Source organism: Chelon labrosus, assembly GCF_963514085.1.
Source record: "Chelon labrosus genome assembly, chromosome: 1".
Classification (NCBI taxonomy): Eukaryota; Metazoa; Chordata; class Actinopteri; order Mugiliformes; family Mugilidae; genus Chelon; species Chelon labrosus.
In genome coordinates this window covers 18001068-18145246 of record NC_140337.1, presented here as the reverse complement: position 1 = coordinate 18145246, position 144179 = coordinate 18001068, and the positions used below count along the sequence as shown (strand labels likewise).

The 144179-nt window shown below is 43.3% G+C and overlaps 1 protein-coding gene and 1 long non-coding RNA gene across 2 annotated transcripts; both read left to right on the top strand.

The window, feature by feature from the left end:
- Positions 1-28087: 28087 nt before the first annotated feature.
- dnah2 (dynein, axonemal, heavy chain 2) lies at positions 28088-85713 on the top strand (the record flags this gene model as incomplete). The annotated part of the gene is made up of 87 exons (XM_084549505.1): positions 28088-28335; positions 28559-28580; positions 29530-29832; positions 29936-30192; positions 30363-30589; positions 30715-30745; positions 31677-31834; positions 32315-32402; positions 32634-32855; positions 33018-33326; positions 33438-33620; positions 33769-33998; positions 34358-34504; positions 35132-35288; positions 35527-35636; positions 35824-35953; positions 36171-36359; positions 36689-36833; positions 36917-37109; positions 37361-37561; positions 38448-38604; positions 38886-39038; positions 39100-39360; positions 39659-39820; positions 40122-40225; positions 41794-41950; positions 42563-42645; positions 42877-43057; positions 43341-43479; positions 45378-45595; positions 45765-45857; positions 45962-46087; positions 46286-46396; positions 46518-46706; positions 46966-47069; positions 47524-47713; positions 48017-48197; positions 49279-49406; positions 50841-50993; positions 51327-51452; positions 52153-52371; positions 53453-53570; positions 54750-54886; positions 55294-55431; positions 55543-55701; positions 55954-56106; positions 56538-56629; positions 56788-56983; positions 57890-58114; positions 58297-58401; positions 59156-59344; positions 62953-63038; positions 63240-63370; positions 63538-63687; positions 64024-64191; positions 64310-64470; positions 64681-64820; positions 65943-66075; positions 67373-67512; positions 67593-67803; positions 67923-68039; positions 68288-68429; positions 68868-69037; positions 69212-69328; positions 69463-69627; positions 70120-70242; positions 70402-70550; positions 70660-70726; positions 71036-71186; positions 71308-71456; positions 71599-71732; positions 72434-72578; positions 72924-73123; positions 73383-73509; positions 73745-73931; positions 74426-74574; positions 74782-74965; positions 75114-75304; positions 75412-75603; positions 76134-76318; positions 77211-77445; positions 78822-78973; positions 79615-79729; positions 84012-84188; positions 84378-84452; positions 85233-85383; positions 85559-85713. Exons 1-87 carry the CDS (start codon positions 28186-28188, stop codon positions 85711-85713), a joined length of 13623 nt encoding a protein of 4540 aa, XP_084405631.1. The 5' UTR covers positions 28088-28185.
- Positions 85714-89014: 3301 nt separating this feature from the next.
- On the top strand, positions 89015-134358 carry LOC311487786. Its single transcript, XR_014699057.1, has 4 exons — positions 89015-89323; positions 93232-93425; positions 94217-94257; positions 134017-134358. It is a non-coding gene; the product is annotated as an uncharacterized lncRNA (long non-coding RNA).
- The last annotated feature ends 9821 nt before the right edge of the window (positions 134359-144179 follow it).

Sequence of the window (144179 nt, the reverse complement as noted above, 5' to 3'; positions counted from 1 at the left end):
AAAAATGAGCAGAGTATTACCTGACAAGTACAGACTGCAAAGGCCATGAAGAGAGAGAAACCGAGGGGAAAGGTAGATCTACTTTATTTTCTTTATCTTGTTTTTGCGGTATTTACAACCTTGGGTTTCATCTTTTTTGACATCCTCCGTTCAAATTTCTGAATTGTTGTCATTATCACTGCAGGAGTAGGAACAAAATGTCAGCTGAATAATTAGCTAGTTGTTTTTTTTTTTTGTTCATTGATCTCCTGATAAGTCAAGCATTTTGTTGATGAATGAAAAGCTTCAAGACTGATGATCAAAATGTGAGCTGAGCTTTTGAATTTTAGTTCAAGAAACAATTTCCATTAAATACAGTTTATCAAAGATAAAAAAAATAATAACAGTAATAATAAAAGATTTGGATGCCACTGTATTTTGTGGGTTTCTCTTCAGTGACCAGTGTTGAGGCATAACTAGTTAAAGGGGAACTACTGTTTTTTACAATCTGGACCTTATTTCATAAGGCATAAAATACGGTCGTTTACTCACCCATATAACTTTGGTGTCATTTGGAGTCATTCGTCAGATATTTAGATCAGCGTATATCCATATAGTGGGAGTGACTGGGGCACCGAAATGCAGCCTCTAAATAACGCATCATCTGCTGCGAAACTCGTTTCAACAAGCTCATCATCCGTATACTCTGGCTCAAAACGGTAAGGACGTCCATCATAAACAAAGTCATCGTCCACAACCTCAGAATCAGAAAAATATTCAGCCATGTTGCAAAAAGCTAGCTGTAGCAAATTACAGGTAAACAAGCTGCGCTCAGAGATGACATCATCCAGGTCAGAGGTTAGTAGGTCAATCTACAGACCCCGGATCATGATAACAGGTAACTCCGGACTCAATGTGGAATAGCACTAGTGTATCATAACAAAATATTGGTGAAATGAATGATTTTCGCGACAGATAATGCGCGTGTTTCGGTGCCCCAGTCACTCCCACTATATGGATATACGCGGATCTAAATATCTGATGAACGACCCCAAATGACACCAAAGTTATATTGGTGAGTAAACGATCGTATTTTATGCCAGAAATAAGGTCCAGGTTGTAAGAAACAGTAATTCCCCTTTAAATGTTAAATAATGAAATTACAAAATAAATGTATTAAATTTTAATTGTTAATCAGAATACTGCTGATTACGAAGTGGTTACATTTGAATATGTTCGTTTTGATTAAAGAAAAATAATATGTAGAACACTTCTTTAACAAAGCCTTCGGGACAAATTTGATGGCGACGCCGTCGAGGGTACGTTCACGAGAAGAAGTCTCTTTGTGCGGACAGGCTCTTTTCATTGGCAACATGCGCTCAAATTTTGAGCATTGTTTTTGATTGGTTCTCTTGTTCAAATCTGCACCACTCATCTGCCAATCAAATCAATTCACATTTCTTTAAAGAACCCCACTTGATGGCCGCGTTGTCAGACAAGACCCCATTTAAGTTCGTGGAAATTCAGCCACATTTTCGGAACGGGCCTCCAACGCGGGTGCAAAGCTTGTTTACCAGCGGTGAAACTGCTGTCAAAATCAAACTGCTCAGTGTCAAACCAGAGACGTCTTCAGGTAAATGAATGCAAGTGGAGTCAGTCACATAAAATAAAATATCCCACCACCACCACCTTACTGTTCATGTACAGTTTAGCTTATATGTATTGACGTATTCATAATTTTCATCCTTATTGCCCAGTTTAAAACATTTATTAAATCAGTAATATAATAAGTTTGACATTATTTTGATCAACTAATTACATATTCATGTGTATATTTTATATTCAAACCTACCCTATACTGTGATCTTTAACGTATTACCACTGGTGGGAGAGGTACTCAGCTCTTAATTAAAAAACTCAATACTATAATTTAAAAGTACTTAGTAAAAGTCCTACATTTCAAACCTTACTTTCATATTAATTAATCATTGCAAACAAAATGGACATTTGAAAGTATGCATTACTGTTCTGTCATGCCTTACTCAGGTAGATACCTCAGTACAAGTACCTTAGAACTGTACTTACCTTACACCACAGCCCAGTACATTTCAAAAGTAACCTTCCCAACACTGCCTGTTATCCTTAATTCTTTTAATTTCAATCATTCAGTCACCCAAAACATTATGACCATTGACAAGCAACAGCAGCACGACTTGAGTCCCGTCCGCTGTTGTTGCAGTGCTGCACACATGATTGTTGTTGGAGAGTCTAATGCATTATCACCGGCTTGGAGCAGGTTGGTATGCGCCGATCAGCCACAACATTAAAACCACCGACAGGAGAAGTAAATAACATTGACCATCTTGAGACAATACAGTGTTCTGCTGGAAATCATTAAGACCTGGCATTTGTGTGGATGTTACTTAGACATGTAGCACCCACCTAGACCAGACCAGGCACCCCCACCCCATAGCAATGACACTCCTTGATGGCAGCAGCCATCCCCAGCAGGATGCAGCCTGACACAGACACACATACAAATATAGTTTACAAACAACTCAACAAAAAAAAACATGAAGAACAGCACAAGGTGTTGACCTGGCCTCCAAATTCACTAGATCCCAAACTGATCTAGTATATAAAACTATGTGTGTGATGACGCCCCTCCCCTCAAAAGCCCCAATAACAACATTCTGTTGTCAGACACCACAGGACACCCTCAGAAGGCCCATAATGGTCGTAATGTTATGCCTGATATGTGTCTTGTGTTGTGTTAATATTCTGGACTGTTAGGATTCTTTTTTTGTCCTTACTTGTGGATTTGATATATACATATTTTTATTTGCCAATCTGCAATTATTTTTCATCTTTTCAAAGAGTGTTAGAGGAGGGTGAAAGTACACTGTAAAGATGTCAAGATTCAAAGTCACACATTTCCAATAATATCACCTTAAGTTCCTCTTTTAATTAGAATCGGCTCACAAAAGAAGAGAGGTGATTTGTGGAAAATCATTTTCTGGAGTGCTGTAAAGTATAATGATGTTCGATAGCGTACAGGCTAAATGTCTCCCCTCTGACCCACTGAGCTAAATTTTCATCTTGATGATCACGGTCCTGTAACAGTGGAGCCGCAGGAAAGAAATAGATGAAAACAGATAAAACACTGAACAGGAGGGTGATTTGGGGAGATCACAAAGAAGGTCACAAAACAAGGAAACACTTATTACTCTAGGAGAACGACTCAGATTAGGAGATTAATCAAACTTGTTGTTATAAAATATAATAACAAGGAAAAAAGGAAACTGTTCTCTTATCTGTGTGCCTTTGAAGGCCAGGTCAACACCTTGTGCAGTTCCCCATAGTTTTTTTGAGTTGTTCCTTAACCATTTTTTTGTCTGTGTCAGGCTGCATCCTGCTGGGGATGGCTGCTGCCATCAAGGAGTGTCATTGCTATGGGGTGGGGGTGCATGGTCTGGTCTAGGTGGGTGCTATGTGTCAAAGTAACATCCACATGAATGCCAGGTCCAAAGGTTTCCCAGCAGAACATTGTATTATCACAAGATGGTCAAAGTTATTTACTTCTCCTGCCAGTGGTCATAATGTTATGCCTGACCGGTGTATTTTCCTGCACCATTCAAATCAGTGAGGGACAAGGACAACCAAGGCCTCCTCGTTCTCCTCTGTGTCACTGGTCAATACATCTGCACACCTTGTTATTAAAGGTTTATTGACTGAAATTAGCTGTGGTCCAGTGAGCACACTGAAGGAAAAGACACATTTAAATGAAACAAACAGAGCGTCCACCGTTGCAGTTTGACTTTGGTCCTCTTGCTTTTTCTTGTTGACAGTGTGACTTATCTGATGTCAGCTGTCATCAGTAAAGCAAACAAAGATGTAGCTTCACAACCTTAAGTGTTCAAGTGGCCAAGTAATATTCTAACTAAAGTAGAATGACAAAGTGACAAAGTAGGAGAGGTGAATAGAAGACAGGAAGTGAGAAAGGTAATATGATTATACAGAAACTTCTAATAGTTATTATACTTATTTTCATGGAGGACATAGAATGCAGGCTTTTGTATACATTGAAACAGCTTAAAATTTGAGGAGAGGTTAGTTGAGACTTCATTGACTTAAGGAATGAATGAAGTAATAGACATATGCAGCACAAACATGCTCCTCAGATGCTCTCATTCCCGTTCATATGTTTTAAGTCAATCAGTTCAATCAGACAAACAAAAAAACACCTCAGTAGGAACAGACTGGACAAGATTATGACGATTTTTCCGGGAGTGAGAGAAACATGAGAGTGGCAACACTAGTGAGTTGTGGTTGAGAAGATGGACTAACATAGATGCAGATGTGGGCAACACCTATGAAAAAATAGGTCCATCTCTTTTTTATTTAATGATTTCAGTGTTGCCATTAAAGTTGGCTCATAGGACACTCAACAGTTGCTAGAAACACTGTGTAGCAACATGGATGCCTCCTAGAAGACAGGTGAGGAGCCCAGCAAAGTAGCAGCGGTTCATCAAGTGTGTGGAAATACTTCACCAAAGATAAAGGCCATTGTACCGTGACATGCAGAATATGTAAGTCAGTCCTGAAATACAACAAATGTGCTACTTCGTTACATGCTCATCTGGAAAGACGTCCACTCAAGCTAACAGAGAAACGGTCCAAATCCAAATTAACAACTTCACCAAACTTCCTGCGGCAACAGAGAGAAGGAGGCTGCACATCAACAGTTTGTTGGTGAATTTCATTGTCTAAAGTTATTAGACCTTTAGCTGCTATACGGAAAAGGCTTCAGAGATATACCGCATTTTTTAAAAAAATTTTTTATCCCGGCTATCTTACTACACGCTGTGAAGTACTATTTAGATAATACTATTGACGGTGCCGATAGGCTATACATATCTGCAGCGCACAGTGTTGATAAGCTCATGTGTTTGTGTTCATTTCTGTTGTGTTCTATTAGTTGTTGCTCCGGTTGTAGTAGAACGTGTTTTTTTTGTCCTTGATGTCAGTGAATGCACCACGTGAGAGACGGAAGTTATGGTAGAGCTAAGACTTGGGCGAGCCAGAGCCGCATATTAGAAGTGTCAGACTGACGTGTTTGTGGTGTTGACGTGGGCTACGGCCGACAGTAGTTTGTGTTAAAGCTTCAATAAACTTTCAGACTTTCTCCGTAGCTTCTTTTGTGTGAGATGCCACAACATGTATTCAGGTCAAGAATATAGATTTCATTGTTGGACTTCATTACTTTCTCCTGTGTTTTTATGTGTGACGTCATTGACTAGTCAACATCAATTCGACTTTCAGCACATGTTGTTCAACTCCTAGTAGCCAGTGGCATTTGTTCCATTTGCAGTGGACCAATCTAGAGCAATATCAGTGAGTGGACACCAGCAAATAGAGAACTTGAGAGATTTTAGAGTATGTTTACAGCAGGGAAAACTACCGCAGCTAAAATCTACCACTTTATCCACTCGCCTGTGTTGCATATGTCCTATTACCTCCCTTGGACTACCCCTCTTAAAAGCAGCCGAGCCTTAGACGTTAACAGGTTGAGTGAAGTAATCAGTGTATTGAAAACATGTTGCCTTAAATGAGAACACAAGCCCGTGCTCAGTCCTTGGTAATGGAAACCAGATTACGTTGAGCTGCTATAAACTGAGACATGGCAGTGAAGTGCATTACGGTTATATTTGAGGAAGGCTTTTTATATTTGAAGGGATTTACTTTGACTGGATATCAGATATCAGTTGTGGAAAACCGGGCAACGCTACACAGAGTTTACAGGAGTTAATATATCTGGCCTCTTTTCCAAAACTACTGTGACTTCTGTTTTTTCCTGTCTAACTGAAGTAATCTCTTTTCATGTACATGGCGTGTGAGGTATTTTTGTGTCTTGTTTTGCTGAATGTACTGTTGGGATCAACTGGGAAAAGCCAAACACAAGACGCAGAGTTAGAGAGAATAAGAAAAATGTTTATTGTGTGCTGTCGGGGAGAGAAGGTGGATGGAGGATTATGGCTGGCGAGGCAGGGTAGAGTAGGGATGAACGCAGTGTTTTGAGCGTGGCTGGGTGACTGATCAGCAGGCAGGAAAACAGGCACGCATGCAACGATCCTGTGGCACATAGAGACGAGGATTAGTTCAGCGAGCAAAACAACTCGAGAGTCCGAGCTCAGAAGGCATAACGTCTGAGTGGCCTGAGAACACGAACTCACCACCCTGGCTGAAACAACAATCCGGCCATGAGTGGGTGAAGAAGTGGGGCTGATTAGACCGCTGAGCTGATGAGGAGATGGAGTGCAGGTGTGATGGCTTATCAGCAAGCAGGGAGCCGGGATGAGTGAGAGGAGAACCACGCCCTCAACAACAGCGCCGACGCACACAAGAGACTAGAAACACAAGGAACACAAGGAATAAGCAGGAGGCACAGCCGTGACTGTGGCATCATAAGTAATGAGAAAGAGCTGACTAAAAAATGTATAATTCAGTCATTTTAAAATTCTGAATTGGTTTCTGTGTTTGTGAAGTGACACTTTTCGCAAATAAGGCCCTTGAATAATGATCGTATTTAGGGATTGTCTCCAGTTGTCAGGAAAGATCTGTTTTTTATAAAGATCCCTTAGGTAGCTGTAATCAGTTTTAAATTTTGTCAACAAAAGGCACGTTTCCACTGGAGGAGCTTTCCCCAGCAACTAGGAAACTTTGAAGGTGCTCATTTCCACCACAGCTCACCAGGCTCTAAATTTGGTTCCCCCCAAAAAAAGAATCCCCGTTTGGTTTGAGTATTATTCAAAAGCAGAGAAGTGATCAGTGTGGGGCTTGCAGCTCTGAACATTTCTGATTGGTCTACTATTTGTGGCACACTTGATAGCAATAGCTCATCAAATCTGTTTGCTTACTGTAAGTCTTGCATGTTGGGTGTTTCTAATCTGCTTTGCTTCTCCTGCTGGTCTCTTTTCCAGCACTGATCCCATTTGCAAGGCAATGAATCACAACCAGCAGCAGCAGCAAGAGCAGCGCGACTTGAGTCCCGCCCGCTGTTGTTGCAGTGCTGCACACATGATTGTTGTTGGAGAGTCTTAGGCGTTATCACCAGCTATTCGGCTTGGAGCAGGTTGGTATGCACCACCGATCAGCCACAACATTAAAACCACTGACAGGAGAAGTACATAACATACACATAACATTGACCATCTTGTGACTATCCAATGTTCTGCTGGGAAACTTTTGGACCTGGCATTCTTGTGGATGTTACTTAGACATGTACCACCCACCTAGACCAGACCAGGCACCCCCACCCCATAGCAATGACACTCCTTGATGACAACAGCCAAGCACACACACAAAAACGCTTCAGGAACAACTAAAAAAAACATGAAGAACAGCACAAGGTGTTGACCTGGCCTCCAAATTCACTAGATCCCAAACTGATCAAGTATCTGTGGGATGATCCACAGAGGCCCCTCACCTCAAAGTCCCCCCACTAACAACATGCTGTTGCCAGACACCACAGGACACCCTCAGTAGGACCATGTCCATTCTCTGATGAGTCACAACTGTTTTGGAGGCACAAGGTAAACCTACACCATATTAGGAAGGTGGTCATAATGTTATGCGTGATCGGTGTATATCCCAGGCTTTAGACTTGGGTGGAAACGCAGACAACTGACAGTCTGAAGGAACCTGTCAGTTTCTAGGTACTTTTCTGTAGAGACACATCTAAAGTCCTGCGTATTTCTTTAAACCTTGAATGAGAACGACAGCTGCAGAGATGTATGTACTATCAACCAGGGCGAGGGAAGGGCTATAGGGTGAAGGAGATAGAGTGAGTAAGTCACCTTACTATTTTTCCATTTTTTTTTTTCTTTTTTAATGTCCTTCGTCTCCACAGGACCTCCTCACTCTCTCATTTCTTTTCTCTGGTCAATTTCTTCCCAGTGTGTGCCATTCAGACAGATTCTTCCTCTTTGGTCTCTGTGACCTTTCATTCTCCCTCCGTCTCGCACTCTGTCTCTCCTCGGGTCTTTGCTCGGCTTCATTGCCCCCGCTTCATTCAGCCGCCGGTTCACAGTGCAGCCACAGCGTGACATTTAGGGACAATTGAGTTGTGGCAGTTATAGATTGCGGCTGCAGCATTTCAGAGCGGCGTATATATTTGTCTAATAGCAGAGTTGTCTGTTCCTCCGGTTTTACCGGTAATCAATAATCCTCTCTGTTCCTTTGTTCATTCATATACCCATCCATTACGCTAACAGTAATAACAGACGTATTGCTGCGACTCTCAAAGTTACTTTTAAAAGCTTGTTTACCCCAAATATAAATGAATCCTTTAATATGCTAGGGGGGAAAAAAAGGCTGGAGTTGTGCAGACGTTGAAGAGTGGATAAAAAAAAAAATATCTGTATATGGAAAGAAGATGGATAAAAACCTAGACAGAATAGATATCGCCCACTCTTGAAAAATGACTGGTAGTTAAATGGTTGTAAAGCATGGTACATTCTGTCAATAGTCTAACTGATTTATTTTATCCGGGCACATGATTTGGCTGTATATTCTCCCTGCACGTCTGCTTTTTAAGAGTTGTATATATTTCCAGTGCAGTGCTGACGTTCTATCATTGTAATATGACCATCAATTCCACAGAATGTGATAATTAGTTGCATAGAGGAATGAATAGTTGTCAGAATATTCACCCAAGTTTCTCTCAGCACTACAGATTTGTTTAATCCCTGAGCCCTTCCTGTTTTGGTTCACCTTCTCTTCTTTCTGTCCCGTACCAAATAACACACAGCCTAGTAGTTTACGACTACAGTTCACTCAGGAGGAAGATCTGGTCTCACATTGTCTCCGTAGGTTGGGTTATTTCTGCCGCTCCGCTCTCTTCATCGCTTCTGCCACTTCACGCTCAATTTCAGCCTCACTACTTCTTGTCTAATGATCTATTTGCCCACGCTCTCTGAGCCAATCACTCCCCAGCCGCCGTGGCTCTTTAAATTCACAGACATTTTTTTTTTCACTTTCTGTTGTGCCCTCCTCATCTCCTTCTCATCCTGGTTGCCCAGGAGGTCACAGCTGAAGTCTCCCTCACCTATCTCCTCCACCGCCGCCATTATCTAGCCCCGTCCCCCTTCTCTGCTACCTTTCGTCTGAGGCGCCGCTCTGCAATAATATGTCAGTTTGCACCTTTGCCAAAAAGAAAAGTAATCTCAGATGTGATCTCTTGCATCTTGGTAATAGGTTTCTAATAGGTTATAATAATGATGGGGCAATGCTGAAGTTTATTTTAGCGAGGGGGCAGTTAATAGTGATGCACATGATATCATCTCATTAATGATTCTCCAACGTTCTCCAATGATTTTCTATATAATATTTTTATGCCTCTGTGTCTACGGTATTGTGTTTTCTGTTTTTTTTTCTTTCATGAATGCTTTCTTGTCAGCGTGATATCTCAGGAAGCCTTGAGGGTTTTTTTTTTTCTTTATTCGGTACAAACAACCACTCGACTAGAGGATGAAGTGAATAGAATTTGAACAGCCATGACAGGAGGCCTCTGGTTTTTGCTGATATTAACCTTGATTGTCACTGCACCAAGTGTCGAAGCCCTCTATTGTTTCTTTTATTTTATGTTTTTTGCACAATTTAAAATAACAAAAGGCAAAGATAACAATATAGTATTAAGAGCAGGGAGAGGCGGAAAACCCAACTACATAAAACTGAAAGGTGTCATCATCTTTTGTTTAAAAAAAAAAAAATAATAGTGACAAAGTGAAGCATGTTTCTCAGAAAACCCTCTTAACACCTTTTCTACTTCGGTATTCATATATTAGCCTCGAGAGACAAAGACGTAAACTGTGACTTGTCTGGTTGGCAGAGGCAGACAAGGCCGTAATCCCAGCGTCAATAATGATCAGAAATGTAATGTATTCTAGTAAGAGACGGTAGGAAGACAAGGAGACAAGACGAGCAGTGAGAAATAACAAGGGAAATAATGTGAAGGAGAAAGCAGCAGACAATGGTGGAAGGAAGGGAGGTGAGACAAAAGAAGAAGTGCGGAAAGGGGAGTGATGAGATCTCTAAAATCATATTTCAAAAGCTAAGGGCAGTGACAAAGACAAAAAGGAGAGCTGAGAGAAGATCAGTAAACACGGAACAATAAATTTGGAATATAAATCGCGACAAATAACCTGCAATCACATGGTGATCTGTTACAGAGTGGTACACTGTGATGTATTTTATTCAATACAGACGCAGCCAGAAAGCCACAACCCCAATATAAAGGGAGAGCAGCAGAGGGAAGCTATCCAACACAACTGGGTATTGTGGAGGTGCACTGTGGAGGTGGAGATTTGACTAGAGCAGAGACTAATTTCCACTGCAGCAATGCTGACGGATGGACTAAAGGAACCTTATTTTACCCCATGAATTTTTTATTCCGAGATCCTCCGAACTGTTAGCCGCTTCCTCTTTGTTCCTTTCCTCTGTCTCTCCACCTTTTCTTTTCACCCCACTCGACCTCTCCTGAGCTCTCTGCCTGGGATCAAACTTTTACAATAGTTCCCTCTTTTGTCTCAGTCAGCTTTTCTTCAAATTAGCTGCCACATGATGAAACCCCATACTGCACTGATAGATAGATGCACTGCACATGGACTGAATGCACTATGTACTGTTAGTTGATTTAGACAATAGCAACGTGGACAACAAACGGGGCACATTCATCTTCTGTAACCGCTAGTCCTCTGGAGGGTCGTAGGGGGGCTGGAACCCTAACCCTAACCCTAACCCTAGACAGGTCTCCAGTCTATCTCAGGGCTAACACAGAGAGACAGACAACCATTCACACTCACACCCACAGCCAATTTAGAATCACCAATGAACCTAACCAGCATGTCTTTGGACGGTGGGAGGAAGCTGGAGTACCTGGATAGAACCAACGCAGACACAGGGAGAACATGCAAACTCCACACAGAAAGAACGCAATTGGCCGATGGATTCCAACCCAGAACCTTCTTGCTGTGAGGCATCAGCGCTAACCACCACACCACTGTGCCAACAGGGCATATTTACATTGCATCAACATTGCAACTAATCCCTGAATCCCTGGGAGCCTTGGGCCACTCCAGTTTGGGCCACTCCAGTTTGGGCCACTCCAGTTTGGGCCACTCCAGTTTGCCTGACCGGTAGTCATTCAAAGCCTTGAGTAGCTCTGCACCACTTGTGTTAGTTCTCAGCGAGAGCACACACAAAACGTCATCATGCACATCTCTTGAAACATCCTGCATACCTCATAGAAACTAGCAGCCTTGTCTTAGTTTTTAACATAAGTACCCTTCTGGTCCTGGATAGTACCCAGTGATGACTTATTGCACCACTCCAACAACTGTGCCTCGATGTCTACCTCTGTTTCTTCTTCTGCAGCTTCTTTAAAGCAGTTCACGGCACGTGCGCTTGGCTTCCGCCGGCAGAATCAGTTCTTCACCAACGGGTAGAGGCTTCTTAGCTTTGGCAATACGTCCAGCTTCTACAACGAGCAGCAACGTTTGATGAAGGCGTGGCTTTCGGAGCTTTCTTCACTCTCTCTTGCTCGTATTTCTTTGCTCAGAAATCGCCACAGATTTGTCTTTTGTATGTCCGTTGTGGCCATGATAAGGCTGAGGGAAGGTTCAGCACAGATAAACCTTGCCAAGTTCATGCACTTCCTACACTTCCTCCACGTCCGGCACAAACGGTCCTCTTGCAAGTTCTTTGTTGCCTGTTGCTGATCATGGGCCACACCGGGGTAGCCCTTTGAGAATAGCTCAAATTGTGCTGAGTCAACCTGCAGCATCTCATATCAGTGTGTTGTTGGAAAGTGTTTGACATGAATTAGGACTGAACTCTGTGGAGAGATAAGGAGTTTAAGTCATGCAGAGTTAAGAAGCTTCAACTGCAACCCTAGAACTGTGGAGCATGAATTTGTATTCTTTGATCTTGGAAACACACGCTATAATGTTTCTTTACACTTACAGAGCATGCAGCTAAAGTTTGGAGCTATCCAGCCAGCTGAATAAAATATGACTTGATTTGGAAGAGGTGCATGGCATTCTAGGTCACTGGCTCCTAAAACTTTTTTCCTGGCTTGTGATCCTTTTAGAAGAAGAAGCATCTACTCAAGACCCCTCAGGGTTTTTCATGTTGATGAGCAGCATCGAGTGAAAAGTATAGACTGCCGTGGTGTTTAAAATATCACATCTGGCTGAGAACCGCCCTCATATAGGAAGTCTTCTGCATGTATATACAGTAGGTGTTTATCTTCTGCAGGTTTCACGTGCAGTGGTCTGTTTGAGCTTCCAGACGCGTGCCAGTGTGGATGATTCCAGCGTTTTCCTCGAGGAGAACTCCTTAAAAAAAAAAAAAACTCTTCTTCTGTTTGATTTGAGATAATCCAACAGGACAAGCCTTTTATTTTCAAAGGCTTGGAACACTCTTAATTCCCCCAAAAGGCAATCCACTGTGAATTCAAATGTAGCTCTGTGAGAGTTAAGCTTTCCCTCAAACACAGAGGTTTCAGACACACAGCTTTTTTTTTTTTTTTTGCTTTTTTTTTGTCACTGCCACTAAAAGGTAACGTTTCCATGATTACCTTTTTTTTTTTTTTTAACCAGTGAATTTCTCAGTGTCTAGTCTAGTTTCTTAGCTTGATGCTTGACAAAGCTCTCGACTTGGGCGTCCATCTGGGACACTGTCACAGAGCCTCGTAAGCTTCCGCGCATCCATCCACCTTCCTTTGAACGGTAACTGTGAGGCAGGAACCTTTGCTTTGCTTTGTGCGCGCGTGTTGTTGAAGGTTTCATCGCTTTCCCGCGGCGCGAGTACTCTTCCCGCTAGTATCAATAAAGTTGAAGTGATGGCAGATGTGAGGGCGGATGTTTGAAAAAGGCGGCGTGTGTGAGTTTGTGTCTCAATCACGCTTTTTTCTTGTCGCACACGGAGCCGTTTCAAGGTTTTAGCTGAAATGTGACACAGGGAACAAACGTAAGCTTCCTGTTATTTGATTATGAGAACAAGCCCCTGCTGTGTGTGTGTGTGTGTATATATATGTACGTATATATGAATATACAGTATATTGCTCCTGTGATGATGAATTCGCGTCTTCTCCTTCGCCTCCTTCTGACAACTGCGGATCTATTCACGGCTGCCTCACTGAAGAGAGCAAGAGACTGTGTGGGTTTGTGGATATCTGTCACTCAGCTCCCATTGCTTTATTCCATCAGTGCGAATTAGATTTGACAAAGTTCAGCTCGATATTAACGTGATCACAGGAGGATTTTGCCGCTGCCAAGACTCCTTTTCCCTTCAGCTCGGAGCAGAGTCTAGTGTTTATCTAGTCAGCTTTAGTTAATGATGTGGGGCCATGAGTCATGCCTCGTGTTAACTTAGCGAGCTCGACAAAAGTTTCACTGATACGTAGTCTTAATGTAAACATGCATTAAGCCCTACTTTCTTATCTTAGTTCTCTTGATTTCCTCCAACTTGTCCGTCCCTCTCGTTTGGCAGCTTCCTTCCTCAACCCCTCGGAGTCATCGCCGTAACAAGCTGCAGAAGATGTCGAATGTTGTGTGTGTGTGTGTGTGCTCGCGCTCTCCGCATCAGAACCGCATCTCCTCGTGCGTCATCTCCTTCATTGTTAACAACCCCGGCTCTCGCTTTGTGGAGCCGCCTGCTCTCCGCTGCTCTGAGTGTCAGCTGTTATCCCATCAATCCCTGTTGCTTCTTCTGTCTTGTTGATCCACTCCTCTCCCCCTCTCCCCCTCTCTCTCTCTCTGCTCCTGGCTGCCTCCCCTCTCTTTTTGATTGACTCTGGTGGCTGAAATGTCTGCCGGAGTCTGAGGCAACGCCGCGATGCTGTAACACCCGGCTGTTGGGGTTAAGCTGAGAACCTTAAATTAAACAAATGTTTCACGCGTCACTTGTCTAATTCTCTTAGATTCTGGCTCACTGGAAAACTCATAATCTTACAAAATCCCATCACGGGGTTACTATTAGGTGTCAGTTACACTTACTTACATTGTGTTGGCTCATCCGTTCTCCATCTTTGCTGACTCCAGCAGCACTACCCCTCTCATCAGTGTTGTGCCTCCTGGAGAGGAGCCCTGAAGGAGCCCTGCTGCAGCTGGCTGGGACCTCTGACATGAGCAAGCACTTCAACCTTTTACTCTCCGGGCCATGAACCGGGCCCCGATTGCCAAGAGCATGATGGAAGAGGGCGTCAAGAACGGTACAGCACCATCTTTGCTCTGTCTTCCAGTCTCTCCTCTGTGATTATATATTTATTTTTCCCCTCCTGCTGCTTAAGAATCCTCTTTTTTCATCTTCCAGAAGTGTTTCTTTTAGGCTCAAGTGTCTTTTGTGTTGGACAAAATGCAGAAAATACTTGATGAATGTAGAACTGATTCGGGTTATTCAGCTGGATCTTTCCCTCCCCGTATCGTCCTGCCGCTTCCTCGTGCTCCCTCATGCTCATCGGCGTGATTTCCAGCTATTTATTAAAGCCGTGGAGGCCTGACTGTCAGTTCCTACGGTTTGTTGCTTTTTCAGACACGCCTCTCTGTAACCAGGGAAATGTCACTGTTATACATCAAGCAATTTGTTTGTTTGGCGAAGTCGATTTTTATTGTCTTTCCTTTGATTCATTTTCATCCTTCCATGTCCTCCCTCTTCCTCGCCTTTGATGCATAACAGTCGTAGCTGTCTGAGTCCAAGTGGCACCCGACCAACTACTGGCATATGAAAATCAAATCATCCTTTACTGTAACTCTATTCTCCCACAGAACAATGTTTGAAATAAATCATTTTATATTGATTCGATGTGGCATCCTTCTGCTAAATGTCGGTATACAAACACAGTTGGTGTTTGGATAAAGGATAAAGTGTTTTTAAATCTGGGCTTCCTTTTTTTGTTTTGTGTCTAAATAATTAATACGGACAAAAAGGTGTTGGCTACTGTGATTGTTTTTCTTATTGTGATGCCAGTTCAACAAAATAATAACTGTGTTCTACTCTACTTCTACTCTGTCTGCAGCAGATCTCTCTACTCTTGAAAGAGTATTTTTTCTTCCAGAACAAGCACCGTAGTGTGGGATGTCTTCTCCTGTTTCACTGTCAATAGTCATCATTGTCAACGTGGTTATTGCAAACCTGATGGTCCTCAAGGCGCAGTGCACAGACAGGAGTGTTGTCATCCATTTGCACCTGAACAAGCCGCAACTTCAGCATGTTCCCGTCGCCAACAGGTTGTCAGTGAAAGCCTCGCAAAGCCTTGCATCGCTTCGTTGTCACAATTTGAAACGTGTAGCAAGACGCACTTTAAACTTTATGTATATATATAAACCATAACACTTGCATAATAATGGTCTGGATTTCATTGTTTGTAAGGTTTGTTACTGTAGCACATCAATATTTCAGTCCTTATTCAGTCATTGTTGCTTATATGAAGTCCATTGTTCCTATTTTACTTGACATGCTCCATAACATACAACAAACAGCCATAATATTAAAACCACTGACAGGAGAAGTAAATAACATTGACCATCTTGTGACAAGATACAAAGTTCTGCTGGGAAACTTTTGGACCTGGCATTCATTCATGTGGATGTTTCTTAGACATGTAGCACCCACCTAGACCAGACCAGGCACCCCCACCCCATAACAATGACACTCCTTGATGGCAGCAGCCATCCCCAGCAGGATGCAGCCTGACACAGGCACACACACACAAAAACATGAAGAACAGCACAAGGTGTTGACCTGGCCTCCAAATTCACTAGATCCCAAACTGATCAAGTATCTGTGGGATGATCCACAGAGGCCCCTCCCCTCTACCCATAGGACCCAAAGACCCTCCACTAACAACGTTCTGTTGTTTGACACCACAGGACACCCTCAGAAGGCCCATGTCCATTCTCTGATGAGTCAGAGAGGCAAGCGGTCATAATGTTATGCTTGATCAGTGTATATTTCACTCCCTAGTTTCAGCCATTCATCTTTAGTCGGTTAATCCAGCATCACTTCACAAAATCTTTTTCGCAAGCTGCTTCATCTTCTCTTGACACATTATTTCCAATCGTAAACACCGATCAAATGCAACACGTTACATGACATGGATTTTTCATATCCCAGAATTTTTACAATTATTATATAAATGAGCTGACTCCTCAAACTGTACAATAATTGTGCAGAGCCAAAACATATGTGTATTTTAGATAACGTTAAGCATTGCTCTCTGTGTTGGAACTCTTGAAGCCGTAACATTACTCAGCTCTGGCTCAAGCCGTCTTCCTCTTTAACTCTCAGTCATGTTTGCACTGTTGTCTTCCTGCAACAACTGACCTCCCTCCCGAGATTTCAGTGGGTGAGACTTGATTAAACTTCTGGTAAATATTCAACACAGTAGTCTTTGGCTGCCTTCCAATGTGGTCGCGTTGTCCATGAATCCATGTGCATGTTTCTCTCTTGCAGTATTCACAACCTTATAAATGGAAAATTTAAATTAGGTCAGAGTTTACAAATTGTGATGCGTTTACTGCCCGAAGGGAATAGTAAAGTGAATGTATTGCAGTTTAGTTGTGTGGAGATTTCCTTGTAGTTTTATCATTTTTTAATGTATGAGTAAAATATTGATATTCCCTACTGCTATGTTACCGTTTGAATGACAATCACGTTGTTAACACAGCTTCCACTGCAGTATTTCAGGAATCCTATTCATAATGTTTTTTAATAATTCTAAAGTTACATTCGTGATCCAGTCATTCGCACAAACAAGCACTGGTGGATAAATGTCACGTTAGATTACACTGCAGCTCCTTCAAAGTTGGCAGTTACAGTGTCCTCGCTCAACATTGGCCTGATTCAAAGCATTTTTTTGTCCCCATCAATCAATTAGACACAAAAGGACGGGGAAATAGGGCATAGTTTAAAAATACTGGAATGATCCTTTAAAACTAACACACACGTACACCCACACACACACTGTAACCTTAACCTACAATAATGTATAACCTTTACCCTTAAAAAAGTAGTGGGGCCCAGGAGAACAACATGACCCCGCTACGTATTCCAAGTATTCCTAGTTTTCTGCAAGAGTTTGGGCCCCACAAACAGGAACACACTCGCATATACACCGATCAGCCACAACATTAAAACCACTGACAGGAGAAGTGAATAACATTGAGCATCTTGCGTCAATTCAGTGTTCTGCTGGGAAACTATTGGACATGACATTCATTCGTATGTATGTTACTTAGACATGTAGCACCCACCTAGACCAGACCAGGCACCCCCACCTCATAGCAATGAAACACCTTGATGGCAGCAGCCATCCCCAACAAGATGCAGCCTGACACAGACACACACACACAAAAACGGTTTAGGAAAAACTCAAAAACACATGAAGAACAGCACAAGGTGTTGACCTGGCCTCCTAATTCACTAGATCCCAAACTGATCAAGTATCTGTGGGATGATCCACAGAGGCCCCTCCCCTCAAAGGCGCCCACTAACACCATTGTGTTGCCAGACACCACAGGACACCCTCAGAAGGTCCATGTCCATTCTCTGATGAGTCACAACTGTTTTGGAGCCACTAAAGGAGACCTACACAATATCAGGAAGGTGGTCATAATGTTATGCCTGATTGGTGCATAGTACCCCATTCTTTACTCTCTCTTCCTTTCCTGCCAGTTAGGAAAGGACCTTTCGTTTCCTGCTTAGTGTCAAAGATGCTGTGCAGACACAGCTTTTTAATTAATCTGATTACGTAGCTTGAAAGCGGAACTTGAAACGGCTCGATGTATAAACGAGTCATGGCATGTTCAGGCGCACCGCCGCACTCTATAATACACTGAACACGGCCGACTTAATGGATCCATTAGGTCTCTCATTAAGCCGTTAACGGCAAGCACCTACTTAAGGCGGAAACACGTCACATGGCTCGATCATGCCAGAAGAATGGGCGACGAGTGCAGGCTTTGTCGCGTGTGAGCGACCTTCATGTTTCCTCTCAGCGTCTGAACTGTCGCTGTCTGATAAAGACACAATGAAAACAAGAAGAGGACTGAACAGAGAAGAGATATCACCATGACTGTTTCAGTTTCCTCTCCAGTTGAGGTCTGTTAGTCCGTTAAGTCAGATGTAAATCATGTGATCATGTTCATGAAACATCCATAAAAGTTTCACTGTGGCTCAGTGAGGCTCAACAAGTGCTGCTGCTGCTTTTAATATGAGTCTTTCCTACATTATTACATTTGGGATATGGCACCATAATTCATCTAAACATAAGTCAAACAATGTCACAAAATGAATGTCAATGTAAGTTCAATCAGGAAGACTATGTTTATCATTATTATCATTCTCAATTCTCCATCCGTCTCTCTAATCAGCTGATTATGGGAGTTTCCAGCCTATACATTCAGATTCTTCCACAGTCTCAATCAGCCAATCATTTCATTGCTGTCAGACTTTAAATATGTTCTCCTCTGCTTAGTTGAAGCGCTGCAAACCCTCTTCCACCGCGTTCACATCCAGTCTGCACCTTCAAGGTCTGGGTAAAGCTCGCCACTCAGATCTCAGCGTTCTCTTCTTCCTTCCCTCATCCCCACCACCAGTGTCTACTCTAGACCCAGACTTCTCATATGAAGCATGGTAATCAAATAAAGTCTTTATTGTTTTCTCAGAGTGAATTCCCTCCTGGTTGCAGTATTATCAGCTGTTCTCTGCCCCAGGTCAAGTTGGGTGTTTTGTGTTGTTTTTTTTTTTTTTTTTTCATGCGGCCACCTTTCTCTGTCTCTTCTGAGCCGGACAAGCTGCAGAATCCCCGGCTTCACCTCTCCTCCACAACGCAAACATCTCATTATAGCGTCCTGCGGGCGAGCAAACAGCAGATGTGAAATGTCTACACGCCCTTGCAGTTACGTGTTTCTACTGTCTCGAGGCCAAAGTTAAAAACCCACATAAACATAATGTACACCCGAACATGTCCACATAAACAGCAGCCCCTAATGCAATTCCCTCTGTAGCGTTAACACCGCTTGCTATTTCCCCTCGGGGTGTGAAAGCCGGCATGAATGAACATGACCTCCTCTTTAGGTTTTTATCCCACGGAGACGCACCACAAAAAAAAATTCTGTAGATGGTGTGGGACGTCGTGTGTGGTTTTAAAGATTCTGACTGTGATGCTGCTGTTGGCATATCTGCTCAATATATATATATCGAAGGTGAAAACTACCAAGTGATGCGGTGAAGATGTGGCTGTAGTTATGGCAGAGATGATTGAAGGGAATTTATGCATGGCCGACGTGTTCCTTGTCAGTAATCTTCTCTAAGCCACAAATATAGGCTTAGCTCTGGCAAGAAAGGTCATCTCATACCCTGTCAGAGTAAAGGCCAATTAGACTAATGGATAATGGCAGTCTAGTTCAAACGCGAGAGATTGAGTCCTACTTATGGCCTTTGTGTACATGTCTCTCTCTATCTGTGCAATTCCATTTTTACTATTTCTCTCTCTCTGCAGAAGAACCACTTCACTTTACCCATGGTGTGCTGTCTTGCATTTCAAAGGCAGTCTGTTAAGATCCTTGTCTTGATCCACCCTCAGGTGAGTGAGAACCTGCTCGGTCTGAACCTAGATGAGCATGAGGAGATTCCCTGGGATCTGCCAAACTACCCCATTGGAGGTCACAGCTGACTGGGACAGACGTCTGCTAATACCACGTATATCAACGACTACGTTTCTAACGCTCACGTAAACCAACCCCTCGACAAGTAACACTTTTCTGCCATAGGCTGTTTTATATGGGTGTAATGTAATCTGACTGAGAACTGGAGCACAAATACTTACAGGTTAAAATAATAATGAACCCAAACTATGCATCAATATAGATGTATATACTATCCTATATTTTTCTGGACACCGCTTTATAAGTGACATGTTTATTTCGGTTCAGATGCAAACAGGTAACAGATTTCTTATTTATTTTTTTCTCTGGGAAGCGCACTGCGGCTGCACTTAGCTGACAAAGGCCATTTCAGCCCCGACGCTCGAATCTGCTGGCGGTCACAGAGTCCCAGCACCACCAAGTGCACAGTCAGATTATTACAGCCTGGGAAAAAAAAAAAATATAGACACAGCAGCGCCCTGATGAACACTGACAGGAACACTTAGTCCTAGCTTTTCTTTTCATTTAAGCACTTACACAAATACACACGGGCGCTCGTGTCCACTCGCTGCACTTCTAACATATCCAATCAGCCATGTTTAGAAGATTTAAGGCTGGCGGCAGAGCGGACGAAATGCAATTTATTATTTAAAAAAAAATAAAAATAAAACCCAGACGAATTGGAGTCTGCAGGTTGTTGTTTTTTTTTTTTTGTTTTTTCCATTGGCACTTTATCCAGCTGTCATGACACAATTATGGTGTGAATCCATGTGAATAATTCGGCTCATAAACAACAAGGCACCTCATAATATTTCAGTGGAAGCATAGCGTTTTAATTAATTTAATTAACTGCCGTATTGTTCTTAAACATTTTATGTGTTATTACATTTGTCCAAATAGAAGAACATTTAAATCCTTATAGTCTTCATGTGTCACAGGTCTGTTTTACAACTCGCTCTGAATGAAGAAGCAGAACATGGTAGCAAAATGGAACATTGCTAATATTCATTAATTCATTCATTCATCTTCTGTAACCGCTTGTTCCTGTTAAGGGTCGCGGGGTCTGCTGGAGCCTATCCCAGCTATCATCAGGCGAGAGGCGGGGTACACCCTGGACAGGTCTCCAGTCTATCTCAGGGCTAACACAGAGAGACAGACAACCATTCACACTCACACCTACGGTCAATTTAGAATCACCAATTAACCTAATGAGCATGTCTTTGGACGGTGGGAGGAAGCTGGAGTACCTGGAGAGAACCCACGCAGACACAGGGAGAACATGCAAACTCCACACAGAAAGGGGACAGTCTGCGGATGGATTCAAACCCGGGACCTTCTCGCTGTGAGGCATCAGTGCTAACCACCTCGCCACTGTGCTGCCACATTGCTAATATGTTGAACGATTTAGGATTGTTTAAAGTCGACTAATATGTGGTGAAAGTCGAGTCTGCGTCGACTAGTTGATGGCGTCACACATGAAAACACAGTAGAAAGTAATGAAATCTATGTTTTTGACCTGAATACATATTGTAGCGTCTCACACAAAAGAAGCTACGGAGGCTTTTCTGAAAGGTAATTGAAGCTTGAACACAAACTACTGTCAGCCGTAGCCCACACCATACGTGTGTGTAGCAGCTAAATGTCTAATACCTTGAGACAATGAAATTCCTCAGCAAATTGTTGATGTGCAGCCTCCTTCTCTCTGTTACCGCAGGTGAAGTTAACTGACTGCTGTCGAGAGGATGTGAACCGTGCTAGCGTTAGCAGATGTCTTTCAAGATGAGTCTGCAGTAGTACATTTGTTATATTTCAGGACTGACATATATATTCTGCATGTCACAGCAGAATGGGCTTCATCTTTAGTGAAATATTTCCACACACTTGATGAACCGCTGCTAGTTTGCTGCAATGACCCACTGGGCTCCTCACCTGTCTTCTAGGAGGCATCCCTTATGTTATCGTCACATGATCTGCGACTAGTCGACTTCCTGCTTAAAGCGTCACGGCGCAGCAGTGAAGTCGACTAGTCGGTATAAATTTCTAAATGTTTCCAAGTTGTCCTTGGAGATTTATGTGTGTGTCACATGCTGTTCAGTAAGGCCGACTGATTGATTTGTGGTTTTCTTCCCTGCCAGCTTTGACGGATGGAATACTCAAAGGTCAGTTAATGAAAGTAAACAACATTAATAATAAATATTGTTGAGTTTGTGATGAGTCCCCGGGAACTGACTTGTTTCTGCTTAACCTTTTACTTTTCTTCTGAAACAAAATGAACGAATCCCTAAGATGACAGATTGCCAACGGGAGCCGTGCGTTCGTGTTAGTTCAAACCCCGGTGGAGCTGGAGGGGAAACGATCAGAAGCTCAGTGGTGATGTACGCCAGTTTAAAGGAGTCAGTTTCATCGCGTTGCTGTGTGAGAAGGTGCAAGAGCTGCACAGATTTGATTAATTATTTTCTGAAAGGTATAATTGACTTGTTTTACTTCTCCTATAGCTGCTCCTTTACCTTCTGCCTTTCGTTTTTTCTCACTTCATAAAGTGGACACGGACTAGAATGAAGAAGTGCTGCGGTCGATATTATTGAAAGAGCTGCTCTTTCTGGAAGCAACAAGGCAAAAAAAAAAGAAAAGAAAGAAAGAAAGTCAGGATTAAAAGAGGTGGCTAAACATTGTTATCACCAACATCCGTCTCTGTTCTTCTAATTTTCGTCACTTTCACCACGCTACCTGATCATATGCTGATACTATAATCATCGTATTTCTGCAGCGTGCCACCATTTACCGTTATATATCGTTCAGTCTTTGGACTGAATCACCGGCCTGTTATTAAAGGTGTGTTCACCCATCGCTCTGTGTGGCTTGCACAGACACACACTGATTGTTCCCTTCACACACACACACACACACACACCCTCTCTCTCTGTCAGTGATGGGGCTCTGGCAGCGTTCCAGCTGTGATTCTTTCTGAGCGCTGCAGTCTGGCTTCATTACCGCTGGACCTCTCTTTACAGTGGGGATAGAACACAGGGCGCTGTCAGCCTGGGTCAAGGGGCTTGAAAAAAATTATGGTTGCCAGTGTGTGCGTGGGGGGGGGGAGTGGGTGTGAGCTTTGTTTGTGGTTGTGTCCACTGAGCAGGGGTCACTCAGGCCAGCCCGTGTTTATATTCAAGTCTGCTTCTGTCCTCATTATGAGCTGTGCATGGAAACACGTGTATGTATGTAATGTATGTGTTTATTTGTGAGTGGCTGCTCATCAGGTGGAGCGTACCTTGGCCCTCAGTGGCTGAACAAAGCCAGCGTCTGTGGACTAATCTCAGTGTAATAAGCAAAGTAAACCTTCCGAGGCCTGCTCCACTTTCCTAAAAAGACCCTGAGCTCATTGTGCTCTAGCCAGAAGCTTATTACTCTCGATGTATGCGCATCGCCGGCTGTGCATGCTGTGCTGTACTTTAATTGAAATATTGGATAGCTATTAAAGCTGCTTCCTCCACCTGAGCCTCTCTGTTCTGCTGACCACTTCTAAGGTCGACTGCGCTCGTGTCCCTTTGTCTCGATTTGAGACGTCTTTATATTTGTTATTATTTTTATCGAGTGGCGCTGTGCATATTCTGCCTCATCTGGTCTGAACGGCCCATCTGATTCTCCCGGACTCCCTGTCCACCTTATGAATCCTTCCCTCTCTTCTCCACCCCTCCTTTGTCAGCCTGTCATTACTTTGAGCTCATGGTGTTAATTTTGGCCTGCCTCCCTCCCTGTCTCCAGCCACTTTGTTTCTGGTTTCTACAACTCGGTAGATATGTGTGATTTTCTGTGTGTTCAGTGGCTACACGGCATATATGACATAGCACTATAGTTTATGTCTATATGCACAGATGCTTTTATCCCTTTCTCCTCATATACTGTACACTTGAGTTTGCCTCTTCACAACCTGAATCCAGGTTGTGCATCTATTCTGTCCTGTGTGCAGCCACCGTCACCGAGCAAGGAAACTGACCAGGAATTTACTGTCCTCCCACATTAACAAATTAATTACACTGGTAATTTTTAAAGATCTGACTAATGGAGGAATGTTTTGATTTGTTGAAAGGTTTTGTACAGTCTCCGTATATCCATGTCTGGACCTACAAATGAATAGAAAACTTTTTCATCCTTTCTTTATTAGAACTTGAAGACAGACAGAACAACAACTGAAGGAGATCATTGCATTCAGGGAATCCATGTTATCTTTATAGTAACAAAACATAAATAGCATGCAAATCTGAAAATAAAACGATGGGACAATGAGGCATTGTAAAGTCTTATGGCCTGAGGGACAAATGCCCTCCTCAAGCTGTCCATGGAGCAGGACAGAGACAGCAGCCTGTCACTGAACGAGCTTCTCTGCCTGACTATGGTGTCGTGTAGAGGGTGGTGGACATTGTTCATGATGGACCTGAGTTTATTCAAGGTTGTTGCCTCTGCCACCAATGTCAGGGACTCCAGCTCTGCCGCTACCACAGAGCCCTCCTTCTGTATCACTTTGTCCAGCCGCGAGGTGTCCTTCTTCTTGGTGCTGCCTCCCCAGCACACCACACAGAAGAAGAGGGAACTGGCAACAATGGTCTGGTAGAACATGTCCGTCAGCTTCTGGCAGATATTTAACAACCTTAGCCTTCTGAGGAAATAAAGACGGCTCTGACTGGGTCTATGTTACCTGAACAGTCCAGTTTGTGATCCAGCTGTAGACCCAGGTACTTATAGGTCTGAACCACCTCTACACACTCTATATTGATGGTTACAGGCTGCAGGTGAGGCCTGGACCTCCGGAAATCCACTACCATCTCTTTGGTTTTAGCTGCATTGATAAGAAGGTGGTTCCCTCTGCACCATGAGACGAAGTTGTTCACCAGATTATTGCACTCCTGCTCCTGTCCATCGCTGATACACCCCACAATTGCTGTGTCATCTGAGAACTTCTGCATGTGACATGACTCTGTGTTGTAACTGAAGTCATGCAACATGATGCTCTTAAAGTTTTAGTCATGAGCTTACCGTGATAATTGTGTTGTGGCTGTGCTGTGTGTTCATTTGACGTCAAACTAACAAAACTTGCGCAACTTATATTTATTCTGATTCATGGCTGTGACAGGAGGAAGAAATAACCTGAAATAAACTTTTTTAACACAGTACTTAAGCGTCACTTCAGAACATAAGCATATGCATCAAATTCACATCACACTAGTACCTGGAAAAAAAGATTAATTTGCTTAATCTCTGACCAAAACTTATTACGCAGGTGCTGATATATATGCGCTTTATCCCAAGATGGGAAAGAGGGTAGAACAAACAAATGAATTCTAATGAAGCTTCACAGGGAAAACTTTTTAGAGCTGGTCAGCGTTTTGAGAGAGAAGGCTTCCACACTGGGAAGTTGTCAGCCCAAAGTCCTGAAAGGGAACTAGAGGAGAAAAAAAAAAAAAAAAGAGGAATGATGCTTAGAACAGCATTCATAATTCAAATAAGGTCATTTAAGTAGTAATAAAGATTCATGAGCTTTTACTGCATTGACCCAAATGTGGAAGCCTATAGAAATATGGAAATGTTTTAAATGTGTTATATATCATATATATATATTATATATTGTGCGGGTAGCATGCTTTCAGTAAGTGAGATTATTACATACATTTGAATTATATCTCCGTTTGGAAACTAGCTCCTTCCATCTGCTTATCCACTTGCAACTGCAGATCAGATTTATCTGTAAAAGCCTAGTTTGGAATTATATGTGGTTATTAATGCAAGAAAGCAGCAAACTATTATCAAAAACATTTCATTTCACTTAGACAGTCAGTAGCAATTGACTGAAATAATAGTTTGGAGGAGGCATTGCCCTTTTGTGTCTCCTCTGCATTTCAGACATCCTACCACTAGGTGGCGACATGGAACAGTTTGGTTTTGATTGGATGACTGCTAAAAGGTGCCATGGCAGGGTTTTTCAGGTGTAGTTCAGCATTAATTATTAATTGTTTATGTTTCTTAGTAAAATGCAGGTTACTTTCTGCAAACTTGATCTATTGTTTATCATCCACTAACGCTCTATTGATTTTAGTGCATCATGTCAGTATGGCTACATGATTTGTTTTTCATCCTTTCTTTATTAGAACTAGAAAAGACAGGGCAACAAATGAAGGAGATCATTGCATTCAAGGACTCCATGCTATATTTATAGTAACAAAACAGAAATAGCATGCAAATCGGAAAAGAAAATGAATTTAATTTAAATGAGGTGCGCAAATCGATTGTTTTTTTTTACGGCCTCATTGTTTTCGGAGGAGGAAATAGTCACTTCAAGGTAATGTTTTGGTTTCACTCTCAAACATTTTGAGTCAAGGTTTATTGTTATTGAATTTGGATTGGTTACGTTTTAAGATGATCAAGTTGATTCTGTAATACAAAGTCAGACAATTTATTTTTCAGGGTGCAAGTTACAGACACTGATATCAGTAATGAATCCACCCAGTCCAGTCCAGTCCCCTTCCAAAGTTGTTTGGTGCAGACAGAAGGCCAGAACAAGTGAAGAGGGAATCCACCTGCTGAATGGGGCCTTTCTGTGTGGAGTTTGCATGTTCTCCCTGTGTCCAGCTTCCTCCCACCATCCAAAGACATGCTGGTTAGGTTAATTGGTGATTCTAAATTGGCCGTAGGTGTGCATGTGAGTGTGAATGGTTGTCTGTCTCTCTGTGTTAGCCCTGCAGATAGACTGGAGACCTGTCCAGGGTGTGAAGAAGAAGATGAATTTAGCTAGATAATAATTTTCTTGGTAGTAGCTGTGTATGTAAGACTTTAAACTGAGTTGCTTTTGCTTTATTATCCAATAGATAGTTATATGACAGAGTTCAAATATTTCCAGTTGAGGCTTTAGTAAATTTAGACATATATGGAATAGTGTCTATATCACTTTGCACAAGTATTTATCTCTGCAAATACTGTCATATGCATATATACACTTATTTATCTTGCTCACATATAACAGTGCAGTCTACATCACCTGTATACACTGATCAGGCATAACATTATGACCACCTGCCTCTCCGACTCATCAGAGAATGGACATGGGTCTTCTGAGGGTGTCCTGTGGTGTCTGGTAACAGGATGTTGTTAGTGGGGGGGGCTTTGAGGGGAGCGTCCTCTGCGGATCATCCCACAGATACTTGATCAGTTTGGGATCTAGTGAATTTGGAGGCCAGGTCAACACCTTGTGCTGTTCTTCATGTTTTGTTGAGTTGCTCCTAAAGCCGTTGTTATGTGTGTGTGCCAGTGTCAGGCTGCATCTAACAACACGTGCGCGCTGGTTAGGTCCGGTTCCCCAGGCAACCAAACGTTTCCATGGTGACTTACCCACATATATATACACACAGCGCCGCAGCAGCAGGTTTGACTTTAAGGACCAGGTAGCAAAATTAGCGTGTCTACCATCAAGAATGTACTAAAAGTTTTTGTTTCCACCCGTGTACAGTTGTCGTCTCGCACCGTAAAAAGGTTAGAATAAGGATGCTTTGCCGTTGTCGTTTGACATTTGTGCGCGCGGGGGACCGTTGTCTGAGAGCTCGCGAAGTAAACGTTGCTAAAAGTTTGCAAACTAGCTAACGCTACATGTTTTAAGCTAACGTGTAAGACTAAAGAGCAACTTTAGGTTGTTTCTTAAGGTTCATTTGTGAATTTGCATAGCATATTATGCGGCACAGGTGTAAAGAGAACAACAAATAATAATTTTGCTATATAAAACTACCATAAATATTTATTTTATCTGTTTGTCCTGTAGCAGTCATGGATAAAGACGAAAGCTTGGAGGACACAGAAGATGAATACTTAAAACCTATTCGTCAGGTAACACCAGTTCTTTTATTAATTTGCAATTTGAAGTTTCTTCCTTGTCTTGAGGCTTGTGCACAGACAATTTACCAGCTTAATAAATACTTTTTTTACTCTCTGTTCTGCTCCTATTCTCGTCTCTCCATCCACGGACAGTTGTTTAAACGTTATGCGGTTTGTTATGGCGTACGGGAGGACACATGGACAGAGGAGAATGAGAAGACTCTGGACGCTTTCATTGAGGACACCTCCATCGCAGCCATGGTGGTCTACGTGGTCACCGGGGCCGGGCTGTGGGTGACATACTCCCAGTCTTTACCGGTACAGCACAAGCTCTTCAGTCATTTCCTTAATAATATAAATGAGCTGTGTTAAGAGAGAGCTATACCAAACCTTTTGTTCTTTAATCAGTTTAATTCACCTTGTCAGAAAACCTGGAGTCCTGCTTCTCCTCCTTGGTGTAAACAGTTTTGCTGTCTTTTTACATATTTTTTCCTTCATCTAAAATTTACTTTAACAGGAAGGGGAAGTACAACAGCTGTTCTATTTTATCCGCTTGCCCGGAGCCGTGATCACTGTGGAGACGTTTGAGTTGGCCGTACAGGTTGGCGCCGTTCAGGGGGACGCCATTCAGAGGCTGCTTCATGACATGACCAGTTCGCACGTGCCCCCAATTGCCCTCAGCACCTACATGGAGAAGAGCATCAAGGACAGCTATACGACTGACATACACTGTTACCTTGCCAGCCTTACAGGTGGGTTCATCAGAGGAGACTCTGGACAAGTAGTTCAACATTTTGTGAACTTGATCTAGACTGGTTTCACTTTAAACCACTATACATGGTAAGTATAAGTATCCAGTAGTATGAATCATTAAATCAGTATAACAAAATTGACTTATCTGTTTCCATTTTAGCCTATGTCCCACCTAGCCTAAATGAAATCTGACTCATTCTCCATCCATCCATTATTTATAATTACTTATGTTGTAAAGGGTCGTGAGTTGTTGGACTATATCCCAGCTGGCATCTGGAGAGAGGCAGGGTACACCCTGTACAGGCTGTCAGTCCATCCCAGGGCTAACACAGAGTTCACACTTGCATGCACACTCATGGCCTATCAGAGTCAGAATAACCAATCAACCTGACATCTTTGGACTGTGTGAGAAAGCTGGACCACCCAGAAAAAAAAAAAAACATGCAGGCACTGGGAGGAAAATTCAGACCTTCGATCACTTTCATCCGTGTAATATATTTGGCATTTTCCTGGAAATAGTGAAAATGGAATTGATTTGCCCGGCGGTGCTGAAAAGCCAGCTGATTGTGAGAAAAGTCACTTTAAAAGTATGGGATGTTTGTGGCTGGTGTGAAACGGATGGTTCTTGGTTTCTGTTTACAGGTATTTAACAAAATTATGATTTTATTAGCTAGTCCACCAAGAATTAAAAACATTTTAAATATGGTTCCTTCCCACACTCACACATTTTTCTGATGCAGACAAAAAATAGTTTCTATTGCAGTGCAGCACATAGTGGAATTTACAAGATGTTTCTAAATGCAGGACGAAGCCATCATCGACAGATTGCACTTCAATTCAATTCAATTCAATTCAGTTTTATTTATATAGCGTCAATAACAATACAAATCGTTTCAAGACGCTTTACAAAAACCCGGCCTGAAACCCCCAGAGCAAGCCTGAAGGCAACGGTGGCAAGGAAAAACTCCCTTTTAACAGGAAGAAACCTCGAGCAGAACCCAGCTCATATGGAGGGACCCATCTGCCTAAGGCCAGCCGGGTACAGACAGAAGAAAGAGAGAAGAGAACAGCAAGATAAACATACATCTGTCATAGATACACATATCTGACTAAAGCGTACATGTGGACTCTTATGATACAAACTGATGATGTTACATGACACTTAACACCTAGTTGTTTGTTAGAAATCTTGAAAAGCACGAGGCACATGTGACGCTTGACTTGTTGATTGGTTGAGGATGCACAGGGTGGGTAAATGAACGTTTCTCTGAGCAACATGCACTTGTAATATTTTGTTCTTGCACAGATGACATTTATACGAAGTTGGACAAAACGGTGCTCTACATCCCAATGGAAGCCCTGCAGTTCAGTCCTGAGGACGCCAGCAAGGACAAGCAATTGGTACAGAGAATGGAAAGTGAGTTTAAAGACCTCTTTTTGTGTGTATATATATATAGGGGGTGGCTTTCTGTTTACATCTGTCGCAGACCATATTTTTATTGGAGATTGGTTTCATTAAGAGTCCTAGAAAGCCATTTAAGTGAACTAACATAGATATAAGCAGAATCTCCCATGTGAAAATGGCCTATTTGGTTCTTCTTGTCTTTATTTGTCACTACCTGTATTTCCCCATTTCCACTTACTAATCCTTGCTGTTTTAGTTGTTATGATCCACTGGACCGATCAGATCAAGGAGCTGCAAAATGCCCAAGAAATAGTGAAGCTGAGGGACAACTGTGGTCCACTGCAGGAGATAGCTTTCTGGAAGAGGTGCTCTGCCAAGCTGTTGGACATCAGCCAGCAGCTGCAAAGGCCAGGGGTCAAGCACATCCAGAACATCCTGAAACTCGCCAAGTCTCTGTACATGCAACGTTTTTGTAAACTGGCCAGAGAAATACAGGTATGGGCAGGGCGCAATAAACATGTCTGAACAAATTCATAAATCCAGGATTCATTTAGATTAAAGCGTACTGGGTATTGCTACTATATATGTGTTGTTTAGAGCGTTATTGAATCTGTTCTACCTACTAGATTCTTGACATCTTTCCTTATTGCGTGTGTGCTGTCCAGGATTGCTCTTTGCAGGCCCAGTCAAACCTTTCCTACTTGTCCATACTGAAGGAGCCATGTGAGGAGCTTGCCCGGCTCAAGCCTACCCAAGTTGCTTCCAAGCTGCCGCACATTGTCAATCTCATTCGTGTCATCTGGGTCAACTCCACCTACTACAACACCAGTGGGAGAATTACTGGCCTCTTCTGTAAGGTACACTCGGATATAACAACATCAGACCAATGGGAGTAGTGCACTCACACCATAGCTCTTTAATTTATATAGAGTAGCACCTGCTATTGTTTTGATTTTCTTTACAAGAAGTATTATAGGTTTTACCTCTTCCACTTATGGGCAAGATAAATTTAACCAGAAGCAAAGAAAAGGCATTAAAGGAACCATATGTAAGAAATGTATTTCAATTAATCATAAAATGGCCCTGATATGTCACTAGACATGAAGAAATCATGTTCATTTCAAATACTTATATCACTGACAACAGTGGTCCGGCCAGGATATTGTCATTTAAAAGTGAGAGTTGCAGCCCTCCACTGATGTTGATGTTGTCATGTTGTGTTTTGGTCTGAGGCGCCACCCTCCAGCTATCTACCAATCACGAAGTCAGTAGAGTTTCGTCTTCCGGGTTGCCAGCTCTGCTCTAGTTACCGCAGCTGCAGCTACGAACGTGTCGGATGAAACATAACGTTACTAAACCTAAAAGACCTCGTTATGAATCCGAAATACGTTGTGACAAAGTCCGGAATGGCATGGAATTGACCCTCGACTTTTGGATGCTATATTCTACCATGTTTGTTGGTATAGGCTAAAAGCCCCGTGCTTCCGTACATATAGATAGTGGATTTTCCATGGTCGCCCGTGCTAAATGCGTTCATAAAAAGCTTTATATCGCACCACTAGCAGGGTATGAAAACAATCTATGTTCCGACTGAAATGTGGTATTACAGTACGTCTTTACGAAATATTTGGCTGATCGCCATTAGTAAATTTTTGCGATACATAATTACTTCGCAAAACATCTCTCATGAAGCTTAAACTTTATTAACAGAAAAAAAAACTTACTGTGTAGGACTCGTCACTTGCCATTGGAAGCTCCTTGTAGCAGCCTACGTTCCTGCTGGATCCTGCAGCTTAGCTGGCAACCTCGAGTCAGGGGGGAGGCTGAGGGGATACACCGTTCTACAGTATTTTGAAAGTGATTGCAGTACCAGTTTTGGCCACAATCCTACATACGGTTCCTTTAAGTTAGTCACTAAATAATTATTTAAATAAAAAAAATACGATGTAACCAGAGTTTTTTTTCTGCTGTTGTTGCAGATAAATAACGAGATCATACGCCTGTGCTCTGAAAGCATCTCGCTGGACAGGATTTTTGAGGGATATGTGATATCCAGCAAGCAAATCATCCATGACTGTATACAGTGCTGCCTGTCCTGGAAGGAAATTTACCTGCACATGTCTCAGATCCACCACAAGTAGGAGAAATTATACCGTCCTCTATGTTCTTATAAAGTCTTCATTTTTAAAATGTATGTATATATTGTAATTCACTGCTTCTCTTGATAGTTGGGCGAAATGTAAAAAGTGGTTTCAATGCAGAGAGGAACAGATACATTGAAGGACATTGAGCAAAATGAAAAGGCCTACATTTTGAGTGGATTTGGGTCTAAGATGACTTCAGATCTTATTGGCGTTTGTTCCACATACTATATGTGGTGGGATAGTAACCAAATTACTCCCAGACAAGCGATTTTTAATTCAGAAGCAGATCAGAGACGACCTGTGCCACGGGGCTTATTCTTAATCAGTGGATAACTTTATTTCACTCCAACAGCTTGCTTTTTGTTTTTAAACTCTTTGCTGTTTTGTGCAGTAGCATTTTTCCTCTACGCCCTTCAACTATCTCTGTCCTTGTGCTTTTTTCTTTCTCCTACTCTTCCCTTGCTTTTATATAGGTATTCTCCAAAGGGATGGGTCCTGGACCAAACAATGTTTTTCGTGGTGATTGAGACTTTTATTCAGAGGCTCAGAGACCTGCTGGAGGTAAATTATTCCTCACAACACATAATGAGACAATTCACATCTCCACACATTAGTAAATTCATGATCCTGAAATCCCGCTCAGACCGTGTTAGCTCCCTTGTTATTAATTGCTGAACATAGTCTAGATTTTCTTATGACGAAGCACCACTAGCTGCTGAATGTAATTTATATGAGATAGATGACGTCTATTAGGTCTTTATTTTATTTGTGGTTTCTCTTGTCCTCTCTCAGGTCTGTGACTGCCAGAATCAGTTTGCCCGTTGGGAGGATGGTCAGCAGAGGGCTCTGCCATGCTTCAGCGGTTGCGAAGGCCCAGAGTTCACCCGCAACCTCCTGGACATAGAAGACAACTTCCACCGTGGCCTGCAGGACCTCCGCTCGGTTGACAAGGGGATCCTTGATATTAAGGATATCACTTGGGGCAATAAATTCAAGAGGTTGATCCCTTACCTTTAACACATTCAAGTTAAGACTAGCATAATAGTATGCAAGTATAATGCATTTGTTAGTATTCTGTAATGATATGGAATATAAATTCAGTGAGATATCTCGCTATAGAAAGCATCGTCTGGTGTGACCAATCCAGGAAGCTCCACTATCACCACATCTCATTAGAGATCAGCAAATCACAGCTACTCAGGCTCTCCCATCCCGCTCCCTAAAAGCCTGTGGCATTACACAGTATATAATGTTTTCACTGTTCTTCAGTCTGCTCTTCTATTTGAGTGTATTTTTGATTACCAAGTATTTTCATGTGTGAATATGTTATTTTGTGTATGTGTGTACACACGCAGGTTTTCTGCATTGGTAAAGGATCTGGAAATGTTGATGCAAAACCTGATGAGTTCAGTATTTAAGACGGTGAACACAGTTGAGGAAGGAGTTCGGCTTCTGGATATTTTCAGATCAACGTCTACTCGTGAGGTGCCTCTGTCTGTTTTCTTTGCTACGAAATATTTATCTTTCACTTCTTGTTTATCTTCTCTTACCGTCCTACGTTTACTCCCTTCCTTCCATAAATTTGCTCCATCACAGGCTATTAAACGCTTCACAGAAGAGAAGGTAGAAGAAGTGTACAATATCTTTAACAAGGAGCTAAGAATGGTGAATAAGGAGTTGAACCAGAGTGCAAAGTGTTTTCCTGACGGTATGCCCCACATGGTAGCCCATACCTACTGGGTGAGAGCCCTTAGACGTCGCCTAGAGAGACCCATGGAGGTGAGTCCATTAGCCTTGACCGTAATCCAATCAGTTTAATTGTGGTACACACTGGTTACTTCATGCCATTACATACAATAAGCAGTGTATAATGTTTCACCTCCTTCCTTGACTTCTTCATTATTGGTCTGCACGCCTTCCCCTCCAGGCGCTTCAGAAGGCCCACTTCATGCCTGATTCCTACATTCGCAAGCAGGCATTTTTCACCTATGGACAGACAGTCCAGGTTTTGGATGAGATGGTGAGGAAGAACTTCAGTGAGTGGAGTCAGAAGTTGGACAGACAATACTTCAACAAACTGGAGCAGCCGCTCATGGTGCGCCGCAAGGACAAGACAGCAAAGCTGGACATCAACTTTGACAAGTGGGTCAAACAGAAGCCCACACAACAAGGAATACGAGGCTTTCCTGTCTGAGCATACATTAACACAATGTAGTGCACTTAAGACCAGCTGTGAGGCTGCAAGTCAGTGCTGCAGCCATGGCTAAATCAGAGAGACATTTAAACTTTAGTATCAGTTTAACACAGAAATATAATATTAAACAATAAGTTCACGTAAAAACTAGAAGAAAAAAAAAATGCTGTTTAGCTCTCTCCTGTAAATATTCACACATACAGGTGCAAATTAGACATTTAATTAAATACAGAAATCTGTCCTCTGCATTAAAAAGTCAGCAAAACATTTTCTCTTCAAATGTTAATGCAATGTTGTTGTTGTCTTTTCTTTTTTTTCCCAGCAACCTGTTGAATCTGTTCTCAGAAATCCACTACTGGGATCGACTGAAGTTTGAGATTCCCCAGTGTGTATCTGACATTTACCAAGACAGGGAGGACCTCAGAGGCCTGAGGGAAAGAGTACTGCTGCTGATCAGGGACTATAACAGGTCAGACACATGCACACACACACACACACAGACCAAGGAATGAAGACAACTGCAACACGAAACAGACAATTTAGATTTACACCGGTATTAAAATGCATCGTGAGTAATTGTGATCTGACCCCACAAAACAAACTGGCTCAGGTGGTCTGGGACATTTTGTTTTCTACAAAATCAAAAACCCTTTAACCTTCTAATGGATGTGACCTAGACAGCAACTGAAACTAAACTCAAGTGGACTCCTTGGACACGCAGGTTTGACAGTCAATCTGTCTCGCTGTTTGCTTTTTTTGTGTGTCACAAAATGCATTTTAAAATCAAGTAAAGAACCAATAACATGGTCATTCTGCAGTGTCGCTGCTTCGCTTGATTGATGTTATTTTACAGTAGCGGGGAGTCATAATTTTTGTTGACTGTTTTGCCATTTGTTCATATGTTTTTGTGTTGTTCCGCGCATTATATCGCAGTTTTCAAAAGTAAAATATTTTGACAGCTCTGGAAAAAATAATCAAGATACAAGAAATTGATTGGTTGTTGATTTCTCTTTGTTGTATATTTCAGGAGATCAAACAAAACACACCTACCTTGTGACCAGTTTGTGTTGTTTGTTTTTTGTTTTGTCTGTGACAGGATCATTGGAATGCTGTCTGACGACGAGCTGGGTCTGTTTCGGGAACGAATTACTTTCATTGACCGAAGGATTCAGCCGGGTCTCACCAAGCTCCAGTGGCTGTCTAAAGGATCTTCCAACATCTTCATCCGTGACTGTCTCCTGCACGTCGACAAGGTTGGAACATGCAGTTCACCACTTACAGATACCGCCTACTGACATTCAGACTCTGGCCAGTGTTGACCTACAGGTTACAAAAGTGAATGAATGGAAAGTTTTGACATTAAAGTAGCTACATTCATGTTTACCTTAGCTGGAACCTCTTTTGTATTAAACACCACAGTGGATTACATTCACTGACCGTCTCCCCTTGTCTCTTCTTCTCTCCTTACCTCTCGTCTCAACATCACTCCAGGTCCTGTTGATAGTCGATGGTTACAAAGCTTCCAATCTATCGATCTCCAACCTCTGCCGCCAGATTAGTGAAGCACTGCTGATCAGACTGGATGGGAAGACTGTGTACAGGTGACAATAGATATGTGATTTATTTCGATACAGTGTGAAGTATGCAGATAGTATTTGCTATATTTTGAGGTAACCACATTTTATGACATGTTGCATACATTCCATGTTATTCGTATGCTTTGCCAATGTACATTCACCAAGTTTTGTGTGTTTGTTTTTTTTTACACTTCACACCACTGTACTTCAGGGACCTTGAGTTTGAGGATGAGCAGAAGGCTCACCAGCAAAGTCAGCTCCAAATACTGCACACGGCACACCAGAATATTGTTGACATCATGATGAGCATCCACAACATCTTTGCTAATGATGGACCTGAGGTATTTGTTGTGTTGTTCTATCATTCCTGTACTACTGCTAGAGAAATGTTCCTGCATGTTTAAAATGTAGCGTGTTATATTTATAGGATTCATGTTGTCGATTTACTTTTTTTTTTGTGATAGAAAGTAATGATGCAAGGTCGTGAAAGAAGAGGCAAGTTCTTTATTGGTTCAGAGTTTTGTGCCTTGTGTGTGAATTTCTACCGTGGTGTTTAAGGTCCAGGAGCACTGGGTGACCTACGTAGAGAAGGTGGACCACTTGATAGAGGGAGCTCTCAGAAGCAACATTAAGCACACCATGAGGAAGCTGTCCAGAGCCATCAATGGTTACAACAAGGCGTCATCCAGTCCCTTGTTCAGAGTCCTTGTAGAAATGAACCAGGCCTCTCCCCAAACCACACCCAAGGTACCACCTATCCCCTTTTAATCAGATTTGATCACGTAATGGTTACAGTGTATTTGGACATGTCTAATATAATAGGGATGTTCATTCAAGGCAAAATTGTGTTACATTCCACAGAGTAGGAAAGAAAAGCATAGATCATACAAACACAGGTTTTTTTTTAGTAGACTGTGGCAAGCATGAATGTCTGGTTCTTTCTCTGGGGGCCATAAGTCCTTTTTCGCACGTCATAGTCTCCCTTCCTTTGAGCAGTGACAAATAAAATATTTATTATCTTTTAAGAAAGAAAAGTAAGTGGCCATATGTGTGTGTGTGTGTGTCTGTTTTGACAGGTGGAGTTCTCCCCGAGTCTTGCAAAGCTTGCACAGATTGTGAACGTTATGCCTCAGCTCATCAACATCGTCTCCGAATTTAAACGACTCCCCGAACTTCTCTCCTGCAAAGGGTCTCAGGAGAATCCAGTACACGTCAACATAGGTTAGAACTTCATTTGTGTATAGTATTTACTGCATATATGACCATGTCTGTCGGAGCATGTCTGATCTTCTTCAATCCTTCAGAGCAAGACGAGGAGATAAAAAAGATTCAGGCTGCAGTTTCCACAGGGATGACAGCCAATGCCAGTCACCTGCAGGCTTATTTGAAGTCCTGGGATAAATACAGAGACATCTGGGAGATTAATAAGGACTCCTTCATACAACGCTACCGAAGACTCAACACCCCAGTATCTTCTTTTGATGCAGATATACACAGGTACTGTGCAATTATTCAGTACATCTAAAGAGAATTGCATATCCACACCTGCTCTTTTCTACAAATGAGGAAACTACTGTTTTTCCTCGCGCTCTGCGTGCTCATTATAACCTTGTGATTTTTCTCCCAGTGATGCTGTTAAAAATGCATCAGATATATTGCATATTTAAATGTCCCCAAGTTAACCTTTGTTAAATTTATTTTATGAAGACATTCTTCAGCGGTCCCTGTTCTCTCTGGTTCACTCCTAGGTACACAGAGAAGGCCAACAGTGTCCACCAGGAAGACACTGTGTTTACGATCCGATTTGTCATTCTGGACTGTTCACCACTCAAGTCCTCCTTGGTGCAGCACTGCCATGAGTGGCAAACCAAGTTCACTCATCTTCTCAGTCACATGGTCAGCTCCGGCATAAAGGAGCTTCACGGCTCCCTGCAGGACAACGCCAACAGGTGGGGAGTCAATTGAAAAAAGAAATAATTATTTTGAAGGGTATTTTTATGTTGCAGGACATAGTGCTGTCTGTTAAGCTGGAAGACAGTCACTGCATTTACACGCACAAAAATATTCTGCTTATTGCCTTTAACAGGAAAAGACAATATCTCTGCTTAGCTTTGTGTTTCACTGCACAAACATAGACTACCTCTTCCATTCCTTCTATTAAAATGTCAGTGATGTGCAAGTGATGTGACACATGGACTTTTTTGGACATGCATCTTAATATTTTCAGCCTTGCAAACTCCTAGTTTGTTTACATTTATGTTCAAAGTGCAGAACTGATCCACAAACTGTCACAAAAAGCAACAATCCTAAATGATATTCCCTGTGTGCTTTATACATGTCTAAAACAATACCTAAAGAATGTCCTTAAAATCCAACTCATACTTGGAATATCCAAATGAAATATTCAATTTGAAATATTTTCATATGAACAATAATAGTGGGATATTAGACCACATGTATTTAACTCCTTTATGGGTCATTAAGTCAGATTAACTGCCTGAGATTCCCACTAGTCAATTGGGAATTGAAGATTAGAGGATGAGCTGTTAAACAACTTCAAGAAACTCAGCACAAACAATTCCTGTTCCCTTTATTCTAGCATATAGATATACCATGACACGGATGTCTAAAAATAGCAACGGAGATACAGTATGTACACAATAGAACCAGTTATTTCCCTGAAATAAACAAGGTGATTCATTTAACTATGATCGCTTCAGTCATTGAGGGAAGAACCATATTTAACATTTGCTCCGGTGAACGTTCGAGAAATGGTCTTGTGCTGAAGGTGGTCTCACTCTTTTTTTTATGTTTGTTTTGCATGGATATGTTTAGGCTGGGAAAATCTCCACAGACACTGGCAGAGCTTGGCGAGAGCCTTAAACTCTTGGAGACGCTCCAGGGCAACGTGGCAAAGACGGAGGCTCAGATTCGCCTCATCCATGACCAGTTCTCTATCCTGGACAAATATGAAGCCCCAGTGGAACAGGACGTAAGTACCTCGCTCATGATCAAGCAAATGTATGTGAAGGTTGCACAGTGAACTGTCAATGTATGTCTGTGTATAAACTATATGCAACCGTTGTTTTTGCGCCCCTGTAATGTCTTTCAAGTTATTTATCTAAAACCTTCAGTATTGTTGCTGTTGATCAGTAAAAAACATTTAATATCTTATGCTGAATCTCGTCCGGTCAAGTTCAGCTTGTTGAATTGTTTACCTACCCTCAACTTAAGTAAGTATTCTGTACACAATCCTGTTTGGTTCACCCACAGGTGCAGGAAATGCGCGAGGTGTTGAACGACAAATGGGTAAAATTCCAGCAGGTGTTGATCGACAGTGACATCATGCTGCAGGAGCACAAGGAGAAGTTTAAGAACAGCCTCCTCATCTCCTCTGAGGAGTTCAAGAAGAAGATTGAGACCACTGTGCAGGAGTTCATCACCAGAGGTGGCAGCCTCTCTCTATCTCACACTAATAAGTCTGTAGACAAATGAATATGTACTTCATGTTTGTGTTTTTATGCTGTCTTTGCATTTCATGTGCGTACGTTTCTCTGGACTTTTTTTTGCTTTCGCATTTCCAGGTCCATTTAGCAGTGGACTGAGCACTGAGGAGGCCTTAAAGCAGCTAGAAGAGCATCGCAACCAACTGGAGACTCTAAAACAGGAAGAGAACACCATCCTTGAAGGGCTGGGCTTCTTCAAGATGGAGCAGGTCCCCTCCAAAACCGTGCGAATGCTGGAGAAGGTCCGAAGCAGCACTGGGCTCGTAGTCCTAACACACTGCTGTCTTGTCATATGTTTAAACAGAGCATGTAATCCTGAGAGGGTTACAAGGGGAATTGTGTTTGTGATAAACTGTCTCAAAATAGTAATATATGATTACATGCGGTTGTTGGAAATTGGCTGGAAATAAGACAGAGAGGATATATAAAACAAAGACACCAGAATGGGGATTCATTTAACTTGAATTAACTCAACTTTGTACTAAATGACTGAGCTAATATTTGTATGCATGTTGCCTTGTGTACGCATATGCTGTGCAGGACATGGACCAACTGCAGCAGGTCTGGGACATCACAGAGGAATGGAATCGTAATTGGAACACCTGGAAGGTTGGTCAGCTCGCCGTCCTCCAGACGGAGAGCATGGAGAGGACAGCACAGGACATGTTCAAAAGACTCCACAAACTCCAGAGAGAGCTCCAGGTCAGTTCTGCCACACAGGGTTGATTAAATGCCATCTGCTTTCTGCTGTGATGTGACAGCCACAGTTTAGCTGTAATATATTATTAGCTTTTTAATGAAGAGAAATCATTCACACACAGTTAGAGTCAGTACAGTACTATTTAACCGCGGTATTCTGGCCTGTAGAGACTTTCTGTTTGTGATAGATAGTTAGCAGGGGGACATCTTTAGACCCACAAACCCTGTCTAAACTGCATTATGCGTTTAAACTGAGACAGCTAAGTTACACAGTAGTGGAGACATGATCTATATCTCGTTGCAGGATAAGAACTGGGACATCGTAAATTTCTCCAAGAAGAAGATTGACCAGTTCAAGCAGATCATTCCACTCATTGCTGACCTGAGGAACCCAGCCATGAGAGACAGGTACGGACTGAAACCAAAATGTCATTTGTCATATAATATATATATGACCGATTATCTATTATTCCGTTGTACATGGAACTGTTTAATAACACTGACCACACAGATCAACGTTAAGTGTGTTTCCAAGTTCCACCGAATAGGCTTATTCCAGTAAGATCCTCCTGGAGTTTGTTCTGCTGTCCTCTAATCAAACTCTTGTTTCCTCTCATCAGTCGGTGTCTTAGGATCTTTATTCTTAGAGAGCAATCCGGTCCTTTGCTGCATCCTGCCCTCCATCCGCCGAAGTCGTTGCTCATTTAAATGCATACACTCTGTTTGCATAGACAAACACACTTTTCATAAAAAGCTCCCCGTCTGGCTTTGTAAAGTTGTACTGCCAAAATATTTTTGTTTTGGCTAAACACAACTGGATTGGAGAGAAACTAAACACAAGACGTTATTAGGTTTTATCACTGAGTCAACTTTCTGAAGGGTTACACTATGTATTTAGGAATATACAGCTCTGGAAAAAAATAAGAGACCACTGCAAAATGATCAGTTTTGCTGGTTTTGCTATGTATTTATTAAAATGAACATTTTGGTTTCATTCTATAAAGTGCTGACAACATTTCTCTCAAATTTGAAATTAAAATATTGCCATTTAGAGCATTTATTTCATTGAAAATGACAACTGGTCAAAATAACAAAAAAGATGCAGTGTTTTCAAACCTCGAATAATGCAAAGAAAAACATTTCTTAAACAACACAACACTAATATTTTAACTTAGGAAGAGTTTAGAAATCATTATTGGTGGGATAATCTCAATCTTTAATCACAGCAGTGTTTTTTTATAATCTTCCTCATAAAATAAGATTTGGTTCAGGTGATCACCTGATCAGTGTCTCAGTAAGTAGAATGAGGAGGCTTGTGTTGGAATTGAAGAAACACTGGAATGGACTGGCTGCCATAGATGTAGAGATGCTGATTTAAGAAACATTTGTGGGAGTGGTCTCTTAATTTTTTCCAGAGCTGTATTATATATATATATATAAGAAAAGAAAGAAAAACACATTATAATTATAAAGAGGCATACTGAGAAAGATGGCAATGAATAAAAATGATGTAATCATGTTGTTGTCAGCATCGAGTACCTAAGCTAGCTGGTCCTCAAATGACTGTTGTGATAAAAAAAAGAGAACAGCGAGGAAGCATTAGCACAGATTTTACTCTGTCTCCTCTCACTCAATTACACCCTTCATTGTTCCCCTCTCAGTGATGTCAGTCAGTGGGCTAATGATGCTCCACAGTCTGCTATGCCCTGATATGTCAATATACATTTGTAAGCAGTCCATGAACATCCTAGTTCTGGGTAGTCTTTTAGTCTTTTAGGCACAATAGTCTCATTCTACATGAGGTCTTGACCATGCCTTACAAAGGTGTTGTGTGTATTTAATATTTACACAGAATGTGTGCCATATTCACAGAAAATAAAAGAAGCATATAGTAAGTATAGTATATGTGACTCTTAGCTGACCTGCAGGATAATTACACTAAGATTAATCAAACTTCAATATCCACCTTTCTTTAGGCACTGGAAGCAGATCTGTGAGGAGCTGAAATGCTCTTTTGACCATACTAGTGCTGAATTCACCTTGGAAAAGATCATATCTCTGAGCCTTGACAAGTATGCTGAGGATATCAGTGAGATCTCTGGAGCCGCCAGCAAGGAACTCTCCATAGAACAGGTCCCGTCTCTTCCTCTGGTTTCTCAGATCAGATCAGATCAGACGCTCTCCGTTTTGTCACTGTGCACCACAGTAATCACAGAGGTTACTTCTGGGCAGCTTCATGGCCAGGTTTACACACACAGAGAGGCTTTTGTGCTGCTCCTTTCACACATCTAGCAAATATAATCTGAGAGCAATTAGCAACTGATTACTAAATGAGCAGGTAATTGTGCTGTTAGAAATTAGAGTGAAGCAACTTGTGAAAGGAGCAGTCAGTTGATGGGATTTAGTAAGCTCAGAAAAATAATTAACCTGTCAAATCGCTCAACTGAAATGCTCAGTTAGGTCTCAGAAGACTTTCTCAGAAATGTACGAAAAAATATAAAATGTCGTATTAGATTGGACACATTAATACAAAATAATTATTACTAAAAAACTCATAATGTGTGTAATCAAAAAATAAATTATACTACTTTCTAAAAGGTTCCTTAAGCTCTGATTCATGTTTACCTGACAGTAATGATCTAGTCGTATTTATAAATAAAGAGAATAGAAATGTTGACCCTTATTTTGCACCTCTCATTGGTGGACTCCGTCTGTTAACATTAAGCATCGTGTTTGCTTTTAAAGGGTCTGGAGGCCATTGCCAAGACGTGGGAGGAGATGCCCCTGGATATAGCACCGTACAAAGAGGAAGGCCACTACCGGATGAGGTGAGAAAGCAAGCCTTCAGGGCAGGGCTGGTGAGGGGCTGAACAGTAACAATGTACATGGCTATGTCCTAAAACACTGCATTTCTGGGACAGGTTTAACAAAGATGGTATATGGCAGAAATATTACAGCTGTGTTGGATTACAGTGAACTACGCAGACAAATAAACTGAAATGTGGCACAACTGGAATCCATCATCCAACAGTCATGCGCTCACTCTCTGTCTCTCCCAGGGGAACAGAGGACATTTTCCAGGCCCTGGAGGACAACCAAGTCACTCTGTCCACAATGAAGGCTTCTCGGTTTGTCAAAGCCTTTGATCAGGAGGTGGACCGTTGGGAACGCCGGCTGTCCCAGGTGCTGGAAGTAATCGAGATGGTCCTTACTGTGCAGCGTAACTGGATTTATTTGGAGGTACAGGAAACAGATTCACATACTACAGTATGTTAGCAGATCTACATATTCACTGTTTCATTTCACTGATGTATATTTGCTTTCATTATGTGTCATTATCTGCATGCAAAGAAAGGTCATCTGGCCAAAATGTGTATGTGTAGACTCAAGTAAAACGTATGTAGATTGTTTTGGCTTTTCTCATCTTTGTTTATTTTGTGTTTTGTTCTGTTTCCAATTAATCTCATTTCACTACCAGACACAAGTCTCTACCTACTGTATTTTCTGTTTTGCATTCCCTCAGAACATTTTCCAAGGAAAGGACATCAGGGAACAGCTGCCTCAAGAGTGCAAAGAGTTTGAAGGCGTTAGTTCCAGCTGGAAAACCATAATGAAACGTCTTTATGAGAATAACAACGCTGTAGAGGGAGCACACCATCCCGGTATGACAACGTATTTCCTGTTTCTTTAAATATTGTTTTCAAAACCAAACCACACAGTCAGATTGACTTCAGGCCTGATGTTCAGAATCAGAATCAGAAAAGACTTTATTGCCAAGTGTGTTTGTACATACAAGGAATTTGATTTGGTGTTGTCACACATAGTAAATATGGAACTCGGCTCTCAAATATACAAAAATGATATACACTGTATATACAACAACCGGAACATTTACAGTGGGATGGTGGTGGGTTTGATGTGTTCATGGGGGGGGGGGGCCCTGGCATTGTTCAGCAGACGCCCTGCAGGCGGGAAAAAACTGTTCGCCATGCAAGTGGTCCTGCACTAAATGGATCGCAGCCGCCTGCCAAAAAATTAAAGACTGGGTCCTGCTGTATTACTCAGGCTGCGCTACAGCATCTATTCACAATTCAATTCAATTTTCAATTCAGTTTTATTTATATAGCGTCAATAACAATACAAATCGTCTCGAGGCGCTTTACAAAAACCCGGCCTGAAACCCCCAGAGCAAGCCTGAAGGCAACGGTGGCAAGGAAAAACTCCCTTTTAACAGGAAGAAACCTCGAGCAGAACCCAGCTCATATGGAGGGACCCATCTGCCTAAGGCCAGCCAGGTACAGACGGAAAAAAGAGAGAAGAGAACAGCAAAGAGAGAAGAGAAGAGAACAGCAAGATAAACATACATCTGTCATAGATACACATATCTGACTAAAGTGTACATGTGGCATCTTATGATACAAACTGATGATGTTACATGACAGGAGGGAGGCGGGGAGGGACACACACAGCAGTAAACATTCTATACAGTAATAGCACAGAATAGCATGACTAGTAGTATATAGGAAATTAGAGGGCAAGAGCTCTGTGCCAGAGAAAAGAAAGTGGAGGATGTGAGAGAGGAGAGCGAAGAAAGGAGGACATGTGTTTGGTGCATCGTCCCCCAGCAGCCTAGGCCTATAGCAGCATAACTAAGGGATGGTTTAGTCCAGCCCTAACTATAAGCCTGATCAAAAAGGAAAGTCTTAAGCCTGACCTTAAAAATAGAGAGAGTGTCTGCCTCCCGAACCCAAACTGGGAGCTGGTTCCACAGGAGAGGAGCCTGATAGCTGAAAGCTCTGCCTCCCATTCTACTTTTTGAAATTCTAGGAACCACAAGTAGGCCTGCACTTTCAGACTGAAGTGATCTGCTGGGATGATATGGTACAATGAGGTCTTTAAGATACGATGGAGCTAGGCCTTTAAGGGCCTTGTATGTAAGGAGGATGTAAGCGTGATCCCACTACTGACCTTCTCCGTTTCCGACCTGGGCTGGTGCACCCCTCCTTAGACGACCTGGGCTGGTCCCGGGCTCCCCCAAGAACGCCGTATCGATAACGAACTTAGTGTGGACACCTAATCGACATAGTCCGCTGCAACTTAGAGCTCCTGAGCTCAAATGATCCGACAGTCCCAGCCTCCCGGTGGCTTGGATATCAGGCGGATGCCACCGCACCTCTGCCCCTAGTGGCACTAGGGGAATTTAGGGATGTCAAAATTGTGGGGACAGTCATTTTAATAAAGAAGCAATGAAGCAACTGCGATCTGACAATACAATACACATGCAGAGAGTCTGTAAACACAAGTTGGATACCCTACTGAGAAGTTGGCATTATGACGTCTACTGCCTCAGCTCTTCATCTAACAGCTCATTGTGGCTGCTCCTCCTGCTTCTATTACTCCCTTCAATATTTCAGATTTATCCACTCTCAAGAAATGCCAAACATGATTGTTGTCTTGCTTTGTAGGTACTTTGATAACCAGTAGCAGATTATAAAGCACAATGAAGTTCTTGTGACTATTTGTATGAATAAAAAGGATTTTTCTCCTCGCTGTCATTCAGGTTTGCTCGAGAAGCTGTCAGAGATGAATACCAAGCTGGAGGAAATCCTGAAGGCCTTGGACATGTACCTGGAGACCAAGAGGCAGCTCTTCCCCAGATTTTATTTCCTGTCCAATGATGATGTACTGGACGTCCTGGGACAGTCGCAAAACCCGGAAGCCATGCAGCCTCACATGAAGAAGTGTTTTGACAACATCAAGAGCCTGAGCATTAAGAAGGCAGGGAACTCAAATAAACATTATATGAAATGTTTAAATCCAGAAAACCAGTCAGTTCACATTTACATGACCTCAACTTCTCGGCTGCTGCAGATTCACTTCAGCTTTTTGGGACTAATTGACTAGTACTTACAAAGAACTGCCACTGTGTTATGTGTGTGTTTTTTAGGTGGGCAATAAACTACAGGCTCATGGGATGTACTCTGCTGATGGGGAGTTAATCATGTTCAGGGTTCCAGTGGATCTGGATAAACCTGTGGAGGTACAGCACTGATGATCTGTATGATTATAATGCGATAGAGGTGTTGCGGTGATAAATCTGACTGAACTGAATACAATGAGCCATTTTATTTTACGTGCTTGTAGGTCTGGCTGTGTGATATTGAGAGGACGATGCGCAGTACACTGAAGGACAGTCTGCACAACTGTCTTTCGGATCTGAAGGCTACAAAAGGACCAAGAGACAAATGGGTCAGAGAATGGCCAGGACAGGTACGCTTGTCTTTGAATCTTCCCTCATAAATTGGCCATCTCGTCTTTCACACCTTCACCCGTGCACGACGTTCTCATGAACTGGTTCACGCTGATGAAGTGACATCACGACTTACGGTGCAAATACAATTATTTTACTGATAAAACAAAAATAAAAAGTTACCAGGTTCTTCAGTTTTAAAGTTTTTCATATTTTAGATGCTAATCACAGCCAGTCAGATCCAGTGGACCTCGGATGTCACTAAATCTCTCATTACCTGCAAGGAGAGAGCTGACAAGTCCGCTCTTAAGTTCATGTGGAAGAAACAGGTTTGATTGACTTCTTGTTGCTCAAACTAAATTTGCTGAACATACCAGTGTTTCTATTTTGTGCGCACATTTAACAGGCCTTCAGTAACACTTGTGGCTTTGCTTTAACTATCTTTCTTAGGTCTCCATGCTTCGTGGCTATTCAGAAACTATTCGCCACAACCTGTCTAAAGTCCTGCGTCTGAAGATCGTAGCTCTGGTCACGGTGGAAGTTCACGCTCGGGATGTCATTGCTAAGCTGGGCAAGGCAGGCTGCTGTGACGTCAATGCCTTTGAGTGGCTATGCCAGCTACGGCTATACTGGGAGAAGGCACAGGCAAGTTAAACTGAAACCGACACAGGAGACTGGAAATTACTCAAGTTAAAGTGCATCCTTTGCCCCGATTTCCTTCTTCATCAGCAAACTGGTTTAATTTTCTGCTTTTAAAGGCGTTTCTCTCAAGGTTAAACAGTAAAATGATCTTAAATCTTTTACCGTTATTGAAATATGGTGAATAATGTGCTTTACAATGTGAGTGCATGTGTTCAGTTCTCTGCAAATAAGGTTCAACTTACTGCACTCCCAACAGGATGGGAATGATTGCGTAATCCGACAGACCAACACGCATTTCAAGTACGGCTACGAGTACCTTGGAAACTCGGGACGGCTCGTCATCACCCCACTCACAGACAGGTCACAATTAAATATTTAGTCAATTAATACATCACTGAACTTATGCCACAAATATGCCACTGTGATTAGTATCTAGTGTATTTCATTGTCAAGTAAATTATATTGAACATTTGCACATGAAAGCTAACATTAGCTTTAGACTGTAGCCTTAATAGCAATTGTGCATAAATGCTAAAAAATAGATTAGTGTCAGTAATTATCTAAACACATGTGACAGTAGATAGATTCAGAATTGACACGTATTAGACAAGTTTAAGTTTGAAAAAACATCGCTTATATTTATTTTTGCAATACAGCATAAAGCTCCATTTTGAACTTTGTGTATATGGAGTTAGTGTCTTTTCTTTCAGTTTCTGTATATGTATATTAACTTATTTCCTGGGTACCAAAAAGATTTCAATCCTAGCGATACTCTTAAGAGAAGAAGAAAGTGTAAAAAAATGTTTCTGCCCAGGTGTTACATGACCCTGACCACAGCGCTCCATCTCCACCGAGGCGGCTCTCCTAAAGGCCCAGCCGGTACTGGCAAGACAGAGACTGTGAAGGACTTGGGCAAAGCTCTCGGCATGTACGTCATTGTTGTCAACTGCTCTGAAGGACTGGACTACAAATCCATGGGACGCATGTACTCTGGCCTAGCACAGGTAGGGTGGAGTGGGGGTGGTTAAGATAAAAGCTATGAATACAATGCAAACAAAAAAAATGATGATGTCAAGAAATGTAAAGTGATGTGTCGGTAGTTTTTGTACCAGGAGTAATTTATTCTAAAATCCAGAGGGATTTATTAGTGTGTATTGACCGTGGGAAGCGATTAACAATGACCAACATCTCCAAAGGTTAAAGGTTAAAAACAAAAGTCATTTTCTTTTCAGCAAAGGGAAAAAAACACAAGCTTGACTGAGTCCGTCTGCGCAATTTAACTTTCAAATTGTGTCCCACCTGAACAGACGGGAGCTTGGGGTTGCTTCGATGAGTTCAACCGTATCAACATAGAGGTGCTGTCCGTGGTGGCCCAGCAGATCCTCTCCATCCTGTCCGCCCTCTCAGCTGGACAGACCAAGTTGCATTTTGAAGGACAGCACATACGCCTGGTCTCGTCATGTGGCATCTTTATCACCATGAATCCTGGTAGGTCAACACAAATTTTGTTAATGCACAGATTATGTTTAAAGGAACAGTATGTAAGATTGTGGCCAAAACTGGCCAAAACTGGTACTGCAATCACTTTCAAAATACTGTAGAACGGTGTATCCCCTCCAACCTCCCCCCTGACTCGAGGTTGCCAGGTTACCGAGGTAACGTTAGGCTACTCAATACGTCTCAATTACGTTTCACATTGCCATAATCGACGTGCTAATGTTGTTTTCCTCTGCGTTTCAGCATAATGACAGAGAAACGGGCTCATAATGCATTGCTAATCTTAGCAATGACGACTCGCCGTTTTTATTTCCCAAACAATTCCTTACCTTTTCAATTCGATGACCCACCTCCTCTGTATGCGCTAACGTAACGTTACTTTGCACGAACATGCATAACTTTGTTCGACTGTCGTGAATATTTGAAATGTCCGTTTACATTATGTACAAGTAAGTTAGCCAGGAGAAAATTAGCAACGTTGGCGTCTGTCTTCAAATTCTTCTCCGTTTTCAGCCGTCTCCATCTTTCAAAGGCATCTCCTATACAAATCCTTGTTTTATTTCGGACTTTGTCACGACGTAGTTCGGATTCATAACGAGGTCTTTTAGGTTTAGTAACGTTATACATGTTTTATCCGACACGTTCGTAGCTGCAGCTGTGGTAACTAGAGCAGAGCTGGCAACCCGGAAGACGAAACTCTACTGACTTCGTGATTAGTAGATAGCTTGAGGGTGGCGCCTCAGACCAAAACACAACATGACAACATCAACATCAGTTGAGGGCTGCAACTCTAACTTTTAAATGACAATATCCTGGCCGGACAACTGTTGTCAGTGATATAAGTATTTGAAATGAACATGATTTCTTCATGTCTAGTGACATATCAGGGCCATTTTATGATTAATTGAAATACATTTCTTACATATGGTTCCTTTAATGTGTAAATGTAAAAGAGAAGGGAACTACAGGTACGGTGGGACTGGAGCCATGCAGTTGGGGACCTTGATTTATTTTCTGTCTTAGTTGTCATTGTTCATATTTGTATATTTTCTTTATTTTTATTTTTTTCTAGGTTATGCAGGTCGCACTGAGCTTCCTGACAACCTTAAGTCCATGTTCAGACCGATCTCAATGGTAGTGCCAGACTCCACTCTCATTGCTGAGATCCTTCTGTTTGGAGAGGGCTTCAACAACTGCAAGGTATGAGCACTGGATGGAAACTTTATACCAGCAATGTGCTTGGAAAACAGAAATAATGTAATGGACCACAGAAAGAAAGGGCAGTAGACATCGTCTCTTATAATTTATTCAAAGTGGACAAACACAAATATAGTCCATGTGGTTTTTGTGCAACAAAATCCCGATTTGGCTCCGTATTCATTCTTCTGGAAGGATGAGTGAGAGTTTAAACAGTCATGCTTGAAGCCCAGCTACAAAGCAGGCACAGGGAGCATAAAGAGATTGCATCTGTCAGCAGGTGTTAAACACGGATTTGCGAGGAGGGGGGAACTCAACCCCAGTGGGCTCCGGCCCAGCTTAACCCCCCGACTACCAGGAAACCTCACATCAGCTCCCATCGGTCTCGCTTCACAGCAACCAGGCCTCGTCTGAGTACGGGGTCTATCGATTTAATGAATTCGGCGTGGCTGTTATTTTCACCCCGTACACACACAGCTCTGAATGTGCACTGATTTCTAAAGCATGTCTTTGTTGAATTATCACAGATATAATAACATTACATGCTATTATTTTATGTGAAGAGCTCAGGAGATGAGATTGAGTTCTTCTACACTGACAAAGAAGTAATTAAAAATACCCTTTCTTTGAGTTGTAATGACTTACATGACTATCACATCCAAACTAAAGTTATTTTATTGGTGAATTCTGTTCTCTAAGTATTTTCAGCACCTACAGTAGCAGGATGTAGCCTTCGATCGGTGTCACAGTGAAGGTCTGAGCGTGTTATTGTGTATTTGTACGTATTTGTGTGGCAGTTCCACAAAAGCAGTTCCCGTTCCTCAAATAACCGTCACTTGCAAACTGCAGGAACGGTATATTTGCTTATAGCCCTTTCAGATAATTTCCTGTGCCTCATTTTCGCACACGCCATGCAAGTTCTAATTTCAGGAAACAGGTTCAGCAGTGTGCGGGGCTTGCTGCAGATTGACTGGAGGAGGTGATACAGTATGCGTGTTCGCAACCAGCATGTCTTGAAGGAGCTTCTAATTCCGTCATGTTAACACCTGTTTTGTTCTCTGGAGAGGCAAAATCCATACGGCTGTGCTGAATAGTTCTCTTCCCATGGTGAATCCTGCTGGGAGGCGCAATTAAGATAGAATTCCAGATAGACAATTAGGAGTGTTAACCAAGCAGCAGTGCTTACAACAACAGATTAAGACGGGAACAGCACAGCTGCACGGTACCCCATGTAGCTGGATAATGGAGGGCATTGTGTATTTTCAAAGAGGGACAGACAAACACCAGTGTTCATCATATAGACTCATGATGAACTGAACATGATGGACTCCTTCATCTATATATACATCCAGTGACTTTTGCCTTTGTCTTCCTTTGTCCTCCTCTCTTTTTCATCTCCTTCTTTATGTTACATTGCTTCTGTGTCTGTCCTCGCAGGTCCTGGCTAAGAAGGTGTTCACGCTCTACTCCCTGGCGGTGCAGCAGCTGTCCAAACAGGACCACTACGACTTTGGCCTCCGTGCTCTCACCTCCTTGCTTCGCTACGCCGGAAGGAAGCGCCGCTGTTGCCCCAATGTCCCTGATGAAGAAGTGAGCCTTGTTGTTTCTCTGACACAGAATGTGTTTTAGCACTCGCATATAATTATAATTGACTTTTAGAACATTAGTTGATTTTTCACGAATTATTTCTTCTAGGAAGGAATTAAAACTTATGGAACTAAAGCTTCTGGAGTTACATAAATGACAGTAACTTGCACAGGAACAAAATATTATGATGCTGATTTGTCAAATCATAGAAGGAGCAGCTCCTGTAAAAAAATCTGAGCTAACATTGTTTCACTTTTTAGTAAGAAGTAAGATCTTAGAAGTAGGCTAAACTAAGTGGAAACATGAGTGACTCTGTCCCCGTATCTCTGTCCTCAGATCCTGCTAATGGCTATGAAGGACATGAACATTGCTAAGCTGGCTTCCACTGACGTGCCGCTGTTTAATGGGATCGTCCAGGACCTGTTCCCTGCTGTGGAAACTCCTGTTATTGAATATGGCAAGGTGAGTTGACCTTGGTCAACAGTCACGATCGACATTCCTGCAAAATGAGAACAGTGTCTTGTGGTGTTTGCTCTAATTGTGCTTCCTCGTTTTGTCTGCAAAATATCAACAAGGTCATTCTCTATGGAAATACTGCACATCCCAGCCCAGACAAAAGCTGAGCCTGAGTGCAGTTCAGTGCAGTAGCGCAAGTGTCATTACTGTGGCTGGGATGCTCCTCAGTATTTTCTAATGGATTCCTCTCTATAAGTAAATGGTTTATTAGCCATAGTGTTTGGCAGGATTCCCTCTTGCAGGCGAAAGAAATTTAGGCCGGCTTCCAGGCGAAATATTTATTCTTGCCTTCTTACTTGTGTTTATTCATTTGGTTTGCTTGCCTCCAGCAAAAATAGACAACTGAAATTAGCCTAATGCAAGTGGAAATGTTTAATAACAGCAAGTTTTGTCTATGCATGAATGTTAAAGGGTAAACTAAAAGTTGTGCATATTTTTAGCTGGAAAGCTTCTCGTATCTAGTGTGTATTGCAGTGTAATCTGGTGGTGTGTTAGCGTTTTGTGATTAGAGAACAAATCAACTGTAATATTATCTCGTGAGACTGTTAGTGAATAAGTAGCAACATTACAACATTGGTACAGGTATGCTCTACCAGCGCTGGTTCAACATAATCACTGTCCATCTTTTACCATCATTTTGATTCAGCTAAAGGAGGCGATAGAGGTTGAGCTTCGCAAGAGCGGTTTGCAGGTGACTCCTTTCGCCCTGACAAAAGTCATCCAGCTTTATGAGACCAAAAACTCTCGACACTCCTCGATGCTGGTAGGGAAGACAGGCAGCGCTAAGAGTGTTACTTGGAGGATCCTGCAGAAAACCCTCACTATGCTGCACCATAAGGGAGAGCCAGGCTTTCAGCTGGTCAAGGTGGGTGTGGAAGCAGTTTTTGTCTGCTGCTGCTGCTGCTTTAATCACACTTTGAACTCTGACAGCTCTTATCTGCATCTTATTGTTATCAGTTCTCCGCAAATGTCTTTTTTATTTAATTAACCGCTGTAACTTTATAATGGCAAAACATTAGGATTAAGGGACACGTTATGAAATGATGTTTCTGATCAGCGTCAGCGCTTATTTATTTGCTTACAGTAGGAATACAAAACATTGCAGCCACTTCTGCAGCCCGTCTGCTTTTTCTCATTTCATTCTATTTGTTTCTTTGAATATCCACACACATGTACATCTTTTTTTTTTTATCAGCTCCCCTTAAAGGTATTTTAGTCCAAACAACAAAGAACAAACAATTAATAAATTGAACCATGGACTGATTGAAACAAGCTAATGACTAAAACTCTGTATGGAAAATGTATTGCCTAAAGTAGTACAACATAATAGTCATTCATAACTGAACTGAAACAATGTGCCTTCGACTCAAGTTTACCAGCGAATAACCCTCCTGGACCTGCTTCATTGTCACTCACTCTGGACCAGACATGTTGATCAAGCCAGCCATGCTTTCAAACACATTTCTTTAACACCTAATATCTCATTAATTATGGATTTATTTTCAAAAGAACCACTAGCACGCTGACACTGATGAGTGAATTTAACTAATGTCATCATAATGACATGATGGGGGGAAAAAATGCAGTCTTTTATGAGAGAAGTTCATTCTTTTTGAGGGAGTGTATTAGAGCCATTATCTAGTGACCATAAGTGACAGTGTGATTTAAGGTACTTTCACGTTAGCTTTAATTTCAAGCCAAGTTGTTTGCATTCAGATTCAATACTGTACTGTGTGCAAAGAGTGGAAATACACTTATTACTTAATTAATTTATGCCTTCCGCGGCTACAAATTTGCATAATCAGCAAAAGATGCATATCTTCCATTAAAAGCTACCATTCATCAGTTTAAAGGTTTGTAGCTGACAAAGACTCAGTAATTAAGATCTGCCATTGTCATGGACTTTTTGTTCTGTCTTTCCTGCCTCGGTCCCCGTGGCACAACAGGAGTATCCTCTGAATCCAAAAGCAATGAGTTTGGGAGAGCTGTACGGAGAAAATGACCTTTCTACTAATGAGTGGACTGACGGAGTGTTGTCTTGCCTCATGAGATCAGCTTGCGCAGGTGCTAACATAAAAAAAAAACACACACACACACACACACACACACACACACACACACACACACACACACACATTGGTGTTCACACTTCATGTGGTATGAATGAACACACGTTAGGGGGTGATTCTTTCTCTGCCCACACCAGATTCTCATCTCTAGATTCTTGCTAAACTGAATCAAAATGTACATTAAGTCAGAGAGTAATCTTTCATGTGTAGCTTTATATTAAAAACGTTTTTGAACTAGCAGTGCTAAAAAGTAAAATATGTCCGATTCTTATTCTACGATATTTAGACTACAGTTTTTTATGTTCCTTTTGTTTCATACTGTAACTTTGGAAGCTGATGTCAGTGAGAACAGGACAGCTGTGTTATGCAGTAGCTGTGCCGTGAATGCCCCTCACATCCATCTGATCTAGGGTTTACTGAAATACAGAACTGACAGGTGTTAGGGAGGAATTTGCGGTGATGCCGATGAAGAAGAAGAAGAAGTACCAGAGTCCTGTATGTCTTATGCTGAAGGAGTTTATTTAGGCTCGTACGAGGAGAACAGAAGCTTCGTCATCACAACATAAGTGCATGAGTCCACCTCAGTTCTAAGGGACAAGCAGTGAACTCAGGTTATTATACTAGAAAGGTGGGCCGAGGCAGCAAAGGGGAGATGTGTTAACATCCCATTGGCCGTTGTACATAAACATGAAGATAAGGATTCACACCAACTAGGAAATACAAAGTGTCTTCCAGGAACGGAGGACGTTATCATCCAACTCCACAGCTGTGCCTGTAGACAGCCAGACAGTGAGATTGAAGACGCCAAAGAGGGACCATGGCCTTGGCATGTTCCTCAGAGAGAAAATAGGGCAGATAACTGACCCCAGCAGTAATCTAACATTAACAACACATAGGCAAGAGAAATTATTCTCTAACAATAGGCGATTTGTCAGGATGAAACTAGACCCTCTGGCATTTATTTGCCATTTTTGCAATCCTCTTTTTCCGGATTATCGAGCCAAAAGCCCAGGAAATGATAGGTTGCTTCCTTTTTTTTTATAGATTGGTATTTTTAAGGTCAGTATGTAAGTAATCTGAAGTCTGTATTATACGAGTTAATTGTACTCGCCCCTATATTTGTATGCCACGTCACTTTATCTGTGACACACTGCGTCCCCTCTCCGTTCTAAAGATGAGAAACCAGATGAGAAGTGGATTGTGTTTGATGGGCCTGTTGACACGCTGTGGATCGAGAGCATGAACTCGGTTATGGATGACAACAAGGTGCTGACGCTCATCAACGGAGAGAGGATCTCCATGCCTGAGCAGGTGAGAACTGAACAGGAAACCGCGCTGATCTGCGTTATTCACAGCCGCCGTTTTGACTGCACACGTGTCAATATTACCAGTGTGAATTTGAATTGTAAACATGCCATGAATGATTTCTATATTGGTCTGTTACAACGGAAAGTCTTCCAAAGGAAAGAAACCAACTATTACACTGTTCATTTAATCTCATAAAGACAGATCGAAGTAGTAAAATAAAACTGAGATGGAGCAAGCGGCTTGATCCAATTAACTGACAGTCTGACTGTTACGAGAAGAGGAAGAAATAATCTCCACGTTGTTACAGTGCTTTACTGGATTGAGACCGGGAAAGAGCTTAAAATGTGGCCTTTCTAGACAATAAGTATGAATGTCAATGGTAAATAATGTGCATTGTTTTCCTACTGTAGGTGTCTCTGCTGTTCGAAGTGGAGAACCTGGCAATGGCCTCTCCAGCTACAGTGTCTCGGTGTGGAATGGTCTACAATGATTACACTGATCTCGGATGGAAGCCTTTTGTTCAGTCCTGGCTGGACAAGCGACACAAAGTACACTGCAATACTCATAAAACCTCATAAAAAATTTTACGCTCATATTTTCTAGAGATCTTTTCTACCATCACCATTTGTCGTTTTCTCCCTTGCTCCATTTCCCCACAGGCCGAAGGGGACCATTTGAAGGGTTTGTTTGAGAAATACATAGAAAGCACTCTGAACCTTAAGAAGAGCCACTGCAAGGAGCTGATCCCCATCACTGAACTCAACGGTGTCACGTCTCTCTGCCGCCTCTACGACTCACTGGCTACATCTGCCAATGGGGTATGAAAAACGTAAAACGTAGCGTGCCACCTTTAATTTAAAAATTCAAAATGTTTCAACAAATGTTCATAAATTATCAAATAAATTAAAAGTATTCATTACACGCAGAAATGAGCTGTTAGTCTTTACAGGTTAAACCATTGTGTGGTATTACAGTAAATTTACTCAACTGCTTTTCACCACTTAATAAGTACATTATCTTGTGAGCATTACCAGCGTGGTAAGTGTCATTTTCATTTTCTCTTTCTTTAGGTGAACACTTCAGACAGAGAAAACTTGGGTAAGATCGTGGAACTCTGGTTCATCTTCAGCCTCATCTGGTCCATTTGTGCTTCTGTTGATGAGTACGGACGCAAAAAGATGGACGCCTTCCTACGGAAGATGGAGGGCAACTTCCCTGACAAGGTCCTTTTTTTGGATTTTTTGATTTGTTTGCACACGAATCACATACAAAGTCTGTTCCTTCCCTCCATTACGTTACTTCCTTGACCCCCGTTAAATCAAATTTTTCAGTAGATTGCAACTGCTGACGTTAAACACCTTTTGCAAAAGGTAAAATGATAATTTGACATATAGAGCTACCAGGGCTATTAATGTTTCAGCACCTTTGGCAGGTTGGCAAGCTACTCTGAGCATACGCCACTATGGCAATGTAGAAAATTATATACTGCTTTTCTACAATCATTACACTTACCATTTAATCATATTTCAGTGATGTTATAAAGTGCACAGCAGGTCTAATACCAATTAGCACAGGTCCACATTTCACCGGCGAGCTGAATGCATCTGGATTAGATGGCAGGAACATTGACTGAGCTTTATGTAAACTCTTTCAGGACACGATTTATGAGTACTATGTGGACACAAAGAATAAAACCTGGGCCTCTTTTGAAGATAAGGTGCCCAAATGCTGGCGCTACAATTCTGCGTAAGTAACAGACAGTATATTCTTGACTATGTGTATGTCCAGTTTAATCATCAATCAGTTCAGTTACTGTAATTTTGAAGCTAAACATGTAGAGTATTTAGTACTAGAATATCGATATACTTATGACTGACTATATCTTTATCTGTTTTCTCCTGCAGTGCTCCATTTTATAAGATTATGGTTCCTACAGTGGACACGGTTCGCTATAACTTGCTGGTTAAGGCTTTGGTCATGAGCCAGTACCCAGTGTTGCTCACTGGGCCGGTGGGAACTGGTAAAACCTCAGTGGCACAAAATGTCCTGCAGGGCATGGATGACAAATGGACTGCCCTCACAATCAACATGTCTTCACAGGTAGGTGCCTTCTACGGTCGGTGTGTGTCTGTGCGTGCCAGGCCTGTGTTCCTGTTTTATATAATAAAAAAAATGTGTTGCCGTGTCCTGTTTTATAAGTCACTTATGTGTTTGCCCTCCTGTTTTTCCGCAAGTTATAATTAAGATGTAGGATTGTCCTGCTGTGACGTGCATTTCTTTTTTTTTTTGCTTGGTCTCATTAAAGCTGAGATAGGATTATATAAAATGAGCATCCAGTGCATCTGTTAGACTGCACACACACACACACACACACGTATATATCTCACCAAGACTTGATAACAAACCACCCTGACTTACAGCATGACATGGATAAGATGCAGTCATTCACCAACGATTGAGAGCACATACCGGGTTAGCGCCTCAATTTGAGCTTCGCTACAATTACAGTAAAAGTCATATTCTGCTCCAAGGCTCTGCAATTAGTGCCGAGTCGGATTAGTGCCGGATAGCTCTGATGAAGGGCTGTAAGAGAGGCAGAGGTGATGGAGGCACTCATCACCACCCACACCACTGCAACCATCACCATTATTAACATGCTGCCCTGTCTGCCTCCTCCATATCCATCACCATTACCTCCAAGCAAAAGCTCTGAGGAGGAGCTATCCTAATGTGTCACCTCTCCTCTCCATTTAACATAAAACAGTTGGCTGGTGTACAACATACACAACTCATACTTAAAAATAAACTTTTTTCCAGTTATACAGATCAATCTTCAAGCAAAGTTGTAGGTACAGGGCTCATGGATTGTGTTGTGTGCCTCCAAGAAGCGAAGCAAGACCACTGGTTGCTTTTTCTGGCCTGAAAGAGCAGTGCCAGACACATAAATAAAGAGGATAAATAAATAAAGAGGAGTCTAATGTCTTTTAATGTCTTCACCCCGTCCAGACCACCTCCAATAACATCCAGGCCATCGTGGAGAGCAGAATAGAGAAGCGAACCAAGGGCGTGTTCGTGCCGGCAGGTGGGAAGCGTCTGCTCTGCTTCCTGGATGACCTCAACATGCCGGCCCATGACCTCTTTGGCTCTCAGCCGCCGCTGGAGCTGCTGCGCCACTGGATCGACTATGGCTTCTGGTATGACCTCCAGAAACAGACCCTAAAGTTTGTCAAGGTAAGAAGTAGAATATTAATGAAAGCAGGGGCGCGGTATTATAATTTTTCTGCCTCTTTTGTTTTTCCCCATAATCACCTGTTAACTGTGTAAAATAAATGAAATGTATTAAGTCTCTGGCTGTGTTACTCAGTGGCCATTTAACTATTGTTTTCTGTTCTGTGTGTGTGTGTGTGTTTTAGGACATGTTCCTTTTGGCATCCATGGGCCCCCCTGGTGGAGGGAGGACTCACATCTCTGCCCGCTTACAGAGTCGATTCAACCTCATCAATATGACCTTTCCTCATGTAAGTCCTGTTGGGTCTCTCCTCTCCTCTCCCCAAACCAAAAAATACCTAAACTGTAGAGTTAGACGACTTAACTCTAATTTAACTAAACTGTTGCCCAACTACTTCTTCATTTCAGTCTTTTACCTGTTAACTGCTACGTCATCTACTGTCACCATTTGTCAACTTCTCCTCCATCTCACCGTACAGGAGTTGCCATCATTATGATTCTAACAATGCGCAGCCTATTTTTCATTTTCAACACCCACAACACTGTGATTACAGGAAAACCTGCTCTCAAACGTCCCCCTCTTCTAATTACCCCCCTCTCACCTGACACCTCTCTTTGTGTCCCCCTTTTTGTCAGTGTTTTGTCGTACTTAGCGTACGTGTACTTTCCCTCTCTTTCCTCTCACCCTCTGCCTCTCCTGATCACTGTCTCTTTTCAGCATTTTTTCAATAATAAATTCATCTCTGGCTCCGTCCTATCGCGCCTCTTGGTTTTCAGCATTCATTTGTGTTCCCTCGCTCCACTCTTCACTCCATCTGCCTTTTTATATTGCCGAACAAGGACAGAATACAATTGCTGGAAAATAGTGGGAACTCTTTTTGCATTCAGGATATAAACACTTGACACTGGAGTTGTTTTGCCTCTTCTGCGCGTGAAGTAGACAACATGAAATTGGCCGTTACAAGATTGAAATCTTGTGTGTTGCGGACATGGATTTATGCAGTGTTTTGCAAGATGTGCCCTGACTTACCCACTCTCATGCAGGAGTCCCAGATCAAGTGCATCTACAGTACTATGATCAACCAAAAGCTGCAGGGGTTCATGGAGGACGTGAAGCCCATTGGAGAGGTTCTGACTCAGGCCACTTTACAGCTGTACAACGCTGTCACTGCCTGTTTTCTTCCCACTCCGACCAAGATACATTACCTCTTCAACCTCAGGGATATCTCCAAGGTACACAAAGAACATATAGAATGTATATCTATCTATCTATCTATCTATATAGAATAAATTATTCCTCACACCATCATACATGTTCAATGTATGTTACTGCTACTGGATGCTTGAATTTCCCTCAGGATCAATAAAGTATCTATCTATCTATCTATCTATCTATCTATCTATCTATCTATCTTCCATCTTCCTTCTTCCTTCTATCTTCTATCTTCCATCTTCCTTCTTCCTTCTATCTTCTATCTTCCATCTTCCTTCTATCTTCCATCTTCCTTCTATCTTCCATCTTCCATCTTCCATCTATCTTCTATCTTCTATCTTCCTTCTATCTTCTATCTTCCATCTTCCATCTATCTTCCATCTTCCATCTTCCATCTATCTTCCATCTTCCATCTTCAATCTTCCGTCTTCCTTCTATCTTCTATCTTCCTTCTATCTTCTATCTTCTATCTTCCATCTTCCTTCTATCTTCCATCTTCCTTCTATCTTCCATCTTCCTTCTATCTTCCATCTATCTTCTATCTTCCATCTTCCATCTTCCTTCTTCCTTCTATCTTCTATCTTCCATCTTCTATCTTCCATCTTCCTTCTATCTTCTATCTTCCATCTTCCTTCTATCTTCCATCTTCCATCTTCCATCTTCCTTCTATCTTCCATCTTCCATCTATCTTCCATCTTCTATCTTCCATCTTCCTTCTATCTTCCATCTTCTATCTTCCATCTTCTATCTATCTTCCATCTTCCATCTATCTTCTATCTTCCATCTTCCATCTATCTTCCATCTTCCATCTATCTTCCATCTTCCATCTATCTTCCATCTTCCATCTTCAATCTTCCGTCTTCCTTCTATCTTCCATCTTCTATCTTCCATCTTCCTTCTATCTTCCATCTTCTATCTTCCATCTTCTATCTATCTTCCATCTTCCATCTATCTTCTATCTTCCATCTTCCTTCTATCTTCCATCTTCCATCTTCCATCTTCCATCTTCCATCTATCTTCCATCTTCCATCTATCTTCCATCTTCCATCTATCTTCCATCTTCCATCTTCAATCTTCCGTCTTCCTTCTATCTTCTATCTTCCTTCTATCTTCTATCTTCTATCTTCCTTCTATCTTCTATCTTCCATCTTCCTTCCATCTTCCATCTTCTATCTTCCATCTTCCTTCTATCTTCCATCTTCCATTTATCTTCCATCTTCTATCTTCCATCTTCCTTCTATCTTCCATCTTCCATCTATCTTCTATCTTCTATCTTCCATCTATCTTCCATCTTCCATCTTCAATCTTCCGTCTTCCTTCTATCTTCTATCTTCCTTCTATCTTCTATCTTCTATCTTCCATCTTCCATCTTCCTTCTATCTTCCATCTTCCTTCTATCTTCCATCTTCTATCTTCCATCTTCCTTCTATCTTCTATCTTCCATCTTCCTTCTATCTTCCATCTTCCATCTTCCATCTTCCTTCTATCTTCCATCTTCCATCTATCTTCCATCTTCTATCTTCCATCTTCCTTCTATCTTCCATCTTCTATCTTCCATCTTCTATCTATCTTCCATCTTCCATCTATCTTCTATCTTCCATCTTCCATCTATCTTCCATCTTCCATCTATCTTCCATCTTCCATCTTCAATCTTCCGTCTTCCTTCTATCTTCCATCTTCTATCTTCCATCTTCCTTCTATCTTCCATCTTCTATCTTCCATCTTCTATCTATCTTCCATCTTCCATCTATCTTCTATCTTCCATCTTCCTTCTATCTTCCATCTTCCATCTTCCATCTTCCATCTATCTTCCATCTTCCATCTATCTTCCATCTTCCATCTATCTTCCATCTTCCATCTTCAATCTTCCGTCTTCCTTCTATCTTCTATCTTCCTTCTATCTTCTATCTTCTATCTTCCTTCTATCTTCTATCTTCTATCTTCCATCTTCCTTCTATCTTCCATCTTCCTTCTATCTTCCATCTATCTTCTATCTTCCATCTTCCATCTTCCATCTTCCTTCTTCCTTCTATCTTCCATCTTCCTTCTATCTTCTATCTTCCATCTTCCTTCCATCTTCCATCTTCTATCTTCCATCTTCCTTCTATCTTCCATCTTCCATTTATCTTCCATCTTCTATCTTCCATCTTCCTTCTATCTTCCATCTTCCATCTATCTTCTATCTTCTATCTTCCATCTATCTTCCATCTTCCATCTATCTTCCATCTTCCATCTTCAATCTTCCGTCTTCCTTCTATCTTCTATCTTCCTTCTATCTTCTATCTTCTATCTTCCATCTTCCATCTTCCTTCTATCTTCCATCTTCCTTCTATCTTCCATCTATCTTCCATCTATCTTCTATCTTCCATCTTCCTTCTATCTTCCATCTTCCTTCTATCTTCTATCTTCTATCTTCCATCTATCTTCTATCTTCCATCTTCCATCTTCCATCTTCCATCTTCCTTCTTCCTTCTATCTTCTATCTTCCTTCTATCTTCCATCTTCTATCTTCCTTCCATCTTCTATCTTCCATCTATCTTCCATCTTCTATCTTCTATCTTCCATCTATCTTCCATCTTCCATCTATCTTCTATCTTCTATCTTCTATCTTCCATCTATCTTCCATCTTCCATCTATCTTCCATCTTCCTTCTTCCTTCTATCTTCCATCTTCCTTCTATCTTCCATCTTCTATCTTCCTTCCATCTTCTATCTTCCATCTATCTTCCATCTTCTATCTTCCATCTTCCTTCTTCCATCTATCTTCTATCTTCCATCTTCCTTCTATCTTCCATCTTCCTTCTATCTTCCATCTTCCTTCTATCTTCTATCTTCCATCTTCCTTCTTCCTTCTATCTTCCATCTTCCTTCTATCTTCCATCTTCCTTCCATCTTCCTTCTGTCTTCTATCTTCCTTCTATCTTCCATCTATCTTCCATCTTCTATCTTCCATCTTCCTTCTATCTTCCATCTTCCTTCTATCTTCCATCTTCCATCTTCCATCTATCTTCTATCTTCTATCTTCCATCTATCTTCCATCTTCCATCTATCTTCCATCTTCTATCTTCCATCTTCCTTCTATCTTCCATCTTCCATCTATCTTCTATCTTCTATCTTCCATCTATCTTCCATCTTCCATCTATCTTCCATCTTCCATCTTCAATCTTCCGTCTTCCTTCTATCTTCTATCTTCCTTCTATCTTCCATCTTCCATCTTCTATCTTCCATCTTCTATCTTCCTTCTTCCTTCTATCTTCCTTCTATCTTCCTTCTTCCTTCTTCCTTCTATCTTCCTTCTTCCTTCTATCTTCCTTCTATCTTCTATCTTCCTTCTTCCTTCTATCTTCCTTCTATCTTCTATCTTCCTTCTATCTTCCTTCTATCTATCTGTCTATCTACACTATATGCCTGTGCTTTATCTAAAATATGTTTTCAGTAAAATCCTAAATCTCACTAAACCTCAGGATAACCTATATCCCTACTTCTTGGAATAAACTGATGGTTTGTTAAACCTGTTTTTTGTTATGAGCGCTTATTTAAAAAAGTCCTCTAGTAATCTGATAATTAAAATGTTCATGATTGTATGTGTTTTATTCTTTTTTCCTGTTCACCCCTTTTTTCCACTGCAGGTGTTTCAGGGCCTGCTACGAGCTCAACCAGACTCCCACGAGACCAAAGACAGCCTCATTAGACTGTGGATCCATGAGTGCTTCAGGTAACTAAAGCCATGCTGCATATTTCCCATAGCTCTTCTCTTGTTATTATGACATTGTCATTCTGCATCATTATCTCTTAGCGGCTGCCTAGAATATATGTAGACTCGAATTGCTTTGCATTAATCAAATGTTGATATAAAGCAAACAGTAACCAGGTGCTTTTTGTCATGCATGCAGTTCACAATTTATTTCGATTTCAGGGTTTTCTCCGATCGGCTTGTAAATCGCAGTGACATGGATACCTTTGTTGGTTTGCTGGAGGAAAAACTGCGCTCACTCTTTTCCCTGAGTTTTCTGAACATCTGCCCGAACAAACAACTTCCAGTATTTGGTACCTGCATACGCTCACTTGTACAAGCACACAGCAAATTCAGTGTCACATCAATGTATGTGAAATAAACCCACAGATCATTTGATAGATCACTAATGGACCGTGGGTTGATGCCACTGTTGATGCAACATTTTTACATGTGTTTATTTATCTTGTGTGTGGGTCAGGTGACTTCCTGAACGATTCCTCTGTTTACGAGGACTTGATGGACATGAAGGTTCTCAAGAAGTTCATGGAAACACAGCTGGAGGACTACAACCTGACCCCCGGCGTAGTGCCCATGAATCTGGTGCTCTTCCGGGATGCCATCGAACACAGTTAGTCTGAAAACACAGCACACGCACGACAATCCCACATTTTCAAGCAAAAACGTATAAAAAGTTGTCCTGATGCATCAAGTTACCACCGATCACTAAATATAAGAGATCCTGCCCTCTTGTACTCTGATGTGTCTTTGCTGTTTTCACTGTTTCCCAGTTTCCCCAGAGATTTTCACTTTGCTACAAGCTCCTACAAATCACTAGTAGTGCATTGCTGTCTATTTAACTCTAGTTTCTAGTTTTGTAATCAGTCATACATTCAAAGAGTACTGTAAATAATGGATTTGGGGATTTTGTGTTACGTATTATCATATTTTTGTGTTCCCTCCACAGTAACCCGTGTGGTACGCGTGATCAGTCAGCTTAGAGGCAACATGCTGCTGGTTGGCGTTGGAGGTTCTGGTAGACAAAGCCTGTCAAAGATAGCCGCCTTCATCTGTGAGTATCAGGTATTCCAGGTGGAAGTCACCAAGCAGTACCGCAAACAGGAGTTCAGAGAAGGTGAGATCAGTTTGATTTGACTGACGACTGATTACGCGCGCCCGTGCGCAGCAAGTTCCTCCTCTCGTCTTCTGTCAGCCGCATTCACATGAAGTGATTTTGCTGTCGTCGCTTTCAGACATCAAGAAGCTGTACCGTTTGGCTGGAGTCGACAACAAGCCCACAGTCTTTCTGTTCAATGACACCCAGATTGTAGACAAATCCTTCCTAGAGGACATCAACAACATCCTGAGTTCTGGAGAGGTGCCTAATCTCTACAAGCAGGATGAGTTTGTTGAGGTCTGTCAAATTTAGCTGGCCTCTTTTCTGTCCATTTTTTGCAGCACATATGTCTATTTCCTGTCTCTTCTTATGACTATTTCCGTATTTGCATGTTTAATTTAGCCAACCCCTAACTCATGGGTAGTTTGAATAAAATCAAGGGAGTGAATCAAAATTCCAATTCTCATGCAATATGTTTTTTTTTTTTTTTTGTCATCTGTCCTGTAGGTATGCACTGCTCTGTCAGACTCTGCCAGGAAAGACAACGTGGTGGAGACTCCTGACTCATTGTTCAGCTACCTGATCGAGCGAGTCAGGAACAACCTGCACATAGTGCTCTGTATGAGCCCAGTGGGAGAGCCCTTCAGGTAGATTCTGTGTACTGTATTATATCCAGGTCGACATTGCAACGCTCCTTCCTGTTTTTCTGTTGTTGAAAATCATGTTGCGCTCTTGCTTTTGAGTTCATGGGAATTAGCACAGTGTGAATCATATTGCAGTCTTGACAGGCTGAGCATCTAAATGCAAATTCTGCATTGCTGTCAATGCTGTAGTCCCCTTACAACAAAAAGTAGCATTGTATTTTCTTTTAATTTATTGGCATTTTTATTCAGCCAGCATTTAAATATTATCAAACACAGCAGTGTCTTTATTGTGTCAGTTTCCCGGTATGTATTTTTTATAAACAGGCAGATTTTACTTAATTATTTGATCTAAGCAAGCTGTTACATCTAAGCCACCTACTGTTGTATAATCACACATAAGGTCCGCATCTCTCTGCAACTAATTTATATTCATAGACGGATTTATAATAGAAATTTAGAAATACCTTATTACAGATTGGCTACTCCCTACTTTACCTCTCACTAGGCCCTAAAGTGGAAGCGGTGAGTTGTGAGCTCTGGCTACTTGAGAACTAGAACCTGATGCTTCCTGTTATTTGTTATTCCAAACAGTGTAGATGATGTGACACAGAGGGCCTGCTACACATACAGATGTAATAAGAGCACAGATGGACACATTTTCAGTTATTCACAAAAAAAAAAAAAAAAAAAACACCTCTCCCCCTTTAAGCATTGATGTCCTTGTTGTAATTAGTGGTGCAGTGTAGTGGTCACACATGATGCTGCTAATTGGACTGCTAGGCACCATTACCCAGAGCTAATCACAATCTCTGTGTGATGAGAGAGATTCTCGCCCCCCCTTACTACTAGCTGCTTGCGGCATCTGTATCACAATCACATCGCCGCGGCTCAGGGAGCCCTGCTACAACATACAGCACACTGAGCTGTCGCTTACTGTAAGAGCTTTTGTGTCGTACTGCCTAAAGCGTGCCCGTGGTATTTACACATCCGTTGTAAGGCACCAATTTAACATCCAGTGCACATAATGCCTTCATTATAATCTTCACTTGTTTTTCTCTGACCATCTGCCAAATGCACCTCTCTAACTCTTTATGCACGAGGCTATAATGACACGTTTCCAAACAGGAACTACATCCTCCAGTACCCTGCGCTTGTCAACTGCACTACAATTGACTGGTTCTGTGAATGGCCCAAAGACGCCCTGCTGGAGGTAGCTGAGAGGTACCTGGATGGACTGGATCTGGGTTCCTTGAAGGGGGTGAGACACATGCAATTTTATGTGTAGGCATTTCATTTCAGACTGTTAAATCTGTAAATCAACCTCAACAGACTATGGTACCAAGCTTTAAATCGGAAACTAAAATCTCCTAAAACATAAAATATCTATAACTCAGACAATGAACTGCCCTTTGACTGAACATCATTGTCTATATACAAAGATGGACAAACCCTCTGTGACATCACTCATAAGATTCCTGTTGCTCTTTCCATTTGTCAGTCCTTGACTCCTCCTAACAACTAGCCCTGTGAGGGCACCCACCTGTTGCTAAGCAGCCACGCCTTTAATTATGCTTAAATATATCCCTTGATGAGTTATACAAAAATTCTCCAATCTACATTTGTCATAAATGGGAAAAAAAAAATATTCGGTATAGACCAAAACTGTTTTTTGTAGACATGTTTATTTCTTTTGGGCATTTTAACGTGGAGGTCTGATGTGGATTGATTTGCTTTGGAGGCAGCCTCAAGTGGCCATTTAGAGCAGTGGTTTTCAAAGTGGGGGGCCGTGGCCCCCTGGAGGGCCGCCAGGGGGCGCTAGGGGGGCCTCAGATAATTGGAGGGAAGGTAAGAAAAAACTTGCAAAAATAAAAAAAATAGAATCTAATTATTTAATCATTATTGTAAAATATATTCGAATATATTTTTAAATCATTTTCATAATATAATAAAATATAAAATAATATAATAGTATTATAATAACTCCAATATATTGAAATGTTATTTGCCATGCTCATCGGTTTGTGCCATTTATCAAGCTGCTTTGCCCCTCAAGCTAGCGTGTAGCTAGCATGTAGCTAGTGCAAAATGGACAGGTTTTTGACAAGAAAGAGACTGAAGGAACAGACCAACAGCCCTGCTGAGGAGGACACTGCTGCAAGAAAACCTACGAAACCTAAGGCCAACTAAAATCAGAAAATATGAGGCAGCACTTATGCTAAACAAATGTAATAGTTATTGAATAGTGAATAAAAGTAAGAAAAAACATTATAAAAGATGACGTTTCTTTACATATTTTTGTAGCATTGTCTGTGGGTTTGCAAAGGGGGTCCTCGGCCAGAAGCTAATGCTGTTTGGGGGGCCTTGGCATGGAAAAGTTTGGGAACCCCTGATTTAGAGTACTGCAGTTTTTGGCGCTTCCATGTTGGTGTCATTTTTATGTCCTTGATTTTGTCGTTTGTGTGCGACAAATAGTATATTCATTTTCTCCTGAAGCTGCAGCCCTTACATCTGAATATTAGACCAGCATTTTTTACATATTCTGCATAATGTTACAGATCCAGACAAAGGTTGCCAGCATTTTTGTGACCACACATCAGTCAGTGGCACAGGTCTCCCAAAAGTTGAAGTTGGAGCTGAGAAGACACAATTATGTGACGCCCACCAACTACCTGGAGCTGGTGTCTGGATATAAAAAGTAGGCGCTTTTCTTCATTTCAAGTCTTTTGAATTCCCCACCTGCCGGCCTGATTGCATTTATGTGTTGTGTCCGTGCAGGCTGTTGGCAGAGAAACGCAGTGAACTGGGGGAGCAGGTGAGCAAGCTGCGCAACGGCCTCTTTAAAATCAGCGACACGCGAAAGAAAGTGGAGGCCATGTCTGAAGAGCTGGAGGAGGCCAAGAAACAGGTTGCTGAGTTCCAGAAACAGTGCGACGAATACTTGTCCGTCATTGCACAACAAAAGATTGAGGCTGACAAGCAGCAGAAGGTATACATTCACATAAATTACTAATAAAGCAGTTGTTTGATTAAGATATAAAAAATTAGCAAGAAGGAAAGAGGCATAAAATGACACATTTGTGTATACTTATCTGTGTTTGTGTCCAGACGGTGAGTGCTAATAGTGAGAAAATTGGGGCAGAAGAGTTGGAGTGTAAAGCCTTGGCTAAGAATGCACAAAGAGACCTGGATGAGGCCCTGCCTGCCCTGCAAGAGGCCATGGAGGTAGATATCTGTCCTGCACACTGTTTTAATTTAGTAACCTTCAGTCTTGTTGGTAACTTTGTCATTAATGCATGTGCTCACTTTGTTCATTAACGTGTCCGGTTGATTCATTGCCTTAATATTTGATGAGTAACGATCCTTGACTCTTGGGTACATTTGCTCTTCTTCCTCTGTGTGGGCTTTCCGTCTGTCTTTAAATGATACGTGACTCAGCTTTTTAAAACCCACGTCTTCTTTTTCGCACGCAGGCCCTGGAGTCTCTGAATAAGAAGGACATGACAGAGATCAAGTCGTATGGCCGTCCTCCAACTCTGGTGGAGACAGTGATGCAGGCTGTTATGACCCTTCAGGGCAAAGAGCCTACCTGGGCAGAGGCCAAAAGACAGCTGGGTGAGAAACTGAAATTCAACGGAAGGAAGGATGGTTTGCCAAAGAAACTAAGTAACTAGGAAAACTTGAATAGAGTAAAACCAGATTGTGTACAACTACACAAACAAAAGGACAGATGTAACCGGAAAAAAGGAGAATGCAGATTATGCATACGATACAAATTGCAAATTCCCTTCTCCGTGATTAGATCTGTCTTAAAGTCTAGGACTATAAACTGTCTCATACTCTTTACACATAATCAAACTGTAGTAGCATTATAAAAAAAAAAAAGTATCGTGCTGTTTTTTTTGTTTTTTATCAATGTGTAATTTTGAGGATAAACATATTTTTTGATCAATTAAGTGAATGACTTTCAGTACTTTTAATGGTGCATATGTTAGTGGCACCAAAAATGTAATGGATCTGATATATTGTGGGATATTTAAATGTGTCTGGCAGGCGAGGCCAACTTCATCAAGACGCTGGTTAATTTTGACAAGGATAATATATCGGATCGTGTTTTGAAGAAGATCGGCCATTACTGCAGACAAGCGGACTTCCAGGCAGAGATCATTGGCAAAGTGTCGCTTGCTGCAAAGTCACTCTGCATGTGGGTCAGAGCCATGGAGGTAAGAGAGTGTTTGGTGGCTTCCAACACGCAATCACGCACACTTCTACATGTACATACAAATATCAATACTTACCATAAATCCACAATAACAGAATACAGTTTGTCCTCATTAATGTACGAACAGAAACTAAATGAAAAACTGAATCCAGGCATTTGTATGATGTTTCTCCAGGTGTATGGCCGTATTTTCAGGGTGGTAGAGCCAAAGCGAGCCCAACTGAATGCTGCCATGGCCCAGCTGAAAGAGAAACAGGATGCACTGGCTGCAGCCCAGAACAAACTGAGAGAGGTATGACGATGTTTAGATCCCAACTCGCATGAATTCAAGTTTATACAGCTATTCAGCTTCATTATTAAAAGAAGTTACATTTGCATACGACGAGACAGATATCATCGTGAAGTGCTGTGTGCGTGTGTGACCAGGTGGCGGAGAAGTTGGAGGAGCTGAAACGGCAGCACAGTGAGAAAATTGCCACGAAGGACAGCTTGAGAAGGAAATCAGAGGAGATGGAGCTGAAACTTGACCGGGCTGACAAACTGGTGACCGGACTTGCTGGAGAGAGGGTCCGCTGGGAGGAGAGAGTTGCTGTATGTCATACATATGCAGAGACACACACAAACAGGGATGGGGAAACAGTAGTACTGAAAGTGCATTCAGATATCGATAGAGAGCCTGCACAGGTTTTAGGAACAGGAAACTGTTACTAGGTAATACAGTGGCTGCTGACAGTTTTGCAAGTATGATATGGTATATATTTTAGAATAGGAGCTGAGAGCGTTTCTTATTTAACATGGAGAGCTGCCTTTCATAGGCTTCAGATAAAGTGTACGCATATAACACCTTATCATGAGACTTCTTTGCCAGGTGACGAAGACTATAGTGAAGTAAAAGTCTTGACATTCAAATTACTTAAGTGAATTACTTCAGTTTTGTTTGTTACGTCAACTTACAACAAACATCTACAACACCTGTCCCCTACTCAGGCTTGAAAACTGGTACTGTCATTTTGTTTGTGCCAGTTTACAAGCAGATAATTCAGTCACACTCTGCCACATTTAATCTGTGTTTGTGTGTTCCAGGGTCTTGAAGAAAACATGGGATACCTGGTGGGAGACTGTTTACTAGCGACGTCCTTCCTGTCCTACATGGGACCCTTCCCTTCCAATTACAGAGACGAGCTGCTTCCCATCTGGATGAAGGAGGTCAGACACACAACACAGAAACATATATCCTGATATGCAGTTCAGTAAAAAAGGTCACCCAGTAAATGTGTCTTCTTAAAGTGCTATTATGTCTATAATTCTATGGGTGTATTTCTCCCTCTCTCTTTCCCTTCTGCGACCTATTTTCCTTCTCCTCAGGTACGGGACTTGGAGATCCCATTCACACCAGGATTTAGCTTCGCTGTCTTTCTGTCCAAGCCGACGGCAGTGAGGGACTGGAATATTCAGGGCCTGCCCTCTGACGCGTTCTCCACTGAGAACGGAGTTATTGTCACTCGTGGAAACCGGTCAGTTTCATTAACAGATTAGCAGTCCACAAAGCACTTAAAAAAAGAAGTGCCCTGATGCACATATAAGATGACCTGATTTAATTATTCTTCGTACCTTCTGTTTAAGATGGCCACTGATGGTGGACCCTCAAGGCCAAGCTCTGAAGTGGATCAGGAATATGGAAATGAACAATGTAAGGTTTGATTATAAAGTTCTCCTTCGTCCTCTTGTTTCCTCACCGCCCCTCTACATAGAATACTGTATATTTAGTTCTTGTATTAAGCTCAACATTCAAAATCTTATGTTAAAATATCTGTTATTCGTCAAAAATCACATCATTGCTTAAATTACTTAATTATTGCAACCAATAGTTGGAATAATCATCTCAAACTGAAAAGTTTCCTTCAGTTGGATGAATTTAAACTTTGAGTTAACAGATTTTAGAGATGTGAGTGTGCGTGACAGGGTGTGTTTTGTCCTGTCTCACCTGCCACATGTGCAGGGGCTGAAGGAAATAGACTTTCAAATGCCAGACTACCTGCGGGTGATGGAGGGTGCCATCCAGTTTGGGAATCCCGTTTTGCTGCAGAATGTCCAGGAGGAGTTGGAGCCCTCTCTTAACCCGGTCCTCAACAAGTCTGTTTCTCAGATAGGTCTGAGAGACACACACACACACACAAACAATGACTTGTTCACAAATTCAAATACTAGCAGTTAGATTTCTTTTAACCTAAATATAACTGAGTGCTTGGTGTCATTGTGTGACCGACCCAGGTGGCAGGCTGCTGTTGAAGCTGGGTGACAGGGAGGTGGAGTACAATCCAGAGTTTCGGTTCTACATCACCACCAAGATGTCAAACCCCCATTACACACCGGAGATTTCTTCAAAGACGACCATTGTCAACTTTGCTGTTAAGGAGCAGGTGCGTATGAATGTTCTGGCACAACTTCACGATGCTTTTCTTCTTTTACTTGTGTGCACTTTGAAACTTTTAAAGTACTGTATGTACTCCTGCCTTAAAATGTTTTTTTTTGTGTGTGTGTGGTTTGTGTGCATGTGTGCAGGGTCTGGAAGCCCAGTTGCTGGGAATTGTGGTGCGTAAGGAGCGTCCAGAGCTGGAAGAACAGAAGGACTCTTTAGTGATCAGCATTGCTACTGGCAAGAAAAGCCTGCAGGACCTGGAGGATGAGATCCTCAGGTTGTCTAACCAGCTGTTTCAAACACTGAACTTCAGCTGACCTCATGTATATTTCCCTCACACAGTGTAAATAATGCAGTTTAACCGAACAGCACTCAGTATTATTACCAGCTGAGGCAGTAATAGTAGCCCTGTTGTCCTGGCAGAATTAATTTCAAGAAGCAGTAGTCATAGCAGCAACACATACCTCCCTAAGAATCGGTGATTATAGCTGCGTTTCATTAAAGACCCTAGAGATTAGAAACATCTATAACTACGTGAGTTAGTTGCCGCAGCAACAAGTATTCCGCAGAGGAAACCGTTAGATACCAGAAGTTGAACTTGACATGCTCATCATTTTGTTTCACTGCAATGATTCAAACTCCTACTGAGCCTTTCTTGCAGTGGACTAGTTATGTCACCTGACGTAAACAGAAAAGAATCAACTTTTGCGAATGCCGTTTAATTAAACCTATAATTTATCACAGAAGCAAGTGAGGGTAACGGCGTGTCATAGTAACAGGGCATCTCAGTTGATCACACTTTACAGCAGTGAATGACAGATGACATTCTTTTCCTTAAAACATAGTCCTACACAAGACCTTAAAATGTCATAGTTTGTTATTATCTAACATTAATGAACGGCCTACAGTATTTCTAGAGCGTTTTTTTGTGTATGTTAGCTCTTGTTAACATACATACATGTACGTCTAACCTACCAGACTGCTGAATGAAGCGACCGGCTCGCTGCTGGATGATGTGCAGCTGGTAAACACCCTGCAGACGTCCAAAGTGACATCCACTGAGGTGTCGGAGCAGCTGGAGAGCAGTGAGCAGACTGAGCTCAAGATCGACTCCGCTAGAGAGGTGAGTCGTAGGAGCAGAGCGATGATTGCACGGGGGGTTTTGAGTCGTTCCACTTGTAATAAATTGAGTAACTTGTCTAAGTAATTGTAAACCAAGCAGGTTCTTATACTGTAAACGATAAGAACCTGCTGTGTTTCCACTCTGATGAAACCTGTACCTGGATAATTGTTATTAAAACCCAACCTGCCAGCGTTTTGAGGAGGTTGCTGAGCTGTGCGAAGTATTATGATTAAAAAAAAGCATTGCGCTGCTTCAGTTCTGCTGCAAGAGTTGAGAAATCAGTATCATCAGAGTGTGCCGGCTGTTTTTCCACCCTCTAAACAGCCTTGCACTCTCTCCTAACAGGCCTACCGCCCATGTGCCCAGCGAGCCTCCATTCTCTTCTTCATCCTGAACGACATGGGCCGCATCGACCCCATGTACCAGTTCTCGCTGGATGCCTACATTAACCTGTTCACCCTCAGCATAGAGAAGAGCAAGCGCAGCCACAAGCTGGAGGAAAGGATTACTAATCTGAACGACTACCACACATACGCAGTGTACAGGTGAACCAAGATGCAGCTTGAATCACGTCTATCTGTATGTAGCGTGTTTTGTAAAATCATGAGTAAGTTTTATGATGTAAGACACATGGTACAAAGGTGAAAAAGACTCTGTGGGCTTTATACGGCTCACAAAGTATTTAACTGAAACTAAAAATGGAAAGTAGGTTATATATCTAAATATACAATTTATAGTTTGATCTGTGACGAAGTTGATGCAGCTAACTCATGTGTCCCTCTATCTGTGTTTTGTCTTCTTCAGGTACACGTGCCGTGGTCTGTTTGAGGTTCACAAGCTGCTCTTCAGCTTCCAGATGTGCGCCAAAATCCTGGAGGTGTCCGGCAAACTCAACATGGACGAGTATAACTTCTTCCTTCGAGGAGGACTGGTGAGAACGACACAAACACTTTGGTTTTCCCTTATTTAATTTTAGTCCAACAAGACAACCTGTTTTCAAACACTGGGAACGCCATGAGTCAAAATGAACTTTCTTCACAAGTATATTTATTAATATCTCTTGGACGGACTGGATGGCGTGTGATTGATGTGTCGGCCGTTAGATCTATTGATACGCTGATAAAAGGATGGTTCGACTGCTCGTTAATTGACTGGTGTGCTTCCAGGTGCTTGATAAGGAGGATCAGACGGACAACCCGTGCATCAGCTGGTTGCCAGACTCCAGCTGGGACAACATCACAGAGTTGGATAAGCTGCCCAACTTCCATGGCATCATGGCCTCCTTTGACCAGTACCCTCGAGACTGGAACCTTTGGTTCACCAGCCCTGAGCCAGAGAACGCCGCTCTGCCGGGTCCGTGCGTGTGTGTGTGTGTTGCAGGAATTTCTTTTTCTTCAGTTATTTGTTATTTTCCCACTAGAAACGATGAAATTTAAGTTTACTCTAGTGAGAGAAAGGCAGGTTTTTGTGTTTGCTGGAGTATGACATTGTGACAGTAAAAAGTGTGCTACTGCTCTGAAATGATTTCAGTGTTTGAAAACAGTCCTCTGTTGTGTGTATGTGTATTTTATGACCCAGTACTGTGTCCTCTCCTCTCCTCTGCTATTTGTGACTTAATTGTCAGTGGTGTCCACTCAGTATAAATATGGTAACAAGAAGACTTTGCTACAGTCCTGCTCAAGCAGCTTTTTTTCTTTGTAGCTAAAGATGCCTGATACTTTCCTCTTATTTTATAATTTCTTTATCATTTCTTTATCTTACTCAACTGTCATAATAATCAATATAATGAAATTTCCACTCTGCTGTCTGTCATCCCTAAATTCCCTCCTCTGTTTTTCCCCTCCTAGGTGCTTGGGAAAGTAACTGTACTGAGCTCCAGAAAATGCTGATCGTGCGCTCCCTACGTCAGGACCGCGTCTCTTTCTGCGTAACCACCTTCATTGTCAACCACCTCGGCTCTCGTTTCGTGGAGCCGCCTGCTCTCGACATGAAGGCGGTGAGTGTCAGCTGTTATCCGTTTAATTCCTGTTGCTCCTTCTGTCTGGAGGATCAGTTTGAAGGGCTGAATTTGAATGAAAGAAATCTTTCATAGATACATCGTGTGATTCTGTTTGATTTGAGCTCACTTGAAGTTCATAATCTCACAAAAACCCCGTCGCGGGGTTACTGTCGGCTGACTCTGCTCCCTCTGTCTTCCTCCCAGGTTGTGGAGGAATCCACCAGCAGCACTCCTCTGATCTTTGTCCTGTCTCCTGGAGTGGACCCTACAGGGGCACTGCTGCAGCTGGCTGAGAGCTCTGGTATGAGCAAGGACTTCCATGCCCTCTCCCTAGGCCAGGGGCAGGCCCCCATTGCCAGGGGCATGATAGAGGAGGGCGCCAAGAGTGGTAAAACAACAATTACGCCTTCTTATTTTTTATTTTTTTCATCTACTGTCTCAAATTCACGGTGCTACTTTTCCTGAATCATGAGTTTCCTCCATTGTGTGGTCCCCTTGTAAGTGAACAGGTCATGACACCTTTTTTCGCTGCCCAGGTCACTGGGTGTTCCTTGCCAACTGCCACCTCTCTCTTTCATGGATGCCCGAGCTGGACAAGCTGGTTAAGCAGCTGCAAGTGCAAAAGCCTCATCCAAACTTTAAACTCTGGCTCAGCTCTTCACCGCACCCAGAGTTCCCCATTACCATCCTGCAGGCTGGCATCAAGATGACCACCGAACCACCAAAGGTACTTATATACACACGTTTCCCTACATGATACACTGTACATGTACATTGTTTGCCCTTTCCTGGAGAACACCCTCTATAGAGCTAACACTGGCCTGTTGTCCTCAGGGTGTGAAAGCCAACATGAAGCGTCTTTACCAGCTGGTGACGGATGCTCAGTTCAGCCGCTGCTCGAAACCTGTATGCTACAGGAAGCTCCTCTACTCCCTCTGCTTCTTCCACAGCATCCTGCTGGAAAGAAAGAAGTTTCTGGAGATGGGATGGAATATTGTCTATGGCTTCAACGATTCTGACTTTGAGGTCAGAGTCTTGGCTAGTACCAAAAGAAACGCAGCTAATCCTGTGTTCTGTGAACACACTGCTGATGGAAATTGTCATTATATGGTTCTGTATATGATAAAAAGTGATAGATTGATTGGAGTTTACGTGTCACTGATGTTTTCCTTGACAGTATTTTGCCCTAAACAAAAGATACAGACCTCTCTCAGTCAAAAAGACAATGTTACATCCTCTCAGACTCAGAGACATTTAGACTAATGAATAGTGACAATCTAGTTAATTTAGCTTATTATCTGTAGTGCCAGATAATAGTATCACCGACAATCAACAGTCAAGTACAACTAAAAATACAATCAACACAATCATGAGGATCAAGTTAAAAATGCATCAGACTGAATCCAATTTATTGAATTAGTTAATTGTTCATTCATCCCCGTTGTCTTTACTGTTCCTGTCTGCTTTCTGCAGCACTGAATTTCCAATTGCCATCGATGTGTTGTCTAGCGTTTCAAAGGCAGCCTGACAAGCTCCTCGTTCTGTTGCCTCCTCAGGTGAGTGAGAATCTGCTCAGTCTGTACCTGGATGAGTACGAGGAGATTCCCTGGGACGCGCTGAAGTACCTCATCGCTGGGGTCAACTACGGAGGTCACGTCACGGATGACTTTGACAGGCGTCTTCTAACCACATACATCAACGACTACTTCTGTGACGCTGCCATAACCCAACCCTTCTTCAAGTAAGACATTGCAACACACATTTTATCTGCCTCATCTCAGTGGAAGCACTATGAATTTAAAATCAAACTGCTAATAATGCCTGTGTATAGATATAGGAAAATATTTTTTTTTGTGGTGGATGCAAAACATGACTTCAAATTGTGGCTTGCCGGGTTTCCTGGCTGTTCGCAGAGTGCTAGCACCACCAAGAGGACAGTTACGTTATGACCACTAAAGAAACACGAATGCACCGTACAATGAACTTGAACAGCGCTGAGGTCAGAGCCTCATCCACGACCGACAGAAACACAAAAAGAAAGAAGCACAGGACAAAAAACAGAAAGACTGCTGCTCATTTGTTTAGTAACAAGGATGCGGTGAAGAGGATCGTCACATTGTTCTGCATTTTGATTGGTTGGAATTTATTATTTTTCAAGGGCAGTCATATTGTTACCTCTTAAAAACAGATGCAATGGAATTGAAAAACAGATTATTTGTTTGGTTTGTTCACAAATCCTGTGTTCACTGCCTTCTGTTGGAAAAAAAACAACAACAACCCTCTCTAAGGGGAATTCAGACTGGCTGTTGGCAGTTGTGGTGAAGGACAGTGAGTGTCCTGCAACACAATGAAAACAGTCCCGCTCTGTGCTTCTACGCCCAACACAACACTCATTTTTATATCTTTAATAGTCACACACTTGAGTATACTTTTGTAGTCTAAGGGTTTTGTTTTGCTGCACTCGTATGATAACATTGATTAACATTAGATGAGGTGAAATGGGAAAGTTCGATCATGCCATTTAAAGTCTGCACTGATGGCAATGACAAGATTTATCAGCATGACGGGGTTAGATTAAAGGGGACTAGCTATTGTCTGTTTTATGAACTGTCATATCCCTTATTATCTGTCAGGTTGTCATCTTTAAACTTCTACTACATCCCCCGTGATGGCCCCCAGGCCGCATACAAGGAGCATATCAGCATGCTGCCGTCCACAGAGCACCCCGAGGTGTTCGGCCAGCACGCCAACGCCGACATCGCAAGCCAGGTCGCCGAGACCAGGACTCTGTTCGACACCCTGCTCTCCCTGCAGCCCCAGGTCACCAGCACTGCTACGTCAGGAGCAGCGCCCAGCAGAGAAGATAAGGTAAAGATGCTCAGACGGCCGGCATGTGATCCTGATTTTACACCAGCTTTACGGGACCATGTGTTTATTCTGGTATCACCTTTATTTAGTTTTGGAGTTTAGCAGCTTTGATGTAGTATGTGAAAACAAATAGGTAACAAATGGGTAAGAGGGAATTTCACAGATATGAATAATTCCATAATTGTTACGCAAAGGAGCTCCCAATTCATATATTTACTGATGCGTATAATTCATAAAGCACCAAGTAAATTATGACAGGAAAAACAGGACAAATAATTTGACATTAAAATAACCGAGGACTCCCAGACCTGGAAAGACTTTTGTCGGAGAAACTTGATTCGATATTCCGTCACTATGGAACAGGAGGGAATGTGGAGATATTATGGCTGATTATGAGCTTGTTTTCTGGTCGCATCCTTTTTATTCAGACATTTTGGAAAAAGGTTTCCACGATAATGTTGGAAACCCTGGGTTTTGACACCTCCTACAGATTATAGGATTAAAAACTGCTGATCACAGTGTCTGGAATAGATGAACCCATCAACTAGCTTACATAAAGAAACTAACTAGAACATAATGTCAGAAAAATGGTGTGTTTATTTAGACTGTGAGACAGATACTTCCTAATCTTTGGGTGTATTCTCTTTACTAAGACCAGATTTTCTTTCTGCATCTGATTTCTTGTATTTTTGTTTGTTTTAAGTTAAATGAAACGGTCTGAAAAGTTAAAAAAGTGGAAATATACAACATACTGTATAGACTTTATAGACTGTAATACAATCAGTATAACTATTTTATGTCACCTGTGATAACTGAGCACTAAAATAGGAAAATAAAATCTCTATTCTAGAACCTGTATAATTTTTTTGTCACTTGTGGGAGTCACTACCACGTTTAGAGCATAACTCAGTAATGTAAACTACATAAACATAATTAAATATAAATGAAAAATATGGCATCAGACTGTGTATATTTAGGTAATATTCAAAGTTCTTACTCGTTGTAGTATTATATTATATTTCCATTGTTGTTTTGAACTGGTAGTTTCTCTCTCTGCTTGGAAAAACCCCACAGACAAATATTCATCACGGCATAAAAGTAACAGTGAGTTCATGGTGAGGGTCAATGCCGTCCGTGAATTTGAAAGCCAGTGAAAGGAGCTGCAGGAACTACTGCAAGAAAGTGTTACGGTAGTGCATGAATGCAAAAGAAATGAGAGAACATACAGTATTTCCAACATATGAGGATCTCTTCATCCCTTTCCATTTATTCCCGTGGTTGTTGGACTATCACAGATCATGTTGGACAGTGTCTGTTTTACCGTCAAGAGCTGTGGCCTGTGTAAGTTAACCGGCTTTCTTTCCTTGTAATTCCAGGTACTGGAGCTGTTGATCGACATCCGTGGGAAGATCCCCGCACTGATTGACTACGAGCACACGAGGTCCCTCCTCCAGGACAACCTTTCGCCTCTTAACGTGGTCCTGCTGCAAGAGATCCAGAGATACAACTCTCTGCTCGAGACCATCATGTACGGACCGTCTTGTGTGCACTGCGCGTCTGTCAGAATCTCATCTGACTGTGTGTGCTGCAGATAACATGTGTTTGTAATGATACAGGAAGGTAGATGCGTCTTAAAGGCCATTTATTAGGAATGCACATCTAAGTATGTGAACACAGTGAATAATTAGCAGTTCAGGGTGCGGTTCACACAAATGCTTTCTGCTATTGTTGCTGCTTGAATAGAATAATAGAGATCAGAAAGGGCAGTAAACAAAGGAAAGAACATTTTTGACTGATTTGGATTTTAGAAGCAGAGTAGGCCTCAAATGCATGTGTTATACTTTTGAACACCATGAGATCTTAATATAGACGCCACTGAAACCACAAATTATTAGTAGTATTTAGAGTAAAAACTACCAAATTCAAATGAATGCTACAACAACTATATCATCATCTTCTTGTGCTCCAGTGTCTTCATGTAACAATAAGACAAACAGGCATCTGTGTAGGCGTTTCAACTGCGAGACAACTGTACCACCATGAATTAGAAGAGGAAACTACAACAATAATGTGGAGTCATTTTGAGTAGACTAGGAAGCAGTGTGATTCTTCATACCTACAGTAGAACTGTTAGCTCCTCGTTGCTGTAAGTGCGTCTGTGTGTTTCAGTTCATCCCTGGTGGAGCTGGAGAAGGGGATCAAAGGCCTGGTGGTGATGTCGCCCAACATGGAGGAGAGCTTCAACTGCATCCACGACGCCCGCGTGCCGCCGCTGTGGGAGAAGGTGAGAACACACGATAGCATAATATCTTTCTTTTGCGCTTGCACGAGCAGACTTTACTGGAAGCCTCCCCTACGCAGAGTGTTAGAAAAATAAAGCTATAAATAAAGAAATAAGGAAAATAATGTAACACGACGCCACGTGGCTACTTTGCAAATGTAAACATGATTCTATGAGGGAATTTCACGTAGCGTACTCATGTTGAATGATTTAATTTGTTGACTCAGACTATAGTTGCTCTGTCAGTACATCCTGTGTGTGGTCTGAGTGATCGAAATCTCAACTCCCCGTACGATCAGATCACTCAGGACGCATCATACACACATTAATACAGGGATTTAATTTGCATTCACAGTATATAAATTATTATATACTGTATGATATATATATATATATATATAGATGCACAGCCGATTCATTTGCTGTACGAGACGTGAGACTCCCCGAGCGACGGCATTTTCTGCCTCCTCATCTCTATCTTCCTTTCATAAAGTTGGCAGACACAAGCCAGAATGAAGAAGTGCTGTTAGGGTCGATAATATTGAGACAGCCCGTCACTGGAGAATCGAGCGGACATGAATAATACAAAGACAAAAAAAAAGACCGAGCCGAGTCAGGATCAAAGTGACGAAAGGTAACGCATCTCGCACGTTCCAAGGGAAACGGGGAAACTAATGTAGGCTTTATTTGTTTTGCAGTGCTGTAGTGGTGTAATCAAGTACCGGCCAAACGGTTTCACTGCTGTTGCATCCACGTTTGTTTCCCCATTACTTATTCTGGCGCCAATCGCGTTCAAGTCTCTCCCTGTGCAACAACCACAGGTTTCTATAATGTGGTGCCACTTAACGGACCATTCAGATGTCCTGTGAGGGGCGTATGGATTTTTGTGATCCGATCAACACTAATCTAGTCTTCTCCTTTGAGCCGGCAAAACGGCTGCGTGCCTGTCTCTGCACTCAACTCGCTGTTTTTTGTTATTAAAGGTGTATTTATCCATCACTCCGCCTGGCGACACGCACACGCGCTTATTGTTCTGGTCTGTCCAACCGCAGACACACACACTCACACACACACCCTCTCTCTGTCAGTGATGGGGCTCTGGCAGCGTTCCAGCTGTGATTCTTCCTGAGCGCTGCAGTCTGGCTTCATTATCGCTGGACCTCTCTTTACAGTGGGGATAGAACACAGGGCGCTGTCAGCCTGGGTCAAGGGGCTTGAAAAAAAATTCTGGCTACAAGTGTGTGTGTGAGTGTGTGGAGTGCATGTGTGTGTGTGTGCGTCCACTGAGCAGGGGTCACGGGGGGCCACCGTGTGTTTTTTATTCCAGTGTCTGATTCTGTCCTCATTACGGGCCGTGCGTGGACGTGGTCGCGCGCATGCGTCCGCTCGTGAGCGGCTGCTCATCAGGTGGAGCGTACCTTGGCCCTCAGTGGCTGAACAAAGCCAGCGTCTGTGGACTAATCGCAGTGTAATAAGCAAAGTAAACCTTCCGAGGCCTGCTCCACTTTCCTAAAAAGACCCTGAGCTCATTGTGCTCTAGCCAGAAGCTTATTACTCTCGATGTACTGTGTGTGTGAGTCCGTGTGTGTGTGTGTATTTTTTCCTTTTATAGGAGTATTGGATAGCTATTAGGGCTGCTGCCTCCAGCTGAGCGTCTCTATTCTACTGACCACTTGTAAATTCGACTACTCTGTCTCCTTTTTTCTCGTTCTATTTCTGGCTTTTATCCGTCTCTCAATCATTTCAAATTTGTTATTTTTCTCTCATCGTCTACTTCATCTCCCTCTGCCCGCATCTCGGTCTCTCTACATGTTCTAGGACTACTTATTTCTTCGGTGTCTTCCGTCTTATTCCTCGTGACTTATCTGGTCCGAGCAGTAACAACAGCCCCCGATAGACTCCCTGTCCCGCTTATTTATCCCTCCATCCCTCTCTTCTCCGCCCCTCCTTGGCATGGCAGCCTGTCATTAGTTTTGAGCTCACAGACTCATGGCTTTAATTTTGGCCTGCCTGCCTCCCTGTCTCCAGCCATTTTGTATCTGGTTTCTTCTCAAGGCTCTGCCTGTGCCTGTGCCTGTGCGTGTGTGTGTTTGTATGCGTGAGGATTGCGGTGACGGTATAATATATGTGCATCCGTGCCAGCAGAAGAGATGGGAAATAAATCAATAAATTATATATTGACGATAAAAGCTACACAAATATTTTGGTAGCTTCCAGGGCCCACTGCCCAGAAGAAGAAGCTGGCTTGTGTCTGAATGTGAGTGTCAGGGAGATTATATGAATAAACAAAAGCATGGACAAACAAAACAGGTTTCATTTTATCAGTATCGTGGGTGGCTGTGGGTCAAGTCGTAGAGCCGGTCGTCCTCTAATGTCAGGGCTGGGGTCACGGGCCGAAGTGTCCGTGGGTAAAAGGCAGGCGAGCACCTTGCATGGAAGCTTCCACCATTAGTCTGTGAGTGTGTGTGAATGGGTAAACAAGAACCACTGCAAAGCACTATGAGGACTTCAAAGCCATAAAAGCACTACATGGCTAATTGAGGAACTTGCTAACTAGGAACTGTCCAATTCAGCCCAAAATTATATGTTTAACAGGGAAATGAGTGAGTTGTGTTAATATTAGCATTTAATTTGAAGCAAGTGTCATATAACCAGACAGCAATCTTAGATCATGAGCTTTACTGTAGCTACGGCACAGGTGGTGATCTGGATTTATTGTTTTCATTCTCTGTAGAAAACTGTGAGAGACTGTGCCGTCTGTACTGTCAGGGTAACTGCTCTTACAAGGGACCCTGTGAATCAATTAACTGGCAGTGTTTTGTGAATATTTCTTTGTATTTTAGCTGCTCGTACATAAAATTGTATCTATAAGCCAACAGTTCATTTTCTATTCTCCTACTTTTGTGTTTCACATAATGAGGCTAGACATGAAGCAGGAAGTAAAGCTTGTCTTATTAAACTTATATCAGTGTAGCGCAGTTGTGATGTCGCATCCCTTGCAACTGCATGTTAGACTAGAGCAGTGGTTCCCAAAGTGGGGGGCGCGGCCCCTAGGGGGGGCGCAGAGCCATTGCGGGGGGGGGGCGCAGGGCACGGATGGAATTAGAGGGTGACAATTTTCACGAGCAGGAGTCCCGCGGTACGGGAGTCAATTTCACTGTTGGTAACGTGATAGAGACGGGATAGAGCAAATAATCGGCGGGAGCGGGCGGGAGCGGGCGGGAGCAGTCAGGACCGGGACGGAGCGGTGAGTGCGTCCAACTTTAGACAACAACATAGGGAGCGGGACGGGATTTGGGAGTCTTTTTCTTGGGATTTTGCGGGACAGGATTTTTTTTGGGGGGGTTAGGGTTAGGGTTAGGGTTTCTGTGGGCTCGGGATGGGATGGGAGCGACAATTGATTCCCGTGTCACCCTCTAAATCACAGGTGTCAAACTGATCCGTGAAAGGGCCACTGTGGCTGCAGGTTTTCATTCCAACCATGCAGCAGCACACCTGACTTGGCTCAATCAATCAACTGAACTGCCTTCACGCAGTCATTTCAGGCGTCCTCTTGCTTGAGTGGAACAAAAACTTGCCAGCCACACCCACTGCATGGGTGCTGCATGGCTGGAATGAAAACCTGCAGCCACAGCGGCCCTTTCACGGACCAGTTTGGCACCCCTGCTCTAGATGGAATGAATGAATCAATAAAGGACACTGCTAGCGATAAGATGGACAAGTTTTTGACGGGCTCCCACGCAAAGACTTTCTTATGTACCAAAGGGGGGGCCCAGCAGAGATTTGAGTTTGGGAACCACTGGACTACAGCCAGGCACCTGTTGAACATCAGTCCCCTTTTTCTCATCTGCGTTTTCTGCTTGCTTCTTCACTGGCAACATTTCTTCACCCACATTAGAGATGTGATTAGAGATTCCACGTAATTGTCTGCAGGGACTCACACATAAAATTAACTTGTAAGATTTGCAGTACGTGTTAAAAATTCCCTGAAGAACAATCAGAATATAAGTGTTCTGGTGTCAAATCAAATCTACCAGAGATAAAACAGAAGAAGGAATTTCTGACTGGGATGTGATTCTTTCAAAACAGAAAACGATTACACAAAGAAAAACCAAAATGCGTCAAATAACAAGACAAATTCACACCTCTTCCCTTGCTGTTATAAGACTTATAAGCCATCCACGCTCAGTTCAGCTGCACTGATCTTGTTCCCATTATGAGTCGCTGCCAACAGCTGGAAGCCTGGAACGACTGTAGCTTTACTGTGACCCTCTCTCTCCACTAGGCCTACCCTTCACTGAAGCCCCTGGCAGCATGGACCAGGGACCTCTGCCAACGAGTTGATCAGTTTGCAGGTTGGGCAGGGACGACGCAGCCCCCCACGTTGTTCTGGTTGTCCGGCTTCACCTTCCCCAACGGTTTCCTCACGGCCGTGCTGCAGTCCGCTGCTCGACAGCACAACGTGAGCGGTTTACACAACCACGGAAACTTGAGCTGTTTTACACAAATGCGTTAATCCTCTCAGTAAAACAGTTTTAATATACTGCAATATATATAAATGTCTTTGTTTGACCTTCAGATCCCTGATAGTAAAAACATCGTGTCCTTCCAACAGTTAACACTCTGTGTGTGTGTGTGTGTGTGCTTTCAGATCTCAGTAGACACGCTGTCCTGGGAGTTTATAGTGTCCACTGTGGATGACAGCAACCTCCTTTACCCGCCCAAGGTGACCGCATGTACACACATTTTTTCATTTCCATAAAGATTACCATAAACCTGCCATCAGACCCTTTTTTCTGAGCCATTAGCTTTCAGCTGTCATTGCTGCTTTCCATCACATTTTTCATATCTGCTCAAACACTGACTGTTTTTTTTCTTCTTGAAAATAATTTTCATTCAAAGCAGCACGCCACTTTCTCCTCCCATTTCCACAAAGAAACTGTTGGATTTTTTTATATATTTTTATAACAGAGCACTTCAAATGTTTTTTGTCTCATTGTTCCCGTTTATGAATTTGTCATTCTGATTCTTTATTCCTTACTCACCCCACCAGCGAACGCTGTGCTACGGCAAAACCAACACGCACTCTTCTGTCAGATTCATCTGTTCTCTCTCACTCAGTCTCTGCTATTCTTGTCCTCTGAGCCCTCTTCTCCCCATCGTTTGTCCCCTGTGGAATTCATGGCCTTTCTTTACTCTTTACTCTTTCCACCTCTCATTGTCCTCTTCTTTCAGTTCCACTCCTGTTTGTCTTCTCCCCTTTCCTTCCTTCTAGCCTCTCTCCTCCATCCATCTTTCCCCTCGCACCACTCCCTCTTCTTCTCAGTTTCATTACCTAATTGGCAAAGCTGTTTGTCTGCCACTTTTTTTTTTTCTTTTCAAAATTGCATGTCACCTTCATACAAACGTGTATATCTCTCCCCTGACCCTTCTCTGTTACATCACTCCTCTTTTTCCTCTTGTTTGTTTACTCATTCCTTCTCCCCTCTGCCCCTCCCACACCCAGGATGGAGTGTATGTCAGAGGTTTATACTTGGAGGGGGCCGGTTGGGACAAGAGGAACTCCTGTCTGGTGGAAGCTGAACCCATGCAGATGGTCTGTCCCGTACCCACCATCCACTTTAAACCGGTGGAAAACCGCAAGAAAATGGCCAAGCGTGAGTTGTCTGGGAATTCCTCACCTCTGCACGCCGACGCCGTCTTTCCATCTACCTCCCCGCTGTTGTTTTAAACATTTGTTCTTCTATTTTAAATGATTCATCTTCGGTCTCTTGTGTTTCACCATCTGTTTTGCGTCATGTGGTTTTACTGGCTCTGTCTGTGTGTGTGTAGGTATGTACCTGTGTCCGTGTTACTACTTCCCGGTCCGTTCTGGGGGAGCAGGCAGACCGTCTTTTGTGGTCGGCGTGGAGCTGAAATCCGGTGATGTGAGCCCAGACCACTGGATCAAGAGGGGCACAGCTCTGCTCTTGAGCCTGGACAACTGAAAAAAAACAACACGTCACACATTCAAACACTTTGTTTTTTGTAAATTATTTATCTTTCACTTGTGATATTCTGTTTGTGATGAGGACTTAAGGCTACGATGCACAGCAACTCCTTTAACGGTTAATGTATTGCTTTCTATAAAATAGGTGTTAACACCTTTGGTTCAACAAAAATAAATCCTCTGACGGTTTGTTATTGCTCTGCCACAGTTCTAGCCGGTCTCTTCCTTTCTGTGCTGTTTGTTGACCGATCGTGAACTCCTCTCTGCAGACCCGCATCAGTCTTTCCATGCTGACCCCGTCTTACCCTGCTCAAACATAGACACTAACGCGCCACCATTCTCACACACACACACACACACACACACACACACACACACACATAAGCACTGGGAGTAGTCTCCCACTGAGAAGTGGTGTGTTTTACTGGAAACTTGCTCCTTTGCAACATCTGGATCAAGTGACTGTTTGGTCATGTAAGTGTTTGAGTGTGTGCTCATTGGATTCCTTCGGTAGTCTAATGGGAGAACTTGCATGACAAATAACAGATTACAAAGAATGCCTCAGTTTTGGACTGCAGTGAGTATTCAAATAAAGTGGGACGAAAAAGTAAAGTAGTTATCTGCATTAATGTATTAATTATCTTAAAGCTACACTGCAGAACTGTTGTCTCCCCCTGCTGGTGGTAACAGTAATTACCAAACACTGGTTATGTTCGTATGTCTACACTCTCTCAGTCCCTTTTCCTCTCTCATTGTTCTCCAACAGGGAAAAGCATCACCGGTGGTAATCTGTGTTTGTCCTCTCTGTCGATCACTTTCTTTTTTTTTTCTGAATTTCTGAGTTTCGGAGCCTCAGAAACTGTTCTTGGGTGTTTTCTAGGTCCGTTTTCATTCTTCCTAACCACCAGAGACGGTCCGAGATTCCTCGTGAACATGTCTCGGATCTGATCCACAGCTATCAGACGCACTCATTTGAGATTATTGCTACCAAAGGAGGCCTGAGCATATCAAATAATAGACTGAGCTTACTTTCAACACCAGTGTTCAATAATCTAATCGTGTTACAATCTTAAACACACTGGGATTAAAAGATCCAATCACATTTTATGATTAACGCAAAAAAAAAAATATTCTAACTTTGCCACTCGCCAGTTCATTAGGTACACTAGTGAAAACTAATACATTCTAATATAACAGCCCTATTAAACTGTATTGTTGTTGTATGACACACATTTCACAATATTTTGGCAACCCCCGTATTGGTCTAGACTTGGTAAAAATCAATCTAGTTTAACGTCACCACAAATTACATCCTCCAAAACAATGAATCACCAGCTTTCTGATGCTGTTTTAACATAAACTGAACATTATAACAGTCATGAAGCTACGATTTAGTGCAGGACTGTTGCATCAGAGTGATTTCACTAGTCTGTTGAACTGTCTAATGAGTGTATATTTCCTCAATTTATGGAAGCCCATAATAAATCAGCTATTGGCTTTGTGCATTTTAGACAGAACTACAAATAAATCCTAAACGTGGTAGATTTACACCTTTAAACCAAAGAATAGTGTTATAATTTTGTTTTAAACACTTGCACACTCTGCCCACATGCAAACAATGCAGTTAATCAAGGTGAGGCAAAGGACATTTTTATGCTAATATGCTTTTCTCCCATGCAGGCTACAAAAGAGCGCGCAGAGGGAGGGGAGTGAGAAATGAACCTATTCAAACAAATGAATTCTAATGAAGCTCCGCAGACAAGACGTTTTGGAGTCGGTCAGCGTTTTCAGGGAGAAGGCCCCGGACTTCCCCGCTGGAAAGTACTCCAAGCCCCGGGTCCTGAAAGGGAGGGAGAGAAAAACAAGAGAAGGATCCTGGAGAAAGTGAGCTGGGGTGAGAGGGTGGGTGGGGGGGGATGCAGTAATGAGAGCGGGGAACGAGTGAAGGAAGGGAGGGGGGGGCTTGAGTTCAAGGTTGTATTCAGACTTAAGGATTGTCCCCCTGAAAGACCAAACAGACTTCCTCAGGGTTTAAGAGCCTCTCTATCAGACCCAGGTCTGTGTATGTGTGTGTGTGTGTGTGTGTGTGTGTGTGTACTGGTGGTCTCTGGCTGGGTGGGAGATGAATTCAGATTCAAATTGGCTTATTCTCTGTCTTGGTTGTAACAAATATCAGACTTGGGGAGTATAAAAGCTTCAGCTGAAATCAACCAGAATATAAATGTGGTGCCTTGGCGTTTTAAATGATGCAGCATTAATTAACCTTCCTGTCCGATAATACGTGGACCGGGTGTGTGGATTCCAGGACACAAATACGGCGTTTAAAGTTTTATGCTGACGCGAATCGAATCCTTTTTTCTTTGGAGACCAGCGTTAACATTTCTTCTTTGGCTTCCTCCATTTCCATTTCCACTTAGAAATCCCCACATTTTGAAGAAAGTACATGACATCTGCTTTAAAGTTTATAATTGTTCTGAAAACTTTAGAGTCTAATGACAGTAAACCAGTCTGCATTTGAACCCCCCCCCACCCCCCCCCCCCTCCCCCTCCCCCTGACAACACCTCCACCTCTCCTGGGAGCCCTCTGGGAGTCTCATCTGGCCTTTATGTGCTCCGCCTTGTGCGTTAATTTGATTTCCCAGCATGCTTCTGCCCCAGTTTCTGGGGAAGGCACCTGATAAGATTACCAGGCATGTCCACAGCACAACTTTTGATTCCTCAAGTGGCTCTCGTAGTACAGTAACCACCTCCAACTGGGAGCTTGACTCTTGAACCAAATAGTTATAAGAGGAGGAGGAGGGGTGGGGAGGGGTGGGGAGAGGGTGTCCAGTTGTTCTCCATTGAGCAGTAGTTAATAGTGGAATTTGGGCAAGTTGTACAGTGTTTGCCAGTGACTATGGAGGCGGGGCAGCTAATGTCCAAGACTCTTCCACTGAAAATAAACCTGCATGAGGGAAGAGAGAGAAGGAGCGAGAGAGGGAGAGAGGGAGGGAGGAGGAAGGGAAAGAGCCTTTCAGCGGGGACAGAAGGGAAAGAGTCTCCGTTTCAATGGAATAAAAACTGCGCAATTTCTTTAAGGACTCCCCGCTCGGATCGAGCACCGTTCCTCTCCATGAAACGAATTATCAGTTGTGTCTTTGGATGATCGGGGGGGGGGGGGGGGGGATCCGTGCCCATTTGCAGCCCCCGCTGTCTTTTTGGGCTCGTTTTTTTTTTTTTTTTTTTCACCAGATGGTCTTCAGAGGAGGAAAAGAGCTGTGCAATCGTTCAGAAAGGCGATATGACTGTGCAGAGATGCAACATCAGTGATGGGTCCCTGCCGTCATGCCTTGCCCATGGGGCGACGGACGCATCCACATTTTTCGCAGCCCGGGCTGTGATCTATACTGTGTGCGTGTCGACGTTTAGCGACGACTCAGAGCGCGTTATGGATGTTGAAACGGTTTTTTTTTTTTTTTTTTGGGGAAGAGGGCTTTTTAGGGGGCTGCGTCATCCGTGGCCGGGAAAGGAAGATGGGCTGCCTTGCAGATTTTCCACTATCACGCTGTTTTTCACTGCGAGGATCGGAGCGGCACCTCCCCAGCAGATTTTGGGTTCCACAGAAAAAGGTAAGCATGACTCTCTGTCACACATGCTGGCGTGTGAGGCTGTACGGCGTTACCTAATTGCAACAGAGGGAACCAATGAGACTCCATTGAAAACAACCTGAACTACAGTATTCTCTTCCTGTAATAAATCTTAAAGGATACACTACTCCAAAAAAAAAAATAAAAAAATACGCATGCACATGATTGTCTCTGTTGCACAGCAGACCCGGATCCATGTGGGCGCATCATTTTATTGTGATCATTTTTTTTTATTTATTTATTTATTTTTTATTATGTAATTTCTAATACAGAACTTTGCACGAATATGGCCGATAAGTTTCGATGCAGCCGCGGTTTTCCTCATCGCCGCCTCGCTGCTCTCCGTGGATTCATTCTGAAACTGAAGTTGGTGATGTCACGTTTCTCTACGGTAAGGAAGGGATAGTTTACGGGAAGGTGCGTCTGGAGTTGGCGATGTCGCAATCGCCCCGTGTTGATCTCGCTTCAACACGTTTGCAAAAATGCACGAAAAGATCGATGGGTCGTGTCCGTGGGTGTGATACGCAACGCGAGACCGTGGACATTTGCTCACATTTTTTTTTTTTGCGCTACAGAGCGTTTTTACTGAATGAAATCGGGGCTCGCTGGTGTTGGAGGAAGGAGTGTCGCATTTTCTTTCTGAAATGTCATGTGGTGAAGTTGTGGCGGGTTCTCTACTATTTCCAGGAAGAGCGTTTGAATTTTCTTCCCTTGGATTTTTTTCTCTTGTCTCCACCCCTCTCCTTGCTGTTCCTGCAGCACTGGGGCTATTTTGCCACTGGGTGGCGACCCAGGACAGTGGATTGATGAGACAACGTGTACATGCACCTGCATGGAGGTCAGTGTTATGCTCAATCAGACATGAGCAGGGTGTCTCCCCTTTTTCCTGGGGAGATGCAGGGCAAGGTCATCCATTCATTCATCTTCTGTACCTGCTTAGTCCTGTTAAGGGTCGCGGGGGTCTGCTGGAGCCTATCCCAGCTGTCATCGGGCGAGCGGCGGGGGTACACCCTGGTCAGGTCGCCAGTCCATCGCAGGGCTAACACAGAGAGACAGACAACCATTCACACTCACACCTACGACCAGTTTAGAATCACCAATTAACCTAATGAGCATGTCTTTTGACAGTGGGAGGAAGCCGGAGTACCTGGAGAGAACCCACGCAGACACAGGGAGAACATGCAAACTCCACACAGAAAGGCCAGCCGGCCCATGGATTCAAACTGGTGACCTTCTCGCTGTGAGGCATCAGTGCTAACCACCTCTCCACTGTGCCGCCCGTGCAAGGTCATCCAATGAAACCCATTTTTGTGGTTCCTTAAATTTTGGATGGAAGCCATGATGGAAACCTGTGATATATATATATATATATATATATACACCGATGAGGCATAACATTAAAACCACTGACAGGAGAAGTAAGTTAACGTTAACCGTCTTGTGATAATTCAGTTTTCTGCTGGGAAACTTTTGGATTTGGCATTTATTCGTGTGGACGTTACTTAGACATGTAGCACCCACCTAGACCAGACCAGGCACCCCAACCCCATAGCAATAACACTCCTTGATGGCCAAACAACATGAAGGACAGCACAAGGTGTTGACCTGGCCTCTGAATTCACTAGATCCCAAACTGATCAGGCATCTGTGGGATGATCAACAGAGGCCCCTCTCCTCAATCCATAGGACCCAAAAGCCCCAATTTGGTTTACATTGTGTTGCCAGACACCACAGGACGCCCTCAAAAGGTCCATGTCCATTCTCTCATGAGTCACAACTGTTTTGGAGACACAAGGGACAAGTCCAAAGCTACAAGTCCAGTTGAACCTTTTTTGGATATACCATGACCTGGATGACTGAGAACCTTCACAGACACAAGGGAGACCTACACAATATTAGGAAGGAGGTCATAATCTTATGCCTGATTGGTGTAGCACTAATTGAGCCACAGTTGGTCTTCTGATTGGTCTGCTGACCACCAACCAGAGGGCTCCTACACTTTGTCAATTGCTGAGGTATTCAGAGCCACAACATTGATATTGTTGGTCTAACCTAGCAACAGCAACACGGGAAGTCTGGACCCGACAAAGGTTCGGAGCTCTCTAGTTGTTGGTGGTCAGCAAACCAATCAGAAGGGCGTTAAAAAGGGTCGACTGAGTGTGTCTGACACGAGCTCCACAGTCTCTGTTGAACATAGGGTTGAGTATCTAGTCACATTGCATTGTGGGAGATTAAGTCCGTCAACTACAAACTCAAAATAGCCTCTTTTCTTTTCTTCAAGGTAGACATGTTGATTAAAGATGGCCTAATTCCATTAATTTTACTTTAAAGCTTTGGGGGAAAAAAAGTCTTATTTTGAGTGTGTAGTTGATGGACTTCATGTCCCACAATGCAATGCGATGCGACTTTAGGAGCTACACAGCTGGAAATAATGTAAACGGATTGTGCGTGTTGTTCCGCTAAACAAAACGAAAAACAAATGTATTTAATTCAGTTTGACTGTGTTTCGACTTTGTCACCGAGTTATTGAAGTTTACTTTTACATATTTCTCAGTACGAGTTAGCATCCTACGCTGTGAGCTAACGTCTGTTAAGCTAAAGGTAAATACTCATTCACCTGTGCTTGATGCTAAACGAGTGACAGCAAATTAAATGTTAAAATGCTGTATGTTTCCTGTGTAAAATTGTTTCCTGTCGCTCCAATTTGAAATGCAGCCGACGCAGTTACAGCGTAGTGTTATATTAATCACAACATATTCGCACATTATTGTTTTAAACTATTTTATTTTCATTACAAATTGCTGTAGTGCAAGTTTGTTTTCTCACCGCTAGATGGCGACACACTCACAATCCAACCCTGGTCTGTTTAGTTTCTTCCTGTGCAGTGTTGGTCTCTGAATTTGCCCTAAATACATACATAAATAAATGATACATGTACTATTCTAATATAACAGTCCTGCACAAAATCCCTCCTCATATCTACTCTAAAGTTCACTTTATGTTGAAACTGCGTCGGAAAGGAGGTGATTCAATTGTGTGATGTAGTTTGTACTGCGGTTAAGACTTGGATAAACTTTATTGATCCAGAAGGGAAATTGCTTGGTCACAGTAGATTAGTTGCACATTAGAAACACTCTTAAGAACCACAAGTAAAAGAAAGATTAAATAAAATAGTATAAGCAAAAATGTACAAAATTACCGTATGGACAAATGTACAAGAAACAGAGATGGAAGAATATATATAATATACACAGGAATGATAGTAAGGTGCAGTAGTGTCCATTAACATGAATAATGTGTAGTTATCTGTTACAGAAAGGTGAGTTGTTGTACAGCTGGACTGAGAATAGTATGAAAGAAGTCCTGTAGCGTTCACTGTGGGTGGGAGCGGAGCTGGATCAGTCTGTTGGAGAATGAGCTCCGCTGCCCCTCTATAGTCTGGTGTCGTGGATGTGACGGATTGTCCATGATGGAGAGCAGTTTGTCCAGTGTCCTCCTGTCCCTCACTGAGGCAGACATCTCCAACTCACTGCCAATAACATGACCAGCCTTTCGGATCGAGGCTGGTCATGTTATTGGCAGTGAGTAACTGAGTTAAATTAAACTATGAAGTGTTCCTGTTATTGAGCCCACCACACTGACTAAAATAGGGATGTCAAAATACAAGTACAACACAATACAATTCAACAGTACTGCACTAACTACACTTGTTTTAACTAGTGTACCTAATGAACTGGCAATTGAGTGTATGTTGCTGTTAAATGGTGAGATTTCGATTAGTTGGTAACCGTTTGGATGTATGAGACATACATACTCTTGAATCATCCACTTTATTACGGCTTTGTTTTGTTTTAAACTGTCAGGTTAATGTGCATCTTTTCCTTTCGCAGACGAGGAGCGATGACCACAGCCAAGCAGTGTTGTGCAGCGTTTGAGGAACCGCCAGCGCCGGACTGAAGCCACAAGTGAACCGTGTGGATATCTACTATAAAAAAAAAAAAAAAAAATGGGCAAACATATCAAAGACGCAACCCGTCAAGACGGTCTGCACAGTGTGGGAAAACGTTCTCGCCTTCTGTTGTGGGTAAGTTGGACAGAATGCATCATTATCTATTTTTACATGGTGTTACAGTCTCTTTTCTAAAATGGCTCATTCTCCACTATCCTTCCAGTTTTTAATAATGCGTTGCACTGTTCTTAACCAAATTTTAGTAGTTTCTTCAGTCTCCTTAGATGTTTTCTCTGCTTGATGCATGCCGATGATTTGACCCTTCTCAAACAGACTAACATCTTTTCCACAACCACAGGATGTGTCTTTGGACATGGTTGTTTTAAGAAATGAGAAGCTACTCATTGAATCAGTTGGGGTTAAATAACTTGATGTCAGCTGAAAGATAATCACCCATGCAGTAATTATCCAATAGGAGGCTCGTAACTGTTTGCTTAGTTAAATCCAGGTGGCGACTTTTTATTTGGCCAGGCAGTGGATTTTCTTATTAAAAGGTTGCATCACCCTCTTAATGTGAAATTTCTTCCAGTTGAGTCAATCTGTTCCGACCCGAGCGGTTACATAAGACATTTTTATTCTGGCCTTGCTGTTAATTAAATTATTAGCACGATACTAGTGTAAATTAGTGTAGAAGTAAACTCTGACACTGTTTTATTTCTCTGTACTTCTCCACTCACTACTTGACTTTCCCTAACTTTGAAGCCAGCTACTCTAATATTTATTACTATAGACTAAAAGGTCACTTAAAAGTCTTAGCTGCTAAATCATGTGAAGCAAGGAGCATGCCTGGTTTTAATGAAAGCAGACTAATTAGACTGATCCATATCAGACCCCATTTTTGACATGCTGACATGTTGTTCCTGCAGGGGAACCATCTGCAACTGGATGCAAGCACCCACCTGCTCAGGTAGGACATTTGACCTTTTATCTAGACGTTGCCCTGCCTCTGAAAAAGATCAGCAGTGATAAATGATGTGCATGTCTTCACCGTTCACCGCTCTGTCTCACCGGCGTTATCTATCCTGTGGTTTGCTTGAGCTTTTTTGAAGAACGGTGAAATGAGCAACCAGTGGAGGCGTATGTTCGTCTACTCTGGGACACGTCAGCCTACAGTTTAAAGGCATTTTACTGAGGGCAAAAAAACCTGTTGGGACATATTTAACTCTGTCGATTGGCGGTTTGTTCACTGTTATAGGGGGTTTAGACGCCGTAGTAATGTAACTACGCGCCACGGCGACGCAGACCACGAGAGCTGTGATTGGTCCGCTTGGTAGTAGTGTGTTTCTGCTTTAGTGTTTCCGGCTTATTCTCCATCTCTGCAATTTTCTAATTGAAGTATCCCGTTTTTGTGTTTGTCCATGTAAACACCATATCCCGAATTCAGGAATCGGGATATGCCCATTTCCCGATTTCAAGAAACCCGGTTTTGCCACCTGGAGTACTCCGATAGAAGCCGGGATACTGGAGCATGTATACACCTTATCCCGATTTCTGACGGCTGCCCACTGTCTGCGCAGGCGCGAGTGACGTCAAGTGACGCACTAGATATACAAACAACATGGCGGCAACGAGAACTTCTCACTTTTGGAGCGACGAAGAGACAGAATTTTCCCTTAAAGTAATGAAAGAACTAAACATAACGACGTGTTTAGATGGCAGAAAACACAGAAATGCTGATGTATTCAAATCTGTTGCGGAAAAGCTACGTGACGCTGGTTTTCCACCTCGCTCCGTTGAACAAGTTAGGTTGCGTTGGAAAACATTGAAAAAGACGTAAAGCACGCATGCGCAGATAGGATTCAGCGATCGGAAAACGGGTTACTGGTATTTATCATGTATACAGGGATATGAATAACCGGGTTTCTTTGTGTTCCATGTAAACACCATATCCCGGATAAGCCTCAAAACCGGGATACTAAAGACCATGTAAACGCAGTGGACAAACACAAAAATGGGATACTTCAAAAACCCGATCAAAATCGGGATACTAAAGACCATGTAAACATGGTCATTGATTGTTTTGGATCAGAAAAGATGGAACACATGGAGGAAAGGTTAACTGAGGAGGTTCGGAGATACAAACGTTCGTATGACTCGTCACTGGTTTCAATCGCCGAAAGTGAAGCAGGAAGTAGAAACAAAAATGAACCCAACTGGCAAAAAAGACACCGTGCCGACTAGCGCTTGGGGTTTTGTTTTTACAGAACGAGCCAGACTGACGAGCGCACAAGTATAAATGGCTCGCACCAGCGTAGGCTACGTACGTAGGTTAAACTGCAACCATGAGGGAGGCTATTCCAGGGATTTTGCTCCGTAGTAGAGTATTGTTTTTAACCATTCTCGTCTGAGGCTACCTCCGTAACTCACGGTACGTACTCTGCTTTGAACCAGAGCCCATGTGAGTCATGTGTTCTGAGGCCTGAAATTAGCGGTCTTGGCTGCATTTACTGACCCACACATTTCAAATGGTTTCTTTCATTTTCTCTTTGTTCTGGCCTGCTGTTTGCTTGCTCCAACATTACGAGCCGTTTTTTTTTTTTTTTCTACTCGGGGTGTGATGGGTGTTAAACTGCCGTCATTGTGCCACTTTTGCACGTCCTGTTGTTTTAGTAACCGCTGCCTTCTGAACCTTTTAAATGTTAAAAATACATATACTGCTATTTTAGTCTTGTAGTGTCAGCGTTTAGGATGCGCAGCCGTTTTCACAGCACCACCCCGGACGCTCCCGTACAGTTCTATTTCGCAAATTCAACACCCTTACTTAGGTGTGCAGGCACCCAACCTAACACCAGCTCTGTTTCATTTTCACACACACGGTCCTTAAACACTCCGACATACAGCTCAAACACTCCCCCACTCTTCTCACTCACTGTTTTGATCTCCCTCTAAGGGACAAAGACACACACACTCTCTAATGCCGCCGTCTCCCAGGACCCTGCGGAGTCTCACACACCTGGGGTTCCTTGTCACCTAGCCAACTCGGCTCCGTTGCATGCATTTACAGCTGGCCATGAATCACAGCCATTACACACATGAACGCTCGAGCAAATACACACGATACATACAACCCCGCTGACCAAGAAGATGGCCACCATTACGCTTGTAGATGGAAACACTTCTGTGCTGCGTAAATATAAATCGATTTAGCCGATACTAGACGCATGGAACCGGAGATGGAGTGAGGTGTGGCACGCAGAGAATTAGAGCGTTTTTTAGTTGAATTACTTTTATCAGGATTTGAGACATAATCTGTATGATTAAATAATCCATTGGATAAGCCTGGTATACCTGACTGACCTGGTGAGGAGTAAATTTGGCGCCATAGCTACGACCGAAAGAGCTGTGATTGGTCCGCATGGTAGTAGCGTGTTTCTGCTTTCGTATTTCCAGCTGCTTTTCCATCTCTGCAATTTTCTAAGTGATTGTTTTGGGTCGATAAAGATGGAACACATCGAGGAAATGTTAGCTGAGGAGGTTCGGAGATACAAACATTTGTACGACTCGTCTTCGGTCACATTTCATCAAAAGTTTCAGTCGCTACTGTCGAAAGTAAAGCAGGAAGTAGAGAGAAAAATGAACCCGACTGGCAAAAAAGACGCTAGCCGACGAGCGTTTGGGTGGCGTTTTTTACAGAACGAGCCAGACTGACGAGCTCACAAGTAAAAATGGCTCACACTGGCATCGGCCCCGTACTTAGGTTACCTCGTCTATGTCACACAGTATCCTAAAAGAGTCTTAACAATCACAGACTGAGAGAGATGAGGCACAGACTCAGTTTTTAGAACGTCAATGAATAGCCAGTTTCCTCAAATTTGCTGCCTTGTATTTAACAGTATACTTAACGTATAATCACTTTACGTTTTCCACTTACATGCCAAAGCTATGCAACAATGTTTAGAGTCTTAAGTGAGGGTATTATACACATCAATAAGGCAGCCTGTCAATCAGATTGAGCACATTGTTTTCACACATGGTGCTCTGGGTCACCCTCCCATTTAAATCTTCATGCCATAGTCTTATCTAAACTTGCAGAATTTTATACACAGAGAAATAAAGCTGGATGTGTATTGTGTACCATACATGTGGTAGCCCTGAGTTTAATTCACAGCCGTTCTGTGTGACTTTCCCTCTTGTGTTCATTCCAGCAAGTCGCCTCTAATACGACTAATAAATCTAAAGCTGTGGTGATGTCACCGTACTTGACTTATAGAGCTTGGCAAGCGCCCTTTACACCAGGGTTTTGATGTTGGCTGATTATAAGTGAAACAATTCCATATGCAGCACCTGGGACCAGTTTCGTCAGATGGTTTATTTGGACGGGGATCCAGTTTTTTCGACGCGGTAGATGAGTGGCATATGTTGAGCTGCAGCTTTGCGGAGCAGTGGGAGTCCACGGTGGAAGCCACACTCCTGCTGGCGTCGGCGCAGGGACTAAGCATCTAATTTAATTCTGAGCAGACAGATGACACCTAAGATAAGTGCAAGAGACGTTTGAAAGTGGTGTCACGTTTCTGTTTTGCCGATGAGTGGAGGAGTTAACATTCCAGTCAAATAAGCTTAGGAAAGTAAATCGCCCCTGAGATTCCACTACTGCGCGGTCCGGTTTGCGTTGCTCCATCCTTTATGCGAGCAGGTGACAGATTGCGAGGGTGCGACGCAGGCTTTGGGACAAAACGTTAACATTTGGCATCGGTTTGTTCCCCATCTGCTTTGTTTACATCCTCCTCCTTCCTTTTTCTTCCTTTTAAACGCTGCGAGCCATGTGCCATCCACATGTGCCACACACCCTGCCGAGGCAGCACAGAAAAGGCTTTCATAACATTCAGCGGTGTCAATAATTATTTTATCTATTTAATGTTAGCTCCAGTAATGAGAAATAATAGCTCCCTTCCCGCCTTTGTTCTCTCAGCCTCCCTCTTTCTGCAGCTGTTACCTGACGTTGAATAAAACCACATTTCTAAATAGCAGAGGAACGATCTCACACTCTCAGAAGGAAGGGCGTTGAACGAAAAGAAAGCATAATGCTCTTGGTTCGGCTGAGAGCAAACACGTGAAGGGAGAGTACAGAGCGAGGTTCAGGAAGAGAGGTGGTGAGAGCTGAGTCAGGATGCCGAGGGGTAGGACGGGCAGGAAGCAGTGGGTGAGGAGGAGGAGGACAGGAAGGAGAGGGAGAGGGAGAGGGAGGGGGGGAAGAGACTCCTCCTCATCCTCCTCCTCCTCCTCATCCTCCTCTTCTGTCATCATCAGCAGCAGTGTCATTGAGGGAGGAGCGGCGTAGGGTGGAAAGGAGAGAGGTGGAGCTGACATCATCCACTTCCTGGAGGTCTGTGAGGGCGTACTGCCACATGCTCCGGTCATATTCACGCCATCTAAGGGCTTTTAATGAGCCTTAGTCAAATAATGCAGAGTTTGTATGAAGACAGCTAATGAGGAAAGGGATTTTAAAGATGTGAGAGAGCTCCTCTGACTGTCTGGTTATATAACTTTCACACTGCAAGAGGGTATTGGGTTTGTGTGTGTGTGTGCTTGTTTTTTATGTGAGCTCTCTTTGTAGGTTGTTGTGTGTGTGTGTGTGTGTGTGTAGAGGGTGACAGAGTGTGCAAGGACGAAGACGCCCTACATACCTCCTGTTCGTTGCAGTGCTTGTTGTTTAGCCCACATTTCCCAACTGTCACAGGCCTGGGTATGTAACCAGAGTGTGCGTTGGCACATCCACCAGTGTGTGCATGTTTAATAGTGCAGCTATAACACGTATACTCGGTCGCCTGCTTGCCGTGCATCTGTGGATCTGAGGCCTCGCTGTGGTTGTGGAGGCAGTTAGGGGAGGTTAGATAGTGCCAGATTAGCAGAATTAGGTCAAGTGCTGGAGGTTGTGGAGGGACTTGCGTGTCTTTTCAAGATGGATTTACGTTTTATTTTTAAAGCATACGAGGAAACGGTGTCAAAGCAGCTCAAAAGTGGCTGACTTGTCCAAACGCACTAGGATTAAACAAGACAAATTGGATATGGCGTACGTCTGCTGTAAGTGAGCAGGGAAAGACATGACGTGAGGTGACTTGAGGTAACAGAGAGCACTGTTAGCACCAGTTAGCTTGATATTTTTAGACCTAAGATCATTATTTCATGAAGCAGAGTTAGTTAGCTTCGTCATAGAAAGAGCACGAGTTGATCTCTCGTTGAGTACATAAACAGTAGTACTCTCCTAATAGTCAAAATAATTATTACTCTCTCACCGTATAATAACACCTCAGTCAGAACAGACCTGGTCAGACCGGTTTGAGAGGTGCTGCATAAATCTTTCGATGATCCGTTTACGAGGAAATATGGCCCTAATCGCCACGTAAACGCCGGCTCAAATTGTTTCTCGGAATAAATACTTTCTTTGTGCGCTTGTTTTTCCTCCATGCCGAGTGCAACGTCAGATAACGTGAAGAGATTCTAGGAGGGACAAAAAAACACGAAAACTCAACTTTATTTATAAAGCACTTTAAAAGCAACCACCGCTGAAAAACAAAGTGCTGTACGTAGGTAAGACAAACTATTAAAACAATAAAAGCACTAAAAGCACTAAACAAAAGCACAAAAACAGGGTCTCATGCTGGGTTGAAAGCCAAGGAATAAAAATGGACAGTCTGATGTGCAGCGGTAGATCATTCCACAAAAAGCTCGGTCCCCTCTGTGCTTCCGCTTAGACCTCGGTACCTCTAGGAGCAGCTGATCAGCTGACCTGAGACACCGAGCAGAAGTGAAAGGATGGAGAAGCTCAGAGAGGCAAGGCCGAAATGGTCTCCGGCTGATGGAACTGTTATATTGTGAAAACTTTTAAACGTCAATGATTGGTGAAAAGCTCGAAAGCGGAGTTTGAAAAGATGAACAAAGCTGAATAGTTGCGAGTAATGTCGTTGAAACCAACTTGGTCACCGGGTTTCATTGAGTAACTTTAATGTTTGACGCTGATGGAAACATCAGGGCAGTCGCAAAACGAAGGACATGTTTCTAGAGTAGTCTTTTCTACATAAAGGTGTGTGCACGTCCCTGACTAAAAGGTGGAGTCATTTGCAAATTTAAACCCACAAAGCCATCACCTATATTGATCCGCTGTAAAAAAAAAACAACAACTTCCTTTTCCCCATCATTGTGTTAGTTAAGAGCAACGCAAAAGTACATGCTCTTTATTTTTCTATTTAGCTCTTGCAGACTCACAGGAATAAAACAAACCGAGTCGGGGCAGAGAGTGCAGAAGATGTGAACGCCGCCTGCCTAAAAACATGAAGTGATGTGGCTAAAACGCTTACACAGGCTTTAGTAGACGGTGGATGTGTGTTGCTCCTGCAGAAAAAGTGTAAATCTCATCAAATCCTAGCTTCTCCCGACTCTCCCGGACCAAATCCCTTTCTTGAACAAATCCACTGCCAACCCCCCCCCTTCAAAGTGGAAACAAAAAAAAATCCAAAAAAATCACTGCAGCTATAAGCTGTCTTGTGTTGTGCTTTCTCACCCTCCAACCCTCCCTTTCTCGCCATCGCTCCCCCGTCTTTCTCCCCCAGCTCCTGTTCTGGCTTTCTGCCTCTCAGGTTTCTCCCCACCCCCAGCTTTCTACACCCTCCGTGGCCCCCCTTTGACCCCCTGTTACCCCACATCTACCCCCCCTCACCCTCCCTCTCCCCAGGGCAAGCCCACAGCTCCCAGTCCTTTGTGCCTTCCTTACCCTCCCCTCTCTTCCACCTCTGCCTCCCCCCCCTCTGCCTTTGTGTGTGAGGGGCCAGCGAAGGGAGAAAAGAGAGGGAGGCTGGTGAAGAGGAGAGAGACAGGGTGACAGGATAGAGAGGGATCCTTCAGATCAGACATGAAACTACAGCTTGAAGCCTTTTATTTTTACATGCTCTTATTTGACTTGTGGAAATATACAAAGGAAGACAGCTCCTTTACCTCTAATATAGTATGAGCAGTAAAATACTACACACTATGTGTTAAATATATCACAGTAAATCACTTACATGCTTCTCTTCTCTACTCTGCTCCGCCCATGTGAGTTTTCTTTGCACCTTGCTCTTGGTGATTCAGGCTCTGGGTTCTGTAAACCATCTTCAGACTTGAGTTTGAATTGTTATTAGCGCCACATAAATAAAATTGACTTGAACTAAATATTGAAATACAATACAATGGAAGGAAGCCTTGAAATATAACATACTGTTAAAGGGGACCTGCCGCTTTTTACAACCTGGACCTTATTTCTGGCATAAAATATGATCATTTACTCACCCATATAACTTTAGTGTTATTTGGAGTCATTCAGACGATATTTAGATCCATGTATATCCATATAGTGGGAGTGACTGGGGCACCGAAACGCAGCCTCTAAATAACACATTATCTGCCACGAAACTCGTTCATTTCACCAATATTTTGTTATGATACGCTAGTGCTATTCCCCGTTGAGTCCAGAGTTACCTGTTATCTATTCGCGGACGTGCAGCGGTTTGTTGTTCTTTGGCCAGCTGTTCCTCTCTCTGCCTCCGCATCCTCCTTTTAACGAGCTCCTCATCCGTATACTCTGGTTTAAAACACTAAGGACGTCCATCATAAACAAAGTCATCATCCATAACCTCAGAATCAGAAAAATATTCAGCCATGTTGCAAAAAACTAGCAGTAGCAAATTACAGGTAAACGCTCATCTCTGAGCGCCATGCGGGGTGTGCGTGATGCTCAGAGATGACATCATCCAGGTCAGAGGTTAGTAGATCAATCTGCAGACCCCGGATGATGATAACAGGTAACTCCAGACTCAACAGGTAATAGCACTAGCGTATCATAACAAAATATGGTGAAATTAACAAGTTTCGTGGCAGATAATGCGTTATTTAGAGGCTGTGTTTCGGTGCCCCATTCACTCCCACTATATGGATATACGTGAATCTAAATATCGTCTGAACGACTCCAAATGATACCAAAGTTATATGGGTGAGTAAACGATCGTATTTTCTGCCAGAAATAAGGTCCAGGTTGTAAAAACAACAGTAGTTCCCCTTTAATGCTTCAGCTCACATTTATGAGTGTATAGTGCATTGTCTTTCTATAAAAACAGAATTTGAGAAGCTGTCCCCCTCCTGAAACGCTGAGTCTGCTCTGTTCGACCGTGCAGCAGGGGAAGGAGAGATGCAGATGGGAGAGGGAGGGACGTGAAAATTTGAGAAAGCGTCTCATTGGATGCAAAGCTAGCGTACGCCGTTGAGTGCAGGATGAGTCATCAGCGCGTATAACTTGTTTTCCCTCGTGTTTTTGTCGTTGATGGGCCAGACACTGATGCATAAGTGTGAAAGTCTACGAAAACAGTTAAATGTGAAATTCTTACGCCTGCGTCGACAGCTGGATTGGACAAAATGAACGTTAGGATTTTGTTGCCTGAGACAAATCACTAAAAAGCACAGTAGAAATGTCTTCAGTAATGAGTTTAGTTGGACGTGATCCAGAGTAAAATGGACGTACTTGACCGTGTTTGGATGACGCACATTTTCAGCTCCAGTTTTTAGTGAACTTAAATAAGCTAGTCCACTTTAAAGTCATGAAAAAGCCAGGACATCTGCTTGCTTTACAAATGTTACACAACACAAAAGAACCTCGCCACAGCAAAAAAAAAAAAAAAGTTCTGACCAAATGTTCTGTCCATTTTTGGATCCCTGGGGCTGAGCAGCTAAAGCATGGTTAAAATATTAAAAGGTTGCCTCACACGCTGCAGTTTTACACGGTCAATGATAACAACATGCTTTAAATGATTTAGGGAGAGGGAACTATGTATGGTACACAGACATACATACATACATACATATCTCACATCACAGCTAACATGTCAGGCATTCATGTAGCGCCTCCTGTGAAATCACACCGCGTGAACACACAGAGCTGACTGACCTTGATGAACCTACTGACTGCAGTTAAATATAGAGCATGTAAATCCCTTTATACTGTACTGTATGTCCAGGAGGGACCCGATAGGGGGCGATGTAGAGCAGTGCCGACACAGATAATGAGAGACAGGATACTGTACCACTCTGTATATATGGAGAATATACTCACAAGCTGGTTACTGTTACTTTATCATATTTTATAGGTGGTAACTTGAAGAGTTCAGTGACTTTGTGACATGAAGAGGTTGTTTATGTGGAGGATTCTGCAGAAATAAAGAGCAGTTTTCTAATATTACATGTAAACAAATTCTGAATCAATTAACAGGTGGAACAGGTCATTGAGTTGTCGCTAAGACGGCTCAAATGTTTGTCCTTTATCGTTAACCAGTCTACTTGGCCGGGCGCCGAAGTCGTCGTTCACCTACTGACCTACCTAAGTGTCTCTCAGAGCTGCCGGCGGAAGAAACAGCACTGACAAATCTAGAGGAAGAGTGACATGTAAGCACAGGTGGGACTGAAACGGATTAGACCTGTGAGCGTGTAAGCGAGCGAGCGAGGCCGACGTGTGAATGTACAGATGAATGCGTCAATAAGCTTGTCTCACTGTGTGTACATGCATTATGCATCTACTGTCCAAAGACCCACAGCACCGCACATGCATTTTTAAAAACCCGCTAGGTAGGTCACGCTGGGTGCATTTGCTGTAAGTGTGTGTGTGTGTGTGCGCGCACGATTATCTGCGTGTGAATTGGTGTGTGTACGTACGTGTGAAATCCACTTGCTGAGAGTGCATGCTCAGTAGGAGAGTATATTCCTGGAAAGCCAGCTGCCACTCCTGTTATCACAGCTAACTCGATTAGCGGAGCTCCTGCCACCAAGCCCTCTGCTCTGAGATTTGAAACATGCACACACACACACACACACAAACAAACTGTGGAGGACCCCTACTCTAGATTTAATGAAATCAGCCAAAATAACATACACCACATTTCCAATTAATGCCACCGTCGCACTTACAGCTTGTGCCATCGGTAACGCGCTATTCATAGAAATGCCGCTTCAGGCAAAAGCAGAAAAATGCACCAATATAAAGAGACTTAATGGATGAGTTAATAATAAAACTAGTTCAGACTGCATTGTTTACATTTTAGGATTTAGCCTTCTCCTCATATGTACTTATATTAACCGTTACGAGAAAACAACACTTTGCTCCTGTTGTACCAATTAACCAGAGGAAAGCAGGAAAGTCAGTTAGGCAGCCAGCCTTTCATGTGATGTGCTGACCTTTTCCCAGTGATCATACTAATCATTGATCACTTAGATAAACACAAGCTACCAGAAGAGCCCATTATTGGCCCCCCCCCACCCCCACCCCAAAAGCTTTGCTGTGGACGGTAGTTATAATTAGACCCCGGGGTAATTGGCTAACTAATTGCCGTTAGTGGGATACATCTCTTATCGTCAAACTCCAAGAGGAGGCTCTGCTATTACTTTTAATTACCGCCGCCGTTTACGTTTGACAGTTGACCCTGAGCACTTGTTTTTCGGCGCCGATGGGCGAACTTTAGTTTTGAGGTGAGGTTGATGGGATACGGGATATCAACCTTCCTCTCCGCTGTGGTCACCGCCAACAATGGCCCCAGATGGATCGCTTCTGTCGTCACACACAAGCTCCCAAACACACACACACATTCAAACTGCGGGGTGAACAGACACACTTCCCTTGTTGTTGTCCGCGCGCTGGCTTTTTAGGCAGCAGACCCATTCATCATGTGTCTGTCTGTGGAGGAGCTGCTATTCATTGTCTCTCCTCCTGCTTATTCTCCAGGAGCCGGCCTGTCTCATGCTCCTTCCCTGCACCTCTCTCTTCGCTACTTTGCTCTTTGTCTTCCCCGGTCCCCCTTCGTATCTCTCCTCCTGTCTTTATATCTTTGATGCTCTCCCTCCCTCTCTTTCTCACACCCTTTATATATCTCGCCTCGCCGAGAGAACAAAGAGGGACATAGACGGTTACCTTGTCTGTCTCTGCCTGTGTGCGTTAGGGACGTATGAAGTGCGGTGTTGAGGACTCGACTCCAGTGACACACTCAAGATTTATTTGTGTTTCCTGGATTATAGAGAAGCTGAAAAGCCAGCGCAAACTCATCAGAATTATATAAGCTGTTGAAGAAAATATTCATTCCCTCCATCCATTTTTTTTTGTTTAATGTGTGTGACTCTTGCTCTGACAGTGTGAATTAATAATCAGACTCACACAAAACGGTGTTACCTAAAAAAGCCGCTTTCACGCCGACGTGACAAAAACTCCAGCAGCCACAGAAACGACGGGAGAAAAGTAGGAAGTTCGCACGGGGATACGGTTGTGGTGGATAGACGGTTCGACAGAAATGTTGGATTTTAACACGGGACATTGCCGTTTGCGTCAGCGTGACCATTCATAACCTTAAACACATGTCACCTAAGCTTTTAGAATTGAATCCAAACCTCAGTGTTTACCTAACCGAGCGCCGCCAAACAACTTTCTCAAACCCTACGCCAACAAAAGCAAAGTTCACCTCTCGGGTTCAAAGACTGCCGCACTTTCCGAAACCCGCCCCCTTTATTAATTCCATTGAGGAATTTCCCCCTGAATCAAAAGTCTTTGTGTCACACTCAACAATAATATTTTCAATAATTCCCGACCATACCCTTCTCTCTCGACAACACCACACACAAATTGTTATTTACGCCACGGGCACATCCTGTATTGATCATTTCAGCGCTCTCCGGTCTCTCTGGTATTCGCTATAAACCTCTCCATTGGCTTCGCTTTATTCAAAACTCTGCTACGCTACGATGATTAAGTCCACCCACCCTATCGCCTATCCGTCCACATCCAGCTCCACTGGCTCCCGGTTTGACAGCAGATTCATTGCAAGATTCCACTGCTTACATTCGAAACCTTCCATAATCTGCCTCCTCCGTAACTTTTAGACATGTCTGCGAGAGAAACATTGAAAGAGTTGGCATTTGCTCATAACTGGTAATTATCCCGGCAAATATGTACAAGCAGAGTGTTGAATGCACTTTGAGGAAACATCTTAAAGACTTCTTCAACCCAGTGACCTCAGCAGTGCAGCCTTGAGATGATTTGATTCAGTTTTGTTTATTTACATAGTGTCAATAAGAATCAAAATTGCCTCATGATGTTTTACAGAACTCAGACTGAGACACCTCTAGAGGCGAGCTGAGTTGACTGAGCAGAATAACAGGCGGTTTATACTTCTACATTACGTTGACGGCGAGGCCACGGCGCCAACGCAGACCCCTACGTAGAGCCTTCTACCCTAACGTCGTAGCTGGCGTGTACCTCCCCAGAAATGTAACTACGCAGACCACAAGAGCTGTGATTGGTCCGCTTGGTGGTAGCGTGTTTCTGCTTTAATATTTCCAGCTGCTTCTCCATCTCCACAATTGTTGACTTGATTGTTTTGGATCAGTAAAGAATCGGTAAGGTTAACTGAGGAGGTTTGGAGATGCAGACATTTGTATGACTCGTCTTTTCAGTCGCCGTGGTTGAAAGTGAAGCAGGAAGTAGAAATAAAAATGAACCCGACTGGCAAAAGAGACGCCAACTAGCGTTTGGTGTAGGCTACGTGCGTAGGTTATGGCGCCCATGTCTCCGCTTTAGAGTGCCGATGGCTCGTTCACCACAAACTTGCAGCGTACACCTCATAGTTCTTGGTTCCCACCAATTATTGCCCGCTCCAGAGGAACCGGAGCAAGACCATCCAGTCTCAAGGGTTTCAGTGCAGTTGTTTTGCGCCCAAGTGAAACTGTCATCGCATCTGCTAAAAAACGAACTCGAACAAAGGGTTCAAAAGCCCGTGCGATTCAAAACGAACTGTAGTTTTGCAGATGTGAAAGCACCCTTAAAGTCAGCGCTACAGTTTCAGAGGCTTCAGCTGCTCCCGCACCGCAACTCTGGTCGGGAACGCAGCCACACATCTGTCGGCTCAAAACACATGCTTCTATGTGTTGTTGTAAAGGGCATGAACAAACAATGGATTTTTGTCGTTTAATGTGGACGGACTTGTTGGGTGCAGATGGCCAGCACGAACAATGCCTTCTCTTGGGTCGCATCGCAGACTGGATTCGTTTAGCATGTAGCCTTTTAAAGTCCATTTGGGCGCGCTCCAACCGGGAATTAATTTAAACTTGATGCACGGAGTCCGATTTAAATGTCACCAGGCCTTGAAAAGGTAAAATGTCAGAGAGGCATTTACAGGAAAACAGCTTGAAGTCATTTTTTCAACATGACGACAGCATCTAAGATTGCCAGAGCGTTTACAGAGTAATTGTACATGTGTGAAAGGAGCTCTAGATGAACACTCGCCCTTCAAACCTCAGGACTGAATGTGAAGGAGGACTATGAGGGGATAGCTTACTTTAATTTGAGGATACAAACTGGAGGATTGCAGAAATGACAGTGTGTTTATTCTCCCCATTGTGAATGTCCTCCGTTGGCTTATCCCGGCTCTTTGTGCGCGCCGCTATTTGTAACACTTAGACGCGTGCGATTATACACGCACAGATGTGGAGATGCCTTCCATGAGTTATGTCGAGCCAGCTCGTCTGCCATGTGAGGTTTGTTTATGTTTCTTCCAGCGTTCAGAGCCGCCTGCTTCTGCCTGAGCTCTTCAAGGGTCGGTCAACTCTGTACTGTATGTACAGTATGTGTGTATACACTACACAGGCCACGTCCAGGGCCAAGAGCAGGGTTGTGTTGCCATGGTGAAAATGAAATCCAAAATGCAGAGTTGCAAGGAAACCCCTGATTGGCCGAGGAGCCATGCATGGGATTGTGATGTGTTCTGTCAGCCGGCCAATGGGACACGGGCTGAGCCAGAGCTGTTGCTAAGGGGAGTAGCTTGGAACGGAGTCAGCTGGGTTTTCTCTCTCTCCTCTCTCTCTCTCTCTCCTAGTCATTTTCTCTCTCTCGCTCTCGTTCTCTCCCACTGCTCGCTCTGCCTTTGCCCTCATTGACTCCTTCTCCCCCTCCTTCCTGTTTCCCCCCTTTACTCTCTCCCAACATTTTTTTTTTTTTTGCACTTCTACACGTGCAAAAGGGGAAAGAGCACATGTTGAAAAATTCACTGAATATTTCATGCAGCTTGTTGTTTAGGGCTGGGACCATAACCATAGAAACCCCGCACACAAAGTGTTGTGTGTGTTTGTCTGCACGAGTGGAAGTTTGCATGTTTTTATTTGTTGTTTTGTGTAAAGCGTCCGTCTGGCCTTTTGTTTATGTGTTACTGTCCCCGCTCGTGTGTGTGTGTTCCTGACCACCTTTCTGGTCTCTTTCCAGCGTGTGATGAGTTACTACCGTGTGTTTTTTGTGTGATTAGTATCGGTGGGTTCATGTCGGGGTCCTCTCCGGGGACTTGTGGCTCTCCAGCTGAACTGGGGGTGCGTTTGAACGCGAGCCAGGTAGCGTCGGGGTTGCACCTGCTGTCACACAGGGATAAACCCCCCTCCGGCACCACATCACCTCCACCACGCTCTTCTTTTCACACCCCCAGCCGTTATGAACTGTTGGGTCACAACCAGCTTTGACTCTGTGCACGCTCGGTGAAGATATCTGCTGCAGCAACAGTGATGGAGAACCAAACAACAAAGTAAATTGTGGTTTAATTGATGCAAAATGTATAAATATAATAAAAAAAAAGCAGCTTTCTGGACGTGCACATGCCTTGGACGCAGAGCGTGAAGCAGGTAGTCTCCAGCAATGTAATGATGGCATGCCAACGACGTGTTTCAGCTCGCTGCCGATAACGCCGGTAATGCATGGCTTTATATGCTTTTGTGGTTGCCATGCCAACCTTTGTACAACCAAGGTGTAAGTTGATGGTCTTTGTTGGTTTCTTGTAGCTTTTCTTTCAAACCTGAGCGGCTTTCACCTTCACAGCATTTAAGCAGAAGGTTTTTTTTAATGCGATCTCCTAGTTTTCAGAGATTTTCCCTCACTGCTCTTGCCGTCTAATTTCTCAGCTATACACGCAAAGCAGGCTTGGGTGCGAGCGCGCTATTAACGTCGCCTCCGTCGGGCTATTTGCATCCAGTAGCATCATCTGTGATAATGACACACATTCTGAATAGGCCGAGGTGTATTGCGTGTCGTTGCGCGTCCGTCCACACACTTGAATGTGGGTTAACATCAGTCACATATATTCACCATTAATTATTTATGACAGGGTTGTCGGCTGTCTGCCTTTATTTGCAAAGCATTTGATTAGCACGTGTTGGGTCTCCCGGCGTAAGTGGAGTTTAATATCTGGATCAAGACGACATGAAGATCTGAGCCGTTGTGCTCGTGTGTTCATTGATGGTGAATGACCAATCTGGGTCAAGAGCCTCAGCGACACAATGAAAGCCCTATTTGTTTTTTTTTTTTTGGACAGACTGGAATATTTTGCCCACAAGCAGAAACGAGCAGAAACAAAGCATCCGCTCTCTCTACACATTTTTCTGTCTCTCGCCCTCTTGTTTCCTTCCTCCTCTCATTTCCTGCTTCCTCTCTTCCTGTTTCCTGACTCTCATCCTTTCTTTGTTCAGCTTTCTCTCTTTCACAGGCTCACACTGTCATTTCTTGCCTCTTTCTTTTTTCCCTCCTCCTCCTCCTCCTCCTCCGTGTGTGTGTGTGTGTGTGTGTGTGTGTGTGTAATGGATTTATTGTGCCGACGGCTGCCAGGGGAATCACTGAAGTGAGGCTTCCTACTTATGAATCAAACTCTGCTAATAGAGCATGGCTGCCTTTGAGATGACATAACACGCACACACACACACTCACACACACACACACTTTGGCCGTCCCATTGCCCCTGATCATTCATTCATAATAATCCTCACAATCAGTTATTCAGAGCCAGAGATGGATGGAGGGAGAGGAGAGATGAGTGCAGGACTGGGAGGCGAGGGGGGTACTCACTTCATGTAAAAACAAAGCAATTACAGGCATTATTGGTTGTGTTAGTAGGTTGTGTATGCGTGTGAGGATTTTTTGTGTGTGTGTGCGAAGATGAGATCAAAAACCAGGAGCCACAGCTGGCTCTTTGCTCTCCCGCTGGTTTCATTTGGGTTATCGCCACAGTCCTTTTTATTGATACTGGGTGAGAGTATTTGTGTGTTTGTACGTGTGCGTGCATGTGTTCGCACGGCGACGTCGCGCGTTCATTGGTTGTCTTTTAATATATTTGTTTTTATTTCACATGGAGGGAAGGGAAGGGGGGGGGGCGTTTTCAAGAGCACACATGCACGCTTTCCACCTCTGGAACAATGGAAAACATTATACACACACGTGCATGGGCAAAGTTTCCTAGTGTGCACTTGAGCAGTCTGTGGGACTTATTGAGAAAGAGAGAGAGAAAGAGAGAGAGAGAAGCAAGCAGCCATCCACTCTGTAGGCGTTTAAAAATAGCAATTGCACACACACATTTGCACACACTCGGCTTGCAGCTCAGAAATAGAAGGAGCAAAAAGCATCCGAGTGCCCAAACCCAGTCTCTCTTTTTTTTTTTTTTTTCCTGCGCTCCCCTCTGCTTGCTCTAGTCTCCATCTCAGAACAGAAGCAGCAAAGAAGAGGTTGCTGGACTGTGAGCGGCGTTAGAACGCAAGCATCTGTAAGAATCAGACACAAGTTTGCATCACCGCTTTGCGTTCATGTCCGACGTGTCATCTTTATGTTGCTGTGCACGTTCAGGCGCTTCTGAAAGGTCTGTGGTAGATTGCAATGCAGAGTCTCTGGATGATGGAATTTCAGTAATCTCTCTCTCTCTCTCTCTCTGCTTCCCAGGCTGAGGTTTAGATAGAAAACAAAAAAAAAAATGAAAAGTTGTAAAGGAAAGAGTGAGAGGTTTAGCGAGAGGGCAGAGCTGGTGTCATGGTGAATAACAGAACATACTGTTACTGCCGGTATTTATCTGTTTACACTGAAACGTTTCCCTCACCGCTCCTGTCCACATGGGTGTGTTTCTGGGGCAGCAGAGTGACAGTTTATTATCCATGTGATCAGTGCTGACTGAGAGAGAGCAGTGGAGGAGGTGATGAACAAGTAGAAATAATATGTCAGAAGATGAAAAGAGAGAGAGAGAGACGGAAGGAAGGAGGAGAAAGATGAAAGAGGTGATGATTATGCAGTTTAGGAAAGTTTTTTAAAAATAGAGAGATTGGACATAGAGGAAAAGGAAAAAGAACACCTGCACACTTTTAAATTTTCCATTTTGTTTTCTCAGTTACTTTCCCCTGCTCTCTGCCTCTGTGTCTTTCTGTTATGGAGCGTTTTTTTTTTTTTTTTTATCTTTGACTTTTCTGCCTTGCTGCCTGAAAAGTGGCAAGCTCAGTTTTACAATCACTTCTCTTTCCCAAATTAGCCTCATTAAAGGGATACAGTCTAAACTCAGGTGAAGACTAGCTGCGTCTTTCTGGCTTTGATGTGCTGCTGAAACTATAATTATTACAAGATGAACTGCACGTGAGTGAAACAACAAAAGAAGTGATTACTACTGTGTCACGGAGCGTTTTTCTCCTGTTCACCTTTGATTAAACACTATTTCTGGTAACAGAAGTAAACTAAGTCCCGTCTTTTGACAAAAAAAAATACTCTGGTTGAGCTGGAGAAGCTGTGGTTCTGGAAAACGGTATTTTAGGATTGCAAAATCTGTTTATCAGCGGTTTTGCAGCTTAATTATCACATATGAAAAACATTTTGGACATTGACGAGTTTATTGCGCATCAAACTTCATGTGATAACTTGATTTTTTTTTTTTTTTTTTTTTGGTGAGTTTCGCTTCTCAACTGAGAGAAACACAGCCCCCCGTTTTCAAAGCACAAAACATCACATGCAGCAGTCAGTCATAGCCAAAGGCACCGAGTGCTCTGACAGTGCTTCCACACGAGGGACACGGATGTAAGACTCGGTTTCACATTAAGCTTCCATCCGTCACAAAAGCTTGGCAGGGTCCCTGTTCTGTTCAGGTTAGAGAGGACGGTGTGAAGGATGTTTAGATAAACAGCTAAACACATAATCAGGTGTGTGATGATTGGTCCAGATGTAAATGTGTGGTTATTGGTTGAACACATGAAAGCAGAACTGGCAAATGACATTTAAAAAAAAAACAAGAACAAAGAGAAATGGACCAAAAGCTGGCAGCCAGCTATTGCATCACTTCTCGGGGGAGCTCACCAGAGGGTAGTTACACTCCGACAGTAGTCGCTAGAACAAAAATGGTCCAAAAATGCCCATTGTTGAGGCAGGAGCTCGAGTTAGAAACACAGCCCTAAACACTGGCTGAAATCTGCATCACTAAATAAGGTTGGAAAGTGTGTCACCCCACACGTTTTCAAATGTAGGAAAAATTAGAAGAGCCCTTAAGGCGCTTGTATGGTGCTGTGGGACCTAAACACAAGGACCTACACCAGTGCGAGCCATTTATACTTGTTTGCTCGTCAGTCTGGATCACTCTGTAACAACGACACCCAAATGCTAGTCGGCGCCGTGTCTTTTTTACTAGTCGGGTTCATTTTTTGTTTCTACTTCCTGCTTCACTTTCAACAATGGCGACTGAAACTTTCGCCGGAAGAAACGCGAGTCATACAAATGTCTGTATCTCCAAACGTACTCAGTTAACCTTATCGATTCTTTGTTGATCCAAAACAATCAATTCGAAAATTGCGGAGATGGAGAAGCAGTTGTAAATACTAAAGCGGAAACACGCTACTACCAAGCGGACCAATTGCAGCTCTTGTGGTTTGCGTTGCCGTAGCTATGGCGCTAGGCTCTGCATAGGTGTCAGCATGGTAGCCTCTTCGTCAACTTAACGCAGACGTCTAAACCGCCTGTTATTTGTGAGACTGAGAGAGTCTGTACACAAGACATTGAGCGTGAACGGTTCGTGTTGTTACATAGAGAGGCATAAAGAGGAATGCGTTTGAAATCATAGAAGCGCTGGTTTTCAGAAATATTGAGCTCATCTTCTGATCCTTTCCGGTCTCGTTGTTGCAGCATCACTCCACTTGTTTTACCTGGATCTCCTTTCTTATTTCCAACCACATACACACACACACGGCTGTCGCCTCAAACTATCAACTTCAAACCTGTTCAGTCTTAAAGGGCTCAGCCCGGCACCTGAAGGCAGCAGCGATCAGACCCTCCGTCTCATCAAAGGTTTATCTGTAAGAGAAGATGCCGTGCAGTATATATTACGTCGAGCCGTGTCTCGGCGCGTGAGAGAGAGGAAGACGGTGTTTCTCATAACATTGTGGGAGACAGGAAGGCATAACAAGCTTCTCATCAAATCTGTTTCCTTTCCTCTTTCTTGTAATCACACACTGACATACTGGGGCACGCTGGAGGAAACGGTGGACATGTAGGTTGGACCAAAAAAGTGTGGGGATTTTTTTTCTAACATCCGCACACATAAACAACTAAATTCTAGTTAAAGGAAGTGAGTGCCAAAGCACCAAAGGTAGAGGTGTCTGCGAAATACGGTGGAAAGCGGAAAATATGTTTGTCAGTCTCCACTCAGTACTACTTGGTTCTTAAAAAGCTTTTCGCATGTGTCTGGGTTTTTTTTTTTAGGGACCCAGTTTGTGCACTTCTAGCAGTTTTATGAGAAACCATATAATTGTGTAAAAGTTTTCTCTAAAATTGACCTGGTTGTGTAATGAAACTGGCTTTCGCGGCTTCTTCCGTCCCCACTTTTCTCCAATCTTTCTTTCTGTCACTGGGGATTGACCTCTCGGCCGGTGACCTCATCAATACGGGGCTCGTTTGGGGGGAAGGGCGGGGTCAGGGGGGTGTGTGCGTGACCCCGATGGGGCCCCCCGAGCTCAATTCGATAAAGAGGAGGGGAGACGAGGCCGCGTGGGCCCCCCATCTTCCGCCATCTTAGGTTTCCGTCTATTGACTGCTGTAGCTGGGGCAGATCTCCCATGTGCAGTGTCTGTGACTCCTGTCTATTCTTCTTGTGGCCGTCCTGCAGGTGGACAAGACAATCGCTAAGTCTCATCTCTCCTTAAATAAATCTCTGCCTGTCTCACCCCTCCCTCCCTCCCATTTAGATTCTTCGTCCTCCTCCTCCTCCGTCTCTCCCCCTTCCGGTCTTCTCTATCATCCTTGTATTCCATCCCTTCCTCCCTGCCTTCCTCCCTTCCTCTGGTCAGGTGAGAGGGAGGTGAAGGGAGGGGAGGAGGAGGAGGAGGAGGAGGAGAAGGAGGAGGAGGAGGAGTATTTGCCTCACTGTCTGGAGCCAGCGGTAATCTTATATCTCAACAGAGACAGACAGAAAGAAGAAGGACTGCTAGTAACTTGAGCTTTACTGATTGTACATTCAACACAGAGGTCATTTTTGCAGACACTGGATATGAGTATACACACACACACTTGTGCACACAGACACCTCCCTGTGCCAGATATGTGTGTTGTGTGTGTGTGTGTATATGTTTATATATAACAAACACATTAGAAAAGCATATTTTCTTCCTCTTATCAGTGATGTAATCCCAGTGCAACGTTTCCGTGGCGATTGTCCTCTCCAGAAACAGAGGCTCCGAGGTTTGTGCCTGATTGGCTTGTCCAGGCAGCTGGAAAATGGAGTTTAGTCGGCTCCGTGCCCTCGAGCTGTTACATGCTCTAAAACACACGCACAAACGTACATAGAATATGTGTAATCAACGCGGAGGGATGAGCTGGAGGAGGGAAACGAGGCGGAGAGCGGGAGAGACGGATTCATAACTGGGGTTTTTAAACTTAGAAATCAGTAGACTTATGCACAGTGATACTAGTAAAGTGACTTGATTCGTTAAAATTAAAGGGGAACTACAGTTTTTTACAACCTGGACCTTATTTCTGGCATGAAATACGATCGTTTACTCACCCATATAACTTTTGTGTCATTTATAGTCGTTCAGGAGATATTTAGATCTGCGTATATTCATATAGTGGGAGTGACTGGGGCACCGAAACGCAGCCTCTAAATAACGCATTATCTGCCGTGAAACTTGTTAATTTCACCAATATTTTGTTGTACTGCTATGGTTCTTGTCCAAAACCTCAGAATCAGAAAAATATTCAGCCATGTTGCAAAAAAATAGCAGTAGCAAATTACAGGTTAACAAGCCGACCGTCGCAGGTGCGCACGGCCCTCAGAGATGACATCATCCAGGTCAGAAGACATCTTCCGGGGTCTGTAGGTCAATCTACAGACCCTGGATGATGATAACAGGTAACTCTGGACTCAACGGGGAACAGCACTAGCGTATAATAACAAAATATTGGTGAAATGAACGGGTTTCGCGGCAGATAATGTGTTATTTAGAGGCTGCGTCTCGGTGCCCCAGTCACTCCCACTATATGGATATACGCAGATCTAAATATCTCCTGAACGACTACAAATGACACAAAAGTTATATGGGTGAGTAAACGATCGGAAAAGAGAAAGACAAACAGGCAAAACTAATTAAGGAAATGTTTCACTGAGTGACGATCTTGGTTTGAATGGTACATTTTTATTTATTTTTTTTGCTTTTGCTGCTTTCTACTGATCTTTCACGGCGTGTGCTGCAGCCACCGAGTTTATCCCAATCTGAATGTTTGCTGCCTTCAGTTCAAAGAGGTTTGCTTCTCGTTATTTGAAGGTTAGAAAACTTGGCCCAGTTTCTCCAGTCATTCCCCGTCCTTGCGGCGGCTTTGACCTGTTGAACACACTGAACTATTTCCTAGACACAGGAAGCACTTGGGACTGAGTTGGTCCGATTTCAGTGACAAAATATCCAATTAGTGCATACCTACATTTCTATTCAGCACCGATAAGCTGCAATTTCACATAAACACACTTCATGCCAACAAAATGGATTAGTCATGTCTTATGATCATATTGCTGGGCCTGCTTATATTCAGCCACGACTTTGCCTCACAAGAATGTAATTTAACCGTTTCAGTCGTGGCTGGAAGCTGGAAGATATCTCAGGCACCGACATTAACGTTCACTCAAAGATGAACTTTGGCTATCAAAAGGTGACTGTGGCCTTCATAGTCATCACTACTCACAGTATGTGTTAGAGTCTGGACCGATCAGCCACAACATTAAAACCTCCTTGGTCCTGGCATTCATGTGGATTGACTTTGAAATGTTCCACCCACTGGAACATCTCCAGCAGGACAGTGCAGGCTGCAACGCCACAGAAACCGCTTAGGAACGTCTCAAAAACATGAAAAATAGTCCAAAGTGTTGACACAGCCTCCAGCTACAAGGATCTGCAGTACGCGCTGGAACAAGCCTGAAACATAGAGACCTCTCTCATCACAGGATAGCCTTAGTAGGCCCAGGTTACACTCTTCAGAACCTACAATGTGGTTTTAATGTTTTGGCTGATTTGTGTATATTTGCCTGTTTGTTCTGGTGTTTTGCAGCTGTTCGATGCATTGGTGTTGCCTCGTTGACGGTGGTGATTTATCGGTCACTCAGCAGAAAATTAGTCTGCAACAATTCATTATATTGTATTCGATAAATATTTTTTCTAGCACTTGTCCACTGTGGTCCATTTAGACCAGACTAGTGGTTCCATGACACAAGGTTTTGACGAGTGGGTCCCAGATTTGTTCGCATCTTGCGTCATCTGTACACAACCACACGGGTGATGCAACGCTCTATTTATGCTACTGCTCACATCGTGGGTGGTTGCACCATGCCACAAAAATACAAGAGCTGAGGCTCGGGGCATTATTCCAAAAGCATTTAAACAACATTTGCAAGAAATGCCCACAGGGTACTTTTTTTTTATTTTATTTTTTTCAAATTATTTATGTTGACTTTTCTGAACATTGCCCGACTTAGTAGCCGGTAATCACATAGAATTTAAAGCTTTGGATTTTATTGTTGCGCCCCAGGCAAAACCAGCAGTGCTAGCATTTACTCCTACGTCTGTATAATCAGTTCCAGGCTCAGGTTCGAACACAGACAGGTTTGTAGCCGCACGGGCCGCAGCAAAGCGTCGGTGTGAATGAGTCCCCGGCAGGCTGAGGGGACCAGATGTGTCAAGTGGTTGAGTTGGGGAGCACAATGGGCCCCCCGGGGCACGTTGAAGTGCCTTGGGGAGGCCTGGACTTGGGTTCTTTCCACCGCCGCCCCTCAGCACCCCCAGTCACTATCAGGCCGGGGCTTTTCCTGGGCAGCGTGGCACAGTGTGTGGCCTGGCCCCGGGCCAGAACAGCCAGCCTGCCTGCCTCTGCCAGCCTCCCTCCCCTGCGACTAAAGACAAAGCTGGGACACGGCCAGACACTCCACGCTCTCTGTTTATCTCGCCATCATTTCTCTCCTTCTTTCACTCGACTCTTTTTTTCTTCTTCTCACTCATTTGGGGATTAGTTTGTCCCCCCTTTTTCTTGTGTCACATCATCCTAACTGTTTGTATTTACCCGTTTAAACTTCCACTTCATTTTCCTCCGTCCCACCACTTTGTATTTGTTTATCTTACGATCTCACTCGGTCTGCGCTGCTCCTAATCTCTCATCGTCGTTCACACAAATCATTTCTCACATACCGCAAGTATGATGTTTGGACACCTGCACATATATTTGGACAAACTTTAACCCCCCCCCCCCTCCGCGCACACACAAACACACACACACAGGTGTACAAGTATTCCAGCCAGACACAGTCTACCCAAACAGCCTACTTTACATTCGCATATAAACACAGCCCTCTTACGCTCACAGTTTTTTCACATAAACAATCATATGGCCGACACTCAACTGATCCCCTTCCCACACCCACGCGTTCTCAGCCTCCCACTTTCTTGCGGTGTGCGTGTGTTAAAGTTTATCTGTCATCTCGTCTCTGTGTGTGGGCTCCACATCAAACCAGCTGCTTAACCAATAAAGGCTAGCTCTAGCCACTAGGCTCAGACCAGCTAGCACGTATCACCCCACTGTGGGTGCGTGTACACATATATATATGCGCACTCTCAGTGCTTCACAACCACCCACGGTGCAGCCGCAGCCAGCTCAGCTTGACTCTGGTGCTTTACAGGCAGATGAGTGATTCTTTGTCACTCTGACTCTTTATGCATGTTTTCCTCTAACTCTGATTCATTTGTTCTCTATACTGTTTCTCTTAAGTATTTTTCACCTTCATTGTTCTCTTTTCCTGTTTTCCTCGCTCATAACTTTTTTTCTAATTACTGCTCTGTCACCTTGCCTTCTCATAACTACTCCGAACCGCAAACTTCACACCTCACATGAAAGAAAAATGCACAGGCCGGGATGTAGGCTGCGTATTTTTTTGATAGATGTTGTCCAGATATGTGTGCCGTTATTCCGATTTCTAAACGACTGTCGCATGTCCCTCCTCTGTGTGTCCTTGTGATGTCCAGCTTTTCATTCTGGCCCTTTTTGGAGCAGCTTGATGTGGTTGAACAGCATGCCATATAAACCTCTGTCATGTCAAGCATATCCCAGCTTGCAGTGTTATTCTTCTTCTGGTTCTACTAAAGCTTTCATCCTCCGTTCCCTGAACCACAACTGCCCATGTGCCCTCGACATCCCGAGTATAGCTGAGTAGCAGAGACGTGCCGGGCTGAAAATTTAGTTTCTGATTGTGAAAGTAGAAAACAATGATCCAGCTATAAAGAGAAAACAGATGAGAATGCCTGAAAGGGGTGGTTCAGATACACAAATACATGGCCACACACAAACGCATAGGGACAAACAACTGTTGCTGAGCACACATTCCTCAATGTGAACTGATCTGGCCTTCAGGATTTACCCCCCCAACCTCACCTCTCAACTCTGCCCTTGTACCCCTGACACCAGACTTTCCAATTAACCCTGAAAGAGGCAGCTTTTCTTTAAAGAAATAATTCTGTACAACTTCAGTGCACTCATAGTGTTGACCACCGCTTCTATCTAAGGGTGCTTTCGCGCCAGAGCGTCTCCCCCTCAAGCTTGGTCGTTTTGGCGATCGCTGCGAATGTCCCAGAACAAATCAATCGAGCTAAGACCGGTTAGAGACGGTGTTCTCGGCCAACTTGCACTCGCTCCCGGGAGCGGTTTATCTGCAGTGTGAACACATTACACACATACCCATACAATATCTTTATAAGCTTCTAATTAAATAACCAAAGCAGTAGTTTACCTGAAGCGTCTCTGGAAGAGGGACTGCCGGGTGCACAGTAGCGAGACAGGCTGCTATATCTTGGTCGTAATCACACAACCAAGCAGTTTACCAGACGTCTTTGGAAGTGTGCGCGCCTGCTACACACCTCTGTTGGATGTGCAGCATGTCCATTCATACGTTTGTTTCTAGCCTAGATGCTCAGTCAGACTAAACGTACTGTACAGAATCACAGAGCGGCAGTAAATTCCAGCGCCCACACTCGCCGCCGCTGCTGCTGCTGCTTCGTTCCAGATTCAATTATTTCCAATCACAACACAGTTTGCAAGCGCACAGCGTTGAGGCCGTGTCAGAACTTCATCTCAGTTTCTTAAATGCTCTGTGAACACAAACTGAGCCAAGGTTAAAGGGGAACTACTGTTTTTTACAACCTGGACCTTATTTCTGGCATAAAATACGACCGTTTACTCACCCATATAACTTTGGTGTAATTTGTAGTCAGTCGGGAGATAATTAGATCTGCGTATATCCATATAGTGGGAGTGTAGTGTTGCCTGTTCTGAACTTGCTTGTTTATTGAATGACCAATCTTTTTTGTAATTGATTACCAGTCAAACAAACAAATAAAATGAATAAATCACATTAACAGTGGCACTTTTTACTTATTTACATTCAAAAGCTTATGATGCTGTGAATGAACGAAAACTCTTAAAAGTCTCCAGCTGTTATTTTCTCACATTAGACCTAGCCTGTAATCAAATCCACTAGTCAGAATGAAGGTACGTTTGTCTTAAAGGGGACTCACCCATATAACTTTGGTGTCATTTGGAGTCATTCGGACGACATTTAGATCTGCGTATATGCATATAGTGGGAGTGAATGGGGCACCGATACGCAGCCTCTAAATAACGCATTATCTGCCGCGAAACTCGTTAATTTAACCAATATTTTGTTATCATACGCTAGTGCTATTCCCCGTTGAGTCCAGAGTTACCTGTTATCATCATCCAGGGTCTGTAGTTTGACCTACTAACCTCTGACCTGAATGATGTCATCTCTGAGCGTCGCACCCAAGACGGTCGGCTTGTTTACCTGTAATTTGCTGCTGCTAGTTTTTTGCAACATGGCTGAATATTTTTCCGATTCTGAGGTTGTGGACGAACCATAGCTAAAAAACAGTAGTTCCCCTTTAAATGGAGGTATGTCCTGATCAGTATCGGGGCCGATCCAAGCATTTTTTTTGCTTTCGGCCAAGTCTGATCTTTTGTAATTATTTATTTTAGCTCTGCTGTAAACCACGTTCCTGTAGCGTCTTCTTCCTGTTTTATATTGGTTAAAAATCGTAGAAGGTGAAGCAGAATCGCGTCACTGAACAAGTGGTTTACTGGATTATGAAGTGACTCAGACAGCAATTTGTAAATTATGCAGTGTGGATGTTTCGCAAGGTGGAAGTAGGAGATCATCAGTCAGCTTGATTCCCGTCCTACAAGAAAAACAGAACACATCATGTACTGAACCGTTCCTCTGTTAACAAATTAAAACTGAAATTTCAACACTGCTTCATACGAGTAGTCATATAAATAGTATAGCGCATGAAATACCAGGCGTGCTGCCCTCAGGCAAACTCGGACTCGTGTGTCACAGCAGGCCAGCTGATAAGTACTTAACACATTAACACAGAGATCCACAGCCTTCACGGTGCACTTCTGTAAAATTGCATTATAGCTAAAATGAATTGAATTATATGGTTCCGTATTAAGTTGGATTCCGTATAAGCGAATGTTGTGCGTCATATTACGTTAATCTGACAGTATCTCAGCCCTCGCTAACTTACTTGGAACCTTCTGTCCCGTCGAATTTTAATTTTCAGACTTAATATCAGTTTCTAAGTTACTGTAAAGACATCTGCAGCAGATAATAGGTTTCTATTCTCTTTTTTGTTGTTGTCTGTATCTCGACTCAAGGGCATGCTGACCCTTCGTGGACTGATAATAACCGTGTGGGTGTGTAACTGGAGAGAGAAATGTGTGTGCATAAGGGAGGTAATCTTTTTAATTCTATGCAGTGTTTGAAGTTTTGAGGTCGGCTCCAAACTTTAACATCAAACAGGCGGGTCACCCACCTTCCCTTCATCATTGTCTCCTCCTCCTCCTCCTCCTCCTCCTCCTCCTCCTCCCATCGTCCCCCCTCCCTCTCCTTTCTCTGTGATCTGTGAGACCGACGCAGAAATGTCCTGCAGATAAAGTGGGGGCAAGTCAGATTAGACATATAGACGCTCAGCAAACACAAACATCTGAGGCAAGAGAGAGCGCGCAGGCGAGTCATGATGCTTAGGCAATGAGTTTAGAGACAATAGCTCTGTGGAGTTGTGCACATCCAAAACTGTGTGTGTGTGTGTGCAGCTGTTGCAGCCAGTTGTTTCATCATCACTCTGTAACCATGTTTGACACTCAGGGCTATTTTTACCCCACAGTCAGAGCCACAACCCACTAGATGTCTCACAAGTCACTAGCACCAAACACACACCCTGAGGATTTCCACTGAGATGCACGTGGTAGGATGTGTGTTTACCTTTGTTGCTATAGTGTCTGAGTGTGTGTGTGTGTGTGGATTCGTGCGTGTGAAGCTGTGTCACGTGCCACTCGGGCAAACGCCGAACAGCTGCATGTGGTTTGTGTTTGTGTATCTGACAACGGCTGGCCCCTCTCTCCCTCTCTCTCTCTCTCTCTCTCTCCTGTCTGGGCTCATGGTGAGACCTCCTCCTCATTCGCCAGCTATCAAAGCACTGACCAAATCACACACACACACATTTTCACAGTCACTACACATACTACTTCTTTTGTGTCTTGGTCTAAGAGGAGCCAGATGCGAACTAACACATGCACATGCTTGTGTTCCCCAAACTGGTGTGTGTGTGTGTGCGTGTGTTTGCAGGTTTCCTTTGTTCCTGGGTGTTTCTGGTTTCACGTCTGTTCTCGAGACCGTAAGAACAGGAGGAAAGTTTGGTTTGTGCGGTTTCTCCTGGTTACCAGCCTCGTTGTTTGGTCTAAATCTCCAGTCTTTTCTTTTTCTTTTCTTTTTTTTTATACCATGCTGACTCAGCTGATCCGGAGCATTTAATAGCGTGTGTGTGTGTGTGTGTGTGTTGCAGATTTTGCAACGTTTAATAGGGTCTGTGTTAGCTTTCTGGGCTCAGATTCACGGCCCAGTCAGCCAACAAGTCTCTGAACACAGTGTGTGTGTCTGCTGTAATGCCGTTTTAACGAGCCATTACACTGTATGCGCTGGCACAGGTATCCTAGAAAAGTATATTATAGTCTTATAGGTGGACGCGCATGTGTGTGTGTGTGTGCGCATCTGGGTGTGCACGCATGTGTACAATAATGTATTGACCTTGTCTCTCATTGCCGGTTCCCAGAAGGTTGATGAATAAATAAAGGCGTGACGCCTTCGCAGTGAGCCTGTGTCTGCTGCTGGCAATCCAGAATGACACTACCCTCACATACTCCCTCACACAAAGCTATCTACCACTCTGTTTGCAAGGCCATATTTGCAGAGTGGAATAATGTTGGTTCTGCAACACTGTGACCCAGTGTTCCACCTTTCCGTGCCGCTGCATTCATGCACAGATCTAGATGTGTGTATATATGTGGCTAGTGTAGCTAGCTTGGCTGCAGCCCAGGTACTTAAACTCTCCTGCTGACCTTTTTTTTGTTTCATACGATACTTGATCATATTTCCAAATTGCATCCGAGGCTTCTGTTCTAGGCTTTAGTTTATAATTTAACAATATTCAGAACCGCGTTCTTACAGGAGAAGCTAAACATTGCACAGATCTCGCCTCTACAACTTTTCTCTATTTTCCAGAGAGGCCCTTTTCTTATTTTAGGGGTAAACTAGAATAATCTTACATGCATTATACTCATTACAATGCTATTTATTTCCGCAGCATCTGTTTTCACCCGCTATCAAAACCGCGTGATTTTTAGCTTCTGTTCCGCCCACCGCAACCCTCGTCAACCGGATGGTTCTGTTCCGATGGGTCTAACTTAAAGTCTCTTTCAAGCATTATGCTCTGTGGTACGTAGAGATGAAGATAAATAAGCGAGGGCTCCAAACTGGGCATTTCAAGTGGGTCAGGCGCAGCGTTTTATACGGGAAAGAGTTTTGGCTTTGCAGCTTTGCAGATGGTTTGCATGCAGAAAATGATGAATATGACTTTATGAACACCTGAAACGTTTCGCCTCCAGTTCCAAATGATTCAAGGAGCTATGTGTTTTCAGGCTGTTGGTCGTCTGCATTTCCACTGAGTTAAAAAAAAAAAGTTTAGTTCGGGAAAAGTTTAGTTCAGCAGGTTAGGGTTATGCAGGAGACTAAAAACGTGGCAGCACTGCAACAATAGCAAGCTTGGAGGAGATTGAGGACGTGTTTATGATGATTTTCCACCTTATAAATGGGGTCATTCAATGCTGGAAAAGATGCAAACAATGGCAGAAAAGCAGATTCAAAATGCCACAGATGCTAGACTTAGAGTGGGCAGATATTATAAGCTCTCGGAGAGATTGATTGTGACAGAGCTGTGTTAGTATTGGACGCGACGCTGCAAGTACTCAGCGAATCGGAGTACTGTGCTTTTGAAAAGTATTACCCACAAGCAGGAATTTTATGGGGGCTTTTCCCTTGGGAAAGTTCCTGCGGTGGAATTGCAGCTTATGCTAACATGTCGCTAATCCTCCCGTAAACCACTGCAATTAAATCCAAAATATTTGAATCTGTAAATAAACTTGTTGCAACTTGTTTTTTTTAAAATAAAAACAAAAAAACAAACTTAAATAAATATTTGGTTTGACCACCCTTTGCATAAACATCTAAGGTTTCACAAGGTCTTGCACAGTATTTAGCAGATACCTGTGGTTCTGTGCCCGACTGTGCTGCCGTAGCTGTGTTCTCACTCAGTCACACACACACACTCATTAAAACACACACTCACAGAGAGCACTGTGAGTGGTCAGCAAGATGAAGTGTCACACCTCTGCTGAGGTCACAAGAGTTAGAGCTCTTTGGGGGTCAAAGGTGAAGCCGGGCAGTCACGGCCTCTGCACGTGCCCATAGCAAGTGTCCTAGCAACCAGGCATGGAGAGGTCATGTGTACAAATGCACAAAGGAAGTAATGCATGCATGCAACAGCAATATACACACACACAAATTTAAAAACCACAATGCAGCACACGCTCCGCTATATGGAACACAGTTGTGGGACTCGCCTTCTTGGTTTGATTTAGGGCTTTTGCGTCATTTGGTCCCGTCCACCCGCTGGATTTCATTGCGCTCCGACCTCTAATTGGTAAAACAAAAACCCGCATTTGCAGAACAGCATTACCCACTGTGTATTCATCCAGTCACGTGACGGTGCCACAATGCGCCGAGTGACGGAGGTTGACTTGAACAGCGCGTTTGGCTGTAACCCCGATATGCCAAATAAACAGGCGCAGGTTAGTTTAATTTAATGTTTGTGTCTTTATTGCCTGCTCCGTAACATTACACATCCTGCAGAGCTTATCCTCTTTTAAAACGGACTCTGTGCTTGTACTGAAACATTTAGGAGTGTCTCATTAGCTCGTGCCATGACGTGCTCTGCTTGTATATTATCTGTAATTTGTGTGGAAAGCCTGCTCGTCGACCGGCCGTGTTTTGTCTTCTTGTCTGTCGTCTGTCGTTTTTCACTAACACAGACGTGGCCCACGAGTGTAGACGCTGCCACAGCTCTCACTCAGGCCGCTATAACTCATACAAATGGCTGTCGTGAACCCAAGTGAGCTGAGGCCTTGTTAGGGAGCATAAATCACGAGGGTGGTAGGTTTCTCTTGTTCAAAGTGTATTTATAACATCTAGAATTACTGAACATCCCGACAAAGACATGTACTATCTAAGTTATCGCCGTCTTTTCTGGGTGAATCACATGAAAAGTCGACATCTAACGTGTCTTGGAATTAATCTTACCGTCTATAATTGCCATGGAAGTTGTTGTTTTTTTATACATCTATGCTTTAAGTGTGCATTTTCTTCTTTTATTTCCACACATCAGCGAGCTAATACACATGCCATCTATAAAGACACATTTCTGTTTTGTAATTTAAAAAGAAAGCTGCCACGCGCAGTTCATAGAAAGTGGATGACTTTGATGTGGGCTTACTGGCTTAAGGTCACAGTGATTTAAGTAAGCAATAAATTCCTTCATGCCCTGTCTAGGTCCCTGTCAGACACTCTCTCTCTCACACACACACACACACACACGTAATGACTTGCTCTTTTTGAGGTCAGGGTTGCACACATCAAAGCTAAGCAGAACAGCCAAGTCAGTAGCCTCTTTACAACGTACACCTCACTCCAGAGATGTGCCCGCAATTTTTCGCGTCCGTGTGATGGCTGGCAGTCTGGCTGTGTATGACCTGTTTTCAGGAACAAACCATTGTCGATGCAGTGTACACATTAAAAAGATTACAAGCACATTTTGTGGCAACAAGACAATACTGTAATGAGCAGATTAAATTAATCCATCCACCCATCCATTTTCATCCACATATCCAAAGCTGGGTCACGGTGCAGGCTAAGCCCTGTACTCCACATGTTTCTCTCCCTAGAAACACCTTCTACACCAATCAGCCACAACATTAAGAACACTGACAGGGGAAGCAACACATCTTGAACATTCAGTGTTCTGTTGGGAAACCTTTGGACCTGGCATTCATTCGTGTGGATGTTACTTAGACATGTAGCACCCACCTAGACCAGGTACCCCCACCCCAGAGCAGTGACACTCCTTGAGCAGTCATCCCCATCAGGATGCAGTCTGACACAGACACACACACAAAAACAGTTTAGGAACAACTCAAAAAAACATGAAGAACAGCACAAGGTGTTGACCTGGCCTCCAAATTCACAAGATCCCAAACTGATCATGTATCTGTGGGATGATCCACAGAGGCCCCTCCCCTCAACCCATAGGACCCAAAGGCCTCCCACTAACAACATCCTGTTGCCAGACACCACAGGACACCCTCAGAAGGACCATGTCCATTCTCTGATGAGTCACATCTGTTTTGGAGGCACAACGGAGACCTACACAATATTAGGAAGGAGGTCATAATGTTATGCCTGATCAGTGTAGTTCCTCATGAGGAATCCTAAAGCGCCGTTAAGCCAGAGGAGATGTGTGGACGGTTCAGTGAATTCTGGTTCTACCCCAGGGTATCCTCCTAGCTGGCCATGCACGGCAACCCTCCAGTGGTAGTTGCTCAGGGGCATCTTCACCAACCAGAGGCCATACCACCTCAATTGGCCTCTTTCAACCCAAAGGAGCAGTGTATCTACTCCAGGCTACTCCCTCTTGATGCTCTGAGGCTGAGCCTAGCCACCCTGCTGAGGAATCTCGTTCCGGCTGCTTGCATCCTCGTAGCCGTTTCTTTCGATCACCACCCAGTGCCGTAGATGAGGGTTGGAGCGTAGATTTGAGCTTTGATTTCCGGCTCAGCTCTCTCTTCACCACAACAGTTTGATATACACTATATTACCAAAAGTATTCGCTCACCCATTCAAATGATCAGAATCAGGTGTTCTAATCACTTGGCCTGGCCCCAGGTGTATAAATTCAAGCACTCAGGCATGCAGACTGTGAAACAAGACATTTGTGAAAGAATGGGCCGCTCTCAGGAGCTCAGTGAATTCCAGCGTGGAACTGTCATAGGATGCCACTTGTGCAACAAATCCAGTCGTGAAATTTCCTCGCTCCTAAATATTCCACAGTCAACTGTCAGCTCTATTATAACAAAATGGAAGCGTTTGGGAAAAACAGCAACTCAGCCACGAAGTGGTAGGCCACGTAAAGTGACGGAGAGGGGTCAGCGGATGCTGAAGCGCATAGTGCAAAGAGGTCGCCGACTTTCTGCACAGTCAATTGCTACAGAGCTACAAACTTCATGTGACCTTCAGATTAGCCCAAGTACAGTACGCAGAGAGCTTCATGGAATGGGTTTCCATGGCCGAGCAGCTGCAGCCAAGCCACACATCACCAAGTGCAATGCAAGGCGTCGGATGCAATGGTGTAAAGCACGCCGCCACTGGCCTCTAGAGCAGTGGAGACGCGTTCTCTGGAGTGATGAATCACGCTTTTCCATCTGGCAATCTGATGGACGAGTCTGGGTTTGGAGGTTGCCAGGAGAACGGTACATTTCAGATTGCATTGTGCCAACTGTGAAATTTGGTGGAGGAGGAATTATGGTATGGGGTTGTTTTTCAGGAGCTGGGCTTGGCCCCTTAGTTCCAGTGAAAGGAACATTGAATGCTTCAGGATACCAAAACATTTTGGACAATTCCATGCTCCCAACCTTGTGGGAACAGTTTGGAGCGGGCCCCTTCCTCTTCCAACATGACTGTGCACCAGTGCACAAAGCAAGGTCCATAAAGACGTGGATGACAGAGTCTGGTGTGGATGAACTTGACTGGCCTGCACAGAGTCCTGACCTGAACCCGATAGAACACCTTTGGGATGAATTAGAGCGGAGACTGAGAGCCAGGCCTTCTCGACCAACATCAGTGTGTGACCTCACCAATGCGCTTTTGGAAGAATGGTCAAAAATTCCTATAAACACTCTCCTCAACCTTGTGGACAGTCTTCCCAGAAGAGTTGAAGCTGTAATAGCTGCAAAAGGTGGACCGACATCATATTGAATTCTATGAGTTAGGAATGGGATGGCACTTCAGTTCATAGAATGAGTAAAGGCAGGTGAGCGAATACTTTTGGTAATATAGTGTAAGTTGGTGCTGCTACTGAACCAAACAACGTGTCCATCTCTCGCTCCATTATGCAGTCACCGATGAACAGTGTCCCAAAGTATCTGAACTCCTTCGCTTTGTGGAGGAGGTGACGTTCTCTTCTGATGCAGGGCTAGAATGAGTGAATTAAATAAAAAAATAAACATTTTTGCTTTGATATTGACATTTTAGACTTGAATCTGCTTGTAGCTAAACTTATTCTGTCTATCCGAAGGTTCTCAGTAATCCAGGTTATAGTATATTTAAAAAAGACGAAAACTAGGGCAACTTGTTTTGGCCAATGCAGCAGTTCTGAATCAGTAATCAAACAGGAAAAGATGTAGAGACAGCAGTCTGTTAGCATCATGATAGTGGACAATAAAAGACAGAGCACGTTACAAAGACAGAGACAAAAATGCAGAGTGGATACGGAGCATATGGACGGAGGCGAGAGAGAGAGCGCGAGAGGAGAGAAAACTCATTACAAAAGTAGAGTTTAGATGGGTGTTGGTTCCGTGAGGAGCAATGGTCCCAGGTGTGTGGGATGAGGGGAAGCGGGAGAGTCGAGGGAATCTAGGTCCCCGTGTGCCATATGTTGTCTGTCGTCCCCCTTTCTTCTCACTCTTTTTAAATTCGCTTTCATTTCAGGCTCCGCGCTGGCTCAGTGAGAGATGCCGATCTAGGATTGCTGTTCATTATTATTCACACTTCTGTCTCTCCCTCATCGTCTTTAATAGCCGCAGGTTAAGTAAGGTGACAGTGGGAGTGCGAGTGGGCGGAGGGGGTTTGGCGTTTGGTGGCTGTTTGGGTCTCCTTTTGTGTGCCTTTGAGAAAGCCTTAATAGCTTCCATGATTTGTCCTCACAATCTAAGGTGTGTTTAGTGAGGCTTTTCTCTTTGCACTCTCTAAATACGACACAACTCTGGCAAACTGCAGCCGGTCTGATCGCCTATTTGCTGGTGTTACTTCGCTGTACAGTTTTGTGAGTACTGTATACGTCCACGTTTCCCTGCTGGTCTTTTTGTCTTTGACCACAGCGCAGGAACATACCACGAGTTTAAATGACATGTCATCTAAAAATAGCCTCTAAACTCACTCACCCTTCCCTCAACGCAGCCCTGCTCTGGCCGGATAACCCCCCCACCACCCCACCACCTCACCCCACCCCATCCCATATCTCTCCACCCCATTATGAAATGCAATCTGCTCCGACTGTACATTCCTCTCATAGGAATGAGCCAACTCCCCTGTAAATTAGAGAGAGGGGGGTAGTCATTGTTGTTTTCTGCCAGACAAAGGCAGCTAGCAAACAGGAGTTTAGAGGCTTCCAACTGGTGGTTATTTGGGTTTACCGGCCTATGGGGCCCGGAGGGAAGCTGCTGCTGCTACTGCTGCTGTGTCACCAGGTTGGAGTGCCTCAAGGCTCCATCCCGGGGCCCCTCTTTGGTCTTTTTTTTTTTTTTTTTTTTTTACCCCGCTCCTCTCTGTTGTGACTGTGTGCCTGTATATGTGCCCATGTATGGGCCCTCGGGCTGTTGTCAGGCAGATCACGGGACCTGTTGTGAGTTACCCCAACTGTCTGTGTCTACCTTTATACCTCTGCTCCCTCAAGATGGAGAAATAAAGGAGAAGAAAGGTGGGAGAGACCAGGGATGAGGAGGAGGGAGGGGGGGTTTACAACAGAGGGATCGAGTGAATTCCTTGACGTGCGCAAAACATGTCCGCAGGGGGAACTGCAAGCCCAGCAAGATTCCAACTTCTTAAAAAAAAAAGACCCCCTCCTCTTCCCCTCCCATTCTCCTCCTCCACTGCCCTCCTCCAACCTTCCTCTCCTCCTCCCCCTCTCCTCCTTGGCCCTGGAGTAGTTTAAGCCAAGGGATAATCTGTGGAGGAATTCCAAAAGGCAGGAATCCAGGGATTATCCAAGAAGAAAGAAAAAAAAATGGTAGATGATGGAATTTTTAAGGGTCTACCTGAAATAATTGCTCGAGTTTGGAGCTGGGAAATTTGAATTTGGTTGATTTCAGTTCACAGATAAGGATAATTACATGCCGTCCCTAAAGCAGATGTGCTTCGCTCTGAGACAATAGTGTTGTTGCCTGTTCTGAACTTGCTTGTTTATTGAATCACCAATCTTTTTTGTAATTGATTACCAGTCAAACAAACAAATAAAATTAATAAATCACATTAACATTGGCACGTTTTACTTCCTGGCATCCAAAAGCTTATGATGCTGTGAATGAACGAAAACTCTTAAAAGTCTCCAGCTATTATTTTCTCACATTAGACCTAGCCTGTAATCAAATCCACTAGTCAGAATGAAGGTACGTTTGTCTTAAAGGGGACTCACCCATATAACTTTGGTGTCATTTCTATTCTTTCGGGAAATAATTAGATCAGTGTATATTCATGTAGTGGGAGTGACTGGGGCACCGAAATCAGCCTCTAAATAACGCATTATCTGCTGCGAAACTCGTTCATTTCAATATTTTGTTATGATATGCTAGTGCTATTCCCCGTTGAGTCCAGAGTTACCTGTTATCATCATCCGGGGTCTGTAGATTGACCTACTAACCTCTGACCTGGATGATGTCATCTCTGTGCGCCGCACACACCCCGTGCAGCTTGTTTACCTGTAATTTGCTACTGCTAGTTTTTTGCAACATGGCTGAATATTTTTACGATTCTGCGGTTGTGGACGACGACTTTGTTTATGATGGACGTCCTTACCGTTTTGAGTATACAGATGAGGAGCTCATTGAAAGGAGGATGCGGAGGCAGAGAGAGGAACAGCTGGCTAAAGAACAACAAACTGCTGCACATCCACGAATAGATAACAGGTAACTCCGGACTCCACGGGGAATAGCACTAGCGTATCATAACAAAATATTGGTGAAATGAACGAGTTTCGCGGCAGATAATTCGTTATTTTGGAGCTGCGTTTCGGCGCCCCATTCACTCCCACTATATGGATATACGCAGATCTAAATATCGTCCGAACGACTCAAAATGTAACCAGAATTATATAGGTGAGTAAACGATCGTATTTTATGCCAGAAATAAGGTCCAGGTTGTAAAAAAACAGTAATTCTCCTTTAAGTGTTCTCCCATCAATCATGATTAGTATTTAGCATCAGTTATCTAATATTCTGTTTCACCGAAGAGAAATGACTAAATGCTAAGTTATTGTTAGCCTGTAGATTAATTAGCTGGATTTATTAAATTAATTGACAACGGTTTTAATAGCTCACAAGTTTGTTGATAATTAATAACAATTAAACAAGTCCTTAATTGAAACCCTAATCAAATCAAACTAAGTCCAAATAAGAGTCTCTCAACTTGATGTATTTTCGTGGTAATTTCTGCTTTTTATCACTTTACCTGTCCTCCTGTAAATGGCAGATAAAACATGTAAATATAGGCTGGCATCATTACAGTGTTCTGAAAGCTGCAACGCGATCTGTGTACGGCTCTGTTATTGTAAACAAGCTGCATGGTTGAGGCTTAGCTCCTCCTGTCCTACTTAACTGGTCGATAAACAGGCTCTAGCTTTAATTATGTGATGTCTGATATTGCGCCTTCTTACATCATGCTGGTATCTTGTTTATGTGTTTTGTCTGGCCGTGTGTTATTTCGTGCATGCATTTGTGTTTGTCCATCGCTATTTCTCCTAGCCTTGGTCTGTGTATGTGTTTTGGATGTCTGAGGATATAATAACCGTGGGTGTACAGTTTGTCTGGCAACTGTAATCACCACCGCTCTGTGCAGTCGATCAGTACATCGGGATCTGTTCACGTTAGTATGTATGTGTCTTGTGCCTGTTTTCATATATACACAGAGGATTACATCAGGGTCTGTGCACATTTTGTGCCATGTTATCTTCTTGTCTTTATGGTCGGATTAATTTTTATTTCTACTTTCTGCTTCACTGTCTGTTTGACACCAGTCTCACAAATGTTTGTATCTCCAAATCTCCTCAGTTAACCTTTCCTCGATGTTTTCCGTCTTTATTGAGCCAAAACAATCAATTAGAAAATTGAAGAGATGGAGAAGCAGCCAGAAATACTAAAGTGGAAACAAGTTACTACCAAGCGGACCAGTCACAGCTCTTGTGGGTTGCGTCGCCACAGCACGTAGTTACATTTCTGAGGAGGTGCACGCCAGCTACGGCGCTAGGGTCTGCGCCGTTGCTTCTGCGTCAACTTACTGCAGAAGTCTAAACCGCCTATTAGGGGTGTTTAGACTCTGCCCTCGCAGCCAAAGCTCCACCAAGGACACAAAATACAAGTCATCTGAACGATTTCACTCTTGATACTCCACAAGGTTAGCCTGACGAGCCAGACCCACATTAAATGTAGGGTCTGGGCACTCTCCATAGACAGGGCTCAACCGGAGGGGTGGGATAAACGGTTGTCTTTCAAACTCCCTCTCCACGCAATAGGATAGCGCTACAACCAATCAGAGCAACGAAGAAGGTGACGTAGTCAGAGCGACGGAAAAGAGAGTTTCTTTCTCAGAGAAAAGCTTAACTTCAAGTCTTTCAGAGTGGCGGCCAAAGCCGATTCGAAAGAAGGTTGTTCGCTAGCAGCAGCCATCGCTCTGGTAGTTCTAGCAGGATGGGGAATTCACGCGTAATTCACGGAACTTATGGTCGCAGGTCAGTCGTCATCATGTTAAGCCCGCCCACCGACTCGTGATTGGCCCGGTACATCTTGGATTTTTCGAAATCTCAAGTCAATGGAGAGTAACTAGACCGCCCCTGGAAGCAAATGTAATTTGCTTCCAGGGGCGGTCTAGATTCTAGGCTACCACAAGTTAAGAGATAAATAGAAGAACAATTGTCGTGAAATGCAATGCACATCCATACAACCAATGAGGGGCCTACATCGCCTACTTTGGTGTTCCCAAAGCCCAGCCTCGCATGCTGACTACTTACATCTCATATCCAAAGTTAGAACCTTTCTGGACATTGTCAACGATTCAGCTTGTTCAGCCTCTAAAGTTGTGGTATAGGTCCAGGCAAATCCATCTCAGGGAGACTTGTCAACCTGAAACATTGTCTGTTTGAGGACAATTTACAAAAAAAACAATATCTGGGCTAGTGACATTGTATGTTAAGTGATAAATCCAGGATAAGAACCTACAATATTATGACACTTGCATTATTCTGTGAGCTCACGGAGCAAGAGGAGATCTCTTAACAGTCCAGTCTCAGAAACTGGCCTCTAAAGGGGCTCAACTGCCAAAATATTAGGACCGCTTTTGTAGAGTGGCTTCAACACTGACATTTCCCTGGATGTCCAGCTACACGGATAAAGATACTATACATATTCCTCCTTCATCTCCATCAAATGTCCTCTGTTAGCTCCTCTGTTACGGTTTATCCTGTTGACAGTCATGGTGCCTAGTCGTCATAGGCTGGGTACACCCTGGACTGGTTGCCAGGCTATCACAGGGTTAACACAAAGAGACATAAACCCACTCACATCTACATCTACGTCACCAAATCACCAATTTAACAATTTTTGCACGACGGGCCGGCAGGTTCACATTCAGAACGTTCTTGCTAAACAATCACAGATGGGTGTGGTGTTCTGCGTCTTTACACTTTTGTCCGAGAAGCGTACGTGCAAGTCTGCGAAAGAAGGATGCAATACATCAGAGGTAGCTGGCTGTATGAAGCGGCTATTTACCCAGCCATCGTGGCGCTGCCTCCTATAATACCTTCCATCTATTAGCAAACAGCGCTGATAAATGATTTGTGTATCCTTTCTGATATCCGTGGTATGCTTGCTTTTCAGGCACAGGCCCTGGCCCGCCCAGTTACAGTCCATGCAGTCGAACAAGCTCGGCAGTGGCAGGTAAGAAGAACAAGCTCATCCGAGTGTGTGTGTGTGCACATTGAGTACGTGTGTGTCTACTCTAATAGATTATCGATGCACTGCTGGGTTGGTTGGCTACAGCAGACAGTGGAAATGGGCCTGGACTCCCCTGAGGAAACAAGATATCTCCAGTGCACACACACACACACACATACAGTAGCTACAAATACAGGCACTATGTGACTTGGTAGAAGAAGAAAAAAAAAAAAGCTCTCATGCACAAGACTTTAAAGCACATTTTGCACACACACACACACACACACACACTTAGGTACAATTAGACACACCACACACCTGCTGGGGTTTCAGAGGAAGCTGAGCTCCATTCTGCCTGTATCTGAAGATGAAAGGAGGAGAAGAGGAGCGACAGACAGGAGTAAGAGGAGGAGGGATTAGAGGAGAGAGGGAAGAGAGTGTTGAGGAGAGGAGGAGATGGGCAGGGAGGTATAGGACAAAGAGCAGATAAAAAGGAAGAGGAGGAGCGTGTGTGAAGAGCGATAGCCAACTCTTCTACCTCGCCTCCTTTCTTCTCCTTTGTGAGCAGATGGGTGGAGGTATCGCATTGTAATGAAAGCCAAAAAACGGAAAACGGGGACAGGCAGACGCATACATGAAGTACGTACACACTGGCAGTCACACGTGGCTGCACACACACTTTCCCTCACTCCACCAGACAGATGCAGTACTTTGCATCCTCCTGTCGTTCACCGTCTCCTCATTCTCCCCTGCTCTCGCGTTTACATATGACATTGTCATGTGGTTAGTGTGCAAGGGTCACGGTCTAGGTCATACAGTGAAGGCACCTTTGTAAAATCTGACCTGAGCCCAGTGATGTTGGATGTTTTTTTTTGTTTTGTTTTTTGTTTCTGCGTAAAGACAGACACAGGGAGGGGCCTCCAGGCTGATGATGAATCAGATCAATGCAAGGAAGAAAGAGACAAGGCCTGATGGAGAAAAAAGGAGGATGAGAGGATGAGAGGGAGAGAGAGAGGAAAAAAATAAAAAAAGAAGACGTCAAACTGTGGGTCTTTGCTTGCAGAGGGAGGAGGGCAAATAGAGGCATGGTGGAGAATTCAAATGTCTCGGTGTCAGTGAGTTCGGCGGCAGTATGTGCTGAATTCACTGCGTATAACATCCTCCCGCGTGTTCGGAGCTGATGAAATTTGACATGTGGTGCTACATATTTAAAGCTACACCGGGAACGTTTCTGCGTCGGCAACTTTAAGTGACACCAACAAGGCAGCCGTTTGACGTTTAAGCTCTTCACTGCTCTGACGCTTTCGTACCTGGATTCGGAAAAACTGCACGTAGCACTTTGACTACTGCTATGGCAGCAGGTGACAAAGGCCCAGGATGGACTGCTGCACAGAAGTTGAATTATTATCAATAAAATACAAAATATGAACCGTATAATTTGTTTAATTTTTGGTAAATAAATGCAAATCCATCCTACTTATGACACCAGATTGCGTTAACAGGATGTAACAGCAGCATGAGTTGTCAGTTAAGGCTGACAGGATAGCTGTATTTTGCATATATAGCAATTTCTGCTATAAACATTCAATTATTTAGCATTTTCAAGAATATTTTGTCAAAGTAAGTGCCGATATGTCTCTGAGGTTGGTTGCACAGTCAATACGCATGCGGCTTCAGTATGCTTCTGTGGTTAAGTTGTGTTGCACAGAAGGTGTAGCATGAGCTGCAGTGACTGATTAAAATATTGAGCAGGCGCAGCGTGTGCTCCATCTGTGTCAGCGCAGGCGTTCAGGTGTTGGCGTTGAGCGTGGGTCACGCGTGTCGGAGCCCAACACACAACGACTAAAAATCCACCTACCTCTGGTCACGGCTGCGTGCAAGTGTCACGTGAGCTGTCATGGCGGCGGTGTGGGTAACTGTATCGATTAAGTACAGAAACCTATTGTACCGTTAGCTGCACGTGAGGCGAGACCACACAGAGAAATGCAGCTGAAACCATTTCTGTACAGTTTGTCAGTTGTGCTTCTGGTTATGAGCGCTGTGTTCCCAGTCAAACAAGTTTAGTTTCAGTTTGGAGTTTGTTTTTCTGCACTGGCTATGTTTACATCCAGCTGTCAAGTAGATTTTATGCAAAATTATACACCGATCAGCCACAACATTAAAACCACTGACAGCAGAAGTAAATAACATTGACCATCTTGTGACAATACAATGTTCTGCTGGGAAACTATTTATACATGTACCACCCACCTAGACCAGACCATGCACCCCCCACCCCATAGCAAAGACACTCCTTGACGGCAGAAGGGTGCAACCTGACATGAAAACGCTTTAGGAACAACTAAAACAGCACAAGGTGTTGACCTGGCCTCCAAATTAACTAGATTCACAAGTATCTGTGGGATGATCCACAGAGGCCCCTCCCCTCAACCCACAGGACCCCCCCACTAACAACATCCTGTAGCCAGACACCACAGGACACCCCCAGAAGGACCATGTCCATTCTCTGATGAGTCACAACAGACATCCTGACGTCTTGTCATCACTCTGAGTTTGTAGGACAACCAGACAAATACTCAGTAAACTACTGTAACGCGCAAAGAAAAACATTTAGCTCGTAACCCTCTGTAAAACCGCAACTTGTCCGTTTTACTCTTCATCTCCTCTGACTCCTAGCAAGGAAGTTAAAACGCTCATGAGACAAGTAGCTTTACTGAGGGTAATTTTCCCCCGTGTCTGTTCCTGCTTCTCCTGCATCTACACATACTTATTTAATAAATGAAACGCCTTTGAGTAAAGCAAATTTTCCTTCGCGGTGACTGATTAAACCATCTCTGATCACAATATCAACAGTTCAACCTCACTCTGGTGTAAGACTCGCTGTGGTGAGGAATCAACAGCAGCGGGAGGAGAGGGGATGATATTTGAGGGATGGAAGTGGGGGAGGGGGGGATGGGGGGGTGTCAAGAGAGACAGGGCCTAAACCAGTGTTAATTGAACACAGCTGTACCTCGTTAAACATTAATTGGCAATTAATCAGCTCACACACCCTGGTTGAATATATCTTTTAAAAGAGAGAGAGAGAGAGAGAGCGGGGGAATAAAGTAAATTATTCACAGTAGTACAAGGAAAGCCTGTTCTAGCACAACCTCCCGCTCGCCTCCCTCTTCTTGTTCTCTCCTCCACCTTCTCGCCGTCTTCTCCCTCCGCGTGCTTCATTCAGCCCATTAATCTAGTTTTCTGCCTTTATCTCCGCTTCCTTCCCCTCATCCGTCTGTAGTTCATCCAGAGATGCAGAAAGAAAGAGAAGGGGGGGGTGAAAGTGAGATGTCACAACAAGGAGGAAGTGCCAGAGGAGAAAGGGTGGAGGTGGAGGAGAGGAATAAAACAGGAGAGCAGGGATGTGTGACTACGTTATCCACGTTAGTTCATTTCTTTGTCCCGTTTGGCTTTTCAGAGTGAATACTGTACATTACATTCAACATACGGCTCTACTGAGCTGCTGCAGATGATTAAACACTGTCTCTGACCTTTACTGCTCTCCAAGACCTTGTATTGATGCCACCAAGGCAAAATTATATATTAAACGATGCGTGTAATTCATGGAACATTAATCCACAAAGGGGCTGGTCACTTCTCTGTTAATGACCTACCTACGTATAGTGGCATTCAAAAGTGGTGATCTAAAGGAGACTGTGATTCCACAGTAAGGTTTCTTTTTAGTTTTACTGCCACACAGCCCCATTCATGTCTTTAACAGACATAATATGTCATAATTTTCTAAACACATGGTATTTCCTGTCCTCTACAGAGCTCTAGATTGAACAACTCGTCCGCTAAAACGGCGTTTTTACGTAGACGCCGTAACCTACGCACGCAGCCAACGCCGGCGCGAGCCATTTGTACTTGTGCACTCGTCAATCTGACTCGCTCTGTAAAAACGACACCAAAACGCTAGTCAGTGCTGTGTCTTTTTCGCCAGTCGGGCTAATTTTTGTTTCTACTTCCTGCTTCACTTTCAACGATGGTGACTGAAACTTTCGGCACAATTTGGCCAAACACGAGTCGCGCAGACGTCTGTATCTCCAAACCTCCCCACTTAACCTTACCGATTCTTTATTGATCCAAAACAATCAATTCGAAAATTGCTGAGATGGAGAATCAGCCGTAGTTACATTTCTGGGGAGGTGCACGTCAGCTATGGCGCTCGGTGTCTGCGTAGGTGTCTGCGTTGTCGTTGTCGCAGTAGCCTCTGCGTTAGCTTCACGCAGAAGTCTAAACCGCCTACAAGAAGGTGTGGTGAAGTTTCTGCCACATAGAGTGATGACAGTTTCTCAAATGTGGTTAATGTCCCACTCTCAACACCCATAGTGTTGCACGTACGAAAACTGACGAGAGAAGGGAAAAGACAAGTTGACGCCCACGCCCACATGCTATAGTTGGCCAATCCCTGCACGAAGTGCACACGCTTTGTTCTATAAGTTAGAAAACTTATCAGGTGTGGCCCCCACCTCTTAGCAGAAACTCTATGAAGGTGTGGGAAGGGAAGGTTTCAGCCGCTGATCCAACAAGATCTGGTTAACGCCGGTGTTTTTAGATATATATTCACTCTGGAGACAGTTTAAGAACAGCTCAGTTTTTGAGTGTGTGGATGGAGAGGCAAAGTAGATACGAGGGGTGCATTTTCACACTCAACCATCCGGTGCTGATGTACTCTCAGAACAACTTGTGAAGGCTCCTGAGGTTTATATCCAGCATATGTGGCCACAGGCACTTTCTGTTCCTGCAGTAAAATGTTTGAAGACATACTGTGTGTGCAGTAAACCCAGTCTGTCCTGCAGATCCAGTGTGTCGGGCTCTTCTACCCAGTGCTGCTGGCTCTTATATAACAGTACTGATTACTGCAACAAAGATAACCCAAGGTGCACTCACTGACACAGATTCTTTTTCTCCTGCCTCCCCCTCGATCTGTCACTATCTCCTCATCCCAGCTCACACTTGCCGCCCCCCCCCCACCCCCCCCACCCCACATCTAGACTATTTCTATCTCGCTCAATTAAATGCTCTCTTAAACGCTTTGTTTCCCTCTGTCTCTTTTCATTATCTGTCGCTGCTTGCTCTCTTTATTGCCATCGCTTTGGCTGCGTCCCAAAATTCCCGACTATTACTCACCCATTCTCCACTTGCACTTCCATTTCTTGCTTTTCACTGTCTTCTCTATAAGTTGCCATCCATCTGCCCTCGCCATCTAAATCACTCTGTCTCGCTCCAGCTCACATGCTACAAATGCTGTTGCATATTGGCTAGGGGCCAATTCTACGCGGAGATAAATCAATATAGCAAGAGAATTATATAACATGCCACCTTATTGACTGGCTCCTCTCCTCCCTCCCTCCCATCCTAAATGGTTTCCTCCTCTGCTCCTTGCCCTCTGCCATCGACTCACCTTGTTCTACTTCCCTTTATTCTCTTTCACCTCTCTTAACCAGATAAATTCTCAGAGTGTTATTTAGCCACGGGTTAGTATGTTATGTGCACCGACTCACACAGAGTATAGCTGACGTCAGTCATCACCTGTTCGAAAAGAATAAATACATTTCAAAGCCTAAGTGATGAAAATGTGATAAGATCTTGGTTTGAGTCATTAGAAAGGGTCGATTTGAAGCTAATGTTTTACTGAGCTTGTAGAAACAGTCAGTTTAGAAGGAAACAATCTCTTTACATCCAAAAAGCTTTTAAAAAAGGCAACTGGACTTGTAGAGTTTTTTCAGAAGACGTTTCACCACTCATCTGGGTGGCTTCTTTAGTTTTAGGGGACTGGTTGGAAGTTTGAGGTTTAAATAGGAGACTCTGTGAGTATAACCCATCAGAAACTTGCTCGACTTGTTTCTGATAACGACCAGAAACCGGTGCAACTCATGTCCATTAACGGCTAGACACTTTCCTGTCGTTGACCATTCCCCCCAGTCACCAGTGCCCCCCTCAACGACAAGCAAGTTTCTGATGGGTTATACCCACAGAGTCTCCTATTTAAACCTCTAACCTTCAAACCAGAAGAAGAAGCTACTTGGATGAGTGGTGAAACATCTTCTCAAAAAACTCTACAAGTCCAGTTGCCTTTTTTAAATGCTTTTTGCATGTAAAGAGATTGTTTCCTTCTACATTGACCTTTTTGTGGGACTGTATTTATCTCTCCAAAAAGCATTTTAAAAAAGGCGAATGGACTTGTAGAATTTTTTTAGATGCTTTTTGGATATACCATGACCTGGGTTGCTGAGAACCTTCACAAACAATCTCTGTGCAATTATGAGTGCTGGTTCATTTGTTCTTTGCAGTGTTTAATTACAGCACACTCTGAGCCCCGGGCAGTACACTAGAAATGAAACATGGACAAACAAACAATTGGTTGCTATGCATGCTCTAGTATTGATGTGTGAAGAGTGTTTAGTAATCTACAAGATAAGGCTGGAAGTTCCACCCTCGCTTGAAGCAAAGAAGTTTGTTGTGCACTGGTGTTTCAGTGAAGAAATGCTTTTTTTAGGTTTGAATACTGGCTCAGATCTTTTTGGGGGAAGTTTTGGAGATTGAGTGAGGACTGGTAGAGTTTTGTTGGGTTACACCATGCTGATTAAGCTTTTGAAAGGTACATTTCTTTGAAGTCCACAATGCAGCAGAGTTTTACATGTGTATGTTGCGTCATTTCTGCACGTGACGGTCTGGTAACGGTCCATTTTACATCAGCCAGCAATAGTTTAAGCTAAAGAGCAACTGTAGAGACAAAGACGGGAGTAGGTCATAGCAACCAGGACCAAGTTTCTGATATTTCAGGAAAGAAAGATTGTTGGAGAATGCAGAGTGCAGATGTTACTACTCTTGGTTCTCTTTTGTAAAAATAGTTGTCAATCTAGCTAATATAGTTACTCTACCTAAATAATGGAGTATTAAATGTTCTGTATTTTTATTACTATTTCTGAACACGAGCCTGGGACTTTGCTAGTGCATGCTGCAGTTTACTTATCTTCCATCTTGGCTACAGTGCTTCTGCCCTTCTATGTTATGTCCATACTCATATAGGTGTCAGCAATACTTTGTCGACTCATTGTTTAACTTCCTTGTTGGGTGGTTTCCAAACTTAAGTGATATCCGTCTTGGCTCAGTCAGTGTTAGTGGTGTACATACACTTTGTGATTTTTGAGAAGCGTGCAGCTCTAGCTGTCAGATGAACGTGCATGAGCTACTTACCTCCCTGCTGTCTGAAAAGTAAAGCAGTTAACCTGTAAACGTTTCATAGTTTCGCTTACACCACTGTCTTTCTTGTTATGAGTTTTATCACGGTTGTGTAAAGGTTGAAGGGCCTCTGACTGCAAATGTCACTTAAATGTGAATATATATATATATATGCTTATGAATGTTTCAGTTATACTATAAGCGGTTGACATTTTGCTTCTGCAGAGCATAAAAGGTCTCAAGATATCAGTTATTTCAGGGTTTATGGTTCTACTGTTGATTGAACCTAAACTGTACATACCAGACTAGGTTTAAAAACGTATCCACAGAACATTTGAAATACATTTGTTTGTACATTTGAGCCTCACAATTCAAGTTTCAAGGCTCAAACATACAAGTTAGATCTTAGTAGAAGTGGTTATCAGCTTGAATAATAAATCAAAGACGTCCACTGCAGCTGCTCTGATGAAAATCTACCGAAGATGCATACATTATCAACGCTGACTGCAAAATCTGCATCTCAGCACTGTGCATCTGTAACAGGTGATGCACCTGGAGCTCAAAGTAACCTAACCTATATCAGAGCAGATGCACTCGAGGACCGGCACATGCTCGTCTGCTGATCTTATGGAAAGTTTTGCCTTCAGCGTTTCTGTCTCTGTTATATTCTCCGTTACACCACCCGTTCCGGTCATGCAGTCTGGAGCTGTGTCTACTGGTGCCTGGGCTTCTTTATGGAGAGAGGGAGGGAGGGAGACGGGGGGAGCAATCTATAGGAGTCAGTGAGTGCAATAATAGGACCTATATTTCCTCCAGTCTATGCCCTGGTCAGAGAGTGCAGCGGCTCCATGCTGTATTTTCCATACTGTCACTCCATACCCACACCCACCCACTCTTTCTCTCTCCCCCAGCTTTCCGACTGTACTTTTTCTCTCCACTGTGGAATTCCATCTTCCTGCACGTGGACACCACTCCTAAGGGGCATGCGGTGTGTGTGAGTGTGTGTGTGTGTGTATAAACATGAGCTTTAGGAAACATCTCTCAAGTGAAGGAAGGGAAACCTGAAGCATGCATTTTTGTGTTTATGTGCAACATGCCAGCAAGTGGGCACAACTTTCCCCACAAAACCTGAAAGCTGAAGTCAAACACTTTTTGTTCCCACTGTAAATACAGGACATTGTGTACCAACACATTTAATGAAGGGTACACAAATGAAGATAAATATATCATAGCTGGACTAAATTTGCGCACCGAGCGACGTCATACTGAAAAAGATGACTCGGCAGTTTCACAAATATCAAGTGATTTTTATCATGAAAACAAAACAAAAAACTGACGAAAGAGATTGAGAGAAAGTTTAAAAATACACAATAGATTTATTTTTATTGCTTTATAAGTAGACTGACATTCATTCAGAATGGTTTCTGTTTTCTTTACACCACTGTTTTGACCATAGTAATTGTTTTGTTGCATCCATAACAACATAACAACACATTATTGACCTATTCTTCAGTAGTTGCACACGTGGACGGTCGTCCTACGCTCCGAGGCCTCATTACATAAAAGTAGGGCGTGTTCACTTTTGTTTTACCTGCAAATAAAGTGGTTTTATGCAATCTTGACTGAACCGTTGGCTAAATTACAACCCCTCTCCTATCATCTGATTCCCAGGTTTCCTGCCAAGTCGGACTTTGTTGTAGCAACATTGCTGTTTACCCAAGTGCGGCGTAATAACTAGCGTTGAACTTGCGAGGTTAAAAATTGACCAAATGGTGCACGAACCGAGTTTGGAGGGTCAAAAATGACGCAACGGTAACCGTCTAATCTAATCTAAGGGATTGAATTATAAACGGAAATGAAGCGGTTGAATCCAATTAAGATACTGAAGTTGCTGACATACGACTGTAAGTGTTGACAAGCAGTTGCGAAGTCTTCCAGTGGTCGTGTTGAACCAGATCTCGAGACTCAACCTGGAACCACATGTAGACCGGTCTTCATGCGAACGCGCTTCACGCATCTGTTAGTGCAAACGCGTTGTTGCTGCGAATTCACATCTGCACTGCAACATGCTGCACAGTTGTATAAGCACCAAGTGAAGGTTATCTGCATCTGTATTGATCTTTTTTTTTTTAATCAGCGTGCCTACTGTAGGTCAAAGCGCGTCTTCATCAGCCTTACATCACACTAATGAAGAAGAGAAATCGAGGTGGAGAGTGAACACAGAGGCTCCTTCTGCTCTCCAATCCCATCTGTTTGACACAGAGGGAGGGAGGGAGGGAGGGAGGGAGGGAGGGAGGGGAAGGATGGAGGGAGGGAGGAGAAAGAGAGAGAGAGAGAGAGAGAGGGGTGGTAGACGAATGAGAACGAGGCCAGATCAGGCTGAGGGAGGGGTGGGGGTGGGGGTGGGGGGCGGCTAAGGGGGGAGGTGCTGTTTAGAGAAAGGCAGGGAGTGAAAAAAAAAAAAAATCAGAGGGAGGCAGGCTGGGGGGTTGGGCTCCGAGCTTGTGCATGTGTATGGGAGAGAGGGAGAGAGAAAGCAGCGAGCGAGCGAGCGAGCGAATGTGTGTTGTATATGTCTGTGTGTGTTTGTGCGAGTGTGTGCGCTCGCTCTGTTCCTTTCCTTTCTTTGTTTGACTACTGAGTGAGAGAAAAAAAAAAGAGAGCGAGACAGAATATAGAGAGATAGAGAGAGAAAGAGAGAGAGAGAGGGTGAGGAAGAGAAGCACAGACAGAAGAGGAGAAGAAGAGGAGGATCTAAAAACGAGAGTCACTTTTATTTTTGAGAGAGGAGAAGAAGAGGAAAGACAAAGAGGATTTCTATTCTGGTCTTTTTTCTCTCTCCTGCTCTTTCTTGCAGGCTGTAGAATAAGAAATAATAT